The following is a 144,179-nucleotide window of genomic DNA, read 5'->3' as shown; positions in this document are numbered from 1 at the left end:
CTTTCTAAAACCCTTAACATGGCTTGGGACAAAGCGTCATCCCCCGCAGCCCGATCATAAGACCCAATCTCCGTTGCTTGTGGCACAGATGGCTCCTTAGCTGGCCTATGCCCTGAGGATGAAGATTCAGCTTGCACCCTTCCGCGACCACGTCCACGGCCTCGTCCACGAGCTCCTCTTGTACTCATATCGAATTTTCTGTTTACGAGTTTTATGAAATTAGTATAACGTTCCACTGTTTATTAAGAAAATGTCTTATGGAGATATAGCAGTTCAAGGATTGTTTTCGTATCATCGTAGACTAGCTACAGTCTCGTTCCTACCGTTTACAGCTCTACCCTAGCTAAAGTATCATAGTAGGGTCTCAATACTATTCATAATATCATCTCATATATCATAAAGAAAATATACTTACAGACTTGGTGCCGGGGATTCAGTGCGCCACTTTTTTCTTCAATCCAGAACTTGAAAAACCATGTTTTTAATCACCAAAAATAGAAATTTAAAAACTTTGATTTGAAAACTCCCTTTATTTTGAACTCTTGATTTAAAATAGAAAAACTTGTACCTTTTTAACATATATTCCCCGTAAAACATCTAAAAAAACCATTTTCAAAAATACCCTTTTTAGGCCTAAGTTTCTGAAAACATTTTTGGACCCGATCCACAGCCGAGTTGTTGCAACTTAGCTCTGATACCACTAAATGTAACACCCCAAACCCAGCCCAGACGCTAGGGCCAAATCTGACGTGCCACATTGGAGTTGAAAACCCACGTTCCATTTTAGTGTTTTAAAAACCATATATTTTGTTGAGTTAACAAGGTGTATGGAAGCTGGGCACCAGGTAGGTATCCGAGATAGAGGAGGTGAGCCATGAAGGCTGCTTAAGTACCAAGCTCTTTGATTGGATCCAATCCTAGACATGCCCACAACCATAGCCACACTTTGTTATATCGAGTTTAAATTTGTTTAAGTGAACGACTTTGATAAATCGATTAATCGTGGTGTTGAACTCTTTTGAAAACAAGTATCGTTTTGAAAACACGTCCTAAGTCTAGCCCATTTGAATAATTATCAACCAGGTTTGAAGTTATTAAAATTAAAATAATCCCGAAAAGAAATAAAAGGAAAGTTAAAATGGCCTTATTACAACCCAAAAATAAATAATAATTAAAGGGAATCTAATGAAAACCAACGCTTATTTAAAAGTCCAAAGACAATCACCGTGGCTACTCTGAATCCCCTCCGGCCCAAGTCCCCACATCAAGGCTCACCTGCAAGGTTAAGGAAAGGGGGTGAGTTTGGAAACTCAGTGTGCAACAAGCCCCTTTTAGAGCCCAAAACAATAACAGCCTGTTGGGTCTAAGCCCAAAACCAATCTCAAACATGTGCTGGGCCATAGCCCATTTCATATTTCATAATTCATAACACTGGGCCGAAGCCTTTTCATATTTCATATTACTGGGTCGAAGCCTTTACTGTAAACGGTACGGCCCAAAGGCCCATTTTTATGTCACATGTAATGTCAATGACAGAATGCAACCCATTTGGGGAGGCTATTCAACCCACCATCCGCTACTCTCCACCCGTACCAACCAACACACCATGTGGGGATTAACTCGACCCACCCCGCCATAACTCTCCATTGGCAGCATAGCTGCTTTATCATATAACTGGAGGCCTAGCCTCTTTTAATAACTAGGGCAAAGCCCTTCTTTAATAGCTGGGGCATAAGCCCTTTAATAACTAGGGCATAAGCCCTTTTAATAACTGGGGCATAAGCCCTTTTGCACTTCCTCCATCCATATAAAAACCCAACCCAATGCATTTATGAACATCTCGTGTGCATATCATACATGTCATGTGCATATCATACATATCATGTTTATCAAAATCCCATGCATTAAGTTCATATATAAACCCTAAGGGTATAATGGTCATTTTTACCTAAGGGCAAAACAGTCATTTTCATATTATAAGGGTAATCTTGTAATTTTACCAAAAATTAGGGTTTCCATGTTCATTAACGGTTACAAACAATTCATGGGTGCAAACAGTGACTCTGGCCCATTTTTAGCGAAATCGAGTTATTGGGCCAAAAACCCCTAATGGGCCCTACTTAGCCGATTCTGTCATCTAGGCCCATTTAGCCTATATCCATACCAGTATTAACAGTTTTAACATGCAATTTAACAGATTTCCATTTCCTACCAAATTTACCCAAATGGGCCCGAAAGCCTATTGGGCCCTAATTCAGCCCCTCGAGGCCCAACTTACCGTGAACACCAATGTGACAGCCCTAATTTGACCCTAGTCGGAATGTGGTTTCGGGACCACAAAACCGAGTCATAAAATTTTGTTAAAATTTTATTTGCATATCTTATATGTGTGATAGTACTTGTATAAAAATTTGATGTTTTAATTTTATCTTAGGAATGTGAATTTTGCTTGAAAGGATCTAGTTGAGAGACTTAGAAAATTATGATAGGTAAATAAGTAAGGACCAAATAGTATTAAAATAGGAAAGTTTGGGTTTACATGTCAAAGTGCCCAATTCATGTTAAGTGGCCGGCCAAGCATGGTTCCATTCCTCCAAGTTTATGTTGTTTATTATTTAATATTGGTAAGTAAATTAAAATAAATTAAAGAAAGGAATTAAAAAGGAAAAGATGAATAAAATAAGGAGGGAAGAGGGAGTGTTCATCTTTTTTTCTTTGGCTATTGCCGTGAGTGAGGAGAAGGAAGGGAGATTTGGTTATTTAATTTTGGCTTGGAAGATGGCTAGAATGAGGTATGTATTGAATGATTCTTGAAAATCTATGCATGTTTGAGATGGTTAGTTAAAATTCTACTCATCCTATAGATTAGACTTAGGATTTTGAGGTTGAAATTCGGCCAAGAAGCTTGAAACTCTTAGTAGATGTGTTAATGTCATTAAAATGGATAGTAATGTAGGATATGGTGAGTGGTTAATTGCTTTTAACTTGAAAGTTGAGGTTAAAATGGGTTAAGTGATTGCCGAATCTAATTTAGGGGTGGAGGATTGTGTTCATGTTATATTGGATAGGTAGAGGTTGTAATGAGGTTGAAATTGTTGAATTGTTAGTTGGGTAACAAATGAAGCAATCGGCCATATGGGGTAAAAATAGGATGTTCATTTTAGTTGTTGTTTCATTTTTGTGAGAAATGGGTCAAGTGTTCATGAGATGAAATTTTGTGATTAGATGAATCAAAAGTAATAGTATAGTTGATATATATATATATATAGATATACATATTCGGCCATCACTTAGGAGCTTATGTGATGTTGAGTTTAAGCTTTGCATATTCGGCTATATATACATATATATGTAAGCCCATTCGTGATATTACCTTAGGACTATGTATATATATAACCGACAAAAAATGGGAAAAACTAGCAAAGGTGATTGCCGAATGTCCAAGTATGCATATGCATGTGTGATTGGATTATTGAAAGTATTGTAATTGCATAAGGTTATTAGCCGAATAGCTAAGAACATAAGGTAGCAAGATAAAAATTTTACCATGCCGTTCCGTATGTCATAAAATCATTAAAATGTGAATACCAATATATGTAGCAAAGCGGTTGAATGAGTTAATTTATTTGTTTAAGCTCAAGATCCTAAAGGAGAGGCGTCCAACAAGGGGAAATCGAAGGTCATCGAGTAGCCGACTTGGAATTATTTTACCCAACACAAGGTAAGTCATTAAGCATATAGTTGGTATTGATTTAAATGATCGTAATACCTATGCAATTGTGTTTAATGAGATGAAATGTATACAAATGTATATGTATGTAGAGATGAAATTGTCGAATGTAAAAAGGAAGTGAAGCGTATAGAGTGGCTGGTTTTCGGCATTAAGTGTGCGGGCAATAAGTGTTCACGGTTGTGAGATTGGCACTAAGTGTGCGGGCTTGAAATGCATGGCACTAAGTGTGCGAGTTTAAAGTACATGGCACTAAGTGTGCGTGGTTGATTATTAAGCACTATGTGTGCGAACCCACTATATATATATATTTTCTATCAATTATTTATATTAAGGGTGCGACCTTACCGAGTCGATTTCGGACAGCGGAAAGGGTAAGTACCTTGAGTTCATGGCTAATAGGTGCTATGTTTATATTTGGAGTTGAGCGTGGTAAGTTTTGAACCTTGTGATGATTATAATTGAAGTCACGTACATAAGGTTCATCGTGGAATAGGTGAAAGTTCGTTTAGTTGTATGATTGTAACGAAAATAAAATGATGTATGGAAATGCCTCAATTATTCTATTGAATAGCGTATGAAATGTCAATGTAGGACTTGGAATGAGATTGAATCGTAAGGTCTAAGAAACTATGGCATAGTTCGGTATGGATGGAGTACTTAGCCTCATTTCGTTGTTTCCTCTTGTGAAAATTTTATTAATGGATGGTAGTGTAATGCTTATGACTTACTGAGTTATATACTCATTCGGTGTTTGCTTGTCACCTATTTTAGGTTTCTTGGACTCGACTTTTTGCGTACTCGGGACCGTCATCGAAGTCATCACACCGGCTAGCAACTTTTGGTATTTTCTTCTTAGTTGGTCTAGGAGAACATTTCGGCATGTATAGGCTATTATGTTTTGTTGAAATTTGGTATGTAAACTTTTAGCCATGCGAAAATGGCATAAATTTTCGGTTGGATTTGGTTCTATGATGTTTGGACACAGGTCTTGGTAATTCAGTTTTGGTTGAGTATTGGTTGAGGCCTACTCGATTATTATGCCATATGTCATGGCTGATTATTTTCGGTGTTAAATTAATGATTTGGTAATAGTGTAGTAGGGAGATGCTCGGTGATGATTAGCCTTTGGCATGGCTAGTCATGGTCATAAATTGTGACATGTATGATGAATTATTAGTTAGATCAAGGAAAAATCATGAAATAGGCATAGTTTGTTTTAGTAACAGATGCTGACAGCAGCAGTGATGTGATATTGAAAAATCACTAAAAATAGTATAAATGGAATTAAATAATTAATAAATTATGAAATCGAAGCTTGATGAGTCTATTTTCATATGGAAGAAACGAAACGACCATATGAGCTGTATGTTAGGAGTTAATTAAACTCTTGTGAAACAGGGCCAGAGTGATTTCTGGATCCCCTGTTTTGACTTAGAAAATTCACCGTAAATTTTATCGAGATAATTAGAGGTCGTGCCTTATATGTAAAAATTCATTATCGAGTCTAGTTTCATTAGAGACAAACGTCATAGGCATTGAAGCCCTGTACAGGGAGATATTTAAATCGTAAGGTACAGAGGTCAGTGTAGTCGAACCTTGAAACAGGGGAGACTTTAACAAATAAACTGTACTAATTGGCCCAACCAAAAATTCTACAAAAATTCCCCCATTTATATATATGAGTCTAGTTTCGGGGAAAATTTACGGAATTGGATTTCAAATTTCATAACTCAAAATATGATTTTTAAAGCGACCACGATACAGTAGCAAGCTTGCCTGGAACAAAAAAAAATAGGGGGAAATAAATGAAGTAAGCCGGTAACACCTTGTGTTCGATTTCCGGTAACGGCCATGAGTTCGGGGTGTTACAGCCAAAAACACGTCCTTACCGTTTCCATTCTTCCCGATCATCATCTCATCGATTCTAACTAACTGGTGAGCGTTCGCTTGCTCACAAGTCCTCGAAATGCTAGAATTTCGGCATTTCGGCTTTTCGGCATTTATCGCTTTAAGCTATGAAAAAGGGTTCGTTACACACCTGTTTGGTGATATTCCTCGACGAGATCTCCTACACGATTTCTCCTATAATCCATCGTTAATAATCAGCTTCCCATAATTGAACCAGACCTCAAATCATCTAATACTAATACTTACACATTCGGCCACCATCCATAATGGCCTTAGGAATCTTACCTTTGTCGCGATTGATGACTAGGTCTAGCCACTCCGGTGATCCAATCTACTCCCAGTCGACACTACACCTTGCTGCTCCTTCAATAAATAAACCAAAAATATTAAAAGAAGACCCCATAAGGCCTACACCCACATTCGGCCACCTCCCTAAACTAGAGGGGTTTCGGCTTTTGGCCATAGTTACGCTAGGAATTGTTTAGAGTTTGAACACTTACCACAGTCTTACTCCTCTTGAATCCGGATGCCTAAAAGGTAAAGGAATTGAACGCCAACTATTGGAAAGGAAAGAAAAGGTTGCTGGTGACAAAGAATCGGCACCCACCTATCTTCACTGATTTCGGCTTTTTGCGGTATTTCGACAGAAGTAGAGATTAAAGAAAGAAATAATAAATGAGTAGAGGAAAGTAATAGGCTGGATTTTGAAAAAGAAAAGGGAGAAAAGATGAGAGGAAGGATGGTAGATTCGGCTAGGGAAGAAAAAGAAGAGAAAAACTAAAACCAAGGAGAAAACGGCACTGCTAAGACCCTAATGCCGAAATTACTAACCTAATACCCTTCTGTCGAATTCCCCTCTCTAACCCCTTCCAAACGGCTAATCTCTATCCTTCTCTCAAATCCCTAAAATCTCTCCCCTTATCCCTCCTTAATCCATGCGTTTGACTTGATCCAACTCTCCTCTTACAGAATCCACTTAAGTTCCAACACTTACCCTTCCTGCACATAAAAATAAATACTCTTATTTGCCAACACAAGGAATCAATCCCAGGTCTTCCCTTATGCTCCACACGCCACCTTTTTAGGAGCTTAGTGGCGTCACCCTTGACACTCTACCAACGCTCTTTTTGTGATACACTTTACCCACAACTTAATATAAGGGCACCTAGCCAGAACCCCTAACTCCTAAGTCCAAAATTTAAAAATTCAACCGGGTTTTGGCTAACTCATAAGCCTTCCATAAGCCCATTTACACACCCAAATTATGAATTCCATAATCACATACCAAATTTTAGAAAATTACTTAAAATATCAGGAATCGCGAAAAACCCGAAAATCAGGATGTTACAGCAATATATTAATTAAGTTTTATGTAATCGTCATATACTAGGCCCGAAACCCCTTACAAAGGCCAGTCAAGTTCACATACCTGTATATGGCCCACTAGGCCCAATCACATTTATATGGCCCATTAGGCCCAAATCATATTTATATGGCCCATTAGGCCCAATTCACATTTATAGTCTTGCTCACATACGATTTTTCATCACATAGCATCAATTATCAATTTTTTCCTATTATGGGCCCAACAGCTATTAGGCCCATTAAGCCTATTCTGGCCCGATTGGCCAATTCACAGCCCAAGCCCATGGAATTGCTCATGGGGCCTCAGACAACCTATCTATTTCCATCTCATGAATGTTCACGCACTCGTAAGACTTCCGTAGTCAAACTTTCAGCTTTTCAGCATTTTGGCTTTTCGGCATTTCGGCTTTTGCTGATCTACTTGTGTGTGCAGTGTCTGTACACACCTTCAGCTTTATATCAAGTTATCATAAGGTAGAAGTACACACCTTATCACCTGGAGTACTAAGTATTCATAATCGCCCGAACCTATATTCAACGCTATATTCCATTAGTCACAATCCATTAATTCAAAATAAATCCACTACTTACCGAAGAACCACATATACTTGCCTTGACTAGATTGATCGACTGCAATCTGCCTATGTAACTCGAAATCTGATGTAATCCCCCTTCTGCATATAGGTGAAAAGTTCCTAACGGCTGACACCTTATGCCGCTTAAACTTGGGAGCTTCTATCCCAACCTCTTTGCTAGAACCCCCTTTTTCCATCAACGATCACACTCTTGAATAAGAGGGAAAAAGAGAAATAAATGGAGAAACAATAGGTTAACGAAAGTTTTTGAAAGAATAAAGAAGAATCAGCTTTTAATTGAAGAAGAAACAGTCCGCTAAGTTGAAGAGGGAATATATTGATTCGATTAAAATAGGAAAGAAAAGATCAAGAATTTGGCTTAAAGAAAAGAGGAGATGATATGCGACTGAAGCACACAAAAATAAAAAATGCCCTTACTCACCCGTACGACACACATATTTATACTAAAATAAATAAATAAATAAATAATACACCTACACTCCTCAATCGACTTAAACTCGTCAAGATAATTTCCCTTCAAATTCTCCAATTTTATCACCATCATATCTACCCTTAATCCTCATCCTAGTCCCCTTGGTTTTAGCCAAAAATTCCGATTTGAATTGCATTCAAATTGCTTTTACCGTACAGCACTTGAGTAGCAAAATTAAATTCTCCCTCTGCGCGCGCCTCCACTCAAACTCCAGATCTCAAGGTTACTCTACCTCCCCACACGCTACTGGCTACTGCACCGCATCCTTTCTTGCGCTACCATTCGGTCACAATTAATTATAAGGCCTATATGCCTAAGCCTCAGTTTTCTTAAAGAATAAAAATTTAAACTTTGTCAAGCTTGGGATTCGAACTTGCTCCCTCTCATAACCATAGCATGCTTCAAGCCACTGCACCGCAGGCACTCTTGTGCCATATTTCATCCCTAACTATTTTTAAGGCCTATTAACCTGCAACCTAGTTATCCTACAAATATTTTCTACCATTCAGATTCGAACCCTTGATCTCTTGGCTACGCTATTCATCCTTACCACCAAGCCACAAGCTCTTTTGTGTCGTTTCTCCTCCCCAATTAATTATAAACTCTTTCTGCTGACCTCTAAGTTGTCTAAAAAAAACCCACAACTTCTGCTCATACTGCGACTTGAACACAGCACCTCTCCTTACTCCTAACGCCTTTATGCCACTAGGCGAAGCGCATCCTTATGTCAAATTCCCACCTAACATATTTATAAAGCCTAAACGCTAGCTTCCCTACTAATCTAATGCGTAATAAAAAAAATTTGCCAAGGCCAAGACTTGAACCCTGGACCTCCTGCTTACTACCCATGCCTTTTGCCACTAGGCCACATGCTTCCTTGTGTCAGATTTTACCAGGCCTTATTAATAAGCCTTCCACCTAATGCTCAGGGTTCTTTAGGAAAAAAAATGCAAAATTTTGCTAAAGCCCTGGATTGAACCCAGGACTTTTTTCCACACTACCAACCCTTCCTAAATAATTTAACAATTAAACTAAACACACAATTATAAAATATTTAAACACCTTTCTTTTATTCAAGCGGCCTTCTAACCAATCCTAAACTTAAGGCCCATTACTTCTAGGCCCAAAATTCAGGGTGTTACAAGCACGATGATAAATGGTGAAACTGTTGTTGTATATTTATTTATATGCAACTTACTAAGCTTTATGCTTACTTTCTTTCCTTTCTCCTTTCTTTCAGTACTGCCAAATTTCTCAAGGAACCCTTGAAGTCAAAGATATCGATCACACAATCAACTATAATACTTGGTATAGTTGGATTTATATTTTTTATTATGGCATGTATAGGGCTAGACTAGGAAGTTGTATTATTGAGAAATTGTTTGTGTATATTGGCTTAAGATAGAAGCCCTTCATTTTGTATTAAGCCTAGATAATGGCTATTATTTATTTTGGTAAATGTATATGATGTTCCTTCTATGAATGAATTGATGTCTTTTGGGATGGAATTAGTATATTGAAATGATCTTGTGTAGGTTGTGCAAAATGGCTTGGAAGATAGCCTAGTTTGTCCACACAGACAAGACGCACGGGCGTGTGTCTAGGCCGTGTGTGACACACGGCTCACCCTTATGGGTGTGTGTTATGGCTGTGCATCCCCTGCACTTAAACTTTTAAGTTAGTATTGTCCACGGGTAGGCTACACGGGGCGTGTGCCATAGCCGTGTCTATAAGTCAGCATTGTCCACGGGTAGGCCACACAGGCGTGCGTCATGGCCGTGTCCTAAAGTCAGTGTTGGACACGGGCTAAGGGCATGGGCGTGTCTCGAGCACACGGGCATATGGAACCCTAAGGCATGAACTTTTCCAAGTTTTTCTTAAGTTCTCAGTTTAAACTTAAATCATCTCGAATGTATGTTTTGGGTCTCTTAAGTCTTATTAAAGGACAAATTGAGTATGAAATGAAAAGTTTTAAATTGATCAAAATTTTATGGCCCAGTTTTACATGTGCATGCTTGAGTTAAGTCTGGTGACACCTCGAACCCTGTCCCGGCATCGGATACGGGCAAGGGGTGTTACACCTAACTTGTATTAAAATCTCCAAACAAGTTTACAGTTTGAAGTAATTTCAGGCAATAAACACTATATTACAAAATAATAATTTCAATCATAGCATTTAGCTACTAAATAAAGTTTCAAACTCATATTAACTTCTCTACAAAAGACTTAACTTGAAAATCATTTATAAAATTGATTTATTGTCATTAACCACAGTTTCATAGTATAGAGATATTAACATACCATAACATATTCAAATTGATAATAATAATTATTATTATTCAATTAGAAGCAATATTAATTCAAAATTATTATAAAATAAAGAGAGATTGAGAGAATAAAGAAAAAAAATGAAAGCAATAGAGAATGTACTTTATTAATCAAATGGGTGATTACAATGATTTATCAGAGTCTCTATTATAGGCATAAGAAGTATAAAATAAGTAGAGATCTAATTCTAATAACTATTAGAATTTAAAATACATCAAAACTTTATCTTGATGATGATGGACATCCACTTAATAAGATATTCATAACACTCCCCTTAGATGTCTATTGGTAGATAATGTGCCTCGTTAAAACCTTATTAGGAAAAACCCTATGGGATAAAAACCTAATGTAGGAAAAAGAGTACACAATCCTCTATTACAAGTTACATCATTAAATTTTATACCAGAAAAACCCAATGGGACAAAACCGTGGTTAAAGGAAAAAAGTACAACTTGTTTAAAACTCCCCCTAATAGTAACATTACATTACATCTTTGAGTTGATGCATTCCAATCTTGTGTATAATCTTTCAAATGTTGAAGTTGACAATGCCTTAGTAAAAAATATGCTAAATTATCACTAGAACGAATTTCTTGAACATTTATATCACCTTTTTTCTCAAGATCATGGGTGAAGAATAATTTTGATGAAATATGTTTAGTTCTATCACCTTTGATGTAACCACCCTTCAATTGAGCTATATATACTACATTTTCTTCATATAAGATAGCTAGCATCTTTTCTTGTAAAGGAAAATTACATATCTTCTAGATATGTTGGGTCAATAACCTTAGCTAAACACACTCTCGACTTGTCTCATGCATTGCAATTATTTTTGCATGATTTAAAGAAGCAGCAGCTAATGTTTGCTTTGTTGAACGCCATGATATGGTGGTACCCCCACATGTAAATAAATATCTTGTTTGAGATCAACTTTTTTGTGGATATGATACGTATCCAGTATTAGCATAGCCAACTAATAGGCATTTTTAATCATTTGAATAAAATAACCCCATATCAATGGTCCCTCCGAAATATCTAAATACATGTTTAATTCCATTACAATGTCTACGTGTTAAAGAAGAACTAAATCTTGCTAACAAGTTTACAGTGAAAGCTATATCAGGTCTTGTGTTGTTTGCAAGATACATCAATGCCCCTATGGCACTTAGATATGATACTTTAGGACTAAGAAACTCTTCATCATTCTCGCAAGGGAAAAATTGATCTTTATTCATATCAAATGATCGTACAATCATTGGAGTACTTAATGGGTGTGCTTTTTTCCATATAAAATTTCTTTAATATCTTTTTCCATATAAGTTGATTAATGAACATGAATTTTATCTTTGAAATGCTCGATTTGTAAGCTAAGATAAAACTTTGTTTTTCAAAGATCTTTCATCTCAAATTCTTTCTTTAAACAATTTATTGTATTTTGAATCTCTTCAAGAGTTCCACTAATATTTAGATCATCAACATAAATAACAATTATCACAAAATCTGATCCAAACCTTTTTGTGAAGAAACATGGCCAAATTGGATCATTTTTGTAACCTTTTTTTTAATAAGTATTCACTAAGACGATTGTACCATATACGTCCAAATTGTTTTAATCCATATAAACTTTTCTTTAATCTAATCGAGCAATTTTCTCAAGAAACTCTATATCCTTTTGCAAATTTAAATCCTTCAGGGATTTTCATATAAATTTTACTATCAAGTGTACCATATAAATAGGTTGTAACAACATCCATTGGATGCATATCAAGTTTTTCACGTACTGCCAGACTAAAAAAATATCTAAACGTGATTGCATCCACCATAGGAGAATATGTCTCTTCATAATCAATGTCAGGCCTTTTACAAAAATCTTTGTGCTACAAGTCGAGCTTTATATCTTACAAATTCATCAATTTCATTTTGTTTTTGCATAAATACACATCTATATCCTATCAGCTTTACACCATTAGGTGTTTGGACTACAGGTCCAAAAACTTCACGTTTAGAAAGTGAATTCAATTTTTTTTTTTGAGTTGCATCTTTCCATTTTGGAAAATATTTTCTATTTTTACATTCCTCAATAAATTTAGGCTTAGGATCCTCATTTTCTTTTATTATTTCAATAGCAATATTATAAGCAAAATTGTTGTCAACAACTACATTTTTTTCAGTTCCATCTTTTTCTCGTATTGACATAACTGATCGAGATCTTTTTATTTTCATCATTTTCATTCTCACTTTTAGGTACCTGAATTTTGTCTTTAGTTTTATAATTAGTTATGTTATAAGTCTCTTCAAGAACCCCCGCCTCCACTATATGACCATCTTGAATGTTTGCTCATTTACTTTTACGATGATTTTTATCTTTGGAACCAACTGGTTTTCCACGCTTCAGGCATAGATTACTATTTTTTGAACTAACAGTTTGCCCTATTAGGATATCAATTCGTATTGGAGTATTTTCAACTGGTATGTGAGATTTAATTAATATGGTAGTTGATTTGTAAAATGAATCATCGTTGAACTTTTGGTTCACATTACTTTGTACGAGGATATTAGACATTGATAATTCATTTCAAGTACTTTATTAATCCATCTTTTTATCTCTCTCCCTGATGTTGGGAAAATTGGCAACTCATGTCATAATTAAATCTCGAATTAATAGCTCAAAAATATTATAAGGAGACTCATATAAATATACATTCCCAATATCTTATTATGACCTATCTTTGTGCGTTGTGGTGGAACAGTTGGAACATATACCGCACATCCAAAAATTTTAAGATGGGAAATATTTGGCTCTTGACCAAAAATCAATTGTAATGGGGAGTATTTATAATTTATTAGCTTGATGCGTACATGTAAATCTCATGCTGAAATAGGAAGTTTTGTTCTCATAAGTAATGATTTAGCTATTAGTTGGAGGCATTTAATAAACAATTCATCTAAATCGTTTTGTGTGTGAACATGAGCTACAGGATGTTCAACTTTTATCTCAATTGACATGCAATAATCATTGAAAGATTGTGACATAAACTAACCAATATTAGCAAGATGAATTGTTTTAATTGCAAAATCTGAAATTAATCATTTAAACAAGCAATCTCGCAAACGACAGGTTGCAAGTTGATAACGCATGTGATTATTTTATAGATGCATCTACCAATATCATATAATATCAAAATCATCCACAGGGTGGATGAATGGGCCCATATTCATTTTAGAAATGCAAGACATTAAATCTCAACTTTAGCTAGTGAGTTTCTAAGAATTAGTTTTCATTGAGAACAAATAATAGATGAAAATTCTTTAAATTAAAGAATCTTCTGGTTCTTTAATGAATGTTCATAGAAATTCTCAATTAATTTTCACATCATATATGATCCAGGATGGTCTTATTGGTCATGCCAAATAGTAAATGTATTTGTATTAGTAAACTTTTGGTTTACTTTAACATGTTTTTCAATTGTACTAATAATGTAAATATAATTTTGACAATTGATAATTTTATTGACATTCATTTTATTTTGTATCTACATATAAATACTGGAAATGTCTAAATCAATGTGAAGTCTATAATGCCACTAAATCAATAAATAAATATAATTTTCAAACAATTATATGTAATATTCGCTTCAAGGAATATGTCAGAATCTTTAAATATAAGGCATTTGGTCTAGTAGTATGATTCTCACTTAGAGTGCGAGAGGTCTCAAGTTCGATTCAAAATATAAATAACCCAATCCTTTTTTGATTCATATGAAATATAATCTTTTCCTCATTCACAATCTAAATTTGAGATCCATTATGAATATCTTTTAAAACTAATGCATTAACCATCACCAACTTTTTGCTTTTTAGATATTGATATATTAGCTCTTCTGGAGCTTTCAACTAATTTTGTACTATCAAATATTGGAATATATTTGTTTATTTCAGTACCAAATAAGATAAATATTTTCTATACATAATGATAAAATTCATTACTACATCCTCATATCATTCCTTAAAGAATATTAATAGAGACAAAATATTTGGGCATACACCACATATGCTACCAATAATCTTTCATATCACATTGATAACATAAGTTATCTTTACCCTTTGAAAAGTTATCTTGAGAACTCTCATTGTTCTCTTATTTATTACTATGTTTCCACTTTTAGTGGTCCATGAGTATATCTTTCATTTTCTTTATGTTTACATTCACTTCGGTGAATATAACAAATCTAGTAGAATGGACTTATAACCATCCCAATAGATTCTTTATTTCATAATCATCATCGCAAACATGCATGAGATTTCAAATCAAAATCTATCTATTCATATTGTCATGATTAGTCTTCAATTATAATAAACATGATATAATAAATAAAATATAGTAAAATATATCTGAAAATTTTTAACATCATCGTCATCACCTTGACTATTATCATGAGCACTATTACAAGTAGTAAAACAACTTTGTTTTCATAATAACATTTATAATCTAATATTAAAAATCATTTAAGAAATAATCAAAATTTTCATGTGCTTGAAAATTATCTGATACACATTGTACCAAATATCAACACCACATATATGTTATAAAATCTTATCTTACTCTAATAAAATATTTATAAGTTCAATTTAAAAGATATCATACAATCATTCAACATTAACAAGTTAATAAGACTCAATAAATCCTATCAAATTTCCTTTTAATCAACAATGGTAGGTTAATAACTGTAACACCCCAAATTTGGCCTAGACGTTATGGCCGAATTTGGTGATGTCACATGGAAAGATTTTGAAAATAGGTTGATTTGATTAATTAATCAATTATAAAACCCACATTCCTTCGTTTTTAATACAGAAAACATTATTTTAACAGTTTATTTACCAATTACTTCTTACAACGGAGGCTTTAATCATTTATGTTTGAAAATGCAATCGTGCTTTTAGGAAAATCATTTTTGCATAAAACCATTGTTTCTAATAAAACATTTTACCAAAGCAATTTAATCAGAAATGACTAGTTAAAATCAAACAGTCAAGAGAGTCCCCAAAAATTACAACTCTCAAATTAATTACCAAATCATAGATAAACCATAAATAAATGACTTTGGGCAGTTTTACGAATATGTGGTCACCGCTGAGTCCCTGCAGCACCGGTCCACCTAAGACTGTGGATTACCTGACAGAATAAACAAACAGATGTGAGTTTAAGTAAACTTAATATGTAACCTAATAGAATTAAGCATGCGAACATACAAAATTAAAATCACAGACAAAAACAGATACAGATCCAGATTCAGATATCAGATTCAGATATACAAAATTCTACCCCCATCTTCTACATAACATCTCCGACCATCCCATCACACCATGTGGGGTTAAAAACACCCACCTATCCCTACATACCACGTTGTGCCATGAAGACACATATATCAAAAAATATGCAGTCAAGCTACCAACATATGAGCGATTAATGCCGTACAGGATACTTCCTCCTCATATATCAATCCCACCCCAAACAGATACAGAGCATACATACAGAGTTAACACATAAATCATGCTTAACATGCTTATATAAACAGATAACAGATATTCATAACATAGACATGCTTAGAACTATATTTTAGTCTAACAGATCACATAGGTTTAGAGTTTAGTTAGCCTTTACCGACCCTATGGTAGGCCCACGGTCGATTAGGACGACTCGTGCGACCTTACAGAGAATTTCAGTATAATGGGCCCACATGCTTGTGTGGCTTGCCCGTGTGGGCCCAGACGCCCATGTGGTCGGCACACCCAGATTGGCCTTGCCCGTGTGGCCCACACGGCCACACTCGAGCCACCATACAGCTATCTGCTGCGCATGGCCATGCCTTCGTCGACCACACGACCTACCATACGGGTGACCACACGCACATGTGGCGTTGAAAGATTCATTTTATTGTTTCATAATCGCAGCCTTACAACATCAACAATATACATGAAAACATACCGTTGTTGAACTGAACCCTGAACACTCAAAGTGCTGCAGAAACCCCAGCGAAGTATTGTCTTTCGCTAAACCAAAAGGAACAAAAACAATCCCCCTAAATAATCACTTAGCCAACAAACAATAAGATTCACATGACAAGACTTACCGAACAAATACAGTAGAAAATTGTGCAAAAGAGAATCAAATTGAAAACCGAAAAGGAAAGGGGAAGGAAGAAAAACAGACAGGGAAGATGAGAGTACAAGAACGTCAAAAGGAAAAAAGGATTTTTGGGAAAAAATAAAATAAATTAAAATATTTATATTTCTAACTTCCTGCTACACTTTAATCTCAACATCTTCAGAATTTTAATTCCACCAAAACTCTGTCTGAAAAACCGAGCAAAAATAAATACCCACTCTAACGCAAGAATTCAAACACAAGACCTCCACCACACCAACACCCTTACCACTCGAACCAGCAGGCTCATTTTGATATGGCTTAACAAACAATTTTCTATAAGCCCATTCAATAAGGGTAAGGCTTAATTCCAAAAATAACAAAATTTGCTAAAGGTAAGGTTTGAACTTGGGATCTCTTACTCATAGCTAAAACACTTAACCACTAAAGCAAATAGATATTTATGTCAAATATTTACAGAATCGGAAATAAATTATTCAAGGCGTACAATAACACTTTCCACCATAATTAAAATTTTAAGAATATTTAATAATAAGAATTTAATAACCAAAACATCTAAATATTATGCATAATATAACTTAATTAAAAAGAATTTCAAAAAGAATGATTTCCCCAAAATATAATAGAGAAAACATACCATATTAATAGCAAACATATCTAATCAACAATTATGTCTTATATATAAAAAAATAAACCTAGAAAGGCTAAAATCAAATACCATCAAAATTTGAAATTTATGCCAAATAAAAATTAATAGTAGTCATACCTTAATTGAAAAAGAAAATTATGGTCGAAATATAAAAGTTTCTTATCAAATCTATACTTTACCCATGCTTGTACAATAAATCAAAGATTGGGAGTAAGAACCATAATCCATTCTGAGATTGAATCTTTCAACATCCCGAAGATGAAGTTTTACGTGAAAGTTCAGGGTAAAAGAACTTGAACTATGGGACGACTTTGAAATATTTTGAAAAAAAAATAAAGAATCATCGTACTAATAACGTGTTATAAAATAAAGAGAGATGGAGAGAACAAAGAACAAAGAAAATATGAAAGCAATGGAGAATGTACTTTATTAATCAAAGGGATGATTACAATGTTTCATCAGAGTCTCTATTTATAGACATAAGAAGTATAAAAGAAATTGAGATTTTATTTTAATAATTATTAGAATTTAAAGTACATCAAAATTTTATTTTGATCATGATGGAGATCCACTTAATAAAATATTCATAACAAAAATAAGTAAATTAATGAATTTTCCAAATATTTTACCACACAAAAGTTACTCAAAAGTTGTTAAAAAAGTTGAGTTCCACCTCAATCAACTAGCTTTCCTTTTCCTTTGCTAGTGTTAGTATTCTCTTCTTCAATTTCTTCATATATAACAAAAATATCATAAATGTTAAAACATTAAATAGTCGTTAATATGACTCAAAAACACTTGAACTTAAAATAAACATGATTTTGTGCATATATGAGATGGAAACTATAACACTCATACCGTGATCACATCATTTCTTCCTCCAACACACTTTCTCACATTTGTATTTTAAACCATAGTTTTGTGGGTGATGGAGATGATGAGGGATAATGCTCAACATAGGTTTAATGGTGCTGATTTTACAAGAAATTGATAGAAAATGATGAAAATGATATAAATTTGGGAGAGAAATGGGTGGAGTAAAGAGAAAGATGAAGAAGAAAGGAGAACTTTATCCTACCTTTTTGGCCAACCACTAATAGAGGAAGAAGAAAGATATTTTTCTTTTTTTTTTTCAATTTTTACAATATAAAATTCTAGTGTATTGGTCAAGAAGTCAAGCTTTTAACATGTATTAAAAATGCTTTTCTACACGCCAAAATTTAATAAAAATATCTCATCATCACAAGTAATAAAAATTTTCTAATATTTGACCTGATGTTTATTCTAAAAATGTCTAAATTACATTCGATGGTAAAAATTACTATTTTTGCCCCAAGTCTTGAATTCGTATCCAATTGGGCCAGTAACAGTCAGAGTAGTTAAAATTTCCTTTTAAAGGCTTCTCAATGTATTAAATTTAATTTAATCCATTCGAGAATCTAATTTTCTCATATCAGAATTCTACTAAACTTCTCAATATATAGGTATACCATAAATCGTAAATTTTGAGGTGTTACAAATAATAAATGTATGATCGATTTGTGGCAAATGACATGATATTTTTTTTTTGTATTTGAAATGTTCAATTAATTTTAATTGAATTTATTTACTTTAGTAATGAATTTATTTTATTTTGAGTTTTTAAAATTCTTGTTTTCTTATTTAGTATTAGTTTGTTAAGCATAGTTAAATGCATAATTTTTTAACACAAATTCCCTTTAAAGCTAATGATATTTTTGTAGCATAGCATAAGTTTTTAACACCATTAGTATTTTGGAATAATTCATATAAATATTTAACATTTTTAGGTGTCAAATTGAACCTAAAAAATGTTTAGGTACAAAATTCAAAAAAAATGAAGTTCATGTCGGGGTGAGCACTCGATCGAATCGAAACAAATCAAATGAAAAAATTTTGAGGTAATCGAGTTGACAAATCTTATTTTATCATCCTAACTCTATTTGAAATTTTCTTGAATCAAGTTGAGTGAGATAGAATTTGAATCCAATTGAATCAAATATATTTGTTCGAGTTAAATTAAAAAAAAATGACTTTGGATCCTTGTAACCATTGTCACCCACTATAATAAAATTTGTTCACCGTAATCAAATTTGTTATTAATGTTTTATATACGGGTTAGCTTCTTTACTTGCTTAGTTGCTTCAAATATCTTCTGATTTTTGTTACTATGTATTTTGAAATTAAAAAAATATATTAAATATAAAAAATTTTGATTTCTTAATAAAAAGTTATCTTAAAGATAAAATGTGAAATTGATAAATATCTTCTGGTTTTTGTCACTATGCATTTTAAAATTAAAGAATATATTAAATATAAAAAAAATTATTTTTTAATGAAAAGTTATCTTAAAGATAAAATGTGAAATTGATACCAACATAAAATTTTAACACAAATATATTATGGCATCATCAATAATTCAATTTTAACATAAATTTATAAAGATTTAATATGATTAAAAAATTAAATAGTATAAAATGTGAAAAATAATTTAATAATATAAATAGTAGATATAAATAAAATTACTACTATTTAGGTTTAGGAATTTTTTGGATGATTTTTTATTTGGGGGTAAAGGGTCAGAAGTAAAAGTTTAAGGAGAAAATAAAAAGTTTCGAGGGTTGGGGAGTAAAATTTTAGGAGAAAAGTAGATGGGGGAAAATATTCAAAAAAAATTGGGGGGAAAATGGGTTGGGGTAGATGAGGGGTGAGATGGGATGTGAGTAAAAGTTTTGAGAGAAAATAGGAGGGAGTAAAAGTATATAGGGAAAGTAAAAATGTTTGAGGGTTTAGGGTAAAAATGTAAAATAATATAGTTTGGTATTCGTTTTATTCGAATTATTCGAGTTATTCAAATTTGAAGATTAAACTCGATTCGAATTAGAAATTTAAAAAAATTCAAGTTGACTTGAATAACTCGACTTGTTTAACTCGAAATTCAAATTTTTTTAAATTTTTTCGAGTCGAATCGTGTTTTGCTCATCCCTAATTTCATCTGCCAAATTGGACCCAAAAGAAGCTTAGATACTAAATAAGAAAAAATATCAAGTTGAGGTATGGGCTCAAAAAAATTTAGGTACCAAATTAAGAAAAATGTTAAATTTAAATACTAAATGTTTGATTAGCGATCGAAACTCCTTGTTGTGTACCTCTGCAGGCCTGAAGAGCATTGAGATAAATCCATTATAAACAACCCTGTATGAAACCAAGCTCAGACAAGTCATTCTCCAAAGAATCCATTTCTCACTAAAATTCATTTGTTTCATAACGACTTCAATATACCCTTACTCAACTAAACCATGTCTAATTTCATCGCTACATCCTCTTTTTGTCCTCCAATTCTTCTTCGTAGGCTATCATGTTATAACCAATTAATGTAATTATACATATAAAAATAAATAATAATTTATATTACTTATACAATTCATGAGTTGGTTTCACAAGTTACTCAAACATCAACATAGTTGAAAAAATATTACAATAACATAAATTTTTAACAACAACAAATTGTTTTATAAGGGTCTTTAAACTAGACCTGGTCATAGGTCGGATCACTAGCCCAGGGCTAAAGGTCTGCCCTAAAAGTGGGAGGGTTTGGGAAAAAAGGCCCGAAAAATAGGCTTGAAAAAAAAAGTCTGTTTTCTAAATGGATCGGGCCTTAGGTAATATTGTTTTGGTCTGAGCCCAGCCCACCCCGACCCGAATTTGCCTAAATTTTTCACTACTGTTTTGTGGGTATTTGGTACTATTTGTTACCATATTGATTTTTTTTGTTGCCATTTTACAATTATAGTACTATATTTTGTTATTTATGCTATTTTAAATGAATTTACTTGCTAAATTGCAACTACTTTATTGTTATTTATGTAAACGGCCCAATCTGCTCGGGCCCATGAAATGATTAAATAAAAGAACAAAAAACCAAAATAGATTAGAGTCCATTAGTCCATTACAACAAAACCCGATAGCCCAAAAACTAAACCAGGCCCAACGGCCCAAAACCTAAGCCTAGGTTCAGCCAAACAGAAACCCTAGCCCCAACCCCTTTTGCACTACTCCAGCGCTTCAGTAGCCACCACACCTCCATATGCCCCACGCCGAGTGCCATGTACCACCACGCCAACTGGCCTCCGTACCTGCGAAAAAACCAGACAAACAATAGCAAGACAACAAGCACAAATGACTGATTTTTATATTTTTTCTCCATTTTTCTTTCATTCAGCTATAAGAAGCCCAAAGCAATTGTCTTGTATTTTTTACACACACGCATACAAAGCAATCGAATACAGAAATCAAATACATTTTAAGGTGGTTCATTCGTTCATTTTCCTTTTTTTTTACTTTTTTACTTTGAATCTACCACAAATACGTAAAGAGGAGGAAGTTTTTACCCATTGTTCGGCGTCGATATCGTCGGTGTTCGCTTCTCTGGTCCAAAGGCTAACGGATCCCTAGAGATCTGATTGAAACCACGAAAGAGGAGGCTAAGGGTTGAAATTTTTCGTTGTTTTAAGGGTTTTGGGGTTTGATTTAGGGATTTTTTTAGGTCCTAAATCTATTTTCTACATGAAAGGGGGTGCGAAAAGGGTATTTTTTAGCTCTCCGGCCACTACGGACGGTAGCGCCGTCGTCGGTGGCCAATGGTCGGCATGACGGATAGTCAAAGACCTAATGACTAGAGCATGGCCAGATTTTAAGAGAATTGAGAGGTTTCTCCCTTATATTTTTTCGAAAGAGAATGTGAAAATGAAATTAAAAAAAAAACTTAGTTTTTTTATAAGGGGTAAAACGGCACCGTTTGGTGCCTAGGGTCAGATTATTAATACGGCGTCGTTTCATGGCCCTTCACCTGCGTCCTGACCCGAGCCAACCCAAAAGGAGATCCGCGTGTTTTTTCTAATGGGCTATTTGTGCGATTAGTCCCTCCATCTTGCTCTATCATTCGATTGGGTCATATTTATATTTTCTTCATTTTTTAATGTTTCCCCGAGATTTGTGCGCTACTTTAATTTAGTACGTGTTTAAACATTGCGTTTAGGAACTTGGGATAATTGCGTTTTTAATCCCCATTCGTTTCCGCGCATTGTGTTTTAATCCCTAATTCTGTTTTAATGATTTATTTATTTATGGATTATCCTTTTTATTTTGTTTTTATTTCAATTGAGTTTTTTTTTTAATTTAAGTTTATGTAATTTTTTTATTCATTGTAATTTATTCATTATTCATTTTCTAGAATTGTTTTAATATATCATTTTGAACTACTTTACTAATTTTACATTGTTTTAGTTGTTATTTTTATATTTTCTTTTGTATTTTTTGATTTGTTTTATTATATAATTTATTTATTTTAAAATTTTCTTTTATGTATATTCTTTATTTTTAAAGATGTATATAAGGTTTCTTTTAAACACTCTTATACATTATTATTTTTTATATACATTGTTTATATTAAACTATTTTTATTTTATGTATATTATTTATTTTAGATTGATATATATATATTGTTTTGTATATTACTTACTTTAAATTTCTTCTTACATAATACTTATTTTAAAATTCATTTATATGCTACTATTTTACATATTATTTATTTTCATTTTTATTTTTTTTATAATTTATTTTAAACTTTTACATGTCTTACCTATTTTAAAATTGTTATACATATAATTTATTGTTTTGTATATTGTTGATTTTAAATTTCCTTTCTTTCACATTATTCGTTTTAACTTTATTCATCGTCATTTGAAAGCTTGTCATATTTTATTTATTTTAATTTCCTTTATTTTCTTTATTTTTTATATTTTAAAATTTCATTAGTCTTTGATTATTAATATTAGTTTTGGAATAGTTTATGATGTGAGATTATCGTTATTGTATGTACCCTAATTTGTTCCTTTGTATTTTCATATTATTGTTATTCATTTGTATAACCTTTTATCAATGTATTGTTCTTCCATGCTTGCAATTATGCTTTTATTTCTTGTTATTGCATCATGATTACAATTCTAACTTTTGCCCATATCGATTGTCTTTTATCCTTAAGTAAACCAAACAAATATATTTTGAGTCGGTTTTATAATCGCTTATTTGAAATTTTCTCAAAACAAGGCAATATTTTGTGTTTGGAAATTTAAGAAATCGTGCCTTAACGTGCTGGGTTTTGATTTTCCGTTGACCAAATATCCTTTTAAATTTTCAATGCATGAATTTTGGAAGTCATGAGATGATCTTGGTATCGAGGGTTTGAAATGTTGTATCCTAACATGCTAGATATGATATTTTATTCCTTCAGAACAAGAGAATCTTAATATCCAATTCTAGTTACCCAAACATTTTTTAAAGGAATTGTATTTTAAATTATTTTCAAATTTTCGACATTAAGACATTAATTAATCAATAAGGTACCAATTTTGGGCACTACAAGGGTGCTAGTCCTTCCTCACACGTAACCGACTCCCGAACCTATTTTCTTGAATTTCGTAAGCCAAAATCAATATTTTAATAAAATAAAATGTTTTATAGGTGATCCGATCACACCTAAATAAAAGGGATTGGTGGTGACTCCTTATTTCTTTTTAAAGTCGATCCCCGTTTTTTCAAAATAAAAAAATGGTTTTCACAGGTTAGCGACTCCACTGGGGATAAATAAGAGAGTCAGGCCGTAAATTTGATTATTTTCTGTCTTTTTGTCAAAAATGGAAAATTTGATTTGAAAAATCATGATTCTTTTGTTGCATTTGTTAGTGATCCTTATGATTGTTGTGGTTTGAGTCTCGTAGAATAATCTTGCATTGCATTACATGACCGTTGTGGTTACACCTTTTTAAGTGGGATGAGAAACTATGCCTTCATGAGGTTTTCACCTCCGCATCGACTAGTGGACTACTTCTAGGATACATCCGTACCTATGTCTTCGTGAGATTTTCTTCTCCTCATGGCCATAGGGAAATGTATTCCCCTGAACTGAACTAGATCCATATGAGCCTATAATGGGTGAGGATTGAGGAATCTACTGGTTCAGGTACCCTTTCTTTAGAACTGAACTGCATATAGTTAACCCTAAGAACCGACCCTAGGTAGAGCTATCCTGAACCTTAGCGGTTACCCAGATAGGTGTTTAACTATTTTTTGTTTGTTTTGAATTTTATCATTTGTATATGATACTGACTTGTTGTGTTTTGTTTTGGCTGTAATTGCATAACATTGTATATTTAAAGAGGTGTCGATTCGTGTTCGGTTACTAAGTTAGAAACTTGCCATGGAGAATGAATTTCTTGATAAAGTGGAGGATAATGTAATTGTTTGTATATGGTCAGAGAAATTACAATTAGAGAAAGGGGATAGTCTAGTTGAGGGGTATACATCTGAGTTGTGGGACTTCACCCATACTAGTGTGACACAAAATGAGCTTCAAGAATTGAGAGATATATGGGCCCATTGGAATGATGAGACTAAGCAGTTGTTCTACCATAATTATGGCTATCTACCTTATTTGCTCAACATCAAGGTGGACAAGCATTTGTTTTGGGCTATGGCTCAGTTTTGGAACCCTGTCTATAGCTATTTCACTTTCGGGAATGTGGACTTGGTGCCCGCTGTGGAAGAATATACCACCTTGCTTCACTATCCAAAGATTCAAGTCAGCAAAGCTTACTCTAAGGCCACTAATGTCCCAACTTTTATGAAGAAATTAATGAATATTATCGGGATGAGTGAACAGTGGGTTACGGTCCGAATTTAGCAAAAAGGGGATGGTAAATGCATTTCTTGGGTGAGTTTGAGGGACTTGGTCCTAGCACATCCGAATGTAAAAAAGAAAGTTGGCATCTTCGACTTGAGTATTTATGGCTTGGTAATCTTTTCTAAAGCTTTAAGGCATATAGATGAAGCAGTCGCTGATTTATTTGATCGACTTGATAAAAGGATACACCTGTACCTGCAATTCTAGCCTAGACATTCAGATCTTTGAACATGTGTCGGAGGGCAGGTGAAAGAAGATTTATTGGATGCGCACAGTTATTATTGGTATGGTTTCATGGTCATTTCTGGAAGGTGGACAAAGTCTCTTACCAAGTCTTCTCTAAGAATTATTCTACATTAAAGGAGGAAGCAGCTACGACAAAGGAGGGACAACATATCAGAGGAAAGGTGGATGGTAATTCTTCAAAATCTCAAAGAGGAGGATGTTGAATGGAGAGCCCTTTGGATAGTCCTTGACGAGATCCTTTATCGGTGTGGAAGTTTTGATTGGGTACTTTTGCTTGGAATTTGGGGAGCCGTTGGATATGCCCCTTTGTTCTATTAAGGCAGTACAAATCAAGGCAGTTTATACCAGTGACACACAGACTAGCTCAATGTGAGTTCTCATATAAGCGGGACAATTATAAAATAAAGGTAAGCAGACCCGTTGGATGAAGAGATTGGCTGTTGGTTCAATGAAGACACCTGAATACAACGGATGGTTTAGTAAAATGATCAACGATAATATTCCTGAGCCAAATCAAGAAGGCGCGCAGTCGATGGAAGAATATCTACAAGTGGTCCCATCCGAGTTAGAAATCGTAAAGTAGGACTTTGAGAGAAGGAATCCAAAGCTCAAAAAGAAGATAGAACAATTAGAAGAGGAGAAGATGCGTCTGAGGCTAGATATCGATGTTCAAAATTAGAGATTGAGAAATGGAGAAAAGGAAAGAATAAAACCGAGGAAGATTTGGATAGCCTCAAAACGGATTATAAGAAATTGCGATTGCTGGGTTGGGAAAAACATCTGAACAATGGCGACACGAGATCCAAAAAGAGAAGGCCAAACCCGATCAATGGGAAAGAAAATATCAAGATGCTCAGGGTCGAAAAGAAGCCTTAGAAAAGAGTCTATTGGAAACCCAAAATGAGAAGATCGGATTAAAAGCCAGAATAGCAGAACTAGAAAAATCACTTCATCAGCATCGTAGCCGTAATTCTGTAATGGAACTGAAGGCCAGCTTGGATTAGATTAAAAAACTGAAAAAGAAAGTCGAAAAACTCGAGATTGCGTTGCAAAACAGTGAGCTCCAGGTTGAGATCCTTGAAACAAGTAATGAGTGTTATAATGAGCAACTTCATCGATCTCAGAGTCAAGTTAGGGATAGAGACTACATTATGGGCGAAGTTGTGGCCAAGGTTCGAGAGGTGGCTAACCATCTATAGACTTTAGCAGTTCAAACAGATGTGTTGAGTGTGAAGTATGAGTTTGAGTCAGACCAGGGGCAGGCACTAGGTTTACTGCTTAAGAAAATTAAAACTTTGAGCATTAAGGCAAAACCTTATTGTAACTCATTTTATGTAAAGAACTTTGTTTTATAGTAAAGTTTTCTAAATGGGATTGAATCAGAATCGACGCCTTTTTGCATTCATTTCATGCATTTGCATTACATCATATACATTAAAGTCTACCAAAAGATCCTAATTAATTAAAAAATTGTTTCAGTAATCTAGAAACCAACAAAAATCTACCAAGTACGCATCCTTACGGTACACAAAGAAAGACTAAAGTAATGGATAAAAGACTAGAAAGGTTAGAACAAATGCGGAAGGAGATGGAAGAACAGATGCAAGCATAAATGCAAAAGCAATTTGATAAAATCCAGCAGGATATGAGGGATCAAATGCTGGAGTCACAAAGGAACATGATGAATCAGCTAACACAACTGCTGACTGGTGGACAAGAGAAAGGAAAAGACCCTATGGTCAATACTGGAGATGAAAATGAATATCATCTTTACCCTCTCGGTTTTACCCTGAAAAACACATAGACACAAGCCGAGGTGCGTACGTGAAGGCCATCCGTTATAATCAGGCCCCAACAATTTCAGGCCAGTGCTTCACTGCCAGTTAACTATCAAACAGGCTCAGGCTCTGCTCTAGGGGATAACCCAACTAATCCCATCATCCCTGATCTAGATGACATGATGAAAGCAGAAAGAGTGAGAATGAAGCTCCCTAAACAATTGGAAGACCGATGTAGGTGGTTAGAGAAGAAGTTCAGAGCAATGGAGAGTGCTGACTCTCACTGTGGGATCGATGCTAAAGATTTGAGCTTGGTTCTGGACCTAGTGCTTCCCTCCAAGTTCAAAACTCCTAAGTTTGAAAAGTATAATGAAACTAACTGCCCTGAGGCTCATATTACCATGTTTTGTAGATGAATGACTAGGTACATTAACAATGATCAACTATTGATTCACTACTTCGAGGACAGTCTAGTTGGGGTAGCATCCAAATGGTACAACCAATTGAGCCGTACCAAGATTAGCTTATGAAAGGACCTGTAACACCCCGAACCCGAGACCGACACCGGAGTCGGACACGAGATGTTAACAAACTTTGAAAAAAAATTTCCAGACACTGCCCAGTCTGCGTACTAGTCGCTTCAAAAATCATATCTTGAGTTTCACAACTCGAAATTCAGTTTTGTGATTTTTCCCTGAAACTAGACTCATGTCCCCACCTATTTATTTTTTTCTAGAATTTTTGGTCGGGCCAATTAGTACAGTTTATTAGTCAAAGTCTCCTATGTTACAGGGGTCGACTACACTGACCTTTTCCCATTACGACTTGGATATCTCTCTGCACAGAGCTTCAATACTGATGCCGTTTGTTTCTATGGAAACTAGACTCAGAGAGCAATCCATACATATATGGTATGACCCCTAATTATCTCTGGTCAATTTATAGTGAATTTCCAAAGGCGGAACAGGGAATCCAGAAACTGTTCTGGCCCTGTTCCACAAGAACCCGAATATCTCTTACTGTACTGTTCCTATGATTGTTTCGTTACTTCCATATGAAAGTAGATTCATCAGGGTTCGATTACATAATTTAATCACTATTTAATTCCACTCCTACGAATTCTTGTGATTTTTCCAATCCACACCACTGCTGCTATCAGCTTCTGTTTTCAAAGTAAACCTTACCTAATTTGGGGTTTCATGGACCAACTAGGGCCTTGTCAAACATAAGCCCACATATGATCATACTTAGCCATTCCAGTGGCTGATCATTTGCTCAACACTTCCATTCCAACTATAGTTACATCATGAAACCATTTATACATTCATAAACACGAATGGTCTAATGCCATACTCCACTTCTACAAGCCATTTTCGCATGGCTGTACACTTATACATTTCATAAAGTACTCGAAAGACAACAATGGGTAGTCCTATACATGCCATATCAAAATTCAACCAAAATAGTACCCAAAAGAGCCTTTGATAGTGTGGGCGACTTCGACGTCAAGATCCCGAGTCCGATAGCTGGAGAACCAAAAAAATCTATAAGACAGAGGAGCAATGGAACGAAGTAAGCAATTTATGCTTAGTAAGTTTTGAGCAAGAAATTCCAGCATAAACAAAGAACAACACACATTTAGCTAAATGGAATATTTCATAATACGCAATTTACCGATATCAAACTTGCTTCACAACATTAACAACCCTTATGTACATACACAATAGACTAACTTAGCCGAAGGCCGATAGCTCGTTTATCAACTGAGCGAACATTTATTTGTAAGGGCTCGATTAAATTCAACACATACGTAACATATCCCCATATTGAGATGTTTTTCGAGTATTCGCTGGAATTTTACAGCAAGCTCATTCATTATCAAATCACGTACCTTCGGGATTTAACCGGATATAGCTCCTCGTTCAAATGCCTTCGGGACATAGCCCGGTTTTAGTAACTCACACAATGCCTTCGGGACATAACCCGGATTTAACAACTCGCACGAATGCCTTCGGGACTTAACCCGGATTTAATAACTCGCACGAATGCCTTCGGGACTTAACCCGGATTTAGTATCTCGCACAAAGGCCTTCGGATCTTAGTCCGGATATATTCACTTAGCACAAAGCCTTCGGGACTTAGCCCGGACAGCATTCAATTAATCATGCACATCTAACAATAATTCATGGCACATTCATATTTCATTTTCATTTGTGAAACTCAAACACAAGGCACATATCATCCTTGCACATTCGGCTCAATAGCCTCACATAGAGCATGATTTAATCACATCGTAATTTAAGCTCTCTTACTCAAGAACTTACCTCGGGTGTTGTCGAACGATTCCGCTAGCTATTCAACCACTTTTTCCTTCCCTTTATCGGATTTATTTCCCCTTTGCTCTTGAGCTTAATCAAACAAATAAATTGATTTCATCATTTAGGCATCAAAAAGATGAACACAAGGCACTTAGCCCATATTTATACATTTGACATTAAAGTCTCAAACATGCAAAAATCATGCATCAACACAACATATTAGCTAATTTCTTTCCCCTTGGCCGAATATGCATGTCTATTTTTGGGGTCGATTTCAACACTTAATACACACATATACACACTAGTAAAGCATCCTCCCCCTTTTCATCAATTTAACACATGCATTGCTCATTAACATGCAAAGTTACATTCGGCCTTAGCACACATCTTGCTAGCCGATTCTTCTCCATTTAGCAACCAATGCACATATGTGCTCACACAAAAATGCTAAAAAGGAGGTTCAAGAATCATCAAGCCATCATCACATGCATCATTAACAAGCTTCATATTTTGCATGCAATGGCATTAACACAACCTCCACCTAGGCCGAATCTTAACTCATCCTCAAGCCTCATCACCACAACATCAAACATCAACCAAGAATGATGCATCCATGGTCAAGTGCCATTTCCATCACATAGCAAGATTTAGACCATGGGCTAGGTAGAACTCAAGCTAACAACTAAAACATGCATGCATCTCATGGAACATCATCAAACATACCTTAGCCTAGCTACATGCATGGCCGAATCTCTTCACCTTTCTTCTTCTTTCCTCCTTAAAATTTTTGGCCAAGGATGAACCAAAGGATGAGAAATTTTTTTCTTTGTTTTTCTTTCTAATTTAGGCTAAATGAAGGTGAGAAAGGATGAACACAAATTTTTCTCCTTTCTTCTCTTTAGCTCACGGCAATGGGGGGCAACCACACATTTTTTTTCTTTTGTTTCCATTTCTTTATTACCCATACTCCTTATTTTATTCTTCCATTAACAAAACATGTTTCATGACATGTTTTGCCCATCATTCCTTGTCATGGCCGGCCACTACTCATTAGGGGGGAATTTGACATGCAAGTCCCCCCCTTTGTCCACATGCACTAATAGGTCCTCACACATTGACCTATCACATTTTAGAATTTTCTCACATAAGTCCTATTGACTAAATTCACATGAAATCAACCAAATTGAAGCTTGAAATTTTCACACATTCATAATTACATATTCTAGACAATAAATATCACATTCAAACATTTCGGTGACTCGGTTTAGCGGTCCCGAAACCACTTCCCGACTAGGGTCAACTTTGGGCTGTCACAACTCTCCCCCACTTAAGAAATTTTCGTCCCCGAAAATCTTACCGGTAAATAGGTTTGGGTATCGTTCTTTCATCGAGCTCTCGGTCTCCCAAGTAGCTTCCTCGATCCCGTGTTTGAGCCATAACACCTTTACTAGCGGAACTCTTTTGTTTCGCAACTCCTTCACTTCACGAGCTAGGATACGCATCGGTTCTTCTTCATAGCTCATGTCGGCTTGAATTTCAACCTCTGATGGGCTAATTATGTGCGATGGATCAGATCGATAGCGTCGAAGCATCGAAACATGAAAGACGTCATGAATCCTTTCAAGCTCCGGGGGCAAAATCAATCTATACGCAACCGGACCAACTCGTTCGGAGATTTTGTACTGCCCAATGAATCTTGGGCTCAACTTGCCCTTACGGCCGAACCTGAGTATCTTTTTCCAAGGTGAAACCTTAAGGAACACTTTGTCTCCCACCTGATACTCGATGTCTTTTCGTTTCAAATCTGCGTACGATTTTTGACGATCCGTGGCTACCTTCAGACTTTCACGGATTACCTTTACTTTCTGTTCAGCATCTCTAATCGAATCAACTCCGAAAATTTTACTTTCACCGAGCTCGGTCCAAAACAATGGTGTACGGCATTTACGACCGTACAAAGCCTCGTAAGGTGCCATCTTAATACTTGATTGAAAACTATTGTTGTAAGCGAATTCAATCAAAGGTAAATACCGTTCCCATGAACTACTGAACTCGAGGATGCAACATCTCAACATATCCTCAAGTATCTGAATTATCCGCTCGGATTGACCATCGGTTTGGGGGTGAAAAGCAGTGCTAAAATGCAGCTTGGTACCCAGAGCTTCTTGCAATTTCTTCCAAAATCGTGAGGTGAATCTCGGATCTCTATCCGACACGATAGAAACAGGTACCCCGTGTAATCTCACAATTTGATAAACGTACAATTCAGCTAGTTTCTCCAATGAAAAAAATCCGTACGTACGGGGATGAAATGAGCCGACTTAGTCAGTCTATCAACAATAACCCATATCGCATCCTTCTTACTTGCTGACAAGGGCAGTCCGGACACAAAGTCCATTGTGACTCGATCCCATTTCCACTCGGGTATCATGATCGGCTGGAGTAATCCTGAAGGCACTTGATGTTCCGCTTTCACTTGTTGACATATCAAACATCTCGAAACAAAGTCGGAGATGTCCCGTTTCATACCATGCCACCAAAATTGACGTTTCAAATCGTTGTACATTTTCGTACTCCCCGGGTGAATTGACATTCGGCTACAATGGGCTTCGTTCAGAATCATCGAAATGAGTTCCGAATTCCTTGGAACACACAAACGATTTCTGAACCTCAAACAATCATCATCATCAATTTGAAACTCCGATTCCTCGTTCGGAAAACACTTAGCCCGTTTTGCAACCAATTCATCATCGACTTTCTGAGCTTCACGAATTTGGTGAGTCAATAATGGTTTAGCTTTTAATTCAGCTACTAACACACTGTCTGGTAGAACAGACAAATGCACGTTCATCGCTCGTAAAGCAAACAATGACTTCCGGCTTAAGGCGTCCGCAACCACGTTAGCCTTTCCCGGGTGGTAATCAATGACAAGCTCGTTAGCCTTTCCCGGGTGGTAATCAATGACAAGCTCGTAATCTTTCAACAACTCAAGCCAACGTCTTTGTCGCAGATTCAAGTCTCGTTGAGTCATCAAATATTTGAGACTTTTGTGATCCGAAAATACATGGCACTTCTCACCAAACAGATAATGTCGCCATATTTTAAAGCAAACACGATGGCAACTAGTTCGAGATCATGGGTCGGATAATTCCTCTCGTGTGGCTTCAATTGTCTCGACGCATAGGCCACGACTCGACCTTCTTGCATCAATACGCAACCCAACCCAAGTAGGGATGCGTCACTATAGATGACAAACTCTTTACCTGCTTCGGGTTGCACCAAAATTGGAGCTTCAGTCAAATGAGTTTTCAGTTGGTCGAAACTTTTCTGACATTTCTCCGTCCACTCGAACTTAACATCCTTTTGAAGTAGCTTCGTCATTGGTGTGGCTATCATCGAGAAACCTTTCACAAATCGTCGGTAATAACCGGCGAGCCCCAAAAAGCTCCGAACTTCAGTAACATTTCTCGGAGGTTTCCAGTCAAGTATGGCTGAAATTTTGTTCGGGTCAACTCGAATACCCGACGCGGATACCACATGACCCAAGAAGCTAACCTCTCTTAACCAGAACTCACACTTACTGAACTTAGCATATAACTGCTTATCCCGCAAAATTTGCAGCACTAGCCTCAGATGCTCAGCATGTTCGGTCTCGTCTCTTGAATAGACCAAAATGTCATCAATGAACACCACTACGAACCGATCCAAATACGGTCTGAAGATCCGATTCATCAAATCCATAAATACTGCAGGGGCATTAGTGAGCCCAAACGGCATCACTAAGAATTCGTAGTGACCATATCTCGTTCTGAAGGCAGTTTTGGGAATATCTGAATCTCGGATTCGCAACTGATAATAGCCCGATCTCAAATCTATTTTTGAGAACACTGAGGCTCCCTTCAGTTGGTCGAACAAATCATCGATGCGCGGCAACGGATATTTGTTCTTTATCGTCACTTTATTCAGCTGACGATAGTCAATGCACAACCTCATGGTTCCGTCCTTCTTTTTCACGAACAATACTGGTGCACCCCAAGGTGAGAAACTTGGTCGAGCGAAACCTCTATCCGTCAGTTCTTGCAACTGAGCTTTCAACTCCTTTAACTCGGTTGGTGCCATACGATACGGAGCTATCGAAATCGGCGTAGTCCCAGGTACAAGCTCAATACCAAACTCTACCTCCCGAACAGGTGGTAAACCCGGTAATTCTTCCGGAAAAACATCCGGGTATTCACAAACCACCGGCACAGATTCGGGTTTCTTTTCTAATTCTTTGTCACCAAGTACATACGCAAGGTATGCTTCGCACCCTTTTCTTACATATTTCTGTGCCAACATTGCTGATATTACAGCTGGCATCCCCTCCAAGTCCGCAGACTCAATTCGGACTACTTCGTTATTTGCGCACCTCAAATCAATAGTCTTGCTCTTGCAATTCACAATCGCATCATGCGCGGTCAACCAATCCAACCCAAGGATAACATCAAATTCATCAAACGGCAAAAGCATCAAGTCCGCCGAGAAACAGGAACCTCGAATTTCCAGGGGACATTTCTTACACACTTTGTCGACAAGCACGTAACGACCCAACGGATTTGACACCCGAATTACGAACTCAGTAGACTCAATAGGTAAAGTCTTACTGGATGCTAAGGTTTCACATATGTAGGAATGAGTAGAACCGGGGTCAATCAAAGCAATTACATTAGTATCAAAGAGAGTGAATGTACCGGTAATAACATCAGGCGAAGAAGCATCCTCGCGGGCACGTATAGCATAAGCTCTAGCAGGCGCACGGGCTTCGGATCTGGTTATATCATCTCTAGATCCTCTCTGACCACCACTAGCATTGCCCATATTTCCAGATGGTCTACCTCGAGCAGTGGTAGCACCCGGTCTCCCACTCTGATTTGCATTCTGTCCCGACAACCTCGGGCAATCTTTAATGAAGTGGTCAACTGATCCGCATTTGTAACAGGAGCAGTCAGGAATCTACAACTCCCCGAATGCCATTTACCGCAATATCGGCATTTCGTCCTGTCTCGACGTTCATTCCCAACACTGGCGACCGAAGTGCCTCGTGTACCCACAGGGGGTCGATCACGATCTCGTCCAAAAAGGCCCGAAGTGCCTCTAAACTGGCCCGCATCATCTCGAAATCTCTTCGATGTCTGTTGAAGAGACCTCCCAGAGGATCTTTTACGAAACTCTCCAGTTCCCTCATCAACTCTTTGCTTTTCTTTTCTAAGCTCTTCGGCTTTACAAGCTCGTTCAACAAGTACCACGAACTCTCGTATTTCAAGAACGCCAACGAACATTTTTATATCTTTATTCAGCCCATCCTCGAAGCGTTTACACATAATAGCTTCGGACGAAACACATTCCCGAGCGTATTTGCTAAGTCTAACAAATTTTCGCTCGTAATCAGTAACCGACATGGAGCCTTGCTTAAGCTCAAGAAATTCCTTCCGTTTTTGATCAACAAATCTCTGACTGATATACTTTTTCCGAAACTCAGTTTGGAAAAACTCCCAAGTTACTTGCTCTCGGGGCACAATAGAAGTCAGAGTACTCCACCAATAGTAGGAAGAATCACGTAGCAAGGAGATAGCACACTTTAGGCATTCATCGGGTGTACAAGATAGCTCATCGAGTACCCGGATAGTGTTGTCCAGCCAAAATTCAGCTTGCTCGGCATCATCGCTATCCATAGCCTTAAATTCAGTAGCCCCATGTTTTCGGATTCTGTCAACTGGGGGCTTATTTGACCTTATTTGGTCCGTTACCGGTGGTATTGTAGGTGCGGGGGTAGTATTTGTCGGGTATGGAGGTTGTGGAACAGCCATATTAGTTCGAATGTATTGGTTAAACCAATCATTCATCACGCTATAGAATGCTTGTCTAGCTTCATCATTCGGATTACTAGCATTAGGTTGAGAGTCTGCCGGCACTGTCCCTTGTGCGGGCGCAGGCGCTACACTCTCAAGATCATCAGCTACCTCTCGGTCACGATCGGGATCCATTACTATAAATAAACACATTTACAATTGTCAGAAATCACCACACTATCAAGTAATCACATAAAATGGCATGTATAGCTAGACCCAAAACATTACGGTAGTCCTAGAATCGACTAAACCGTAGCTCTGATACCAATAAAATGTAACACCCCGAACCCGAGACCGACACCGGAGTCGGACACGAGATGTTAACAAACTTTGAAAAAAATTTTCCAGACACTGCCCAGTCTGAGTACTAGTCGCTTCAAAAATCATATCTTGAGTTTCACAACTCGAAATTCAGTTTTGTGATTTTTCCCTGAAACTAGACTCATGTCCCCACCTATGTATTTTTTTCTAGAATTTTTGGTTGGGCTAATTAGTACAGTTTATTAGTCAAAGTCTCCCATGTTACAGGGGTCGACTATACTGACCTTTTCCCATTACGACTTGGATATCTCTCTGCACAGAGCTTCAATACTGATGTCGTTTGTTTCTATGGAAACTAGACTTAGAGAGGAATCCATACATATATGGTATGACCCCTAATTATCTCTGGTCAATTTATAGTGAATTTCAAAAGGCGGAACAGGGAATCCAGAAACTGTTCTGGCCCTGTTCTACAAGAACCCGAATATCTCTTACTGTACTGTTCCTATGATTGTTTCGTTACTTCCATATGAAAGTAGATTCATCAAGGTTCGATTACATAATTTAATCACTATTTAATTCCACTCCTACGAATTCTTGTGATTTTTCCAATCCACACCACTGCTGCTATCAGCTTCTGTTTTCAAAGTAAACCTTACCTAATTTGGGGTTTCATGGACCAACTAGGGCCTTGTCAAACATAAGCCCACATATGATCATACTTAGTCATTCCAGTGGCTGATCATTTGCTCAACACTTCCATTCCAACTATAGTTACATCATGAAACCATTTATACATTCATAAACACGAATGGTCTAATGCCATACTCCACTTCTACAAGCCATTTTCGCATGGCTGTACACTTATACATTTCATAAAGTACTCGAAAGACAACAATGGGTAGTCCTATACATGCCATATCAAAATTCAACCAAAATAGTACCCAAAAGAGCCTTTGATAGTGTGGGCGACTTCGACGTCAAGATCCCGAGTCCGATAGCTGGAGAACCAAAAAAATCTATAAGACAGAGGAGCAATGGAACGAAGTAAGCAATTTATGCTTAGTAAGTTTTGAGCAAGAAATTCCAGCATAAACAAAGAATAACACACATTTAGCTAAATGGAATATTTCATAATACGCAATTTACCGATATCAAACTTGCTTCACAACATTAACAACCCTTATGTACATACACAATAGACTAACTTAGCCGAAGGCCGGTAGCTCGTTTATCAACTGAGCGAACATTTATTTGTAAGGGCTCGATTAAATTCAACACATACGTAACATATCCCCATATTGGGATGTTTTTCGAGTATTCGCTGGAATTTTACAGCAAGCTCATTCATTATCAAATCACGTACCTTCGGGATTTAACCGGATATAGCTCCTCGTTCAAATGCCTTCGGGACATAGCCCGGTTTTAGTAACTCACACAATGCCTCCGGGACATAACCCGGATTTAACAACTCGCACGAATGCCTTCGGGACTTAACCCGGATTTAATAACTCGCACGAATGCCTTCGGGACTTAACCCGGATTTAGTATCTCGCACAAAGGCCTTCGGATCTTAGTCCGGATATATTCACTTAGCACAAAGCCTTCGGGACTTAGCCCTGACAGCATTCAATTAATCATGCACATCTAACAATAATTCATGGCACATTCATATTTCATTTTCATTTGCGAAACTCAAACACAAGGCACATATCATCCTTGCACATTCGGCTCAATAGCCTCACATAGAGCATGATTTAATCACATCGTAATTTAAGCTCTCTTACTCAAGAACTTACCTCGGGTGTTGTCGAACGATTCCGCTAGCTATTCAACCACTTTTTCCTTCCCTTTATCGGATTTATTTCCCCTTTGCTCTTGAGCTTAATCAAACAAATAAATTGATTTCATCATTTAGGCATCAAAAAGATGAACACAAGGCACTTAGCCCATATTTATACATTTGACATTAAAGTCTCAAACATGCAAAAATCATGCATCAACACAACATATTAGCTAATTTCTTTCCCCTTGGCCGAATATGCATGTCTATTTTTGGGGTCGATTTCAACACTTAATACACACATATACACACTAGTAAAGCATCCTCCCCCTTTTCATCAATTTAACACATGCATTGCTCATTAACATGCAAAGTTACATTCGGCCTTAGCACACATCTTGCTAGCCAATTCTTCTCCATTTAGCAACCAATGCACATATGTGCTCACACAAAAATGCTAAAAAGGAGGTTCAAGAATCATCAAGCCATCATCACATGCATCATTAACAAGCTTCATATTTTGCATGCAATGGCATTAACACAACCTCCACCTAGGCCGAATCTTAACTCATCCTCAAGCCTCATCACCACAACATCAAACATCAACCAAGAATGATGCATCCATGGTCAAGTGCCATTTCCATCACATAGCAAGATTTAGACCATGGGCTAGGTAGAACTCAAGCTAACAACTAAAACATGCATGCATCTCATGGAACATCATCAAACATACCTTAGCCTAGCTACATGCATGGCCGAATCTCTTCACCTTTCTTCTTCTTTCCTCCTTAAAATTTTTGGCCAAGGATGAACCAAAGGATGAGAATTTTTTTTCTTTGTTTTTCTTTCTAATTTAGGCTAAATGAAGGTGAGAAAGGATGAACACAAATTTTTCTCCTTTCTTCTCTTTAGCTCACGGCAATGGGGGGGCAACCACACATTTTTTTTCTTTTGTTTCCATTTCTTTATTACCCATACTCCTTATTTTATTCTTCCATTAACAAAACATGTTTCATGACATGTTTTGCCCATCATTCCTTGTCATGGCCGGCCACTACTCATTAGGGGGGAATTTGACATGCAAGTCCCCCCTTTGTCCACATGCACTAATAGGTCCTCACACATTGACCTATCACATTTTAGAATTTTCTCACATAAGTCCTATTGACTAAATTCACATGAAATCAACCAAATTGAAGCTTGAAATTTTCACACATTCATAATTACATATTCTAGACAATAAGTATCACATTCAAACATTTCGGTGACTCGGTTTAGCGGTCCCGAAACCACTTCCCGACTAGGGTCAACTTTGGGCTGTCACGGGACCTCGCTCAAGCTTTCATGAAACAGTATAGTCACATGACAGACATGACCTTGGATAGGATCACCTTGCAGAATATGGAAAAGAAATCAAAGAAGAGCTTCCGACAATATGCCCAAATATGGAGGGAGGTTGCTATACAAGTTCAGCTACCTCTCCTAGAGAGACCACCATGCTATTCATTAAAATCTTAAAGGCTCCATTCATCACTCATATGTTGGGGGGTGCCACTAAAAGCTTCTCAGACATAGTGATGACTGATGAAATGATCGAGAACGTGATAAGGAGCGGCAAAATAGAGGCAGGGGATAGTACCAAGAGGTTAGCCCCAAGGAAAAGAGAGAATAAGGTGAACAACATGAGTACATAAAACAAAGGTCATTCCAAGTCACTCACTGTAAACCAATCGAATACGGTAACTGTCAACCACCAGAGCACCTCGAGACAAGAATCCAATACGAGGACGAACACAGAAAACTACAGTTCACACCTATACCCATGACGTTTAGGGAGACATATCAGAACCTATTCAATGCGCATGTAGTGTCTCTCTTTTATTTAAAGTCAATGCAACCCCTATATCCCAAATGGTATGACGCAAATGCTCAGTGTGAATACCACGCTGGAATCACTGGGCATTCCATTGAAAATTGTACTGCGTTCAAAAAGTTAATTGAAAGATTTATTAAAATAGGGTTTGTAAAGTTTGATGACTCTTCCACACCAAATGTAGCAGAAAACCCGTTACCCAACCACATTGACCAAGGGGTAAACGGGATAAACGAAGGCGGGAGGAAGAGGGTGAAACAGGAGGTTGTAGAAGTCAAAACCCCATTGAAGTGGGTATGGAAGGAGATGGTCAAGAGAGGATCGATCGTATTGGATTCAAAAGAAGAATCTGAGGAAAAGAGAAACTACTGTGAGTTCCACAATGAAGCGGGGCATGAAATCCAAGAGTGTGGAGAGTTCAGGGCCATAGTGCAGGATAGGATAAACAACAAAGAAATGAAGTTTTACGAAGAGGTCAAAAGCCCCAAAGAGGGAAATATATGCGCGTTAGAAGGGGAATCGATGACGCAGATCCAAAAAGTCAATTACCAAGTAGTTATTTTTTCAAGACTTAAAAATAATGAAGCGGGAGCACGAATGCCACCAAAAGTCATAATCCAAAAACCTATAGTCTTTTTCTATAAAGACAGAAAGAGGGTTCCATGGAATTATTACTGTAATGTGACGATCCTGGGAAAGGAGAACCTAGCTAACGCTTCAAAAGAGGACCAAGATGTGGGTTCATATACGCGTAACAGAAGGTGGTACGATTCAGCAAGTAAGAAAGCAAAACCTGCAAAAGGAAAAGCCATAATGGTCGAACAGAAGAAGGAAAGAACAACCAGACCTGAACCCCCTATGAACAAGTCAGTAAATGAAGAGGAGGCAAAAGAATTTCTAAAGTTTCTAAAGCATAGCGAGTACAGTGTCGTAGAGTAGTTGCGTAAACAACCAGCTCGTATCTTGGTGCTAGCCTTACTCCTAAGCTCGGAGGTTCATCGCAACTCACTGATGAAAATCTTAAACGAAGCCTATGATGCTAACGATATTTTTTTCAACAAACTAGATCGCTTGGTTAGCAACATAAGCACTGATAACTTCATCTTCTTCAATGATGATGAAATACTACCCGGTGGCATGGGATCAACTAAGGCTCTACACATCACCACCTGCTATAAAGGGTATACTCTACTGGGGGTATTTATTGACAATGGATCGACTCTGAATGTCCTACCATTATCCACATTGAACAGGTTGCCCATGGATAGCTCTCATATGAAAGCCTGTCAAAATATAGTGAAGACGTTCGATGGCACAGAGAGAAGGGTAATGGGCAAAATTGAAAAACCTCTTCTGATCAGCCCAAATACATATGAGGTGGACTTCCTGATGATGGATATTAAGCCTTCATACAATTGTTTGTTGGGGAGGCCCTAGATACATTCTGTAGGGGCAGTGCCTTCATCACTCCACCAAAAGTTGAAATTGGTACAAAAGGTCAGCTGGTGATGATAAATGCTGAGGAGGACATCATCGCAGCAGTGACCAGTGACATTCCATATCTTGAGGCAAACGATGAAGCAACCAAATGCTCCTTTCGATCTTTGAAATTTATGAATGCAACATTTATCACTGAAAGGAATAGGATCCCAATGCCTAAGATATCCAAGACTACAAGAATGGGCTTGCAGCTAACTATTAGGAAAGGGGCCTTACCAAAAAGAGGACTCGAGAGACACCTCTAAGGAAGGGTTGAGGCACTGATATTGAAGGACAAACAAGACCGCTTAGGCTTAGGATTTAAGCCGGACGTGAGATAAAGAAAGAAGGAACTAGAAAAGAAGCAAGAGAGAAGGAAAACACAGTTGAATGGGGAGGAAATCAAATAGGAACCAATTATGTTCCCCCATATGTCGAAAACTTTTCTATCCGAAAAGATCATTCATCTTGAGCGGGGCACGCCAAGAAAGGAAACCATGGAAGAAATGTTGAGAAACTTAAGCGTCAACACAATATCTGAAGAAGAAGCTGGAGAAGGAAATTTGTCAGGCATTTTCCCCTACATACCTGGAAGTGTTCTGGACAACTGGACTGTAGAAGAGATTCCTGTAGTTTTTAGAGCTAACTTAGAGTAATGTCCAGAACACACTTATTGCTTTAGGCCTAGGAGTAATAAGAATCTTTTGAGAAATAGGCTTATGTTCAAAAACATTATTTCAATAAAATGCACATTTGTTATCATTTTGATCAAATATTCTTTTATTCTTTCCATTTCATTCATAATCATATTATACAAATAATTGCTCTTTGATTCTTTTGTCCTTTGGACATTCTTCCAAATATTCTTTTGTTCTTCATTCATGATCATACCATACAAATAAGTATTCTTAGATTTTTTTGGTTCTTTGTATATTCCTTCATCCTCATAATAGGTCTCCAGATATCAATGATACGAGCGACACTGCTAATGACTCAGAGTCTCTTTTTGAGTGAGATATGTGTATGGAGGATTCTCAGGATTTCGAAGAGGACCGAGGTTGTGACCTATCTCTTAATTTGTTGAGGATGGTAGAGCAAGACGAGAAACAAATCCTACCTCAAAAATAATCAATAGAAATTGTGAGCTTAGGAAAGGAACAAGAGGTGAAGATCGTAACTTGTATCACTGTGGAGATAAAGAGAGACCTTATTGAATTACTTCAAGAATTCAAAGATGTCTTCGCATGGTCATACCAAGATATGCCCGGGTTAAACACTGATATCATGGTGCATCGACTCCTCATAAAGGAAGAATGTAAGCCAGTTCAGCAAAAACTCCGAAGGATGAGGCCCGACATCTTGTTAAAAATAAAAGAAGAGGTTAGAAAGTGTTTGACATCGAATTTCTAAAGGTGGTGAAATACTCAGAATGGGTAGCCAACATAGTCCCTGTCCCTAAAAAGGATGGAAAAGTACGAATGTGTGTAGACTACAGAGATTTGAATAAAGCTAGCCTAAAAGATAACTTCCCACTGCCTCATATTGACACCTTGGTGGACAACACGGCGGGGAACTCACTATTCTCCTTCATGGACGATTTCTCCGGATACAACCAGGTCAAGATGCATCCTGAACACATAGAGAAAACCACATTCGTAACCATGTGGGGAACTTTCTGCTATAAAGTGATGCCATTTGGACTGAAAAATACTGGAGCAACGTATCAAAGAGCCATGGTAACCTTGTTTCATGTTATGATGCATAAAGAAGTCGAAGTTTATGTCGATGATATGATCACAAAATCCCGAACAGAGAAGGAACACGTTCAAGTCCTGAAGAAATTGTTCTTAAGGTTGAAAAAGTTCCATCTAAAGCTCAATCCGGCAAAGTGTACTTTCGGAGCCAGGTCCGAAAAGTTGCTTAGGTTTGTAGTCAGTAAAAAAGGGGATTGAGATCGACCCAGACAAAATCAAAGCCATACAAGAGCTACCTCCACCGCATACTCAAAAAATAGTTCGAGGTTTCTTAGGGAGATTAAATTACGTCGCCCTTTTTATTTCACAATTAACGGAGAAGTGCGACCCCATATTTCGTCTTCTTAAGAAACACAATCTAGGTGTATGGGATGAAGAATGCCAAAAGACTTTTGACAAGGTCAAACATTACTTGTCCAATGCCCCAGTGTTAGTGTCACCCAACCCAGATAAGCCATTGATATTGTACTTAGCAGTATTTGAAAACTCCATTGGATGCGTGCTCGGCCAACATGATGAGTTAGAAAGAAAAGAAAGAGCAATATACTATCTTAGTAAAAAGTTTACTGAGTGTGAGACAAGGTACTCACCAATAGAGAAGTTGTGTTGTGCCTTGGTTTGGACAACCCGAAGGCTAAGATAGTATATGTTGTATCACACCACTTAGCTCATCTTGAAACTGGACCCTCTGAAGTACATGATGGAGTCGACTGCTTTAAATGGAAGGATGGCCCGATGGCAAATTCTGCTTTCTAAATTTGACATAGCCTATCTGAGTTAGAAAGCAGTAAAAGGGAGTGCAATAGCAGATTTTCTGGCCAGTAGAGCTTTGGAAGATTACGAGCCCTTGAACTTTGATTTCCCGAATGAGGATCTGATGTGTGTTGCAACCACTGAAGGAGGTGGTCTAGAAGAACTTCCCTGGAAACTAAACTTCGATGGGGCCTCAAATGTTGTGGGTAATAGAATCGGGGCAGTCTTGGTATCCCTAAATGGAGATCATTATCCATTTACTAGTAAATTGGATTTTAATTGTACAAATTACATAGCAGAATAAAGCGTGCATCAAGGGTATCCGTGCAGCCATAGAATGAAAGATCAAAGTGCTAGAGGTGTCTGAAGATTTTGCGCTAGTGATTTATCAACTCAAGGGAGAATGAGAGACAAGAGATCCCAAGTTGATCGATTATCAAAAGCTGGTCCTTGAATTGATCAAAGAGTTCGATGACATCACCTTCTGCTACCTTTCACGAGACGAACATCAGATGGCTGATGATTTGGCTATCTTAGCTTCCATGATTAAGGTGAATAAACAAGAAGATGTAAAACCCATCCAGGTGAGCATTTAAGAAATTTTGGCTTACTGTTACAATACCGAAGAAGATGAAGAAAATATGATCACCCCTGGTACCACGATAAAACCCATCCAGGTGAGCATTTAAGAAATTTTGGCTCACTGTTACAATACCGAAGAAGATGAAGAAAAAGATGATCGCCCCTGGTACCACGATATATTGTGATATGTGAAAAATTGTGAATATCCTGACCAAGCAACTGAGAATGATAAAAGGACGTTGAGAAACTAGCCTGGGACTATGTCTTAGATGAGGAGGTCATATACAAAAGAAGAAAGGATCAGGTACTATTAAGATGTGTGGACACCGTTGAGGCCAAGAAAATCTTAGAAGAAGTCCATGAGGGCATCTGTGGGACACACGCTAATGGTTTTACAATGGCCATGAAAATTATGAGATTCGGGTATTATTTGTCCACCATGGAAGGAGACTGTATCAATTACACCAAGAGATGTCATAAGTGCCAAATCTATGAAGACAAAATTCATGTGCCTTATTCACCTCTGCATGTCATGACTTCCCCAAGGCCTTTCTCTATGTGGGGCATTGATGTGATTGGACCAATATCGCCAAAAGCTTCCAATGAGCATCGATTCATCTTTGTGGTTATCGACTACTTCACCAAGTGACTAGAGGCCGCTTCATATGCCAATGTTACAAAATCGGCAGTAAGCAAATTCCCGAAAAAGGAGATCATATGTCAATATGGAATGCCGGAGAAGATCATATCTGACAATGCATTGAACTTGAATAATAGCACAATAGTGGAGGTCTATAGTCAATTCAAGATCAGGCACCACAACTTGTCACTGTATCACCCTAAAATGAATGGGGCAGTGGAGGCAGCCAATAAAACCATTAAAAAGATCGTAGGGAAAATGACTGAGACTTATAAAGATTGGCACGAGAAGTTACCATTTTCCATTTTTGCTTATCGAACATCTATCAAGACCTCTACCGGGGCAACGCCTTTCTCTTTGGTCTACGGAATGAAGGCGATTCTACCTATCGAAGTTGAGATTCCTTCTCTCTGAGTTTTGTCTGAGGTGAAGCTAGATGAAGCAGAATGGATCCAGTCTCGATATGATCGGTTGAATTTGATCGAAGAAAAGAGGCTAAGGGCTATCTATTATGGTCAGATGTACCAAAAACGAATGATACGAGCCTATGACAAAAAGGTTCGCCCTAGAGAATTCCATGAGGGGGACCTGGTTTTGAAAAAGATCCTTCCCATACAAAAATATTTCAGAGGGAAATGGATGCCAAACTGGGAAGGACCTTATGTGGTAAAGAAAGCCTTTTCTGGAGGAGTATTGATTCTAGCTGAGATGGATGGTAGAAATTTTCTCAATCCTGTGAATTCAGATTTCGTCAAGAAGTATTTCACCTAAAGAGGGAGAGGCCAAGGTGAAAACCCACAAAGGGCACTTTGAGACCTCAAAAAAAAGAGAGAGAGCCAAGGTGAAAACCCACAAAGGGCGCTTTGAGACCAAAGGGGTTTTTTATTTGAAAACTCGAAAACGGGCGGCTCAAATTTTGAATATGAGGCATGTGGTAGTCTTATCCTCTTAGAATTAACAAGAAGGAGGAACATTACATCTTGGGGTATCAACAAAATACTTGAGATCTCTTGAACACATATCTAGCTCGAAATGGTCTTTGAGAAGTTTGAACAGAGAAGCTCGTGCTGCGATATCCATGGCACCTATTTTTATCTTATTCATTTTGTATCCTAGAAAAATTTGCTATTTTGATTAATTTATCCATTTCGAGCCTTGCTTTTAAAAAAATTCTATCTTGTTCATTGTGATAGTATTTTTCAAGCATTTTTCATTGAAACAATGATTATTGGACTTATATTATTCACATAAAAGAAGTTCTACAAATTACTCTGAAGGCTTCTAAATAGTACAAAAACCTGAAACAGGACTGTTGTTTAGAACTCACCAAATCTAAGGGTTGGAAACATTTGAGATTGAGGAGTCTAAATTATGACTATCTCTTCAGATTTTCTGTCAAAGATATCAGAGACAAGATCTTATGTCGGTAATATAACCTCGACAAATAACGAGCAACCCAAGCATTAAAATGAGATCATTCTCGAAAAAATGACATTCTATGTTCATGCATACACATCTAGTCATGATATCCAGAGAATGGTGTAACAGATCAAATTGAGTGAAGAAGACACAAATCCTATACCCTTGAGTTGCAGTGGGATGGATTGAAGAAGATACAAGTCCTATACCCCTGAGCTGCAGTGGGATGGATTGAAGATGGTACAAATCTTATACCCTTGAGTTGCAGTGGGATGGAAGAAACCACAAATTTTATCTCCCTGAAGTTGCAGTGGAGCATACCAACTGAGTAAATAGTGATTATTTCTTCGAATTTTCTATCAAAAAAACCAGCTGAGCAAAGAAGGCAGGATAACACATTAATGACAGAACATTAATGAACAACGAGCAATGACAACCCTAATCATTAAAAAGGAATCATTCTAAAAAATAACATTCTGCATTTATACAAACATCATTCATACATCTAGTTAGGAGCATTTGATGCATTCTAATCATGACATCCTAATCATTTGGAATAAATAGGCCCATTAAACAAATTTTACAGGTCTTGTTCCCTAGAAAACGGTGTGACAGACTAGTGAAACCACAAATCTCATGCCCTTGAAGTTGCAGTGGGATGGATTGAAGTTATAATGGCAAATCTTATCTCCCTGAAGTTGCAGTGGACTAGATTAAAGCCACTAAACCTTATCTCCCTGAAGTAGCAGTGGAGCAGGTTGAAGTTAAAGTCTTATCTCCCTAAAGTTGTAGTGGAGCAGACTAAAGATAGAGAATCTCATTTCCCTGAAATTGCAGTGAAACAGATTGAAGCTATAAATAAGCAAGTCTTATCTCCCTAAAGTTGTAGTAGAATAGACTGAAGATAGCAGATCTTATCTCCCTGAAGTTGTAGTGGAGAAGATTGAAACCATAATCCTTATCTCTCTAAAGTTACAGTAGAGCAGGATAAAAATACAGAAATCTTATCTCTATGAAGTTGCAGTGGAGCAGACTGAAGATAGCAAGTCTTATCTCCCTGAAGTTGCAGTGGAGCATACTGAAGATAGCAGATCTTATCTCCCTGAAGTTGTAGTGGAGCAAATCGAAACCATAATCCTTATCTCTCTGAAGTTGCAGTAGAGCAGGGTAAAAATACAAACCTTATCTCCCTGAAGTTGCAGTGGAGCAGGTTGAAGTAGTAAGTCTTATCTTCCTGAAGTTGCAATGGAGCAAACTGAAGATAGCAAGTCTTATCTCCCTAAAGTTGCAGTGGAGTAGACTGAAGATAGCAGATCTTCTCCCTGAAATTACATTGGAGCATACCAAAGCCACAATCCTTATCTCTCTAAAGTTGCAGTAGAGCAGGATAAAAATACACAAACCTTATCTCCCTGAAGTTACAGTGGAGCAGGTTAAAGTTACCAATTCTTATCTCCTTTAAGTTCAAGCAGAGTAGATCGAAGCTATGAATCTCTTCTTCCTGAAATTACATTGGGGTAATTGAAGCTACAAGTCTAGTCTCCCTGAAGTTGTAGTAAAGCAGATTAAAGCTACAAGTCTAGCCTCCCTAAACTTGCAGTGAAGCATATTAAAGCTATGAGTCTAGTCTTTCTAAAGTTACAGTGGAGTAGATTGAAGCAATAAATGTGACAGCCCAAAATTGACCCTAGTCGGGAAGTGGTTTCGGGACCACAAGACCGAGTCGTAAAAATAATTACTTGCTATATTCTATGCTTATTATGTGTGAACATGAGTATGTGGAAGTTTCACTCCCTAACTTTACCAATTGCATGAGAAATTATTAATTGGGATCAATTTGAGACGTTGTAAAAGTATGATAGTCTAATTCAAATGGTCTATTAGTGCATGTATCAAAAAAAGTGGTTTTGCATGTCAAATTGCCCAAAAGATGATGGGTGGCCGGCCAAGGAGTGATAATGCTCCACTCATTCTAATTTAAAATGTTTCTTTAGTGAACAAATGATGGGATTAATAATAGAAAAGGGAACAAAAAAAAATGGGTGTCATACATGCCATCACCTAGCCGAAAAACCAAGAAAAAGAAGGGGAGAAAAGAACTAGGGAGGGATTCGGCCATTGCTTGCTTAGGGAGAGTGTTTGATGTTGTGGCATGAAAAATGAGGGAGTTTGAATGCTTAATAAGGAGGGAAGAAGGAGTGTTCATATTTTCTTTCTTTTGCAATTGTTCTAACTAGAGGAAGAAGAGGAAGCAAGATTCGGCCAAGGTGGTCCTTTAGACCAAGGTATGTTTAATGTTGTCTTAGAGATGCATGCATGTTTTAAATAGCCCATGTTCAAATCTTGAATCTTGTTGATAACATGAGCAATCGGTCATGAGAAAGTGTTCAAGGAATGGTTGTTGTTCATGTTATTTGGATGAGAAATGGTGAGTTTGGTTGTTTCATGTTAAAGTTAGGTGAATGATGATAGAGGAGTGTTTGAACTATAAAAAAAAAGGGAGAATCGGCTACCTTGTTTTGAGCTAGGGCCGAATGTGAGTTTGGTTGTGTTTGAATATTACATGCTTGGTAGAATGGTGGATGAAGGTGCCGAATGTATGTTGGATTGATAGAGTCTCCAAATTGATTTTTATGTGTGTATGCATGACCGAATATACGTGGTCACATGAGTAAGGAAATGAGTTATTTGATATGTGGTAAAGGTTAAGTACTAAATCGAAGGTTGCTAAAATTGCCATTCCTTTAGCCGAATATGTGCTTGACCAATGATGGAATTGTTGAATGATTAGTTGGGTAGCAAAAGAGACATTTGGCCATCTCTTGAGAGCTTGTGTGATGTTGGGTTTAAAATTAGCAAAGGTAACTTACCTAATGCATGTGCATGTGTGATTAGATTTTTGATGACATGGTAGTTGCATGAGGTTATTAGCCGAATATACTAACATACATATACATGTGAAATTGGATTGTAAATATTTAGCAAAGTGGTTAAACTAGTTAAATTATTGATTTAGCTCAAGGAGCTAAAGGAGGTGAATCGAGCAAAGGCAAAGAAAAGGTTATCGAGTAGCCGAGTTGGAACCATCTTACCCAACACGAGGTAAGTCATTAAGCATGTAGTGGGTAGTATTTCAAATGGTCATAATGTGTATGTATGGATGCTGATTGGAATGAATAAATATACATATATATGCATGTACGTATGTGATGATGAAATTGTTGAATGAATGAAAAGAGGTAAGATGTACTGAGTTGTTGATCTCGGCACTAAACGTGCGGGATAACCATTTATGACCATGAGATTGGCGCTAAGTGCGCGGGATTAAATTGTACAGCACTAAGGGTGCGATTCGACTATGTTGCACTAAGTGTGCGAAATGAATATGATGCACTAAGTGTGCGAATTGACCATGCGGCACTAAGTGTGCGAGTTTGACTATGTGGCACTAAGTGTGCAATTTGATTATGTAGCACTAAGTGTGCGAGTTGATTATATAGCACTGAGTGTGCGGACTCGATATACATTCGTGAATCATTACGGACACTATGTGTGCGACACTATTGAGTCGATCGCGGACAGCGGATCGGGTAAGTGTTTTGAGTACATGGCTATTATGTACTATGCTTATACTTGGTGTTGAGCTCGGTAAGTTCGAACCTATGTGACAAATATACTTGAAGTCACGTACATTAAATTTATCGTAGGATGGGTGAAAGGCCGTATAGTCGTTTGATTGTAACGAAAATAAATCGATTTATGAGATTGCTTCAATGCCCTATTGATGAGCATATAGAATGTGAATGCATGAATTGATATGAAATTGAGTTGATTGGTTGGAGGAACTATGGTATGGTTCGGTATGGATGGAGTAAATTGTCTCGTTCCATTTTGTTTCCTCTTGTGATAATGTTGTTGATAGATGGTAGTGCATTGCTTATGACTTACTGAGTTATAAACTCACTCGATGTTTCCTTGTCACCCACTATAGGTTGCTTGGACTCATCTATTTTTGCGGGGTCGGGCCGTCATTGAAGTCATCACACCGGATAGCAAGTTTTGGTACTTTCTTCTTAGTGTGTTTAGAAGATCATTTTGGCATGTATAAGCTAGTACGTTGTGTTGAAATTATGGCATGTAAACTTTAAGCCATGCGAAAATGGCACGAATGTTCGATTGAATTGGATCAAGGGTAGGCATGTAATGGACCTAGTTACTTTCGTAACAGATGCTGGCAGCAGCAGTGTCATGAGATTGAAAAATCACTAAAATAGTGGGAGTGGAATTAATTGATGAATAAATTATGTAATCGAAGCTCGATGAGTCTGCTTCCATGAGGAAGTAACGAAAAGATCATATGGGCAGTAATTTAAGAGATAATCAGATTTTAGTGGGACAGGGCCAGAATGGTTTCTGGATTCCCTGCTCCGACTTTGAAAATTCATTATAAATTAACCAGAGATAATTAGGGGTCGTACCATATATGTACAGATTCCTCTCTGAGTCTAGTTTCCATAGAAACAAATGGCAACAGTATTGAAGCCTCGTGCAGGGAGATATCCCAGTCGTAATGGGCAAAGGTCAGTGTAGTCGACCCCTGCAACTTGGGGAACTTTGACTAATAAACTGTACTAATTGGCCCAACCAAAAATTCTAGAAAAAATACATAGATGGGCACATGGGTCTAGTTTCTGGGAAAATTTACGAAACTGATTTTCGAGTTACGAACTCAAGATATGATTTTTAAAGTGGCTAGTACACAGATTGGGCAGTGTCTGGAAAATAAATTTTGTAAGGGGTTAAAGCCAGTTAACACCTCGTGTTCGACTCCGGTGTCGGTTTCGGGTTCGGGGTGTTACATTTTATTGGTATCAGAGCTATGGTTTAGTCGGTTCTAGGACTACCATAGCACGTATGAGTCTAGCTATACATGTCATAATGTTAATGTCTAAAAGGGTGATGACTTCTGACGGTTGAAATGTTTTTGTCTTGATTAGTAAATGGATCCCGGTGAAGAAAGAACCCTAGCGGATGACGTTGAGAGCGTGGCGGCTGCTCCTGCACAAGGGACACCGCCTGTTGAACCTCAGTCATCTGCGAATAATCAAGGTGAGGGGGCTAAACAAGCCTTCTTTACCATGATGAACGAGTGGGTCGCGCAATATGCCCGAGCCAACCCGGCTGTCCAACAATTCCCAAATTTGAATAATCCACCCCAAGAGCCTGTAAGGCCATCAGTCGCTGATCCTGTGAGGCTGAGTAAGCCACCTGTAGACTTGATTAAGAAGCGTGGGGCCGAGGAGTTCAAGGCCATAGTAACTGATGATGCCGAAAGGGCCGAGTTCTGGCTTGATAACACCATTCGGGTGTTCGATGAATTGTCATGCACACCCGATGAATGTCTAAAATGTGCTGTATCGTTGTTGCGAGACTCAGCCTACTATTGGTGGAGGACCTTGATTTCCATAGTCCCGAACGAGCGAGTAACTTGGGACTTCTTTCAAACGGAATTCCGGAAGAAATTTATTAGCCAACGGTTCATTGACCAGAAGCGTATGGAGTTCTTGGAACTCAAGCAAGGCCGTATGACGGTATCTGAATACGAACATGAATTCGTAAGACTTAGTAGGTATGCCCGGGAGTGTGTAGCTGATGAGGTTGCTATGTGCAAAAGATTCGAGGAAGGATTGAATGAAGATTTAAAGCTACTAACGGGTATTTTGGAAATAAAGGAATTCGTAACACTAGTCGAACGAGCCTGCAAGGCGGAGGAACTTGGAAGGGAGAAGAGGAAGGCCGAATTTGAAGCTAGAGATTATCGTAAAAGATCGACGGGTAAAGCTCCGTTCTCAGCTGTGAAGAAGTTCAGGGAGGACATTAATAAGTCGAGGGCGACTGCGGGAATTTCCATCAGGGCAAGACCATCGATGGGCTCCCGAGCTACTTCGGTAGCTAGTGTGGGCAATAATCGTCACGAGAAACCTGAATGTCCCCAATGTGGAAGACGACACCTAGGTGAATGTTGGGGCAAGTCTACTAACAGGGCCTGTTACGGATGCGGTTCGAAGGACCACTTCATTAGAGATTGCACGGAGCTGGATGAGAAGAATAAGATTCAAGGTGCAAGACCTAGTGGAGTGACATCTAGAGGTAGACCACCGAGAATTTTAGGAGGTAGGGGTGGTAGTCAGAGGGGGGCCTCTGATACGGCCGATCGCGCCGAGAACCGTACTCCTGCTAGAGCTTATGCCATTCGCGCACGAGAGGAGGCATCCTCCCCCGACGTCATCACTGGTACCTTCACTCTCTTTGATACTAATGTGATTGCATTGATTGACCCTGGTTCTACTCATTCATATGTATGCGAAACCTTAGCAACCAGTAAGACTCTACCTGTTGAGTCTACTGAGCTCGTAATTCGAGTATCAAACCCTTTGGGTCAATGCGTACTTGTTGATAAAGTGTGTAAGAGATGCCCTCTAATAATCCGAGAATCTTGTTTTCCGGCTGATTTGATGCTTTTGCCGTTCGACGAGTTTGATGTTATTCTTGGTTTGGATTGGTTAACCGCGCATGATGCGGTTGTGAATTGCAAAAGCAAGACTATCGATTTGAGGTGCGCAAATAACGAGATAATTCGAGTTGAGTCTGCGGACTTAAGGGGGTTGCCAGCTGTAATATCAGCAATGTTGGCCCAGAAATATGTAAGGAAAGGGTGCGAAGCATACTTCGCGTATGTACTTGATGACAAGGAGTTAGAAAAGAAACCTGAATCGGTGCCGGTGGTCTGTGAATACCCGGATGTTTTTCCTGAAGAGTTACCGGGTTTGCCACCTGTTCGGGAGGTAGAGTTTGGTATTGAGCTTGTACCTGGAACTACGCCTATTTCGATCGCTCCGTATCGTATGGCACTAACCGAGTTAAAAGAGTTGAAAGCTCAGTTGCAAGAATTGACGGATAGAGGTTTCGCTCGACCGAGTTTCTCACCTTGGGGTGCACCAGTATTGTTCGTGAAAAAGAAGGACGGAACCATGAGGTTGTGCATTGATTATCGTCAACTGAATAAAGTGACGATAAAGAATAAATATCCGTTGCCGCGTATTGATGATCTGTTCGATCAATTAAAGGGGGCATCGGTGTTTTCAAAGATAGATTTGAGATCGGGTTATTATCAGTTGCGGATTCGAGATTCGGACGTACCCAAAACTGCTTTCAGAACGAGGTACGGTCACTATGAGTTCTTAGTGATGCCGTTTGGGCTCACTAATGCCCCTGCGGTGTTTATGGATTTGATGAATCGGATCTTTAGGCCGTATTTGGATCGGTTCGTAGTTGTGTTTATTGATGACATCTTGGTCTATTCAAGAGATGAGGCCGAACATGCTGAGCATCTGAGGCTAGTGTTGCAAATTTTGCGGGATAAGCAGTTATATACTAAGTTCAGTAAGTGTGAGTTCTGGCTAAGAGAGGTTAGCTTCTTGGGTCATGTGGTATCCGCATCGGGTATTCGGGTCGACCCGAGCAAAATTTCAGCCATACTTAACTGGAAGCCTCCGAGAAATGTTACCGAAGTCCGGAGCTTTCTAGGGCTCGCCGGTTACTACCGACGATTTGTCAAAGGTTTCTCGATGATAGCCACACCAATGACGAAGCTACTTCAGAAGGATGTTAAGTTCGAATGGACGGAGAAATGTCAGAAAAGCTTCGATCAACTGAAAACTCATCTGACGGAAGCTCCAATTTTGGTGCAACCCGAATCGGGTAAAGAGTTTGTTGTTTATAGTGACACATCCCTACTTGGGTTGGGTTGCGTATTGATGCAAGAAGGTCGAGTTGTGGCCTATGCGTCAAGACAATTGAAGCCACACGAGAGAAATTATCCGACCCATGATCTCGAACTAGCCGCCATTGTGTTTGCATTAAAAATATGGCGACATTATTTGTTTGGCGAGAAGTGCCATGTGTTTTCGGATCACAAAAGTCTCAAATATTTGATGACTCAACGAGACTTGAATCTGCGACAAAGACGTTGGCTTGAGTTGTTGAAAGATTACGAGCTTGTCATTGATTACCACCCGGGAAAGGCTAATGTGGTTGCGGACGCCTTAAGCCGGAAATCACTGTTTGCTTTGCGAGCGATGAATGTACACTTGTCTGTCCTACCTGACAATGTGTTAGTAGCTGAATTAAAAGCCAAACCATTATTGACTCATCAAATTCGTGAAGCTCAGAAAGTCGATGATGAATTGGTTGCAAAACGAGCTGAGTGTGTTCCGAACAAGGAATCGGAGTTTCAGATTGATGATGATGGTTGTTTGAGGTTTAGAAGTCGTTTGTGTGTTCCAAGGAATTCGGAACTCATTCTGATGATTCTGAACGAAGCCCATTGTAGCCGAATGTCAATTCACCCGGGGAGCACGAAATGTACAACGACTTGAAACGTCGGTTTTGGTGGCATGGTATGAAGCGAGACATCTCCGACTTTGTTTCGAGATGTTTAATATGTCAACAAGTGAAAGCGGAACATCAAGTGCCTTCAGGGTTACTTCAGCCGATCATGATACCCGAGTGGAAATGGGACCGAGTCATAATGGACTTTGTGTCCGGACTGCCAGTGTCCGCAAGTAAGAAGGATGCGATTTGGGTTGTTGTTGATAGGTTGACTAAGTCGGCTCACTTTATCCCCGTGCGTACGGATTTTTCATTGGACAAACTAGCCGAATTGTATGTTACTCAGATTGTGAGATTACATGGAGTACCTATTTCTATCGTGTCGGATAGAGATCCGAGATTCACCTCGCGATTTTGGAAGAAATTGCAAGAAGCTCTGGGTACCAAGCTGCATTTTAGCACCGCTTTTCATCCCCAAACCGATGGTCAATCCGAGCAGATAATTCAGATACTCGAGGACATGCTGAGATGATGCATCCTTGAGTTTAGTGGTTCATGGGAACGGTATGTACCTTTGATTGAATTCGCTTACAACAATAGTTTTCAATCAAGTATTAAGATGGCACCTTACGAGGCTTTGTACGGTCGTAAATGCCGTACACCATTGTTTTGGACCGGGCTCGGTGAAAGTAAAATTTTCGGAGTTGATTTGATTAGAGATGCCGAACAGAAGGTAAAGGTAATCCGTGAAAGTCTGAAGGCAGCCACAGATCGTCAGAAATCGTATGCGGATCTGAAACGGAAGGACATTGAATATCAAGTGGGAGATAAAGTGTTCCTTAAAGTTTCGCCTTGGAAAAAGGTACTCAGATTTGGCCGTAAAGGCAAGTTGAGCCCGAGATTCATTGGGCCGTACGAAATTTCCGAACGAGTGGGGCCGGTTGCATATAGATTGATTTTGCCTCCTGAACTTGAAAGGATACACGATGTCTTTCATGTTTCGATGCTTCGACGCTATAGGTCTGATCCTTCACACCTAATTAGTCCGTCGGAGGTTGAAATTCGAGCCGATATGAGTTATGAAGAAGAGCCGATGTGTATCCTAGCTCGTGAAGTGAAGGAGTTGCGGAACAAAAGGGTTCCGTTAGTAAAGGTGTTATGGCTCAAACACGGGATCGAGGAAGCTACTTGGGAAACCGAGAGTTCGATGAAAGAACGATACCCAAACCTATTTACCGGTAAGCTTTTCGGGGACGAAAATTTCTTAAGGGGGGAGAGTTGTGACAGCCCAAAATTGACCCTAGTCGGGAAGTGGTTTCGGGACCACAAGACCGAGTCGTAAAAATAATTACTTGCTATATTCTATGCTTATTATGTGTGAACATGAGTATGTGGAAGTTTCACTCCCTAACTTTACCAATTGCATGAGAAATTATTAATTGGGATCAATTTGAGACGTTGTAAAAGTATGATAGTCTAATTCAAATGGTCTATTAGTGCATGTATCAAAAAAGTGGTTTTGCATGTCAAATTGCCCAAAAGATGATGGGTGGCCGGCCAAGGAGTGATAATGCTCCACTCATTCTAATTTAAAATGTTTCTTTAGTGAACAAATGATGGGATTAATAATAGAAAAGGGAACAAAAAAAATGGGTGTCATACTTGCCATCACCTAGCCGAAAAACCAAGAAAAAGAAGGGGAGAAAAGAACTAGGGAGGGATTCGGCCATTGCTTGCTTAGGGAGAGTGTTTGATGTTGTGGCATGAAAAATGAGGGAGTTTGAATGCTTAATAAGGAGGGAAGAAGGAGTGTTAATATTTTCTTTCTTTTGCAATTGTTCTAACTAGAGGAAGAAGAGGAAGCAAGATTCGGCCAAGGTGGTCCTTTAGACCAAGGTATGTTTAATGTTGTCTTAGAGATGCATGCATGTTTTAAATAGCCCATGTTCAAATCTTGAATCTTGTTGATAACATGAGCAATCGGTCATGAGAAAGTGTTCAAGGAATGGTTGTTGTTCATGTTATTTGGATGAGAAATGGTGAGTTTGGTTGTTTCATGTTAAAGTTAGGTGAATGATGATAGAGGAGTGTTTGAACTATAAAAAAAAAGGGAGAATCGGCTACCTTGTTATGAGCTAGGGCCGAATGTGAGTTTGGTTGTGTTTGAATATTACATGCTTGGTAGAATGGTGGATGAAGGTGCCGAATGTATGTTGGATTGATAGAGTCTCCAAATTGATTTTTATGTGTGTATGCATGACCGAATATACGTGGTCACATGAGTAAGGAAATGAGTTATTTGATATGTGGTAAAGGTTAAGTACTAAATCGAAGGTTGCTAAAATTGCCATTCCTTTAGCCGAATATGTGCTTGACCAATGATGGAATTGTTGAATGATTAGTTGGGTAGCAAAAGAGACATTCGGCCATCTCTTGAGAGCTTGTGTGATGTTGGGTTTAAAATTAGCAAAGGTAACTTACCTAATGCATGTGCATGTGTGATTAGATTTTTGATGACATGGTAGTTGCATGAGGTTATTAGCCGAATATACTAACATACATATACATGTGAAATTGGATTGTAAATATTTAGCAAAGTGGTTAAACTAGTTAAATTATTGATTTAGCTCAAGGAGCTAAAGGAGGTGAATCGAGCAAAGGCAAAGAAAAGGTTATCGAGTAGCCGAGTTGGAACCATCTTACCCAACACGAGGTAAGTCATTAAGCATGTAGTGGGTAGTATTTCAAATGGTCATAATGTGTATGTATGGATGCTGATTGGAATGAATAAATATACATATATATGCATGTACGTATGTGATGATGAAATTGTTGAATGAATGAAAAGAGGTAAGATGTACTGAGTTGTTGATCTCGGCACTAAACGTGCGGGATAACCATTTATGACCATGAGATTGGCGCTAAGTGCGCGGGATTAAATTGTACAGCACTAAGGGTGCGATTCGACTATGTTGCACTAAGTGTGCGAAATGAATATGATGCACTAAGTGTGCGAATTGACCATGCGGCACTAAGTGTGCGAGTTTGACTATGTGGCACTAAGTGTGCAATTTGATTATGTAGCACTAAGTGTGCGAGTTGATTATATAGCACTGAGTGTGCGGACTCGATATACATTCGTGAATCATTACGGACACTATGTGTGCGACACTATTGAGTCGATCGCGGACAGCGGATCGGGTAAGTGTTTTGAGTACATGGCTATTATGTACTATGCTTATACTTGGTGTTGAGCTCGGTAAGTTCGAACCTATGTGACAAATATACTTGAAGTCACGTACATTAAATTTATCGTAGGATGGGTGAAAGGCCGTATAGTCGTTTGATTGTAACGAAAATAAATCGATTTATGAGATTGCTTCAATGCCCTATTGATGAGCATATAGAATGTGAATGCATGAATTGATATGAAATTGAGTTGATTGATTGGAGGAACTATGGTATGGTTCGGTATGGATGGAGTAAATTGTCTCGTTCCATTTTGTTTCCTCTTGTGATAATGTTGTTGATAGATGGTAGTGCATTGCTTATGACTTACTGAGTTATAAACTCACTCGATGTTTCCTTGTCACCCACTATAGGTTGCTTGGACTCATCTATTTTTGCGGGGTCGGGCCGTCATTGAAGTCATCACACCGGATAGCAAGTTTTGGTACTTTCTTCTTAGTGTGTTTAGAAGATCATTTTGGCATGTATAAGCTAGTACGTTGTGTTGAAATTATGGCATGTAAACTTTAAGCAATGCGAAAATGGCACGAATGTTCGATTGAATTGGATCAAGGGTAGGCATGTAATGGACCTAGTTACTTTCGTAACAGATGCTGGCAGCAGCAGTGTCATGAGATTGAAAAATCACTAAAAATAGTGGGAGTGGAATTAATTGATGAATAAATTATGTAATCGAAGCTCGATGAGTCTGCTTCCATGAGGAAGTAACGAAAAGATCATATGGGCAGTAATTTAAGAGATAATCAGATTTTAGTGGGACAGGGCCAGAATGGTTTCTGGATTCCCTGCTCCGACTTTGGAAATTCATTATAAATTAACCAGAGATAATTAGGGGTCGTACCATATATGTGCAGATTCCTCTCTGAGTCTATTTTCCATAGAAACAAACGGCAACAGTATTGAAGCCCCGTGCAGGGAGATATCCCAGTCGTAATGGGAAAAGGTCAGTGTAGTCGACCCCTGCAACTTGGGGAACTTTGACTAATAAACTGTACTAATTGGCCCAACCAAAAATTCTAGAAAAAAATACATAGATGGGCACATGGGTCTAGTTTCTGGGAAAATTTACGAAACTGATTTTTGAGTTACGAAACTCAAGATATGATTTTTAAAGTGGCTAGTACACAGATTGGGCAGTGTCTGGAAAATAAATTTTGTAAGGGGTTAAAGCCAGTTAACACCTCGTGTTCGACTCCGGTGTCGGTTTCGGGTTCGGGGTGTTACAATAAATCCTATACCTTTAAAGTTACAGTAGGTTGGAATAAGACTACTTGAAGAAGAGAAGCACCTAAAAGGGGTCGAGATTCAGAGACCGGGCAAGATTGGTCCTTCTTAAACGTCTTTGCTTCATTCTCTTTACACGACAATAAGCAAAGAGGGGCAGCTTTAAACAGCCTAATCTGCCCAGGCCCATGAAATGATTAAATAACAAAAAAAAACCAAAATAGATTAGAGTCCATCAATCTATTACAACAAAACCCAATATCCCAACAACTAAACCAGGCCTAATGGCCCAAAACCTGAGCCTAGGTTCAGCCAAATAGAAACCCTAGCCCCAACCCCTTCTGTGCTGCTCCAGCACTTCAGTAGCCACCAACCTCTGTACGCCCCATGCCAACTGGCCTCCGTACCTGCAAAAAAACAGACAAACAACAGCAAGACAACAAACACAAAGGAGCAATTTTTATATTTTTTTTCATTTTTCTTTCATTCGGCTATAAGAAGCCCAAAGCAATCATCCTGTATTTTTTACACACATGCATACATAGCAATCGAATACAGAAGTCAAATACATTTTGAGGTGGTTCATTCGTTCATTTTCCTTTTTTTATCTTTTTACTTTGAATCTACCACAAATACGTAAAGGGGAGGAAGTTTTTACTCATTGTTCAGCGTTGATATCATCGGCGTTCGCTTCTTTGGTTCAAAGGCTAACAGATCCCTAGGGATTCAGTTGAAACCACGACAGAGGAGGCCAAGGGTTGAAAGTTTTCATTGTTTTAAGAGTTTTGGGGTTTGATTTAGGGATTTTTTAGGTCTTAAATCTATTTAATACGAGAAAGGGGTGCGAAAAGGGTATTTTTTAGCTCTCCGGCCGCTGCGGATGGCGGCAGCGTCGCCGGTGGCTAACGATCGGCACGACGGACAATCGGAGGCCCAATGACTGGAGAATGGCTAAATTTTGAGAGAATTGAGAGGTTTCTCTCTTATTTTTTTTAAAAGAGAATGTGAAAATGAAATTAAAAAAAAAACTTAGTTTTTTATAAGGTGTAAAACGGCACCGTTTGGTGCCTAGGGTTAGATTGTTCATACGGTGTCGTTTCATGCCCCTAGACTTGCGTCCTGACCTGAACCAAAAGGAGATCCGCTTGTTTTTTTCCTGATAGGCTATTTGGGCGATTAGTCCCTCCATCTTGCTCTATCATTCGATTGGGTCATATTTATATTTTCTTCATTTTTTAATATTTCTTCGAGATTTGTGTGCTGCTTTAATTTAGTATGTGTTTAAATGCTGCATTCAAGAACTTGGGACAATTGCGTTTTTAATTCCTATTTATTTGCGCGCATTGTGTTTTAATCCCTAATTCTATTTTAATGGCTTATTTATTTATGGATTATCCTTTTTATTTTGTTTTTATTTTTTTATTTCAATTGAGTTTTTTTTTTAATTTAAGTTTATGTAATTTTTTTTATTCATTGTAATTTATCCATTATTCATTTTCTAGAAATTGTTTTAACATATCCTTTTGAACTACTTTATTGATTTTACATTGTTTTAGTTGTTATTTTTATATTTTCTTTTGTATTTTTTGATTTTTTTATTATATAATTTATTTATTTTAAAATTCTCTTTTATGTATATTCTTTGTTTTTAAAGATTTATATGATGTTTCTTTTAAACACTCTTATACATTATTATTTTTTACATACATTGTTTTACGAATATGTGGTCACCGCTGAGTCCCTACAGCACTGGTCCACCTAAGATTGTGGATTACCTGACAGAATAAACAAACAGATGTGAGTTTAAGTAAACTCAGTATGTAACCTAATAGAATTAAGCATGCGAACATACGAAATTATAATCACAGATAGAAACAGATATAGATCCAGATTCAGATATACAAAATCCTACCCCCATCCTCTACATAACATCTCCGACCATCCCATCACACCATGTGGGGTTAAAAACACCCACCTATCCCTACACACCACGTTGTGCCATGAAGACACATATATCAAAAAATATGCAGTCAAGCTACCAACATATGAGCGATTAATGCCGTACAGGATACTTCCTCCTCATATATCAATCCCACCCCAAACAGATACAGAGCATACATACAGAGTTAACACATAAATCATGCTTAACATGCTTATATAAACATATAACAGATATTCATAACATAGACATGCTTAGAACTGTATTTTAGTCTAACAGATCACATAGTTTTAGAGTTTAGTTAGCCTTTACCGACCCTATGGTAGGCCCACGGTTGATTAGGACCACTCGTGCGACTTTACAAAGAATTTCAGTATAATGGGCCCACATGCTTTTGTGGCTTGCCCGTGTGGGCCCAGACGCCTATGTGGTTGGCACACCAAGATTGGCCTTGCCCGTGTGGCCCACACGGCCACACTCGAGCCACCATACAGCTATCTGCTGCGCATGGCCATGCCTTCGTCAACCACACGACCTACCATACGGGTGACCACACGCACATGTGGCGTCGAAAGATTCATTTTATTGTTTCATAATCGCAGCCTTACAACATCAACAATGCACATGAAAACATACCGTTTTTGAACTGAACTTTGAACACTCAAAGTGCTGCAGAAACCCCAGCCAAGTATTGTCTTTTGCCAAACCAAAAGGAACAAAAACAATCCCCCTAAATAATCACTTAGCCAACAAGCAACAAGATTCACATGACAAGACTTACCGAACAAATACAGTAGAAAATTGTGCAAAAGAGAATCAAATTGAAAATCGAAAAGGAAAGGGGAAGGAAGAAAAACGGACAGGGAAGATGAGAGTACAAGAACGTCAAAAGGAAAAAAGGATTTTTGGGAAAAAATAAAATAAATTAAAATATTTCTAACTTCCCGCTACACTTTAATCTCAACATCTTCAGAATTTTAATTCCACCAAAACTCTGTCTTAAAAATCGAGCAAAAATAAATACCCACTCTAACGCAAGAATTCAAACACAAGACCTCCACCACACCAACACCCTTACCACTCGAACCAGCAGGCTCATTTTGATATGGCTTAACAAACAATTTTCTATAAGCCCATTCAATAAGGGTAAGGCTTAATTCTAAAAATAACAAAATTTGCTAAAGGTAAGGTTTGAACTTGGGATCTCTTACTCATAGCTAAAACACTTAACCACTAAAGTAGATAGATATTTATGTCAAATATTTACAGAATCGAAAATAAATTATTCAAGGCGTTCAATAACACTTTCCACCATAATTAAAATTTTAAGAATATTTAATAATAAGAATTTAATAACCAAAACATTTAAATATTATGCATAATATAACTTAATTAAAAAGAATTTCAAAAAGAATGATTTCCCCAAAATAATAATAGAGAAAACATACCATATTAATAGCAAACATATCTAATCAACAATTATGTGTTATATATAAAAAAAATAAACCTAGAAAGGCTAAAATCAAATACCATCAAAATTTGAAATTTATGCCAAATAAAAATTAATAGTAGTCATACCTTAATTGAAAAAGAAAATTATGGTCGAAATATAAAAGTTTCTTATCAAATCTATACTTTACCCATGCTTGTACAATAAATCAAAGATTGGGAGTAAGAACCATAATCCATTCTGAGATTGAATCTTTCAACATCCCGAAGATGAAGTTTTACGTGAAAGTTCAGGGTGAAAAAGAATTTGAACTATGGGACGACTTTGAAAGATTTTGAAAAAAAAAATAAAGAATCATCGTACTAATAACGTGTTATAAAATAAAGAGAGATGGAGAGAACAAAGAACAAAGAAAATATGAAAGCAATGGACAATGTACTTTATTAATCAAAGGGATGATTACAATGCTTCATCAGAGTCTCTATTTATAGGCATAAGAAGTATAAAAAAAGTAGAGATTTTATTTTAATAATTATTAGAATTTAAAGTACATCAAAATTTTATTTTGATCATGATGGAGATCCCCTTAATAAAATATTCATAACAAAAATAAGTAAATTAATGAATTTTCCAAATATTTTACCACACAAAAGTTACTCAAAAGTTGTTAAAGAAGTTGAGTTCCACCTCAATCCACTAGCTTTCCTTTTCCTTTGCTAGTGTTAGTATTCTCTTCTTCAATTTCTTCATATATAACAAAAATATCATAAATGTTAAAACATTAAATAGTCATTAATATGACTCAAAAACACCTGAACTTAAAATAAACATGATTTTGTGCATATATGAGATGGAAACTATAACACTCATACCTTGATCACATCATTTCTTCCTCCAACACACTTTCTCACATTTGTATTTTAAACCATAGTTTTGTGGGTGATGGAGATGATGAGGGATAATGCTCAACATAGGTTTAATGGTGCTGATTTTACAAGAAATTGATAGAAAATGATGAAAATGATATAAATTTGGGAGAGAAATGGGTGGAGCAAAGAGAAAGATGAAGAAGAAAGGAGAACTTTATTCCACCTTTTTGGCCAACCACTAATAAAGGAAGAAGAAAGATATTTTTCTTTTTTTTTTGTTTCAATTTTCACAATATAAAATTCTAGTGTATTGGGTCAAGAAGTCAAAAGCTTTTAACATGTATGAAAAATGTTTTTCTACACGCCAAAATTTAATAAAAATATCTCATCATCACAAGTAATAAAATTTTTCTAATATTTGATCTGATGTTTATTCTAAATGTCTAAATTACATTCGATGGTAAAAATTACTATTTTTGCCCCAAGTCTTGAATTCGTATCCGATTGGGCCAGTAACAGTCAGAGTAGTTAAATTTTCCTTTTAAAGGCTTCTCAATGTATTAAATTTAATTTAATCCATTCGAGAATCTAATTTTCTCATATCAGAATTCTACTAAACTTCTCAATATATAGGTATACCATAAATCATAAATTTTGAGGTGTTACAAATAATAAATGTATGATCGATTTGTGGCAAATGACATGATATATATATATATATATATATTTTTTGTATTTGAAATGTTCAATTAATTTTAGTTAAATTTATTTACTTTAGTAATGAATTTATTTTATTTTGAGTTTTTAAAATTTTTGTTTTCTTATTTAGTATTAGTTTGTTAAGCATAGTTAAATGCATAATTTTTTAACACAAATTCCCTTTAAAGCTAATGATATTTTTGTAGCATAGCATAAGTTTTTAACACCATTAGTATTTTGGAATAATTCATATAAATATTTAACATTTTTAGGTGTCAAATTGAACCTAAAAAATGTTTAGGCACAAAATTCAAAAAAAAATGAAGTTCATGTCGGGGTGAGCACTCGATCGAATCGCAAATGAAAAAATTTTGAGGTAATGGAGTTGACAAATCTTATTTTATCATTCTAACTCTATTTGAAATTTTCTTGAATCAAGTTGAGTGAGATAGAATTCGAATCCAATTGAATCAAATATATTTGTTCGAGTTAAATTAAAAAAAATGACTTTGGATCCTTGTAACCATTATCACCCACTATAATAAAATTTGTTCACCGTAATCAAATTTGTTATTAACTTTCATCTCCTCATAATTTATTTATTAATGTTTTATATACGGGTTAGCTTCTTTACTTGCTTAGTTGCTTCAAATATCTTCTGATTTTTGTTACTATGTATTTTGAAATTAAAAAAATATATTAAATATAAAAAAATTTGATGTCTTAATAAAAAGTTATCTTAAAGATAAAATGTGAAATTGATAAATATCTTTTGGTTTTTGTCACTATGTATTTTGAAATTAAAAAATTTATTAAATATAAAAAAATTTATTTTTTAATGAAAAGTTATCTTAAAGATAAAATGTGAAATTGATACCAACATAAAATTTTAACACGAATATATTATAGCATCATCAATAATTCAATTTTAACATAAATTTATAAAGATTTAATATGATTAAAAAATTAAATAGTATAAATAGTATAAAATGTGAAAAATAATTTAATAATATAAATAGTACATACAAATAAAATTACTACTATTTAGGTTTAGGAATTTTTTGGATGATTTTTTATTTGGGGGTAAAGGGTCAGAAGTAAAAGTTTAAGGAAAAAATAAAAAGTTTCGAGGGTTGGGGAGTAAAATTTTAGGAGAAAAGAAGATGGGGGAAAATATTCAAAAAAAAAAATTGGGGGGAAAATGGGTTGGGGGTAGATGAGGGGTGAGATGGGATGTGAGTAAAAGTTTTGAGAGAAAATAGGAGGGAGTAAAAGTATATAGGGAAAGTAAAAATGTTTGAGGGTTTAGGGTAAAAATGTAAAATAATATAGTTTGGTATTCGTTTTATTCGAATTATTCGAGTTATTCAAATTTGAAGATTAAACTCGATTCGAATTAGAAATTTAAAAAAATTCAAGTTGACTTGAATAACTCGACTCGTTTAACTCGAAATTCAATTTTTTTTTAAATTTTTTCGAGTCGAATCGTGTTTTGCTCATTCCTAATTTCATCTGCCAAATTGGACCCAAAAGAAGCTTAGATACTAAATAAGAAAAAATATCAAGTTGAGGTATGGGCTCAAAAAATTTTAGGTACCAAATTAAGAAAAATGTTAAATTTAAATACTAAATGTTTGATTAGCCAAAGGAAAAGATACGCTGCGATCGAAACTCCTTGTTGTGTACCTCTGCAGGCCTGAAGAGCATTGAGATAAATCCATTATAAACAACCCTGTATGAGACCAAGCTCAGACAAGTTATTCTCCAAAGAATCCATTTCTCACTAAAATTCATTTGTTTCATTACGACTTCAATATACCCTTACTCAACTAAACCATGTCTAATTTCATCGCTACATCCTCTTTTTGTCCTCTAGTTCTTCTTCGTAGGCTATCATGTTATAACCAATTAATGTAATTATACATATAAAAATAAATAATAATTTATATTACTTATACAATTCATGAGTTGGTTTCACAAGTTAATCAGACATCAACATAGTTGAAAAAATATTACAATAACATAAATTTTTAACAACAACAAATTGTTTTATAAGGGTCTTTAAACTAGACCTGGTCATAGGTCGGATCACTAGCCCAGGGCTAAAGGTCTGCCCTAAAAGTGGGAGGGTTTGGGAAAAAAGGCCCGAAAAATAGGCTTGAAAAAAAAAGTCTGTTTTCTAAAAGGATCAGGCCTCAGGTAATATTGTTTTGGTCTGAGCCCAGCCCACCCCGACCTGAATTTGCCTAAATTTTTCACTACTGTTTTGTGGGTATTTGGTACTATTCGTTACCATTTTGATTTTTTTTGTTGTCATTTTACAATTACAGTACTATATTTTGTTATTTATGCTATTTTAAAGGAATTTACTTGCTAAATTGCAACTACTTTATTGTTATTTATGTAAACGGCCTAATCTGCCCGGGCCCATGAAATGATTAAATAAAAGAACAAAAAACCAAAATAGATTAGAGTCCATTAGTCCATTACAACAAAACCCGATAGCCCAAAAACTAAACCAGGCCCAACGGCCCAAAACCTAAGCCTAGGTTCAGCCAAACAGAAACCCTAGCCCCAACCCCTTTTGCACTACTCCAGCACTTCAGTAGCCACCACGCCTCCATACGCCCCACGCCGAGCGCCACGTACCACCACGCCAACTGGCCTCTGTACCTGCGAAAAAAACAGACAAACAACAGTAAGACAACAAGCACAAATGAGCGATTTTTATATTTTTTTCTCCATTTTTCTTTCATTCAGCTTTAAGAAGCCCAAAGCAATTGTCTTGTATTTTTTACACACACGCATACAAAGCAATCGAATACAGAAATCAAATACATTTTAAGGTGGTTCATTCATTCATTTTCCTTTTTTTTTTACTTTTTTACTTTGAATCTACCACAAATACGTAAAGAGAAGGAAGTTTTTACCCGTTGTTCGGCGTCGATATCGTCGGCGTTCGCTTCTCTGGTCCAAAGGATAACGGATCCCTAGAAATCCGATTGAAACCACGGTAGAGGAGGCTAAGGGTTGAAATTTTTCGTTGTTTTAAGGGTTTTGGGGTTTGATTTAAGGATTTTTTAGGTCCTAAATCTATTTTCTACATGAAAGGGGGTGTGAAAAGGGTATTTTTTAGCTCTCCAGCCACTGCGGACGGTAGCGCCGTCGCCGGTGGCCAATGGTCGGTACGACGGATAGTCAGAGACCTAATGACTAGAGCATGGCCAGATTTTAAGAGAATTGAGAGGTTTCTCCCTTATATTTTTTCAAAAGAGAATGTGAAAATGAAATTAAAAAAAAAACTTAGATTTTTATAAGGGGTAAAACGGCACCGTTTGGTGTCTAGGGATTATTAACACGGCGTCGTTTCATGGCCCTTCACCTGTGTCCTGACCCGACCCAACCCAACCCAAAAGGAGATCCGCGTGTTTTTTCTGATGGCTATTTGTGCGATTAGTCCCTCCATCTTGCTCTATCATTCGATTGGGTCATATTTATATTTTCTTCATTTTTTAATGTTTCTCCGAGATTTGTGCGCTACTTTTATTTAGTACGTGTTTAAACATTGCGTTCAGGAACTTGGGATAATTGTGTTTTTAATCCCCGTTCGTTTCCGCGCATTGTGTTTTAATCCCTAATTCTGTTTTAATGATTTATTTATTTATGGATTATCCTTTTTATTTTGTTTTTATTTCAATTGAGTTTTTTTTTAAATTTAAGTTTATGTAATTTTTTTATTCATTGTAATTTATTCATTATTTATTTTCTAGAAATTGTTTTAATATATCATTTTGAACTACTTTACTAATTTTACATTGTTTTAGTTGTTATTTTTATATTTTCTTTTGTATTTTTTGATTTGTTTTATTATATAATTTATTTATTTTAAAATTCTCTTTTATGTATATTCTTTGTTTTTAAAGATTTATATAAGGTTTCTTTTAAACACTCTTATACATTATTATTTTTTATATACATTGTTTATATTAAACTATTTTTATTTTATGTATATTATTTATTTTAGATTGATATATATATATATTTTTGTATATTACTTACTTTAAATTTCTTCTTACATAATACTTATTTTAAAATTCATTTATATGCTACTATTTTACATATTATTTATTTTCATTTTTATTTTTTTTATAATTTATTTTAAACTTTTACATGTCTTACCTATTTTAAAATTGTTATACATATAATTTATTGTTTTGTATATTGTTGATTTCAAATTTCCTTTCTTTCACATTATTCGTTTTAACTTTATTCATCATCATTTGAAAGCTTGTCATATTTTATTTATTTTAATTTCCTTTATTTTCTTTATTTTTTATATTTTAAAATTTCATTAGTCTTTGATTATTAATATTAGTTTTGGAATAGTTTATGATGTGAGATTATCGTTATTGTATGTACCCTAATTTGTTCCTTTGTATTTTCATATTATTGTTATTCATTTGTATAACCTTTTATCAATGTATTGTTCTTCCATGCTTGCAATTATGCTTTTATTTCTTGTTATTGCATCATGATTACAATTCTAACTTTTGCCCATATCGATTGTCTTTTATCCTTAAGTAAACCAAACAAATATATTTTGAGTCGGTTTTATAATCGCTTATTTGAAATTTTCTCAAAACAAGGCAATATTTTGTGTTTGGAAATTTAAGAAATCGTGCCTTAACGTGCTGGGTTTTGATTTTCCGTTGACCAAATAACCAAATATCCTTTTAAATTTTCAATGCATGAATTTTGGAAGTCATGAGATGATCTTGGTATCGAGGGTTTGAAATGTTGTATCCTAACATGCTGGATATGATATTTTATTCCTTCGGAACAAGAGAATCTTAATATCCAATTCAAGTTACCCAAACATTTTTTAAAGGAATTGTATTTTAAAATCTTTTCAAATTTTCGACATTAGGACATTAATTAATCAATAGGGTACCAATTTTGGGCGCTGCGAGGGTGCTAATCCTTCTTCACACGTAACCGACTCTTGAACCCGTTTTCTTGAATTTCGTAAGCCAAAATCAATATTTTAATAAAATAAAATGTTTTATAGGTGATCCGATCACACCTAAACAAAAAGGATTGGTGGTGACTCCATATTTCTTTCTAAAGTCGATTCCAGTTTTTTCAAAATAAAAAAATGATTTCGACAATTTAAGTATAAATACCTTTTTTTAATGTATTTTCAATTTGTTGAGAAATATTTATTTAATATTTTTAGTGTATTTGATGTATTATATATATTTTAAAATTTTATTTAATAAAATAATATAAAAAGATTTAATATGGGCATGTTGAGCTCGGGTTTAACATTTTTTTATCTCGTCAGGCTTGGATAAAATTTTAGGCCCATTTGTTGGGTCAAGTCAGGCCTGAACCTAGAAAATGGGCCTAAAATTTTACATTTGCCTGTTCATGATCAGGTCTACTTTAAACTATAATATTAAAGAATTCTTAAAATAGATGAGTGGTTAAGTTAGAAATTTAAAAATTTTAGGGTGTGAGTTCGATCCTTAATGTTGATTTTATATATTTTTATATAATTTTTCTTTCACCATAATGTGGGTGTAACATAATCTAGTTGAACCTAAATGACTAGAAAAACCAAATACAATAATTCGAGTGACAAGCATAAATAATTTAAACTCAAAATGACCATAACTGAAATTATTTGAACCAAATAATATTATTCCTAAACTTTTATAATTTAACTCAAAATGAACCTAAATCTAAAATGACTCAAATTTGAAATGAATTTAACCCAATTGACTTAAAATTAAAACAAGCAAAATCAAATATGACCTAAAAGACTAATGGTGAGAAGATTAGTGGTTTTTTTAGGCATACAAGTACATATTTAAATTTAATACTATTATATTGATTAAAATTTTAATTAAATTTATTAACTATTGATAAAATTTTTGTTTGAAAGATAAATTTATTAAGTTATTCAATTAATGGAACCATACAATTCAGAGAGAAAAAAATAGCAAATACTCATCGTAGATGGTGAAGGACAAGCTCCATCAACACAACAAAGACTTTAGCCTCAACATTAATAGAACATTATGACACGTTAACAATTGGCTTTGTCACAACTTAGGCACGATATATCTAGAGTGGTTGCAAGCACTAAATACGATGAGCAAAAATTGACAAAAGCATTGAGAATTCACCAAACTAGAGAGGATGACAACAAAATCATCCCCTAAAATTACTTGTAAAACTAAAATTACATGCATAAGCAAGACTAAAAAACGTACTATAAGAGCAAACAAAAACTTCTAAAACTGAAGACTTATTAAACAATAGAAAAAAAAACATATAAAACTTAAGACAACACGTGTCCAAATCGACACGTGAAATAATTTATTATTCTTAAACACTCTCAAACCAAAAACAAATTAAGAAGTTGACAAAGAGCCACTCGCTTTTCAAGAAAAACTACTTGTGGCTAATGCAGTTTTATCGAACAATAGACACCGTAATCTGTCCATCACAATTTCTAAAGACAGTAAAGATACCCACAAAATAGATCTGCAAACTGAAAAGAGAGATGACGTGTGCAGTGAATAAGAAGAAGAAAGAAAGAAAAGATTGATGGGAGAGAAAAAAGGCGGTCGATAGCCAGCTTGAAGATTGATCACTGCTAAGCAAAACAAAATATAAGAAGCAAACGGCTTGAAAAAAAATTTACTAATGAAAAAATATTTAAACTCGATTAAATTAGAAGATAAAATCTTTGAAAAAAAAGAAAGTAAACTACAGTGAAATTAGTTCAATTAGCTTTTTATTATTATTCAACTATGAAATATTTAAACTCGTGACAAAATATTTAAACTCGATTAAATTAGAAGACAAAAATCCTTGAAAAAGAAAAGAGTAACATAAATAGCAGGCCAATTATTAGTATTTTTTTATTTAACTATGAAAATGTTATAAATAGTGGTACAACTATCAACCGCCTTTTTTGTCTATTTTTGTTAACTATCATTAACTAGGTAATGGAAAGATAAAATGACATTTGTAAAATTAGCATTATAACAAATTTATCTCACAATATTTATCAATTGTGTCAATTAATTTTTAATTCAAAAAATTTAATCTTAAATATTTACACATTGTGTAATTTAATCATGATTTTAAAAATTATTAAAAAATAAAAATATTCAATATTCAAAAATTATAAACTGTTATCTCCAACTTTATAAGTGATAATTTTAAATAATTCTCCTACCCCTTCTTCACATTCCCACCCCCCCTTTTTTTTCTACTTTTGTTTCCTTTTTCACGTTTATTTCCCTTTTTTATTTTAAATCGCATATTTCCTTTTATTATTTCAATTTTCTCACCTCCCTGCTCTCTCGAATCAAAACACTGTCACTTCTTTCTGGAACCGAACCCAGAAATCCGCAAGAAGCTGGTGTCGAATTGCTGCGCCGGTTGTTGTCTATCATTGCTTGTGAACCCAAACTTCCTCTGGTGGTAGTCTATGACCCATTAAGCTTGAATCTGGTCTCCATTTCACCAAAAAATGCCCTGAAGACCATGAATATAGGCTGTCTGAACTTCATTTTTGTCGTTAGATCAACCCCATTTTACAATATCTTGTTCCCCCACCTCTAGATTTCACTTCCACTGTTAGGATCTTCCAAACAAGCCCTCAAATCATGGTTATCGGTAGGGTGTTCAGTCAGTTAACCGATCCGAAATAACATTAATTGAATTAACTGATCCTTCAAAATTTTTAACCACTAACCAAATCGAAATTTTTTCGGTTAATTCGGTCGGTTAACCGAATTAACAGAAAATTATATTTTTTTTATTTTTGGTTATAATATGTATAAAATTAACCGAATTAATCGAATTAACCGAATTATCCAAATTATTTGTATAAAATTATATGTTTTTTATTTTTATTTTTATTTTTAGTTTTAGTTTTAGATTTTTATTTTTATTTATTAAATTATTTGTAATTTTTATAATTAGGTTGGGTACTTGAGTTAATATATATTAGATGGAGTATTTGGGTTTATGTTGGATTGGGTTTGAGTGAATAGTATGCTATTAATATATTATAATTTTATTTATTATTTTTTTGATTAAACCGAAAAAATTCAGTTAACCGATCGGTTTCAAACCGAATTAATTGTTAACTGAAAACTCAAAAAATTATTATCTGACCCCCGGCCTAATTAATTCGGTACTGACCGATTAACCAAATCGGTCGGTTAACCGAATTTTTTCGATTTTATCTGAATTTTGCACACCTCTAGTTGTCGGTTTTGCAGCGGTTTATGCCATTGTAGGTTTGTGCGCATATTTCAATATTAAAGCGGAACAAGCTATACTATTTTTTATATTAGTAAAAATTTTGGTTTGTACTAGTCGCACTTGCTCATTTGGGTTGCACTAACTAAAACATGATACACCATCCTATGTATAAATAATATTAAAATATATAAAATTTTTAATTATTTATTATTATGTTAAAAACTTAATTGAAATATATTAACTAATAAAAAATACTACATTGAAAAGTAAAGTTTAATATTTTTATTTTTTTAGAACATATTTTCACATTTAAAAGATAAAAATTAAAATATAAAAATAAAAATAAAAAAGTCACTCATTTGATTATTAAAGAAAAAATCCGCACTCATCATTTAGCTTCTTTTATTAAAAAACTCCCCTGGCCTTCGACTCCTTTTTTCTTATTAATTTTGAATTTATTGAATAATTAGTTTTTATTTATAGAATTTATTAATGAGTTTTATATAAAATTGATGAATATTTTATATTTAAAATTTATTCAATATTTTTTATTTGGTCTTTGTAAATGTTTTTATATACATATACAAAATATTTTTTAAAAAATATCGATGAATTAGAAATGATATACTAAAACAGACTGATATCAATACGTACCAGTTCCAAAAGAAAAATGGTGCATCTACCGATGCAGTACTGACTATCTTTTCTTAAACTCCTCAAAATCACCTAGCCATGTAATACCCCTCACTTGTCCTAGTGGATGGAATAAATGAGAGACACTTTCGAAACATTTTAGGTGCAAAAACTAATACTTTATTTAAAATATTTTTAAAATTTATAAAAATATTTACATTGTAACGCCCCTTACCCGCATTCAACACCGGAACAGGGTACGAGGTATTACCAGAACATAACACATACTATTAAATAAAATCGAGACAAAAATATGGCATCCAATTAGATCATGAATCGTTATAACATATGCCTTTAACAATATTAGCCAACTTCAATGGCTTTGTACAAAATAATCGGTCAAATACTATAACCAATATTTTAAACCTAGGAAATTATGACATGTAACAAAATAACTAAGCCTACTATACATGCCATAATTCAAAATGTTTAGTTCAAATACCAAAAGTATTGATAGTGCGGGTAGATCTTCAACGATCTCTAACTCCTTGCAAGCTGGATGACACTATAAGACAAAAGAGAGAAAAGAAAGTAAGTTTATAGCTTAGTAAGTAAGTATATAAATAATAAATAAGGAATCTAATATGTTTACAAAATAACTCAATTATATCTATCTTTTAATTTCACTATTTACTCCAACTTGATCAAACTGTCCCTCCTGCATCATGTTTACTGAATAAATCATAACTCGAGTTACGAAACTCGAAATTCAAATCCGTAAAATTTTCCTAAACTAGACTCATATTGCTTCTTACTAAAATTTTTCTAGAATTTTTGGTCTAGTCAATTAGTACAGTTTATTAGTTAAAGTTTCCCCTGTTATACAGCTCGACTGATCTGACCTCTGTTCACTATGAATTAATTTTCTCCCTGTACAAAAGTCAAATAGCATGAAATTTGTTTCATTTAAAACTAGACTCAATAAGGAATCTAGGCATATAAACTATAACTAGACTCAATAAGGAATCTAGGCATATAAACTATAATTCTTAATTACTTTTGTACAATTTTTAATGATTTTCCAAAGTTAGAACGGGGGATCACATAGTCATTCTGAACAAGTCTCAAAAAAATATAAATATCTCAAAATATAGGATTCCTGCTCTGTTTCTTTTACATGAAAATAGACTCATTAAGCTTTAATTTCATATCTCATTCAGCCTCTAATTAAATTCCTAATATTTTTGGTGATTTTTCAAATTTACGTCTCTGCGACTGTCCAAACAGTTTTATTATCAATTTTGATCTTTCACACTTTGGTTACATTCTTTGCTTATCCTTAACAATTTTTCCAACTTCCAGTCACATATCGAGCTTATTACTCATACGTTACACATGTGTATTCTTACACTTATCATTACAAGGTCATACGTAATTTCATTTAGTCGATTTTCCCGTTGAACACTTCGGATCGAGTCTCCGATACTTGGTGGTTTCAGCGCGTAGTTCCACCCATCACATAGCTCGGCTCTCTTGTACACATGGTGAACATGAACACTTAGTACCACCCATGTGACCTAGCCATTGTATCTCGTAGCTCTCTTGTCTACATGGTGTCTTTCACCTGGAACAACACATGCGACCTAGCTACATTTATCCCGTAGCTCTCTTGTCTACATGGTATACATCTCATATCACACATGTGACCTAGCTACCACATAGTATCTCGTAGCTCTCTTGTACACATGAGTGCACTTGGCACCATACATGTGACCTAGCTACATACCATCTATATCTTTTGATTCCGAAGCTTCAACCAGGAAGTATTTCACTTTCTAATACTTATTTTTATTCTTCCAATAGTCGATTATGATTCAAAATCAGCTTCAATATATAAAATATGCTGAAATATAAAAATTTAAATAAAGATAATATATTATTTACATACAAACTTACCTTGGTGCAAAATATGGAAATTTTGCAATTTAGTCCAAAATCTTTTCCTTCCCCCGTTTGAGGTCGATTCCATGCCTTTCTTGATATATAACAACACATTTAGCTCATTTAACACTCATACTATCTATTTCAATCCAAAAATCACATTATGGAAAAATTACGTTTTTGCCCCCTAACTTTTACAAAATTATGATTTTGCCCCTAGGCTCGGAAATTTAATTTCAGCCCTTATTCCTATGTTTTATGACATGCTGAACATTTTTCTCTTCTATGACAACATCAAATTCTCACTCTAACATGTGCTTATGAACATTAGGTATTTTTATCGATTATGCCGTTTTGCTCGTTTCCGCTAAAAATCGCTTAGAAAAGATCGTTCTCCTAACTTAAAACATTCATATTCTACCATCAAACATCAAAATACATGCATATCATTCATGGGTAAATTTTTAAACATAAACCCTAACTCGAAATAATGGTAGAAATAGGTAGACCGAGCTACGAGGATTTCAAAAATGTAAAGAACATTAAAAACGGGGCTTGAATGCACTTACTATAGAGCTTGAAAGCTTGGGAAAAACCTTAGCTATGGTGTTTATGAGAGTTTCAGCCAATCTTGGTGAAGATGATACCAATTTTGGCTTTGTTTTCCCATTTTATTATTTTATTTACCAAATAACTAAATTGCCCTTCATTAAAAACTATGGTGTTTTATCTTCTTTTAGGTATTTTTGTCCAAACTAGTATAATGGTCTAATTACTATTTAAGGACCTCTACTTAAAACCCCCATTTCAATCAAGTACTTTATGAACTAGAACACACATTTTTCACCTATTTCAATTTAGTCCTAAACATCAAATTAAACAGCCAGTCATAAAATTTTCAACCTCAGATTCGTGGTTTCAAAACCACTGTTCCATTTTGGCCCTAAATCGGGCTGTTACAACTCTCCCCCCTTTAGGGATTTTTGTCCCTGAGATTCTTACCGGTAAAGAGGTTTGGGTACTGTTTTCTCATGGCTTCCTCCGGTTCCCACGTAGCTTCTTCTACTCCATATCTTTGCCATAACACTTTCACTAGAGCTATGCTTTTCTTTCTTAACTATTTCACTTCTCGAGCCAAAATCTTAATCGGTTCCTCATCATAGATCGAATCTCAATTTCTGTTGGAGAAATCACATGTGAAGGATCAGAACGATAACGTCGCAACATTGATACATAAAACACGTTATGAATTCTTTCTAACTCTGTCGGTAAAGCCAACCGATATGTCACTAGTCCAATCCTTTCAATAATCTCGTACGGCCCAATAAAATGCGGACTCAACTTGCCTTTTCGGCCAACTCCAAATCATGTGTAGGATAGTTCTTCTCATGCGGTTTTAACTGTCTCGAGGCATAAGCTACCACTTTACCCTCTTGCATCAACACACATCCAAAGCCTATCAATGATGCATCATTATAAATTACGAACTCTTTCCCTGGCTCGGGCTGTACTAAAATCGGTGCTTCAGTGAATCATGCTTTTAGCTTTTCAAAACTCTGCTGACATTTATCAGTCCATTCAAACTTAACATTCTTTTGCAGCAACTTAGTCATAGGAGAGGCAATCATCGAAAATCCCTCGACAAAACGTCTATAATACCCGGCCTAGCCTAAAAAGCTTCTAACCTCGGATACATTCTTTGGCGGTTTCCAATCAACGATAGCGGGAATTTTGCTCGGATCCACTCGAATACCATCACCTGAGACTATATGTCCCAAAAATCTGACTTCACGAAGCCAGAACTCACTTTTGCTAAACTTAGCAAATAGTTTCTTTTCTCTCAAGATCTGCAATATGGTTCTCAAGTGTTCGGCGTGCTCAGACTCATCCCGAGAATAAATTAGGATGTCATCTATGAACACTATCACAAACTTATCCAAATATGGTCGAAAGATTCGGTTCATCAAGTCTATAAATATAGCTGGAGCATTTGTTAAGCCGAAAGGCATCACAAGGAACTCATAATGTGACAGCCCTAATTTGACCCTAGTCGGAAAGTGGTTTCGGGATCACAAAATCGAGTCACAAAAATAATTAAATGTTATATTCTGTGTTTATTATATGTGAAAGTGCAAGTGTGAAAATTTCATGCTTTGATTTTGTCATTTGAGAGTAAAATTATGAAATAGGACCTACGTGAAAATTTCTGAAAATGCAATAGGCCAAACTGTAGTGGCCAAATAATTTGTAGTGTAAAATAGGAGGATTTGCATGTCAAACCTCCCATTTTACATGTAGTGGCCGGCCATCATGTTGGTGGTAGACTACATGTGCAAATTTTTTTATTGAAATTATGGCATGAGTATGGCACAAATATTATATGCCATTTTGTGTCATAAATTGTTGGGTAATTAGAATAATAAGAGTAACAGAAGGAAGTGAAGGAAAAGTTTTGTCCATCCTTCTTCATGGTAGCCGAAAATGGAAGAGAAAGGAGAGGAAAAGAGCTCTTGAATGTTCGGTCACTTGGGGAAGAAAATCCAAGGTAAGTTCATGGTGCTTTGCTTCTATTTTGATGTTCATGGGTTTTTCTTGTTTCTACCTTAACCCATGAAGCATATTTTTTATATTTGGTTGTGTTGTGAGCATTCGGTTATGAATGGAAATGAGAGAAATGGTTGTTGTTTCATGTTCTTTTGATGAAAAATGGAGAATAGATGAAGTTGAGCCAAGCAAATTGAGCATGCATGTGCCTTAGATGCTAAAGGGAAAAATCGGCTAACATGTTGTGTGTATTATGGCCGAATGTGAAATTGGATAATATTGAGTAATGTTGTGCTTTAAAATGATGAAAGGAAGATTATGCTTAAGTTAAGTTATAGGTATGTGATGATTGATTTGTGATATGCATGTTTAAATAACATGCATGCAAGGTATGTGTGAAAGAGTGAATTGGTAATAAATCTGCTTGGGACAGCACCAGTAACGTGATTTTGGAAAATCACCATAAATTTTGGGAGATGAGTTAGAAGCTGAATAAATTATGTAATTAAAGCTTAATGAGTCTAGTTTCTTATAAAAGAAACCTTGTAAGCAAAATAATTGTCGATGATGAGATATTTGAAGTGATGTGGGACAGGGTCAGAATGACTTCTAGATCCTCTGTTCTGTTTTTATAAAATCATTATAAATTGTAAAAAAAATGGTTATAAGATGAAGTTTATATGATTAGACTCCTTAATGAGTCTAGTTTCAAATTAAATAAACGAGAACATATTTTGAATTTTGTACAATGAGAAATTTGATTTGTAGTGAAGAGTGGTCAGATTAGTCAAACAGTGAAATAAGGGAAACTTTAAGAAAAATCTGGTATTGATTGGCCAAACCAAAAATCCTTAAAATGTTATGGGTAAAATATATATGTGTCTATTTTCATATAAAATTAACGGAACTTGATTTGGAGTTTCATAGCTCCAGTTATAAATGATTTAGTGACTGTTGCTCAGGAAGACAGCTTGCAGTGAAATTATGATTATGTGGTAAACATTGACAAAAATTTGTTAATGAGTTGCTTATTGATTTCTTATAAGCTTACTATGATCAGTAGGTGTGAAAGTTGAATATATATATTATATTTTGAAAGTGATGCTTGAATAGTCGAATAATGACTAGTTTAAAATCTTTAAATTTTAAGCTCAAGAGCATAGAGGGACAAATTCGGATAAGAGAAAAGAGAAAGTAATCGAATAGCCGTTGTAATCATTTGGCAACATTCGAGGTAAGTTCTTAAGTGTTTAAGCTTGATTCCTTTTTATATGCCCAAGAGTTAAATTAATATGGTAAAGGGAATGTAAATTTTATTCAGTTAATGTGCCGAATATGTAATGATTTAAGGCTATAAGCCCATTATGGCTATTATGCTGAAGTTGAATTGGATTTGGAAATTTGATGCACTAAATGAGTGTTACAATGAATAAACTATGCTGTATATGTGCTGGTGGAGATATCACGATTTGTGATTATTAAATACCAAAAGGAAACCATGATGTGTATAAAATTATTATTAGTCCTTTGTGATAGCCGAATATGGCTTGGCACTAAAGTGATTAAATGTGAACTTCGATGAGGTAAACCATGATGTGTATAAAATGATATCGGGCCTCGAGCCTAGCAGGCGAAATGCCGGTGATTTGAGAAAAGCCTATGACTAAGGTACCTCGTGCTAGATTGTCAAATAAATACATTTAATACGTAAAGTGGGCCAGGTACGCAGTATGTACTCATATGTGAGTTTGATTTGAAGTGAATCATACGGGAGTAATGTGATACGTACGTGAATAAATGTTAAAACTATACCTATGATCATGATACACCTGGTCAGGGTGTGAAAGTATGTGAGGGTATTTGATAAAAATATGTTATATGAATTCAGATTAAGTGTGATAAGAATGCTGAACGTGCATTATGTGCTTGTGTATATTCGGCCAGATGGCAATATCCCTAGAATTTGGCCTCTTAAGAAATTAAATAATCAAAGTATAATTGTGTTTATTTGTTTGCATTGCTTAAGATTTACTAAGCTTATGAAAGCTTACTCCGTTGTTACATTTCTCTGTTTTATAGATTGTTGACTTTAGTTACCTGCTTAGGTTGGAGTTCGCCAGAGATATTATCACACTGTCGAGCTCACGTTATCGGTGTAAGTAAATCCTAGTATTTCGAGTCTATGGCATGTATAGGGTTTTAATGTTTTGGACCTCGTAAGCTCATATATGGGATAGATTGCATGTGAAAAGAAAAGTTTTAAATTGATTGAAATTTTTCAGCACGGTTTTTGTGTGATTGACTGAGTTTAAGTTGGGTAACACCTCGAACCCTGTTCCGGTGAGGGATACGAGCGAGGGGTGTTACACATAATGTCCATACCTTGTCCTAAAAGCGGTTTTCGGCACATCTGACTCCTTAACTCTCAACAGGTAGTAACTGGACCTCAAACGGATCTTTGAAAACACTGTTGCCCCCTTCAACTGATCAAATAAATCGTCAATCCTCGGTAATGGGTACTTGTTCTTTATAGTCACCTTATTGAGCTAACGGTAATCAATGCAAAGCCTTATTGAGCCATCTTTCTTCTTTACAAACAATATAGGAGCACCTCAGGGAGAGAAACTCGGTCTCACAAATCCCTTGTCTGTTAACTCTTGCAACTGAGCCTTCAATTCTTTTAATTCAATTGGAGCCATTCTATATGGAGCAATCGAGATCGGTGCAGTCCCCGGCAATAAATCAATGGCAAACTCTATCTCTCTGTTTGGAGGCAACCTAGGCAATTCCTATGGAAATACATATGGAAATTCAAAGACTATCAGCACTGATTCAAGCTTCAATTCAGACATCTCAGTATTCATTACATAGGCAAGATAAGCTCCACACCCTTTCCTTATGTATTTCTATGCAGACATGTGCGAAATCACCATAGGCAATTTATTTGATTCATCTGTTTCAACCTACAGAATTTCACCATTTTCACATTTCAACTCTAGTGTTTTCTGTTTACAATTTACCTTGGTATCATACAATGTCAACCAGTCCATTCCCAAGATAACATCGAACTCATCAAATGGTAACAGCATCAGATTAGCCGGGAAACAGTGACCTTGAATCATTAATGGGCAATTCTTGCAAACCTTATCAACTAGCACATATTGGCCTAAGGGGTTCGACACTTTAATCACAAACTCAGTAAACTCAACGGGAAACTTCTTATTAGATACTAAATTCATACAAATATAAGAATGAGTAGACCCGGGATCAATCAATGCAATAACAATAGTATCATAGAGAAAAAATGTACTAGTAATCACATCAGGAGATGATGCATCCTCTCGGGCACGTATGGTATAAGCTCTAGCAGGCGCTCTAGATTCTGATCTCGCCGCTGAATCTTTCATCACAGTTTTACTCCTAGCTCCACTTCCAGTATTTCTCGGTGGTTTACCTCTGCTAGCGGTAGTACTCTGTCTAACACTCTGAAAATTTTCTTCTTTAACTTTCTCCGAACAGTCTCTAATGAAATGCTCGCGAGAACCACACCTGAAACAAGCTCACTTGTTTCCCCAACACTCACCAAAATTTTTCCTGCCACATTGCTGACATTTGAGCTTTCTAGACCGCACATTACCCACACTTGCCACTGAAATAGCTTGAGCTTTAGATCCTGAATATGCCTTGCCACGATCTCTGTGTGAATGCCCAGCTGAAACTGCCATTCGAGGGTTTGTCTCTTTGGACCTCTTTAATTGAGATTGAAATGACCTACTTATCGGCCTCTTTTTGGCATCTCGGGCCTCAATAGTAGCTTTTCTTCTTTCTTTGTTCAATTATTCGGCTTTAAGAGCTCGGTCAACCAATACTAGAAATTCTTTCAGCTCCAGAATTCCCACAAGCACTTTAATGTCCTCATTAAGCCCATCCTCAATTTTTTTGCACATAATAGCCTAGGTGGACACATATTCCTAAGCATACTTGCTGAGTCTTACAAATTCGCGTTCATACTCTGCCACAGACATCTTGCTCTGCTTCAATTTAAGGAACTCCTTTCGTTTTTTATCAATAAGTCACTGACTTATGTATTTCTTTTTGAATTTTTCCTAGAAGAAATCAAAAGTAACCCTTTCTTTTGGCACCACTGCTACCAAAGTCTTCCACCAATGGTAGGCCAAATCTCTCAAAAGTGATACAGCACACTTTAAACACTCCTTGGGTGTACATGAGAGCTCATCAAATACACGGGTAGAATTTTTAAGCCAGAACTCCGCTTTCTCAGGATCATCATCGATCTTTGCTCTAAAATCTCCGGCCCCTTGTTTTCGAATCTTGTCGACCGGAGGCTTGTTATTCTTACCAAATCTATGCCTTGAGCAGCTACAGGAACTGTCTGAGGTATGGGAGGGGGTGGAGGAGGTTGAGCATTTAGGCTTGCTCGAATAAACTCAGTATACCAATTGTTCATCATTTGGAGAAAGGCATCCCAAGCCTCATCTCCCTGTCTCAATGTCTCAGGTCTACTTTCTACAGGCGCGGTCCCTTGCGCGAGAGCCGGCGCATTACTAGCAGCATCATCAGCCACAATTCTGTCGGGATCTATTACAATATTAAAACAAAACACAGTTTAGAATAATCAGGAGTCACCATATCACAGTATATTTATGGGATCTATAGCTAGACTTTTACACACACTATATTAGTCCGAGAACAGACTAAACCATGGCTCTAATACCACTAAATGTAACGCCCCTTACCCGCATTCAACACCAAAACAGGGTACGAGGTATTACCAGAACATAACACATACTATTAAATAAAACCGAGACAAAAATATGGCATCTAATTAGATCATGAATCGTTATAACATATGCCTTTAACAATATTAGCCAACTTCAATGGCTTTGTACAAAATAATCGGTCAAATACTATAACCAATATTTTAAACCTAGGCAATTACGACACGTAACAAAATAACTAAGCCTGCTATAAATGCCATAATTCAAAATGTTTAGTTCAAATACCAAAAGTATTGATAGTGTGGGCAGATCTTCAACGATCTCTAACTCCTGTGCTAGCTGGATGACACTATAAGACAAAAGAGAGAAAAGAAAGTAAGCTTATAGCTTAGTAAGTAAGTATAAAAATAATAAATAAGGAATCTAATATGTTTACAAAATAACTCAATTATATCTATCTTTTAATTTCACTATTTACTCCAATTTGATCAAATTGTCCCTCCTGCATCATGTTCACTGAATAAATCACAACTCGAGTTACGAAACTCGAAATTCAAATCTATAAAATTTTCCTAAAACTAGACTCATATTACTTTGTACTAAAATTTTTATAGAATTTTTGGTCTAGCCAATTAGTACAGTTTATTAGTTAAAGTTTCCCCTGTTATACAGCTCGACTGATCTGACCTCTATTCAGTACGAATTAATTTTATCCCTATAAAAACGTCAAATAGCCATGAAATTTGTTTCATTTAAAACTAGACTCAATAAGGAATCTAGGCATATAAACTATAATTCTTAATTACTTTTGTACAATTTTTAATGATTTTCCAAAGTTAGAACGGGGGATCACATAGTCATTCTGAACAAGTCTCAAAAAAATATAAATATCTCAAAATATAGGATTCCTGCTCTGTTTCTTTTACATGAAAATAGACTCATTAAGCTTTAATTTCATATATCATTCAGCCTCTAATTAAATTCCTACTATTTTTGGTGATTTTTCAAATTTACGTCTCTGCGACTGTCCAAACAGTTTTATTATCAATTTTGATCTTTCACACTTTGGTTACATTCTTTGCTTATCCTTAACAATTTTTCCAACTTCCAGTCACATATCGAGCTTATTACTCATACGTTACACATGTGTATTCTTACACTTATCATTACAAGGTCATACGTAATTTCATTTAGTCGATTTTCCCGTTGAACACTTTGGATCGAGTCTCCGATACTTGGTGGTTTCAGCGCGTAGTTCCACCCATCACATAGCTCGGCTCCCTTGTACACATGGTGAACATGAACACTTAGTACCACCCATGTGACCTAGCCATTGTATCTCATAGCTCTCTTGTCTACATGGTGTCTTTCACCTGGAACAACACATGCGACCTAGCTACATTTATCCCGTAGCTCTCTTGTCTACATGGTATACATCTCGTATCACACATGTGACCTAGCTACCACATAGTATCTCGTAGCTCTCTTGTACACATGAGTGCACTTGGCACCATACATGTGACCTAGCTACATACCATCTATATCTTTTGATTCCGAAGCTTCAACCAGGAAGTATTTCACTTTCTAATACTTATTTTTATTCTTCCAATAGTCGATTATGATTCAAAATCAGCTTCAATATATAAAATATGCTGAAATATAAAAATTTAAATAAAGATAATATATTATTTACATACAAACTTACCTTGGTGCAAAATATGGAAATTTTGCAATTTAGTCCAAAATCTTTTCCTTCCCCCGTTTGAGGTCGAGTCCATGCCTTTCTTGATATATAACAACACATTTAGCTCATTTAACACTCATACTATCTATTTCAATCCAAAAATCACATTATGGAAAAATTACGTTTTTGCCCCCTAACTTTTACAAAATTATGATTTTGTCCCTAGGCTCGGAAATTTAATTTCAGCCCTTATTCCTATGTTTTATGACATGCTGAACATTTTTCTCTTCTATGACAACATCAAATTCTCACTCTAACATGTGCTTATGAACATTAGGTATTTTTATCGATTATGCCGTTTTGCTCGTTTCCGCTAAAAATCGCTTAGAAAAGATCGTTCTCCTAACTTAAAACATTCATATTCTACCATCAAACATCAAAATACATGCATATCATTCATGGGTAAATTTTTAAACATAAACCCTAACTCGAAATAATGGTAGAAATAGGTAGACCGAGCTACGAGGATTTCAAAAATGTAAAGAACATTAAAAACGGGGCTTGAATGCACTTACTATAGAGCTTGAAAGCTTGGGAAAAACCCTAGCTATGGTGTTTATGAGAGTTTTGGCCAAGCTTGGTGAAGATGATACCAATTTTGGCTTTGTTTTCCCATTTTATTATTTTATTTACCAAATAACTAAATTTCCCTTCATTAAAAACTATGGTGTTTTATCTTCCGTTAGGTATTTTTGTCCAAACTAGTATAATGGTCTAATTACTATTTAAGGACCTCTACTTAAAACCCCCATTTCAATCAAGTACTTTATGAACTAGAACACACATTTTTCACCTATTTCAATTTAGTCCTAAACATCAAATTAAACACCCAATGATAAAATTTTCAACCTCGGATTCATGGTTTCAAAACCACTGTTCCGTTTTGGCCCTAAATCGGGCTGTTACATAAATTCTGTTTAAATTGAGTGGTATGTTCTTCAAAGTTTTAAAAAATATGTTTTAGTGGCCATTTTAAAAGAAAAGAACAAAGCAATTTGAAAAATATAGAAATGTTACTTAATTTGTTAAAGGTTAGTTAAATATTTTAGAAATTAAATAATATTAACACTAAATTATCGCTCAAGCAGCCAAAGCCGCTGGCTAGGTGATAGTAGAGTTAATAGTTTTTTTTTGTTTTTTTTGTTTTTTTGCTAATGAGCTGCTCAACGGCTTAAGCCACAGCCTAGGTAGTACTAACTAATAGTGATTGTTCGACAAGAGCCTCTTAGTTAGCACAAGTTGTTGCTCAGGCAACACTGTAACCAACCATTCACAATTTCGCATATTCTTGAACTTCAATTAATTTCTTAATCGCTTAAATACTATTTGACTTATGAAGTTTAAGATAATATGGAAATACCTTAGAACTGTGGTTCAGACTAAATAAAAGGATTAATAAAATGCTTAGAAGTAATGTAAATGGCATATACATAATAATTTAGAAAAACGTGGAGCAGTTCAGTTCCACGAGAAACACATAAATATTTGTATTGAATAGACTAACTAACCTTTTTTATCATATCAAGTCAAGTTATTCTCAAAATTAGAATTTGTTAACTTCAACTCTTAGTATGTCTAGAAAAATAGAAAAGTAATACTACGGATAAATTATCCGAAAACTACAATAACAGGAGCATTGAGGAGTAGGTGTCCGAAGACTAAATCAGGATTGCAATGTATTGCCAGGGATATGATTTTAAAGTGCAAGTAACAGGAGTATCGAAATACAAATCAAAGTCTCCTATTGACATGCCAATCGTATCATAACTATTTATCTGAGCTACTAGAGTTTTGTTTCATTTCTTTCATATATCAATGTTTCATCAGATCAAATCACAATTCAGAAACAAATTTCATGGCATTAGCCACTAGATCATAAAATTAGTAGTTTCGATAAAAGTAATAAATTAGTATATTATAATTTCGAAAACTTTCATTTACATCTCCATTAACAGAATTTAATAAAAAAATATTACCACGTAATTTTGATGACATTAAAAAACTTTAACATTTTTCAATGTAAAACAACTCTTATGAATATGTCCAAAAACACGTTTTAACTACATATCAAATGTCCATATTCAACAATATATTTATTTAAAAAGCCATTAAATCAATTTTTGGTGACTTCCTATTTGGTTAAACTTTTTCATACAAGTTTGAAACCACACAATAAATCAGTTAAAAGCAATATCACACAATATAAGTATCTTTAGAGTTTTTCTGTAACAATCCAATTTCTTGTGGAGTTGGAAAAACTCGGTTTAGTTGGATTACTATAATGATATGGTTAAGCTCGATAATAAAAATTTACATGTCGTCTATAATAATGATAGATTAAATTATTTAGTAAAATTAAAATGAATCGATTGGTAATTATAATTAGATACTAGATTGCAAAAATATAATCTCTATTGAAATTTTAATTTAGAAAATTGTAAAGGGACCTAATTGGTTGTCAAACTAAAGGTTTTAACGTAATTAAACCTAAATATAAAAATAGTTAGGGGATATTTTTGTTTTTACTCATTAACTGAATTAATTAAAGTTTTATTTTAAGAAAAAAAGAAAGCCACTCATTCTCTTTCTTAGTGAGTTTTCATACCTTATCAATACAACGCTAGCACATTTGTATTTCATGGCTCAACATTTACGTTTGACTTGTTTGTATTAGAACGGTTCGCCAATCTTGTTGACAAAGTCTTCACATCATATGATCTTGCTCACTTGTAAATGGCACTTTATCTTCAATGGTACCATTGCTTATTACTTGCGCATCCTAGAGATCAACTCAACTTTCTCGACTATATCTTATCCATTATTGATGACTTGAAAACAAAAGATTTCATGTTCGGTTAAACAAAGCCTTGCACACATAAAACTTCCACTGGTGAGACTTCATAGATATAATATTAGAATATAGATTTAATAATGTTTGACCTCTTGGCTGATTATCCTTGCAGATTCTATCTTCACTTGTTGCCTTTTACGGACCCTTATGGATCTAATTCCTTGAGAAGAGATCCTTGTGGATTCTTACTTATAGACTTATAAAAGAAATCCCATAGATGATTCCCATAGCGCGTCTTGCACCAATAAATACAAATAACCAAATAAGAAAGATCCTGGCTAACAGTTCCTGTTGTGGACTGTTATTAGGAATTTGTCCTAACATACTCAGATTTGTAGTATGATTCTTATGGATTCATATTTCAGACCCCAAGTACGCGGATTCATACCTTGCAAAACATCTCGATGGATGTATAAAGAAGACCCCAATTATGGATGTTAAATATGACTCCCATTTTCAGTCAAATTTGAGAAATAATCTTTCAGTTAAACTCTATTTACTTGTTTTAATCAAACACTAATTAGTTTAGATTATTTTGTTATTATTTGACTTATGAATTTAGCCTATAAATAGCTCTTTTACAACCTTAGAAAGATACACCCATTAAAGATTAGAACTCATAACATATTTAGAGAATTTTGTGTTTACGTTTAGAGGGTTCTTTATTTTTGAGTTTTCGGGGTTTAGTCTTAATCTCCATCTTTTGTACTCTTCGTTATTTTGCCATTATAGTAAAATTATCTTTGCCCGTGGTTTTTTATTCTCTTTGGAGGGGTTTTTCCACGTTAAATTTGTGTGTTCAATTTCTCAATTTATTCCGCTATTTTCTTGTTCGTTGCTTAATCTGGCCGATTCCTAACAAGTCGTATCAGAGCTAGTTCAATTTTCATAGATCAGCTCATTCAGAGATGGCAACAACAAGGTTTTAAATTGAGAAGTTCGATGGTGAGACAAATTTCAATCTGTGGCAAGTTTGGATGATGGAAATTCTAGTTCAATCCGGTTTGAAAAAGGTTGTTACCGGGAAAAAGCCTGAGAATCTAAATAAAACATAATGGGAAGAGCTTGATGAAAATGCTTTGTCTACAATCTAGCTGTGCCTCGTGAATACGGTATTGCAGGAGGTATTGATGGAGAAGACCTCATCTGCCTTGTGGAAAATGTTAGAAACTCTTTATGCGACTAAGTCTCTGGCTAACCGTTTAGTGTTGAAACAACGTCTATTTACGTTTCACATGAACGAAGGTGAGCTTCTTAAAGATCACATCAGTCAATTCATTACTCTTTTAAATGATTTAAAGAACGTTGAGGTTCATATTAATGATAAAGATCAAGCTATGCTATTATTGTGCTCTTTACATCTTTCATACAAGTCTTTCAAGGAGACCTTGATTTATGGCAGAGACAAACTCTCGTTCGAAGATGTGAAGGGTCATTTGTTGAGTAGAGACAAACTCGACAATGAGCTTCACTTGGATAGCAAGATAGATAGGCAATCTTCTATTTTGGTAGCATCAAAGAAACGAGATAAAAGGTGTCGCTATTGTAAAAAGTTAGGCCACGTCAAAGTAGATTGTTATAAACTGCGAAATAAAAGAGCTACTAAAAGTAATGAGGAATATGTAACTGGTGCTAATTTGGCCAATGAAAATGGTGATGATTTCTTATTTGTGTCAACAAGCGATAACACCAAGCTCACGTCTGATTGGATCCTAGATTTAAGATGTTCTTTCCACATGTGTCCCAATAGAGAATGGTTCTCCACATATAGTTCAGTTGAAGGTGGAGTTGTGCGCATGGGAAACGATTTATCTAGTAAGGTAATTGGTATTGGTACTCTTAAAATTAAGATGCATGATGGGACGATTAAGACGCTCTCAAATGTCAGGTATGTACCTGATTTACGAAAGAATCTCATCTCCTTAAGTATTTTAGACTTGAAAGGATGCAAAATGAACATCGAGTCGAGCAAAATTAAAGTATCTCGTGGAGCTCTCGTTTTGTTAAAAGGTAAAAGAACCGATGGTCTTTATATTCTGGAAGGTTATACAGTGACAGGTGAAATCAGATGTCCCTCGTCCGTTACGGAGTTGAAGTCAACTCGTTTGGAGTGGAGGCAACTTGGTCATAGGAGGGAAAAAGGTATGACAGTTTCGTTGAAGAGAGGTTCTCTTTTGGATGTAGGTTTTGAAAAGTTAGGGCACTGTGTTCGTGAAAATCAGACCCGGGTTAGTTTTGATTTGGCAGTGTACAAGTCGAAGGCTAGAAGTCTTCCAGTTTCTAAGCACAAATTCGACTTAGTTAACTCCTTTCATAGTTCAAGATAGGCTCGTGGCAGGCTTTGGCAAAGATGGCTTTGTGAAAATATGAGTCAATGTGGAGATTTGTTAAATATGACTCCTATTTTCAGTCAAATTTGAGAAATAATCTTTCAGTTAAACTCTGTTTATTTGTTTTAATCAAACACTGATTAATTTAGATTATTTTACTATTATTTGACCTATGAATTTAGCCTATAAATAGGCTCTTTTACAACCTTAGAAAGATACACCAATTAGAGATTAGAACTCATAACACATTTAGAGAATTTTGTGTTTACGCTTTGAAGGTTCTTTATTTTCGGGTTTTTGGGGTTTAGTCTTAATCTCCTTCTTTTGTACTCTTCATTATTTTGCCATTATAGTAAAATTATCTTTGCCCGTGGTTTTTTATCCTCTTTGGAGGGGTTTTTCCACGTTAAATTTGTGTGTTCAATTTCTCAATTTATTCCGCTATTTTCTTGTTCGTTGCTTAATCGGGTCGATTCCTAACAATGGACAAAATAAGAAATTTACTCTTAAAAATAGATAACATGTAAGTAAACTCATAAAAGTGAATCCCTATTTTCAGAATCATACAGGTGAGGTAATCTTGACGGACTATCATATATTTCATGTACGAATTCACATAAACAAATAACTTGTATCTCTGGATTCGTACGTAATAATAGATTGCAATAGGATGAACTCATTCTTGACAGACTTATCAAGCAGATCCCATATTTGTAGAGACATAGATACAAACATATATATATACAGATTCACATACACGATTTATCTCACGAACTTCCACTGGATTATGCCATCTAGGCAACTTTAGCGATTTCAGAAACATAAACTATTTCGCAGACCTCCCTGGTTCACGCCACGGTCATGGATTTGTGATTTGCCACAATTAATTGTGGAAAATTAAGGTCTTTCTAATACTTAATGAACTTATTTTATAACATTTTTATATGTTTTTATTTAATTACAATTTTTATTATTTTATGTTTAAATTATACAAAATAAGATTTTTTACACAATTTTGAGTAATGCAATGACCTAATCAGCCACTATGAGCCTACGTATGATCTAACGACTCTATCTAGTGTGTAGGACACATTTTTTAGGCTTAGAAGACGAGAGATGACTGCAGCATCACGACACCGAGGAGTGGTGTTGCAACACCAGATTTGAAGCCAAAATACTAAAATTTGAATGCAGTGTCAAGACACTAGGCGACTATATGAAATTTTAATTAATGGTATTTTAGTCCACACAATGTAACTTAATCAGATTTTTGGGTTGTTTAGTAACTCTAATTAGGTCTGATCATAAACTTTATAAATAGGCATGTTTAGTCTCATTTGGGGAGGCTTGGCCAAGTGAGATGTTTAGTTATTTTAGGGTTTTACTTTAGTTTTTATTTTTCTTTTCAATTTAGTCCTGTACATACTTTTGTTATAGTTTAACTTGAATTCATTTTTTATCCAATGTTTTAATATAGTAGTTTTTCATTATTTCGTTGTTGATTCCAATTGCAATCGAAGTGGTCTTTGAGACTGTCAAAGGAGATTTCGCTTCCGAGCACAAATCCATATCGAAACAGACTTATTTCTCTACTTTCTACTTTTATTTAATTTACTATTTTGTATTTTAAATATGAGTTTATGGGTTATTGCATCTAGATCCATTAGTAGATAACTTCCTTAAAGATATTAATAAACAAATTCTGTGAATAATTAACAGATGAATAAGGGTTGAGATCCAGGTTAGTTGGTTTAAATTATGTGCGATTAAACCCTAGGAAGTTACGCCTCTAAGAAGTAATTTAGGATAAATGAAATTGAGAGATAAATTTACCGAGTAAATCATAATTTATCCCGATCAACAAAGTGAGGCTGAGGGGTAAATGCGTTTTGGTTGATTAGTTAATTAGTTAGAGGCCGAGAGGTAATAACTGGTTAATTAATAGTTAACTCGATAAAACCTGAATTATGAAGTCAATTAGGATCACTGAAGTGAGTTAATCCCCTGCATGTTTTGTTGGATTTATTTTGATTGTTAATTGGTTAATTTTAGTTTTAGATAATTTTATGTTAGTTTAATTAATCCATTTTAATTTGGTTTTTGTAATATAATTTTAAATATGTACTATTTAAATTTATTAGTGTAAAATTTTTATTTAGGTTTAATTTAACCTCCCTTGGGTACGATCTTTAGAATGCTTTCTGAAGTGTTTTGCTATAACACTAATCTATATGAAAATTTGACCCGTATACTCGTGGACACCACTGTTTAATTATTTATCGATTTTGCTGTAGTACTTTCAGTACAAACATTCGCACATCTGGCAGTGGTCAACCTACATTCATTCATACAGCTTAAAGCCTTTGAGTCTGCAAACTTCTTCACCACCTTTAAAAGGATTTCATACGTCCCATAAAGGGATCTCATATACTGGTCTGCACCTTTCTTCATACAGTTCGCCCGAACCTCTACAAAGCCACATATCCTTAATATTCATTTTCAATATAGTTCACCTGAACCTCCGTCCTCCTTTTTAATTTGAACACATAAGTGTTCCCCCACAAGGTCGGGGTCATTTGCCAATCTCAGTTTGCATTTACATGCCATACCAAAGGAAAATCACATATCATATTCCCTTCTATGTCTTTCATCTCAACCACACTTCGATAAACCTCCACAACTCTGCATAATTCATACACAAGTAGAAAACTAATACCACTATTCATGCACAACACACATTACACCAAATATTTCATGCATTTTCATATCAATACAACAGGCCTCACGGTGCATCAATATTTAGTAACTCATCATTTACACAACATTAAACCATAGGATGACGCATCATTTACACAACACTCAACCAAACATGCCCAACAAACAATACTGAAATAAATGAATAATAATCTAATACCCGAGTTCTAAAACTCACCAGGAGGTTGACACCAAATCTATCAACTTAGCTTTTCCCTTGCTACCTGAACCTCTAGTTTACAAAACATAACAACCAATTCTGAATTTCCAACGAAGATAATTCATCAGCATAAGAGCCATAATTTTTTTGCATAAAGAGGCCATTTAAATGATTATCAATAACCATGCCCCTATCAGAACATAATCGATGAATAACTAAAATCCTTAACTTTCTTATTTTCCAGCATACAAAATTTCCAGTTTCTTAAACTCAAACTTCAGTCTCTACCCTCTATGTAGGTCGCTCCTAACCTTTCTTTATTACAACCAGACCAATGAAGAAGATGAAGAAAGAAAAGAAACATAGAAGAAAAGCCTAAAGAGCAATGTCTATCCCTTATATAGTAGTCTCATACTTCCTTCACCGATCTCAAATTCAACAGCCAAGTGTACACATCCAAAATCATCATGTCTCCCACTAAGATATATTTCTAGTCCAAATGTAACGGAACCAAGTTTGATGTGAGTACGAGATAGAACTATGGTCCAAACATTAGAGTATTTGATGTAGTGGACTATGAGTACAAGAATTCAACGACAAATCTAACGGAAGCTTTACAAGTCCCTATCGGGACCAATTACAAGATCAAGGGCTGAGAGACTCAGATAAGCTATTAATGGTTTAATAACAGACATTTATGTCAAGTGCAAATATTATGTGTCACAATTTAGACCTAATATTGAACTGAATCCTTGCAACATGTTGAATGTTGACCCTTGAACTTATACACATTGTTCAAAGGAATAATTGTTTTTTTGTGTTATCTTTTAATTTCATGCAAATAAATATATTGTCTATAGGGAATAAAGTTTTGTTGATTTCTATTTATAGCTTTGTAGATTCAAATGACTACAATGAACAATTCTTCAAGCAACAAACATAGATGGATAGATTCAACTGAAGCATGGACAGTTTCAATGAATAGAGACGTTTTTCTCATTCAAATACATGAGCATGAAGGGTTTCAATGCATAGAGAGCTGTATTCAAACTTGGTGATTGGGTTTGGGTACACATGCAGAAGGAACAATTTCCAGCATAACAGAGATCTAAGTGTCGCGTGTGAAATGATATGCGATTTGTGAAAGTATACATGTCGAATCAAGTAATAAAATGATGAGCGAGTATCGTTCCCATGAGAATTGAATTGAGGCACAAAAGTGGTCTAGTTATTATAATCTAGTAAATGATATGGCGTGACTGATGAATAAGCTGTTATGGTAAACTAAGGTAAGTATGCATTGATAATTCAAAGGAATGATGACGTACGCGATAGATGGAATTGATGCGTAAGCAAAAGTGAAAATAGAAATGTAATAGCAATAACAAGAGTGATTATTCCAATAGAATGTAAACAAAGAACTAAACAACTAAATATGTTGTAATAAAGATACTACAAAAAAGAAAAAGGATAGAGTGATGTTGATTCGGAAGATCGAGATTACCCAGAATCAACCTTGGCTGTCAATAATGCCCTGGCAAAATTGTATCTACTTTACTGCACAGAAGAGCTCTAAAATGACCTGCCTCTCGCGAGTGCAGAACCTCAAGTCACTTTTCCTGTGTCTATAGGCTTTTTAGGTATCTCGCATGGGTTTCTCCTATACGATCATGACTCTATGTTTAGAGTCGACTACAAGTGTCTGTCGAATACTATCTCATTTCATTTAATTCTAATCCAACCAATCCAACCCTTTCGGAATTAGAATCAATTTATAGTATGTGAACAACCTTTTATGTTTAGAGATTGTTGTATTTTAATTAAGAAATAAAAACAATAAAATGAAATAGTAAAGTAAATTAGATATATACTGCATCCATAAAAACAGTTAAGGTTTCATAAAAAATAATCCCGACCCTATGAGATTTAGCTTATGGACTGGGAAATAAAATTTCAAACCAAAATATTATCCGACATTGCGTTCAACTACTTCAATTCAATATTTTGAAAGAACACTAATGGAAATAATGGAAGAACTTTGGAAAGCATCTTTCGCTTGCCCAGTCCACACTTTGGCAACACAACGTCTTATGATGGGTAAGAAGGACTACCTTCGACTTCTTGTCCTTTGTGCAGCCGGACCTTTATTTACGCCTAAGTATCTCTCATCTCTCTCATTAATTTTCTGCCCTTTGTGAGGTCCTCTTCATCGGCTTTTATAGATAGATTGGGCCAAGGTCGGCTAACAGATTGTGATTGTCTTCTCATCTTTTAGTGGGATTTATCTAACAAGTTTGAATTTGAACTGGGATTGTAACACTCCTAATCCATATCCATCGTCAGATTAGGGTAACAGAGCATTACCGTATAATTAGAAACATTTAAACTTATCTTTTTTCAATAATATAAACAAATCATAAATCAAACATATACATACATACAATCCCTAAATCTAGCCATCGACGCCTTAAAAATATCTTAGAAATGATTCGGGACCAATAGGAAATCATTTGGAAAGTTTAGGAAAAAGTCATAAAATTTTGGAAATAGGGTGTAACACCCCTTACCCGTATCTGACACCGGAACAGGATACAAGGCATTACCAGAATTACATCTCAAGTAAACATACAATTCTGAGTCATAAATTTTCATCCAAATTGAAAATATTTTTTTCAATCATAAAGTCCCTAACACGAGCCTACGAGGCCCAAAACATACTTTGGAAGTGGTTCGAGACTAAATCGATAACTCAGGGAAATTTTACAAAACTTAGAAATTTTTTGCTATAAATAGGAGTCACACGCCCATGTCGTTTGGGACACGCCCATGTGGGCATGTGGTCACATACGCCCGTGTCCCTAACCTGTGTAACTCTCTGTTTTGCAAAGCATGAACAAATTGAGGTTACACAGCCAAGTCACACGCCCGTGTGCTAGTCTATGTGGTTAATTTAATTTTCATAAAATAGGTGCAGACTTCACACGATCGGAAAACACACCCATGCTTGAAGCCGTGTCCCTCACACGGCTGAGACACACGCCCGTGTCTCTACCTGTGTGCTCAATTCTGAGCATTCTGTTTCTCAAAATTAAGGTGCAGAGGACACACGGCCAAGAAACATGCCCATGGAATAGGCCATGTTTCACACACGGTCTAGACACACGCCCGTGTGTCTATCCGTATGGACAAAATAAAGGCTATTTACCAAGCCATTTGTCACCCTCATTTACACCTATTCACACACAAGTTCAATGGCATAAATCATGGTATACTTAGGCAATCAAAACATCCACAATCAAGGTTAGACCATATCATTTCATTATCACACATAGCATACTTAAAACATCTTTTTCTACCAAACCAAATTATACCAAATTCACATCCACAAGTACCAATACAAATACTTTTATCATGCATAAATCTTCTTAGATTTCCTAGCATACCAATGAGCCAATCTCCACCATTCAACAACAAAACCATTAAGTCACATCCAACCATTCACCAAACGATAAAAATTCTTAATGATAAATCTTCTTAGATTTCCTAGCATTCCAATGAGCCAATCTAGTCAAATTGAGCACTCAAATGAGAAAATCTCTTAACGAAATTTTCACACAACTATTCTATCATACTATAGACCTTAAAATAGTAATAAAATAAATATTTCTACTTTAGATTTGTGGTCTCAAAACCACTGTTCCGATTTGACCCAAAAAGGGCTATTACAACTCTCCTCCCTTTAGGGATTTTCGTCCCCAAAAATCTTACCAAAAAAGAGGTTTGGGTACTATTTTCTCATAGCCTCCTCAGGTTCCCACATGGCCTCCTCAACCCCGTGCCGTTGCCACAGAACTTTCACTAGAGCTATGCTTTTATTCCTTAACTGTTTAACCTCTCGAGCTAACACTTTGATCGATTCTTCACTATATGTCATATCGGGTCGAATCTCAATCTTTGACGGTGAGATTACATGCGATGGATCTGATCGATATCATTGCAACATCGACACATGAAATACATTGTGAATTCTTTCTAACTCCGACGGCAAAGCTAGTCGATATGCCACTGGCCCTATTCTTTCAATAATCTCATGCGGCCCAATGAAACACGGACTCAACTTACCTTTACGACCAAATCTAAGAATTTTCTTCCATGGAGACACTTTCAGAAACACTTTATCACCAACCAGAAATTCGATATCCTTCCATTTCAAATCTGCGTAAGATTTCTCTCGATGCAAGGCTGCTTTTAAGCAATCACAAATTACTTTCACTTTCTCTTCGATTTCTCTAACCAAATCAACCCCGTGAATCTGTTTCTCACTAAGCTCTGTCCAGTACAATGGAGTTCGACACTTGTGACCATACAATGCTTCATACAGTGTAATCTTTATACTCGATTGAAAACTGTTGTTATAAGTAAATTTGATCAACAGTAGATATTTGTCCCAACTGCCTTCGACCTCTAAAACACAACAATGAAGCAAATCTTCGAGAATTTGAATCACTCTCTCAGATTGACCATCATTTTGTGGATGAAATGCAATTCTAAATTCAACTTTGTACCCAACGCTTCTTGCAATTTCTTCCAAAATCGCACATGAACCTCGAATCTCTATCCGAAATAATAGAAGTAGGCACCTCGTGCAATCTAACAATCTCAGCAATGTACAATTCAGCTATCTTATCAAGTGAATAATCAGTACGTACCAGAATGAAATGAGTCTATTTTGTCAATCTATCAAAAACGACCCAAACAACATGTTTCTTCTTCGAAGTTAGAGGTATCCCCGATACGAAATCCATCGTAACACTATCCCATTTCCACTCAGGTACAGTCACAGAATGAAGTAAATCCGAAGGCACTTGATGTTCGGCTTTCACTTGTTGACAAATCAAACATCTCGTTACAAACTCTGAAATGTCTCGTTTCATGCCTGACCACCAATATAATTCCTTCAAATCTGTAACACTCTTAACCCTTATCCATCACCGGAATAGGGTTACTAGGCATTACCAGATAATACACCTCATTTACATACATTTATGCATTCATAATCAAAATTTCTTCAAAACATTCACATTGTCCCTTATAAGGCTTTACGAGACCTTAAAACATGCTTAGAATTGGTTCGGGACTAAACCGATAACATTTGCAAACTTTGGGAAACTTAGAAAATTTTCAAACATTTAAGGGTCACACGCCCATGTGAACAGGCCGTGTGCCTCACACTGCTACCAGACACCCCGTGTTACAGGCCATGTGAAAACAGGGCATACATACTGACTTGTACCACACGCCTATGTGCCAGGCCGTGTGAAATCTAAAGGGGATACTGACTTGGCCACACGGCCAGCCACACGCCCATGTACTAACTTGTATGCCACACACTACCAGTAGACACACTCATGTGTCTAGCCTGTGTCAAACTTGTAGGGTATACTGACTTAAATTCAAAGGGTACCCTAGGGGACACATGGCCGTGTAGCATGACCGTGTATCGTACATGGCTGAGACACACCCCCGTGTCTTTATTCGTGTGGACAAAAATAGGCCATTTATAAAGCCAATTTGCTACCCTTCTTGTAACACCCCTAACCCTATCCGTCGCCAGATTGGGGTTACAAGGTATTACTTGAACAAAATACCATTTTGTTAAAGTAATATTACATGCACACACTTGGACTAACTTAAAAAAAATTATTAATATCACATAGCCGATTGTAACTTAGACAAATTCTAGTATAATATTAAAACATATAAACTTTATAAGTCAATATCTATAATCATATTACACATAGAGTACAAACCGAATATGCCTCATATAATAACATGCATTTATATTTATTAGTGCATAACATTTTATATCGCAAAGCACATCGTTATTTAATATATAACCGAAACACATTATCATAAACCATTTCCTCACATACATAAGTATTTATCTAAGTAAATATTGCATTGTAGATTTCTCATATCCATTCCACATAGATTTATTTTATATCAGAATCTAAAGTATATGCTTATGTAACTTTCAAACAATCTCACATTACAATTTATACTTCATAAGGGTATGTCCTTAACTACAAACATAAATATATATATATTCGAAAACAGAATCACCCATACCAAGCCGTGAGCATGTTAAAACAAACATATACATGTTTGGAAATAACTAAACTACTTTCAATGCCAGATAAAATATAACACATTAACCAATACAACAATTGAAATTCAAATAATCCATTCAATAAGCAAAGCAAAAATCGAATCAACCCACTTCACACATTCAAAGTCATTAAACAAATTTGACATTCATAATAAATATCAAAAATACTACTCCACCATAACACATTGCCATTTAACCACAAAGAGCTTAATCATAATCCAACAAAATCAAATTTAAGCATGTAAGTTAAGCCATTTTCTCAGGGCCTTTATGTACAATGCTATCAAAACAGCAAAATCTCCCAAAATATTATCCTATACATGCCATAATGTTAACTTAGGATTAACTAAGAAGGGGTACCAAAACGTTGCTGGCAGGTGTGATGACTTCGAGGATGGTCCCGAGCATGAAACGGATCAAAAAGAAATCTAAATAAGAGACAAGTAAACACACCAAATGAGTTTTCAACCCAGTAAGTCGTAAGCCATATGATGCAAATAATTAACTAATATGTCGATCTAGAAACTAGAAAGGTCTATAGATTACCGAAATTATCAATTCAACTACTAGTCAAGTCTTACTATTAACTCAAAGTATCATATAACCGAATACCTTAATTCCTTCCTATAATATTTAACAACGATGAAATAGATGCATTCATGTATCTATGTTTCAATTTTCATGTCTCTAATTTCTTATTCGGACAATAGTTTTTGCCCTTTATTTAGTTCCTACATTTATTTTATCAACAATCAATTTCGCACACGTAGTGCTCAAGCAAGGAATTTCGCACCCAAAGTGCCATGTTTACCCGCACACATAGTGCCTTAGTAATTCACATACATATTGACATTCAAATCCGCACACATAGTGCCATTCAAATTCACACACATAGTGCCAAAGTCATTTCGTTTTAACAAAGTGATTTATTTAATTATCTAAGTATAGTCGGTCACATGCCTTTCAATCAAAAGAATACATGAATGAGAGTAATTCCTTCACAAAATGCATACACCAATTATGTATAGAATAACCAAGCTTAATTGCTTATAGACTTACTTTGTGTTGGATGAAACGGTTCCAATCGGCTACTCGATATTCTTTGCTTTGCCCTTGCTTGATTCCCCTCCTTTAGGTTCTTGAGCTAAAATAAATAAATTAACTAATTTAATTACATGGCTAGTTAGTTATATCCCATAATATTAATGATTTCATATCACAAAAATCACACGGCTAAAATTTGATTTTTCCACCTTAGGCTTTTAAGCCATTCGGCTATTGATCACCTAAGCCCACATTACTATCCATAACCCAATCAATATTTCAATAAAACACCAACATATATATATGTGTATACGGTAACCACTCCTTGCTAATTACTCACACATATATAAATTTAATAATTTCCACTTCATCTTACAACCATCACTGATCAAGACATTGAAACTTCAACTAATGTTTTATCTAATGTCTCAAGGTCAAATGCATTATCACTACCACGATCTTAATTTAAATTCAGTAAGTCTCATACCAACTATTTTAACCGAATTCTCCACAACACCTAGACTAAAATATGTACCTTAAACTCAGTACAGTTTCATTATACCTTTCACTCCTAAAACATGAAAATATAAATCTTACCCCCTCTCCCATGTTTCAGTCAATTACTCAAATTATCTCATAACATGAATTTTTTTACATTTCCACTTATCTATCATGACTCATTCGGCCTTAACAATGAACCATTTATCATACAAGGAATATAAAAATAAAAATGACATTCCATCTTAACTCCATATGGCCGAATGTACAAGGTGTTACCCAACTACTTATTCAACAAAATCCACCCCATTCTATCGTCTACTTATTTAATTCAACATGAAAACAACCTCTAATTCTAACACTTTGGTACACGGCATAGTGCCCAAACCACCATAGAAGTTTCAAATTTTCTTGACATTGCCAAAAGTTCATTTAGAAATTAACTTAACATAAAAAAAAGATTTAACCAAAACTTCAAAACTTACCTCCTACTAGCAAGAGAAGGTGCCGAGTTGCCTTAGGTAAAATTCCCTTTTTCTTTCCCTTTCTTTCGGCTTTAGAAAAAGAAGAAGATGACCACTCCCTCTCTCCTTCCCTTTTCTTCTTTTATTCATTCATTTCTTATTAATTCATTTTTATTTGGATTATTTAATCATTTGTCAACATAAAAGTATATTTAATTAGACTTAGTAGAGGAACATCATTACTTGGCCGGCCACTTCATGCATTATGGGCATTTTGACATGCAAACCCAAGCTTTCCCACTTTGTAATTATTTGATCCTTACAATTTCCTATCATATTTTTCTAAGTTTCTCAACTAAGTCCTTTCAAGTAAAAATTCACATTCATAAGACTAACTTAAAACATCAAATTTTCACACATGCACTATCACACATAGAAGATATGCAAATAAATTGCAAATAAATTTTAAATAAATTTTATGACTCGATTTTTTGGTCCCGAAACCAGATTCCAACTAGGGTCAAATTAGGGCTGTCACAACTCTCCCCCATTTAAAAAATTTTTGTCCTCGAAAATCTTACCAGCGAATAAGTTCGGATAACGTTCTTTCATAGAGTCTTTGAGCTCCCAAGTAGCCTCTTCTACTCCATGTTTGACCCATAATACTTTTACTAAAGAAATCTTCTTATTCCGCAATTCTTTCACTTCTTGAGCTAAGATACGGATCGGTTCTTCTTCATAGCTCAAATCCGATTGAATCTCAACTTCAGATAATCCAACCACATGTGAAGGATCCGATCTATACCGTCTAAGTATTGATACGTGGAACACATTATGAATCTTTGCAATTTCAGGTGGCAGAACCAATCTATAAGCAACCGGCCCTATCCGTTCTGCTATCTCGTACGTTCCGATAAATCTTGGGCTCAATTTGCCCTTACGGCCAAATCGGAGTAACTTTTTCCAGGGTGAGACTTTCAAAAATACTTTATCACCAATTTGATACTCAATATCTTTGCGTTTCAAATCTGCATATGATTTCTGACGATCCGATGCTGCCTTCAAACTATCACTAATCACTTTCACTTTTTCTTCAACTTCTCTGATCAAATCAACCTTGTATATCTTATTTTCACAAAGTTCAGTCCAATACAATGGTGTGCGGCATTTGCGACCATATAAAGCCTCGTATGGTGCCATCTTGATACTTGATTGGAAGCTATTGTTGTATCCAAATTCAATCAAAGGTAAATATCGTTCCCACGAATCACTGAACTCAAGAATGCAACATCTCAACATATCTTCGAGTATCTGAATTGTAACACCCCGAACCCGAGACCGTCGCCGGAGTTGAACACGAGGTGTTAACAGACTTCAAACCACTTATTTGACATTTCCCAGACAAGCTGCCAATCTGTGTACTAGTCGCTTTAAAAATCATATCTTGAGTTCTGAAACTCGAAATCCAGTTCCGTAAATTTTCCCTGGAACTAGACTCATATACCTATATGGTAGAATTTTTGTAGAATTTTTGGTCAGGCCAATTAGTACAGTTTATTAGTCAAAGTCTCCCATGTTACAGGGATCGACTACACTGACCTTTGTGCATTACGACTTGGATATCTCCCTGCACAGAGCTTCAATACTGATGTCGTTTGTTTCTATAGAAACTAGACTCAGAGAGGAATCTGTACGTATATGGCATGACTCCTAATTATCTCTGGTTAATTTATAATGAATTTCCAAAGTCGGAACAGGGAATCCAGAAACTGTTCTGGGCCTGTCTCACGAGAACCTGAATATCTCTTAACATACTGTCCATATGATCGTTTCGTTACTTCTATATGAAAATAGACTCATCGATCTTCGATTACATAATTTATTCATCAATTAATTCCACTCCTACTATTTTTAGTGATTTTTCAATCTCACGTCACTGCTGCTGCCAGCATCTGTTACGAAAGCAACTATGCCCATTTCGTGATTTCTCCTTGATCTAACTAGTAATTCATCATACATATCACAAATTACGATCATGACTAGCCATGCCAAAGGCCAATCATTGTCAAACATCTCCCTACTACACTATTGCCATATCATGAATTTTAACACCAAAAATAATCAACCATGACATATGGCATAAAAAAAAAGGGTCGAATTACCAAGGCTTACGACCTAACGTTATAAACCAAACCCAACCGACATTTATGCCATTTTCGCATGGCTAAAAGTTTACATCCCAAAGTTCAAACACAACATAATAGCCTATACATGCCGAAATGTTCTCCTAAGCCGACTAAGAAGAAAGTACCAAAACTTGCTAGCCGGTGTGATGACTCCAATGACGGCCCGATCACGCAAAAAGAGACAAGTCCAAGAAACCTAAAATAGGTGACAAGGAAACACCGAGTGAGTATATAACTCAGTAAGTCATAAGCAATGCACTACCATCCATTAATAACATTATCACAAGAGGAAGCAAAATGGAATGAGGCTAGTTACTCCATCCATACCGAACCATACCATAGTTCCTCAAACCTATCGGTTCAATCTCATACCAAGTCATGCATTCACATTCATATACTAATCAATAGGATATTCGAGGCATTTTCATACATCATTTTATTTTCGTTACAATCATACAACTAAACGACCTTTCACCTATTCCACGATAAATCTTATGTACATGACTTCAATTATAATTGTCACATAGGTTCAAACTTACCAAGCTCAACTTCAAATATAAGCATAACGCCTATTAGTCACGAACTCAAGGTACTTACCTGATCCGCTGTCCGTGATCAACTCAATAATGTCGCACACTTAGTGTCCATAGTGATTCAAAAGTATATATTAAGTCCGCACACTCAGTGCTATATAATCAACTCGCACACTTAGTGCTATGTAATCAAACTCGCACACTTAGTGCTATATAATCAAACTCGCACACTTAGTGCTGTACAATTTAAACCCGCACACTTAGCGCCAATCTCATGATCATAAATGTTTATACCCGCAAACTTAGTGCCGAGATCAACAACTCAATACATCTCACCTCTTTTCTTCTCATTCGACACTTTCATCACCACATACATACATGTATATATATATTTATCATTCCATTCAGCATCATTACATAGACGTTATGACCATTTAAATTAATACAAACTAATGCTTAATGACTTACTTTGTGTTGGGTAAGACGGTTCCAACTCGGCTACTCGATGATCTTTTCTTTGCCTTTGCTTGATTCTCCTCCTTTAACTCCTTGAGCTTAATCAATAAATCAACTAGTTTAACCGCCTTGCTAAATATTTACAATCCAATTACACATGCATATGTATGTTAGTATATTCGGCAATCACTCTTACTAATCACCCATTTAGTCGATTGTAGGGAATTAAATATAATGTCTCTAGGATGTACTCTACATGGCCGAATATACCATGTTAGTTTTTTTAAAATTTCCTATGTAATTACATATAGATTTTTATACTTTAAGTTTCACACATTTCACCTTTTAATGCCTATTGCTCATCCCTTTGATCTTAACCTAAATGACAACTCCCTCTCCCCATATCTCAACCGAATTATCCATAACATCAAGACTAAAATTTTGCACCTTGAACTTCATACATTTATAAAAACTTCCATAACTCATTCGGCTTTAACAATTACCCATTTCTCATAAAAGAAATTAACAAATAAAATGAACATTCCATTAACCCATATGGCCGAATGTACCAAGCATTACTTAACTAAAATTCCACAAATTTCAACCTCATAATAATCTCTACTTATTCAATACAACATGAAACAACCTCTACTCCTAACCTCTTGATATACGGCTTAATGCCCAAACCACCATAAAAGTTTGATTTTTCATGACATTGCCGAAATGCATTTCAACAATTAGCTCAACATACAAAGGAAGTTAAAACCAACATTTCAAAACTCACCTCCCACTAGAAAAAGGGTTGCCGAATTGCCTTAATGAAAACTTCCCTATTTCTTTCCTTTTTGTTTCGGTTTTGGCAAGATGGAGAAGAAGATGAACACACTCTTTCTCTTTTTTTTGTCTAGTTACGGCAAATGGGGGGGATGGATGAGACAACTTTGTTTTCATCACCCCTCCCTTTTCATTACTTAATTACTAACCCTTTTATTTATTCTTTCTAACATAACACACTAAGCCAACATGTTCCCAACATGTTTCCACCCATAGCATGGCCAGCCACTAGCTCAAATTTTGGGTAATTTGACATGCAAACCCATCATTTTCATAACATGCATTAATAGGCCACTTCACATTTGCCTAGCACATTTCTAAATTTTCTCACATAAGTCCTATTTAATAAAATTCACTTACAATTAACAAAATTCAAGCATGAAATTTTCACACATGCATATATACATATAATAAGCATCAAATATGATGGCTAATTATTAGTATGACTCGGTTTTGTGGTCCCGAAACCACTTCCCGACTAGGGTCAATTTTGGGCTGTCACATGAATAACTCGTTCAGATTGACCATTTGTCTGGGGATGGAAAGCAGTGCTAAAATGTAGCTTAGTACCCAATGCTTCATGCAATTTTCTCCAGAATCGAGATGTAAATCTGGGGTCTCTATTAGAAATAATAGAAGCAGGTACTCCATGTAGTCGAACAATTTGAGAAACATATAATTCTGCCAATCTATCGAGTGAAAAATCTGTACGAACAGGGATAAAGTAAGCGGACTTCGTCAATCTATCAACAATAACCCAGATTGAGTCTTCTTGCTCTGTGTCAACAGTAAACCAGATACAAAGTCCATCGTTACTCGATCCCATTTCCACTTAAGTATCATGATCGGCTGTAATAATCTCGAAGGCACCTGATGCTCTGCTTTCACTTGTTGACATATCAAACATTTAGAAACAAAGTCGAAAATGTCTATTTTCATACCATGCCACCAATATTTTCTTTTTAGGTCGTTGTACATTTTCGTGCTACCAGGATGGACCGACATTCGACTACAATGGGCCTCACTCAAAATCATCGAAGTAAGTTCTAAATTTCTCGGAACACAAAATTGACCTTTGAATCTTAAACAATCATTGTCGTCAATTTGAAACTCTGAACCCGTATTAGAATCACATTGAGCTCGTTTAGCCACCAATTCTTCGTCGATTTTCTGTGCTTCACAAATTTTCCATATTAACACTGGTTCTGCTTTTAATTCCACTACCAGCACATCATCAGCAGAAATAGACAGATGTACATTCATTGCTCGAAGAGCAAATAGAGATTTTCGACTTAGGGCATCAGCCACCACATTTGCCTTACCTGGATGATAATCAATGACAATTTCGTAATCCTTTAATAATTCAAGCCATCGTCATTGTCTCAGATTCAAGTCTCTCTGAGTCATTAAATATTTTAGGCTTTTGTGATCAGTATAAACATGGCATTTCTCTCCAAACAGGTAATGACGCCAAATTTTAAGAGCAAACACAATCGTAGTTAGCTCGATATCATGAGTTGGATAATTTTTCTCGCGAGGCTTTAATTGTCTTGAAGCATGTGCAACAACTCTACCTTCCTGCATCAGCGCACAACCCAAATCGTTCAAAGAAGCATCACTGTAAACTACGAACTCTTTACCAGACTCTGGCTGAACTAACACAGGAGCCTTCGTCAAAAGGGTTTTCAGCTGGTCAAAACTTGTCTGACACTTCTTTGACCACTCAAACTTGATATCTTTCCGGAGTAGTTTCGTCAATGGTGTTGTGATCATTGAGAAACCCTTAACGAATTGTCGACAGTACCCCGCGAGTCCCAAAAAGCTCCGAACTTCAGAAACATTCCTCGGAGGTTTCCAATCAAGAATGGCTGAAATTTTGTTCGGATCAACCCTAATACCCGAAGCGGATACAACATTCCTAGAAAGCTGACTTCCTTTAACCAGAATTTACATTTACTGAATTTTGCATACAACTGATTATCTCGCAAAATCTGAAGTATTAACCTCAAGTGTTCGGCATGCTCAGACTCATTGTGAGAGTAAATCAGAATATCATCTATGAACACCACTACAAATAGATCTAAATACTGTCTGAATATTTGATTCATCAGATCCATGAAAACCGCCGAGGCATTAGTGAGCCTAAACGGCATCACTAAAAACACATAGTGTCCATATCTCGTTCTGAAAGCAGTCTTAGGAACGTCAGAATCTCTAACTCGCAACTGATAATAGCCAGATCGCAAATCAATCTTTGAAAACACGGAAGCCCCTTTCAACTGGTCAAATAAGTCATCTATCCACGGCAACGAATATTTATTCTTTATCGTCATTTTATTGAGTTGACGATAATCAATACACATCCGCATAGTTCCGTCTTTCTTTTTCACGAACAGAACTGGAGCACCCCAGGGTGAGAAGCTGGGTCGCACAAAACCTCTGTCAGTCAACTCTTGTAATTGAGCTTTCAATTCTTTTAACTCGGTCGGTGCCATACGATAAGGAGCGATCAAAATCGGTGTCGCACTCGGAACCAATTCTATGCAGAACTCTACTTCTTTAACAGGTGGCAATCCCGGTAATTCCTCAGGGAACACTTTTGGGTACTCACAAACTACAGGCACAGTCTCGAGCTTTCGTTCCAATACCTTGCTATCTAGTACATATGCAAGATAAGCTTCATAACCCTTTCTCACATATTTCTGAGCTAACACAGAAGATATCACTGCTGGTAACCCACTCAGATCACTAGACTCAATTCGAATCATTTCACCACTCGAACATCGCAAGTCTATAGTCTTTCGTTTGCAATTTACCACAGCATCATGTTCGGTTAACCAGTCCATTCCGAGAATAATATCGAATTCATCGAAGGGTAATAGCATCAAATCCACCGGAAAACAGAAATCTTTAATTATCAATGAACATCTCTTGCATACTTTATCAACTACACATACCGACCCAAAGGGTTTGACACTCGTATCACAAATTCAGTAGACTCAACAGGTAGAGTCTTACTGAACGCTAATGTTTCACATACGTAATAATAAGTTGAACCAGGATCAATTAAAGCAAGTACACTAGTATCATAGAGAGTGAATGTACCAGTGATAACATCAGGGGAAGATGCCTCCTCTCGTGCACGGATGGCATAAGCTCTAGCAGGAGCTCGAGTCTTAGATCGAACAGCTGTATCGAAAGTCCCTCTCTGACTACCACCCCTGCCTCCTGTATTTCTCGGTAGTCTACCTCTAATCGTTGTACCACTCGATCTCATACCTTGCATCTTATTTTTCTCATCAGGTTTCGTGCAATCTCGAATGAAATGATCTCGCGAACCGCATCTATAACAGGCTCTGTTAATAGACTTACCCAAACATTCACCTACATGTCGTCTTCCACACTGTGGACATTCGGGTTTTTCTTGCCGATTGTTGCCAACATTAGCAACCGAAGTAGCTCGAGAGTCCGTTGATGGTCGCTCCTTAATAGAAATTCCTGTAGTCGTCTTTGATCTGTTAGTATCATCTCTGAACTTTTTTGCAGCCGAAAAAGAATTTTTACCCGTCGATATTTTACAAAAGTCCCTAGCTTCATATTCAGCTTTCTTTTTCTCCTTTCCAAGCTCTTCAGCCTTGCAAGCTCGTTCAACCAATGTTACGAATTGCTTTATTTCTAAAATACCCACCAGCAGCTTTAAATCTTCGTTCAATCGCTCTTCAAATCTTTTACACATGACAATTTCATCAGTTACACACTCCCAAGCATAACGACTGAGTCTTACAAACTCACGTTCATATTCGGATACCGTCAACCGACCTTGTTTAAGCTCCAAAAATTCTTTGCGCTTTTGATCGATGAATCATTGACTAATATACTTCTTACGAAACTCCGTCTGAAAGAAGTCCAAAGTAACTCGTTCCTTTGGAACAATCGAAATCAGGGTTCTCCACCAATAGTAGGCTGAATCTCGTAATAATGATATTGCACACTTTAGACACTCATCAGGTGTGCAAGATAGCTCATCGAAAGCGCGGATGGTATTATCAAGCCAAAACTCAGCCCTTTCAGCGTCATCAGTAGCTGTGGCTCGAAATTCCTCGGCCCCGCGCTTCCTTATCAAATCAACAGGAGGTTTACTCAGCCTCAAGGGATCAGTAGTTGCTGGTAGTATAGGCACCGGAGGAGGATTATTTAAATTCAGAATTGGTTGAGCAGCCGGGTTTGTTCGAGCATATTGTGCAACCCACTCATTCATCATGGTAAAGAAGGCTTGCTTAGCCCCATTATCTTGATTACTCGCAGATGGTTGAGGTTCAACAGGCGCTGTTCCTAGCGCGGAAGCAGGCGCTGTCCCTAGCGCGGAAGCAGGCGCCACACTCTCAACGTCATCCGCTAAGGCTCTCTCCGGAGTGGATTCCATTTACTAATCAAAACCACAATTTCAACCGTCAGAAGTCATCACACTATCATATACTAGCATTATGGCATGTATAGCTAGACTCACACGTGCTATGGTAATCCTAGAATCGACTAAACCGTGGCTCTGATACCAATTAAAATGTAACACCTCTAACCCGTATCCGTCGCCAGATTGGGGTTACAAGGTATTACTTGAACAAAATATCATTTTGTTAAAATAATATTACATGCACACACTTGGACTAACTTTAAAAAAAAAACAATTATTAATATCACATAGCCGATTGTAACTTAAACACATTCTATTATAATATTAAAACATATAAACTTTATCAGTCAATATCAATAATCATATTACACATAGAGTACTCACCGAATATGCCTCATATAATAACATGCATTTATATTTATTAGTGCATAACATTTTATATCGCAAAGCACATCGTTATTTAATATATAACCGAAACACATTATCATAAACCATTTCCTCACATACATAAGTATTTATCTAAGTAAATATTGCATTGTAAATTTATCATATCCATTCCACATAGATTTATTTTATATCTGAATCTATAGTATATGCTTATGTAACTTTCAAACAATCTCACATTACAATTTATACTTCATAAGGGTATGTCCTTAACTACAAACATAAATATATATATGTTTTCGAAAACATGAATCATCCATACCAAGCCGTGAACATGTTAAAACAAACATATACATGTTCGAAAATAACTAAACTACTTTCAATGCCATATCACATATAACACATTAACCAATACAACAATTGAAATTCAAATAATCCATTCAATATGCAAAGCAAAAATCGAATCAACCCACTTCACACATTCAAAGTCATCAAACAAATTTGACATTCATAATAAATATCAAAAATACTACTCCACCATAACACATTGCCATTTAACCACAAAGATCTTAATCATAATCCAACAAAATCGAATTTGAGCATGTAAGTTAAGCCATTTTCTCATGGCCTTTATGTACAATGCTATCAAAACAACAAAATCTCCCAAAATATTATCCTATACATGCCATAATGTTAACTTAGGATTAACTAAGAAGGGGTACCAAAACGTTGCTGGAAGGTGGGATGACTTCGAGGATGGTCCCGAGCATGAAACGGATCACAAAGAAATCTAAATAAGAGACAAGTAAATACACCAAATGAGTTTTCAATCTAGTAAGTCCTAAGCCATAGGATGCAAATAATTAACTGAATATGTCGATCTAGAAACTAGAAAGGTCCATAGATTACCGAAATTATCAATTCAACTACTATTCAAGTCTTACTATTAACTCAAAGTATCATATAACCGAATACCTTAATTCCTTCCTATAATATTTAATAACGATGAAATAGATGCATTCATGTATCTATGTTTCAATTTTCATGTCTCCAATTTCTTATTCGGACAATAGTTTTTGCCCTTTATTTAGTTCCTACATTTATTTTATCAACAACCAATTTCGCACACGTAGTACTCAAGCAAGGAATTTCGCACCCAAAGTGCCATGTTTACCCGCACACATAGTGCCTTAGTAATTCACATACATATTGACATTCAAATCCGCACACATAGTGCCATACAAATCCGCACACATAGTGCCGTAGAAATTCGCACACATAGTGCTATTCAAATTCGCACACATAGTGCCAAAGTCATTTCGTTTTAACAAAGTGATTTATTTAATTATCTAAGTATAATCAGTCACATGCCTTTCAATCAAAAGAATACATGAACGAGAGTAATTCCTTCACAATATGCATACACCAATTATGTATAAAATAACCAAGCTTAATTGCTTATAGACTTACTTTGTATTGGATGAAACGGTTCCAATCGGCTACTCGATATTCTTTGCTTTGCCCTTGCTTGATTCCCCTCCTTTGGGTTCTTGAGCTAAAATAAATAAATTAACTAATTTAATTACATTGCTAGTTAGTTATATCCCATAATATTAATGATTTCATATCACAAGAATCACACGGCTAAAATTTGATTTTTCCACCTTAGGCTTTTAAGCCATTCGGCTATTGATCACCTGAGACCACATTACTATCCATAACCCAATCAATATTTCAATAAAACACCAACATATATATATGTGTATACGGTAACCACTCCTTGCTAATTACTCACATATATATAAATTTAATAATTTCCACTTCATCTTACAACCATCACTGATCAAGACATTGAAACTTCAACTAATGTCTCAAGGTCAAATGCATTATCACTACCACGATCTTAATTTAAATTCAGTAAGTCTCATACCAACTATTTTAACCGAATTCTCCACAACACCTAGACTAAAATATGTACCTTAAACTCAGTACAGTTTCATTATATCTTTCACTCCTAAAACATGAAAATATAAATCTTACCCCCCTCTCCCATGTTTCGGTCAATTACTCAAATTATCTCATAACATGAATTTTTTTACATTTCCAGTTATCTATCATGACTCATTCGGCCTTAACAATGAACCATTTATCATACAAGGAAAATAAAAACAAAAATGACATTCCATCTAAACTCCATATGGCCGAATGTACAAGGTGTTACCCAACTACTTATTCAACAAAATCCACCCCATTCTATCGTCTACTTATTTAATTCAACATGAAAACAACCTTTAATTCTAACACTTTGGTACACGGCATAGTGCCCAAACCACCATAGAAGTTTCAAATTTTCTTGACATTGCCAAAAGTGCATTTAGAAATTAACTTAACATAAAAAAAAAGATTTAACCAACACTTCAAAACTTACCTCCTACTAGCAAGAGAAGGTACCGAATTGCCTTAAGTAAAATTCCCTTTTTTCTTTCCCTTTGTTTCGGCTTTGGAAGAAGAAGAAGATGAACACTCCCTCTCTCCTTCCCTTTTCTTCTTTTATTCATTCATTTCTTATTAATTCATTTTTATGTGGATTATTTAATCATTTGTCAACATAAAAGTATATTTAATTAGACTTAGTGGAAGAACATCATTACTTGGCCGGCCATTTCATGCATTATGGGCATTTTGACATGCAAACCCAAGCTTTCCCACTTTGTAATTATTTGATCCTTACAATTTACCTATTATATTTTTCTAAGTTTCTCAACTAAGTCCTTTCAAGTAAAAATTCACATTCATAAGACTAAATTAAAATGTCAAATTTTCACACATGCACTATCACACATAGAAGATATGCAAATATATTTTAAATAAATTTTATGACTCGATTTTGTGGTCCTGAAACCAGATTCCGACTAGGGTCAAATTAGGGCTGTCAAACTTCTCTCATGCACATATAGCATCCAATTTGGTACCATTTCCATACACATTTTAGCAACCAAAACATGCTATTTTATACACATGATATGCCATCTATCCACAACCATTTCAATTACTCAATTCTATATTCAAAAACATATCAAATCAATATGCCACAATCATCAATCTCGCATAACTACTAAATGCATTTACTCATCAAATTATCATCTATATCATGTATCAAAACACACATTATCATCATCTATAATCATATCATAATATACTATTCCTCACACATTAATAACTATTCAAATGAGTAACCATTTAATCATATCAACAACCATGACAAACAATGTCAAAACACAAGAAATTATATACATCACATATAAAACTTATCCAACACATAATTTAAACCAATTTAAATGGCCAAATACATACCAACATTTACAAGCCAAAAGCAAGCCAAATCTTGTGGTTATATTAAACTTTAAAACATATCATCAACTCACTAGCCTATACAAGCCATAAAACCAAGCCACAAGGTGTAAAATACCTAAAATCAGTAGCTGGATAGTGTGATGTGATCTCGGTTGACTCCCAACCAGAGGAAACGTCTGAGACACTATAAAACATAGAAAAATAACACAAAGTAAGCTTCACAGCTTAGTAAGTTCGTATGTGAGCCTAAAATGATCACAACATTCATATAGCAATTCGAAATAGATAAATCATTAACATTTAAAGCATCAATTCATGAGCTAATATCAAATTATTCATGTCCTCATTTTCAAGTTCTCAACTTCATATAACTAGGTACTTGAGTAGTTTTCCGTACATACCTGTAACGCCCCGTACCCGAGACCGTCGCTGGAGTCGAACACGAGGTGTTAACGGACTTAATTCATTTACTTACACAGTTCATTTTAAAATTTCCAGACAAGCTGGCTAACTGCATCACAGTTACTTTAAAAATCATATCTCGAGTCCAAAACTCGAAAACTGATTCCGTAAATTTTTCCTGAAACTAGACTCATATTTCCATCTACAAATTGTTTCCTAGAATTTTTGGTGAAGCCAATTAGTACAGTTTATTAGTTAAAGTCTCCCCTGTTTCAGGGTTCGACTACTCTGACCTTCATGCATTACGACTTAGATATCTCCCTGTACAGAGCTTCAATACTTATGTTGTTTGTTTCTAATGAAACTAGACTCAAAAAGGAATCTATACATATAAAGCATGGCATCTAATTGTCTCTGGTTGATTTATGGTAAATTGTCAAAATCAGAACAGGGGATCCAGAAAACGCTCTGGCCCTGTTTCGCGAAAACTTAAACATCTCATAAAATACGGCTCATATGGTCATTTCGTTTCTTTCATATGAAAATAGACTCATCAAGATTCGATTACATAATTTATTCACTATTTAATTCCATTCCTACTATTTTTAGTGATTTTTCCAACTTACTTCACTGCTGCTGTCAGCATCTATTTTAAGGTAAATTTTACCTATTTCATAATTTTTCCATGAATCAAATAGCAAATTGACATACATTATTATCGAGGGTAATCCCGATTAGCCATGACGTACGTAGCACTAATAGGACCATGATTGGCCATTCCAATGGCTAGTCATTACCAAATATTTCCATACCACTTAATAACCATATCACAAGACCATAATGTTATACTTCAAAATATACGAGCCATTTTCGCATGGCTATACGAATACACATTACCAAAGGGTACTTAATTAACAACAAGGGTCAGCCCTATACATGCCATTTTCAAAATTGAACTAAAAGAGTACCAAAAAGTGGCTTAGATAGTGTGGATGACTTTGACTTTGACACTCCCGAGTCCGATAGCTGACGAACAAAATCTATAAAACAGAGAATCAAAGTAACAGAGTAAGCATTTTGATGCTTAGTAAGTTCAAGTAATGAAATTATTTACGACTAAAATATAGCGTTCATATGACTAAATGAATAGTTGCATATACGCATATTCCCAAAATCATACTTACTTCACACCTCAACCAGTATATTCATACACAGGGGATCAAACCTAACTAAAGGCCGGAAGTTGTTAATCAATAGAGCGCATACAATCTAAAAAGGAATTAACTTTTCCGATGCATATACGAAACATACCTTATCGTTTGGATTTTATGAGCGTATTAATTGAAATTATTACAGCAAGATCTTTCATTTCCAAACCCAAGTACCTTCGGGATTTAGCCGGATATAGCAACTCGCACAAATGCCTTCGGGTCTTAGCCCGGATATAGTCACTAGCACAAAAGCCTTCGGGACTTAGCCCGGATATAGCAACTCGCACAAACGCCTTCGAGACTTAGCCCGGATATAGTCAATAGCACAACTGCCTTCGGGACTTAGCCCGGATATAATCACTAGCACCATGCCTTCGGGACTTAGCCCGGATATCATCCGAATAATCATGCACATATATCGATAAATCATGACACATCCATATTTCATTTTCATTACTAAAGCTCAAACACAAGACACTTATCAAACCTTACCAATTTCGGCTCAATAGCCACATACAAAGAGCATGATTTCGAGTGGCTTTCTAACATGATCTCTATACACATTCGGCTACCCGTCATAACTATAAACTAATCACCTCAATATATAATTCAAGTGGAATCATTATATCTCAGTTTATTCGTTATGCTTATATGTCATGACTTAATCAAATCATAAACTAAGTTTCATTACTCGAAGACTTACCTCTTCCTAAACATCAACCAAGCTGAACATGAAACAAGAGAATTCTTTTCTTCTCCCACCCTCAAGTCACGGCAAAGGAGGAACAAGAATGAAACAACTTTGGTTTCTCCTCCCACTCACCTCATGTTTTATTATTCTAAATTCATTATTTTATTTTGTAAACTAAAAGTGTTAATAGAAAAATACATATTATCATCAATAACCCATACCATGACCGGCCACTACTTATTATAAATGGAAATTTGACATGCAAACCCATCATTTTTATAACATGCATTAATAGATCCTTATAGATTAACCTATCACATTTTAGAAGTGTCACACATAAGTCCTATTAACTAAATTCACATGCAATCGACTAAATCGAAGCTTAAAACTTTCACACATTCATATTCACATATTTTAGACAATAAATATCATATTCAAATACTTTAGTGACTCGGTTTAGCGGTCCCGAAACCACTTTCTGACTAGGGTCAATTTAGGGCTGTCACAACTCTCCCCCACTTAAGAAATTTTCGTCCCCGAAAATCTTACCGGTAAATAGGTTTGGGTATCGTTCTTTCATAGAGTTCTCGGTTTCCCAAGTAGCTTCTTCGACCTCGTGTTTGAGCCATAACACCTTTACTAACGGAACCCTTTTGTTTCGCAACCCTTTCACTTCACGAGCTAGGATACGAATCGGTTCTTCTTCATAACTCATATCGGCTTGAATTTCAACCTCGGAGGGATTTATTATGTTCGAAGGATCAGATCTGTAACGTCGAAGCATCGAAACATGAAAAACGTTGTGAATCCTTTCAAGTTCAGGGGGTAAAATCAACCTATATGCAACTGGACCAACTCGTTCGAAGATTTCATATGGCCCAATGAACCTCGGACTCAATTTGCCCTTACGGCCAAATCTGAGTATCTTTTTCCAAGGTGAAACCTTAAGAAACACTTTATCTCCCACTTGATACTCAATGTCTTTTCGTTTCAAATCTACGTACGACTTCTGGCGATCTGAAGCTGTCTTCAGACTTTCACGAATTATTTTTACTTTCTGTTCAGCATCTTTAATCAAATCAACCCCGAAGACTTTATTTTCACTAAGCTCGGTCCAAAACAACGGTGTACGGCATTTACGACCATACAAAGCCTCGTAGGGTGCCATCTTAATGCTTGACTGAAAACTATTGTTGTAAGCGAATTCAATCAAAGGTAAATACCGCTCCCATGAACCACTAAACTCAAGGATGCAACATCTCAACATATCCTCGAGTATCTGAATTATTCGTTTAGATTGACCATCAGTCTGGGGATGGAAAACGGTGCTAAAATGCAACTTGGTACCTAAAGCTTCTTGCAATTTCTTCCAAAATAGCGAGGTGAATCTCAGATCTCTATCCGGCACAATAGAAATGGGTACCGTGCAATCTTACAATCTGAGAAACATACAATTCAACTAGTTTATCCAATGAATAATCCGTATGTACGGGAATAAAATGAGCCGACTTAGTCAGTCTATCAACAACAACCCAAATCGCATCTTTCTTACTTGCCGACAATGGCAACCCAGATACAAAATCCATCGTGACTCGATCCCATTTCCATTCAGGTATCATGATCGCCTGGAGTAAACCTGTAGGCACTTGATGTTCCGCTTTCACTTGTTGACATATTAAACACTTCGAAACAAAATCAGAAATGTCTCGTTTCATACCATGCCACCAAAACTGACGTCTCAGATCATTGTACATTTTCGTACTCCCCGGGTGAATTGACATTCGGCTACAATGAGCTTTGTTCAGAACTGTCGAAATAAGTTCTGACTTTCTTGGAATACACAAAAGACTTCTAAACCTCAAACAATCGTCATCATCAATTTGAAACTCTGATTCCTTATTCGAAACACATTCACCCCATTTTGCAACCAATTCATCATCGACTTTCTGAGCTTCACGAATTTGATGAATCAACAATGGTTTGGCCTTTAACTCTGCTACTAACACATTGTCGGATAGAACAGACAAGTATGCATTCATCGCTCGTAAAGCAAACAGTGCTTTACGACTTAAAGCATCCGCAACCACATTAGCCTTTCCCTGGTGATAGTCAATGACAAGCTCATAATCTTTTAACAACTCAAGCCAACGTCTTTGTCGCAGAGTCAAATCTCTTTGAGTCATCAAATATTTGAGACTTTTGTGATCCGAAAATACATGGCACTTCTCACCAAATAAGTAGTGTCTCCATATTTTCAAAGCGAATAAGATGGCAGCTAATTCGAGATCATGGGTTGGATAATTTTTCTCATGTAGCTTCAATTGCCTCGACGCATACGCTACAACTCGACCTTCTTGCATCAATACACAACCCAACCCAAGCAAGGATGCGTCACTGTAAATGACAAACTCTTTGCCTGATTCAGGCTGCACTAGCACTGGAGCTTCAGTCAAGTAAGTTTTTAGTCGATCGAAACTTTTCTGACATTTTTCTGACCATTCGAACTTAACATCTTTCTGAAGTAGCTTCGTCATTGGTTTGGCTATCATTGAGAAACCCTTTACAAACCGTCTATAGTAACCAGCAAGTCCCAAAAAGCTCCGAACCTCAGTAATATTTCTCGGGGGCTTCCAATTAAGTATGGCTGAAATTTTGCTCGGATCAACTCGAATACCCGATGCAGATACCACATGACCCAAGAAGCTAACCTCTCTTAACCAGAACACACACTTACTGAACTTAGCATATAACTGCTTATCCCGTAAAATCTGCAACACTAATCCCAGGTGTTTAGCATGATCGGTTTCATTTCTCGAATAGACCAAAATATCATCGATAAACAAAACTACAAACCGATCCAAAAACGGTCTGAAGATCCGATTCATCAAATCCATAAATACCGCAGGGGCATTAGTGAGCCCAAACGGCATGACTAAGAACTCGTAGTGACCGTATCTCGTTCTGAAAGCAGTTTTGGGTATATCCGAATCCCGAATTCGCAACTGATAATAGCCCGATCTCAAATCTATCTTTGAAAACACTGAGGCTCCCTTTAGTTGATCAAACAAATCATCAATACGCGGTAACAGATATTTATTCTTTATTGTCACTTTATTCAGCTGACGATAGTCGATGCACAACCTCATGGTTCCGTCCTTCTTTTTCACAAACAACACTGGTGCACCCCAAGGTGAGAAACTTGGTCGAGTGAAACCTCTATCCGTCAACTCTTGCAACTGAGCTTTCAATTTCTTTAATTTCGTTGGTGCCATACAATACGGAGCTATCGAAATCGGTGTAGTCTCAGGTACAAGTTCGATGCCAAACTCTACCTCCCGAACAGGTGGTAACCCTGGTAATTCTTCGGGAAAAACATCCGGATATTCACAAACCACTGGTACCGACTCAAGTTTCTTTCCTGATTCTTCATTATCAAGTACGTATGCTAGATACGCTTCACACCTCTTTCTCACATATTTTTGAGCTAAGATCGAGGATATTATTGTTGGCAATCCATTCAAGATAGTAGACTCAACTCGGATTATCTCATTATTTGCACACTTCAAATCAATAGTCTTGCTTTTGCAATTCACAACTGCATCATGCACGGTCAACCAATCCAAACCGAGAATAACATCAAATTCATCAAACGGTAAAAGCATCAAGTCAGCCGGAAAACAGGAACCTCGAATTACTAGGGGGCATTTCTTACACACCTTATCAACAAGCACATAATGACCCAAGGGATTCGACACTCTAATAACGAACTCAGTAGACTCAACAGGTAAAGTCTTACTGGATGCTAAGGTCTCACATATATAAGAATAAGTAGAACCAGGGTCAATCAATGCAATCATATTAGTATCAAGGAGAGTGAAAGTACCGGTAATAACATCTGGCGAGGAAGCATCCTCGCGTGCGCGTATAGCATAAGCTCTAACAAGAGCACTAGCCTCAGATCTGGTTGTAGCATCTATAGATCTTCTCTGACCGCCACTAGCATTCCCCGTATTTCTGGATGGTCTACCCGGAGCAGTAGTAGCACCCGGTTTCCCACTCTAATTTACATTCTATTCAGACAGTCTCGGGAAATCCTTGATAAAGTGGTCAGCTGCTCCGCACTTATAACAGGAGCGGTCATGGAATCTACAACTCCCCGAATGCCATTTACCACAATACTGGCACTTTGTTCTGTCTCGATGATCATTTCCAACACTGGCAACCGAAGTGACTCGTGTACTCACAGGGGGTCGATCACGATCTCGTCTAGGCGTACCGGCTAAGCCTTACAAACTTTCGTTCATAATCAGTAACCAACATGGAACATTGTTTAAGTTCAAGAAATTCTTTCCGTTTTTGATCAATGAATCTCTGGCTGATATACTTTTTTCGAAACTCGATTTGGAAAAACTCCCAAGTTACTTGCTCTCTGGGCACAACCGAAATCAACGTATTCCACCAATAATAGGCAGAATCTTGTAGCAAGGAGATAGTACACTTAAGGCATTCATCGGGTGTGCAAGATAGTTCATCAAGTACCCGAATAGTGTTGTCCAACCAAAATTCAGCTTGCTCGGCATCATCGCTGTCTGTAGCCTTAAATTCAGTAGCCCCGCGTTTTCAGATTCTGTCAACTGAGGGCTTATTTAACCTCATCTGGTCAGTTACCGGAGGAATTACAGGTGCAGGGGTTGTATTATTCGGGAGTGGGGGTTGTGGAACAGCCGTATTAGTTCGAATATATTGATTGAACCAATCATTCATCACGCTATAAAAAGCTTGTCTAGCTTCATCATTCTGATTACTAGCAATAGGTTGAGAGTCCACCGGCGCTGTCCCTTGCGCGGGAGCAGGCGCTACACTCTCAACATCATCAGCTACAGCTCGGTTGGGATCGGGATCCATTACTATAAGTAAACACATTTTTAACTGTCAGAAATCACCACACTATCAAAGAAACACAGAATGGCATGTATAGCTAAACCCGGACGTATTACGGTAGTCCTAGAATCGACTAAACCGTAGCTCTGATACCAAATAAAATTGTAACGCCCCGTACCCGAGACCGTCGCCGGAGTCGAACACGAGGTGTTAACGGACTTAATTCATTTACTTACACAGTTCATTTTAAAATTTCCAGACAAGCTGGCTAATTGCATCACAGTTACTTTAAAAATAATATCTCGAGTTCCAAAACTCAAAAACTGATTCCGTAAATTTTTCCTAAAACTAAACTAATATGTCCATCTACAAATTTTTTTCTAGAATTTTTGGTCAAGCCAATTAGTACAGTTTATTAGTTAAAGTCTCCCCTGTTTTAGGGTTCGACTACTCTGACCTTCATGCATTACGACTTAGATATCTCCCTGTACAGAGCTTCAATGCTTATGTCGTTTGTTTCTAATGAAACTAGACTAAAAAAGGAATCTATACATATAAACAATGACTTATAATTGTCTCTGGTTGATTTATGGTAAATTTTCAAAATTAGAACAGGGGATCCAGAAAACGCTCTGGCCCTGTTTCGCGAAAACTTAAACATCTCATAAAATACGGCTCATATGGTCATTTCGTTTCTTTCATATGAAAACAGACTCATCAAGATTAGATTACATAATTTATTCACTATTTAATTCCATTCCTACTATTTTTAGTGATTTTTCCAACATACATCACTGCTGCTGTCAGCATCTATTTTAAGGTAAATTTTACCTATTTCATAATTTTTCCATGAATCAAATAGCAAATTGACATACATTATTACCGAGGGTAATCCCGATTAGCCATGACGTACGTAGAACTAATAGGACCATGATTGGCCATTCCAATGGCTAGTCATTACCGAACATTTCCATACCACTTAATAACCATATCGCAAGACCATAATGTTATACTTCAAAATATACGAGCCATTTTCGCATGGCTATACGAATACACATTACCAAAGGGTACTTAACTAACAACAAAGGTCAGCCCTATACATGCCATTTTCAAAATTGAACTAAAAGAGTACCAAAAAGTGGCTTAGATAGTGTGGATGACTTCGACTTTGACACTCCCGAGTCCGATAGCTGACGAACAAAATCTATAAAATAGAGAATCAAAGTAACAGAGTAAGCATTTTGATGCTTAGTAAGTTCAAGTAATGAAATTATTTACGACTAAAATATAGCGTTCATATGACTAAATGAATAGTTGCATATACGCATATTCCCAAAATCATACTTACTTCACACCTCAACCAGTATATTCATACACAGGGGATCAAACCTAACTAAAGGCCGGAAGTTGTTAATCAATAGAGCGCATACAATCTAAAAAGGAATTAACTTTTCCGATGCATATACGAAACATACCTTATCGTTTGGATTTTATGAGCGTACTAATTGAAATTATTACAGCAAGATCGCTCATTTCCAAACCCAAGTACCTTCGGGATTTAGCCGGATATAGCAACTCGCACAAATGCCTTCGGGTTTTAGCCCGGATATAGTCACTAGCACAAAAGCCTTCGGGACTTAGCCCGGATATAGCAACTCGCACAAACACCTTCGAGACTTAGCCCGGATATAGTCAATAGCACAACTGCCTTCGGGACTTAGCCCAGATATAGTCACTAGCACCATGCCTTCGGGACTTAGCCCGGCTATCATCCGAATAATCATGCACATATATCGATAAATCATGACACATCCATATTTCATTTTCATTACTAAAGCTCAAACACAAGACATTTATCAAACCTTACCAATTTCGTCTCAATAGCCACATACAAAGAGCATGATTTCGGTTGGCTTTCTAACATGATCTCTATACACATTCGGCTACCCGTCATAACTATAAACTAATCACCTCAATATATAATTCAAGTGGAATCATTATATCTCCGTTTATTCGTTATGCTTATATGTCATGACTTAATCAAATCATAAACTAAGTTTCATTACTCGAAGACTTACCTCTTCCTAAACATCAACCAAGCTGAACATGAAACAAGAGAATTCTTTTCTTCTCCCACCCTCAAGTCACGGCAAAGGAGGAACAAGAATGAAACAACTTTGGTTTCTCCTCCCACTCACCTCATGTTTTATTATTCTAAATTCATTATTTTATTTTGTAAACCAAAAGTGTTAATAGAAAAATACATATTATCATCAATAACCCATACCATGACCGGCCACTACTTATTATAAATGGAAATTTGACATGCAAACCCATCATTTTTATAACATGCATTAGTAGATCCTTATAGATTAACCTATCACATTTCAGAAGTGTCACACATAAGTCCTATTAACTAAATTCACATGCAATCGACTAAATCGAAGCTTAAAACTTTCACACATTCATATTCACATATTTTAGACAATAAATATCATATTCAAATACTTCGGTGACTCGGTTTAGCGGTCCCGAAACCACTTTCCGACTAGGGTCAATTTAGGGCTGTCACAATACCTGTACTGATACCTTTCTATTTATCACCCATACTCTTATCAATCCTCTCTGGATTATTATTACTTATGATACAAATTCATTGATTTTCTGATGCCATAGTCCAACTGTGGTCTTACACATACATTGCCAAGGCCCTGCCATGGTCTTTCTTTCACGTGCCATAACCCGGTTATGGTCTTATTGGTCTATTATCATATGTATATTTAGTTAACACAACTATAATTCATATCTCACATAACATTCAATACATACTTCATTATAGTCAAATAAACACATTTTGACATGAAACATACTTATACGCAATTCTTTCTTATTTAATATACATAATACAATATGAACTCGCCAATTTACCTTCATTCGATTCTCACATAGGTTCTGTACATACCTGTATTACTTATTCCGACTGTACTTTAATTCTCATCTTGACATGCCTGTTGAACTGTTCAGAATCGTTAAGGATACTCGACAATCATGTATAGCTTGTATAATGCAATATCCCAGATATGGTCGTACATGTTATCACATATCGATGACACTGTTCTAGACAGGGTCTTACATGAAATCGATTAACGATGCCAATGTCCCAGACATGGTCTTACACATAGTCACAATACAATGCCAATGTCCCAGAGATGGTCTTACATGTAATCACATCTCGGTAACCTAATATTATGACATTTGTATCCTATACTATTCCTAAGGTTCATACGAGACTTTCGGATGTAGTAACTCTGTCGATTCTTGCTTGTAGTTACTCATTTGACATTCATAGTAGTTCAATATCAATAAACGTATATAATTCAATTCAATTCAATTCAATAACAAATAAGCATTTATAACACAATTTAAATACATTTATTAGCATATGAACATACCTCAATCGTCAAAATGTCGAAATGGATTAACTAGTCTGAAACTTTGTTTTTCCCTCGATATAGACTTTTATGAGACTTAAATTGATCTAATCAATCAAATTTAGCTATTTCAATTCATATTCTATTCATTTTAATCCAATTTTGTATTTTGGTAAAATTACTATTTTACCCCTACATTTTTAACCCTTTTACAAATTAGTCCCTAAACTCATAAAATGCAAATGTAATCAATTTCATCATAGCCCAAGCTAGCCAAATTTCATACATGCTCATAATAGCTCGTATCTTTCATTTATTTACACTTTTACCATACAATTTATCATATTTCACAATTTAGTCCAAAATTGACATTTCTATCAACAATCACTTTATAAAATATGGAAATCTAACATCAACTATTCATATTTCACTATTAAACATCAAAGAACACATAATCTCATCAATGAAAACTATAAAAATCTTTAACAGTTTTGAAATCGAAGACACGGGCTAGCTAGATTGAGCTGCAACGATCTAAAAAATGTAGAAATTATTAAAAACGGAACAAAAACAGTACCTAGATGAGCAATCAAAGTTTGATCGAGCCTAATACACTCCCATGGCTGTTTTTATTTAGCAAATTTTGGCTGGTGCCTTAAGGAATATGATGACTTTTACTTTTATTTTAATTATTATAATATTATTAACCATTTTACTAAAATAACCTTTGTTTTAACATTAAAAGTTCACTAATTGAAGTCCATTACCGTCCACTCATGCTATTAGTGGGATAATTCAATTTAAGGACTTTTATTTTGAGATTCTATAGCTATTGAACCCTTTTTACTAATAGAATTCAACTTCTACGCTTTACGCGATTTAGTCCTTTTTACCGAATTAAGCCTTTAAACTGTAAAATTTCTTAATGAAATATTCACACAATAATTCTATTATGCTGTAAACCATAATAAGATATTAAAATAAATATTTTGACTTAGGATTGTGGTCCCGAAACCACTGTTCTAATTAACCCTAAAAATGGGTTGTTACAAAATCATTATACATCTTTGTGCTTTCAAGATGAACAGATAGACAACCATTATATGCCTAATGAAGAGTTTTCTGAATCAGATCAGTATTTCTCGGTACACAAATCCTACCTTGAAACCTCAAACAATCATCCAATCCAATCTGATATTCTGAATCACTATTCAATTCGCATTGGACTCTTTTAGCTTGCAATTCATTATCACCTTTCTGAGCTTCGCAAATTTTTTAAAGAAATACCGGTCTAGCTTCCAACTTGGGAAAAATTGATCCATCATTAGATAAGGTTAACTATGTATTCATCGCCCTCAAAGCAAACAAATACTTTCTTCTTAAAGCATCTGCGACTACGTTCGCTTTCCCCAGGTGGCAGTCGATCACTAACTCATAATCTTTCAACAACTCGAGCCATCTTCGTTGTCGCAAATTCAAATCTGAGTCATTAGATATTTCTTATGATCAATAAATATGTGACACTTATCACCAAATAAGTGGTGTCTCCAAATTTTTAAAGCGAAAACAATAGTAGCTAATTCCAAGTCGTACGTTGGATAATTCTTTTCGTGCGGTTTCAACTGTCTCGAGGCATAAGCTATCACTTTACCCTCTTGCATCAACACAAAACCAAGACCGTTCAAGGATGCGTCGTTGAACATCAGAAACTCTTTCCCTGACTAAGGTTGCACTAACACTGGTGCTTCAGTCAACAACGCTTTCAGCTGCTCAAAACTCTTTTGACATTTCTCAAACCACTCGAATTTCACATCTTTTCATAACAATCTGGTCATAGGTGTAGCAAACATAAAAAATCCTCTAATAAAATGTTAGTAATAACTGGCCAACCCCAAAAAGCTTCTAACTTCGGATATATTTCTCGGTGGTTTCCAATTAACAACTGCCAAAATCTTACTCGGATCAACCCATATACCTTCAGCTGAAACAATGTGTCCCAAAAATCTGACTTTTGGGAGCCAAAACTCACTTTTGCTGAATTTAGCAAACAATTTATTATCTCTCAAAGTCTGTAATACAATTCTTAAATGTTCGACATGCTCAGACTCATTTTGGGAATAAATCAAGATGTCATCAATAAATACAACCACAAACTTATCTAAATACGGTCGGAAGATTCGATTAATCAAGTCTACAAAAACTGCAGGAGCATTTGTTAACCCAAACGGCATAACAAGGAATCCATAATGCCCGTACCTCATCCTGAACGCAATTTTCGGCACATCCGAATCTTTAACTCTCAGTTGATAATAGCTTGATCTTAAGTCTATATTCAAAAACACAGTTTCCCTTTTCAACTGATCGAACAAATCATCAATTCGCAGTAGAGGATACTTGTTCTTTATCGTAACCTTGTTAAGCTAACGATAATCAATACAAAGTCTCATGGATCTGTCTTTTTTCTTGACGAATAACAGTGGTGTGCCCCAGGGAGAAAAACTCGGTCTCGCAAAACCCTTATTTGTCAAGTCTTGGAACTGAGACTTCAATTCTTTCAATTTGGTCGGAGTCATTTTATACGGAGCTATTGATATTGATTAAGTTCCCAGTACTAAATCAATTGTAAATTCAACCTCTCTGATTGGTGGCAATCCAGACAACTTTCTGGAAACACATCTGGGTATTTACAAACTACCGGCATAGATTCAATCTTCAATTTAGACTCTTTCGTATTCAGTACATACACAAGATATGCTTCACACCCTTTTCTTACATACCTCTGAGCCGACATCGATGAAATCACAATAGGAAACTCACCTGACTCATCTGATTCAATCCGAAGAATTTTATTATTTTGACATTTCAATTCAATAATCTTTCATCTACAATTCACTATGACATCATGGAGAGTCAACCAATCCATTCCAAGAATTACATCTAACTCATCAAACAGTAAAAGCATTAAGTCAGCCAAAAAATAGTGACCCTGAATCATTAAAGGACAACTCTTGCAAACTTTATCAATTAAGACATATTTGTCTAAGGGGTTTGACACTTTAATCAGATATTTAGTAGCCTCAATAGGTAAATTCTTACTATATACCAATTTCATGTAAATATAAGAATGGGTCAATCCAGGATCAATCAATGCAACTACATTAGTATCATAGAGACAAAATGTACCAATAATAACGTCAGGGGATGACGCATCTTCACGAGCGCGAATAGTGTAAGTTCTAGCAAGTACTCTGACCTTTGATCTCACAGTTAAATATTTCGTTACACCTTTGCTACTGTTCCCATTTCCCGTGTTTCTTGGTGGCTTCCCTCTAGTAGCTGTGTTACTCTGCCTTGTCTTCTGAAAATTATCTTTCTCAACATTTTAGGGCAATCTCGAATGAAGTGATCTAGGGAGCCACATCTAAAGCAAGCCTGGTTATTCATCCTACATTCACCGAGATGTCAGCTACTACAGTTTTGACATTCAGGTTTATTAGACCTATCATTACCAATGCTCACTATTGATGTAGTTTGGGCCTACGATCTTTGTTAGGATACCCAGTTGAAACATTCGAACGAGTATACAAATCCCTCAATTTCTTTGACGAAGATTGAAATGACTTATTCAGCGGTCTTTTTCTCAAATCTCTAGTCTCAAACTCAGCTTTTCTATTTTCTTTGCTCAACTCATCGACTTTGCAAGCTCGGTCGACCAGCACAACAATTTCTTTCAACTCCAGAATCCTTGCTAGCAATATGATATCCTCATTCAACTCACCTTTGAATCTTTTGCACATGATGGCCTCAGTGGAAACACATTCCTGAGCATACTTACTGAGCCTAATAAACTCTCGCTCATATTCAGTCACAGACATACGGCCCTGTTTCAGCTCTAAAAACTCTTTGTGTTTCTAATCAATGAACTGTTGACTGATATATTTCTTTCTGAAGTCATCTTGAAAGAATTCCAAGGTAACTCTTTCCCTCGGTACTACCGATACTAGAGTATTCCACCACTAATATACCGAGTCTCTCAGAAGTGATATAGCACATTCCAAGCACTCATCCAATGTGCAAGAAAGCTCATCAAATACCCTAATAGAGTTTTGAAGCCAAAACTCTGCTCTCTCGGGATCATCGTCAACATTGGCTCTAAATTCTTCAGCCCTTTGTTTCCAAATCTTATCAACTGGAGGCTTGTTCAGTCTTAACAATTCCACACCTTGGGGAGCTATGAGAACAGGTTGGGGGTTAGGTGGGGTGGAGGATGTTGAGCAGCCAGATTTGTTCGAACAAACTCGACAAACCACTCATTCATCCTTTGGAATCCCTTGGGTAAGAGTTGACGCATTACTTTCAACATCATCAGCTACATCTCGGTCGAGTTCAATTTACTATAAGAAAATACAATTTAAATTGTCAGAAGTCGTCACACTATCATCAATTATTTATGGCATGTATACCTAGACTCACACACACATTATGTTAATATGAGAATAGACTAAATCGTAGCTCTGATACCATTAAATGTAACGCCCCTTACCCGTATTCGACACTGGAACAGGATACAAGGCATTAACGGGATTACATCGAAAGCAAACATACAATTCCAAGTCATAAATTTTCATCCAAATTAAAATTATTTGTATTCAATCATAAAGTCCCTAATACGAGCCTACGACGCCCAAAACATGCTTTGGAAGTGGTTCACGACTAAACTGATAACTTAGGGAATTTTTACAAAACTTAGAAAATATTTGCTATAATCAGGGGTCACACGCCCGTTTGGTTTGGGACACCCATGTCCCTAAACTGTGTAACTCTCTATTTTGCAATGCATGAACAAATTGAGGTCACACAGCCAAGTCACACGCTTGTGTGCAAGGCCGTGTGGTTAATTTAATTTTCATAAAATAGGTACAGACTTCACACGATCGAGACACACGCCCATGCTTAAGGTTATGTCCCTCACACGGCTGAGACGCACACCCGTGTCTCTGCCTGTGTGCTCAATTCTAAGCATTCTATTTCTCAAAATTATGGTGCAGAGGACACACGGCAAAAAACACATGCCCATGGAATAAGTCATGTGTCACACACGGTCTAGACACACGCCTGTGTGTCTATCTGTGTGGGCAAAATAAAGGCTATTTACCAAGCCATTTGTCACCCTCATTTACACCTATTCATACACAAATTTAATGGCATAAATCATGGTATACTTAGACAACCAAAACATCCATAATGAAGGTTAGACCATATCATTTCATTACCACGCATAGCATACTTACAACATCTTTTTTTGCCAAACCAAATTATACCAAACTCACATCCACAAGTACCAATACAAATACTTTTATCATGCATAAATCTTTTTAGATTTCCTAGCATACCAATGAGCTAATCTCCACCATTCAACAACAAAACCATTAAGTCACATCCAACCATCCACCAGTCATATACAGACCACATCATAAAGGAGAAATTTTCACATGTACGAATATACTTAAGCATAGCTTACAACCAATTTAACCAAAATAAGACAATTTACATGGCCAAATACCAAATCAAGCCTTTGACAATTACAAGCCAATACATTTGGCTAAAATCATGATGACACATAACAAAATAACCAAGTCTCTCTACATGCCACATACTCAAAATGTTTAAGATGATCGATACCCAAAATGACAGTTTGATAGTGTGATGCGATCAAAACGATCTCCAATCCGAGCTAGCTTGGTGACACTATAAAACATGGAAAGTAAAACGGAGTAAGTTATATAGCTTAGTAAGCTTGTATGAAAGAAATAAGCAAATCTTACCATACATTTAACATACAAATAATATAATATAAGACGATGAAATTTACCATAATCTCATAACCATAATTCCTTCCATCACAAACTTACTTTAAATTCAACATTTCACGAATTTAATAATCATAAGTTTTTTGTACATACCGGTACTATATCGTAATAGTTTCATACTTATTCTCACGTTGGCATACCCAATGAACCACTCGAATAATAACGTCAGATGCTCGGAAAATCTTACACATAAGGTGTCACATATGTAGCCATTGCTACCTCTATCTCATAACACATATATGCTCGCTCTCAGCCATCAATAGGCTTGCTCACACAAGCTGTCAGTTAAGAGTAGCTACCTGGTGCTGCTTACACAAGCTGTCAAGTAACTGTAACATATGCTGGTATACTCAGCCACTAGTAGGACGTACAGGACCAACACCCGGATCACATAACATAAAACCCTAGTGACATGTCACTTGTATCCTAATCTATTCTTAAGGTTCGATTGGGATTTCTCGTCTGCCAGAACATCGCAAATGTATCTGTAAAGTCGATTACACAATTCATGCATAAATTAAAGCATTTTAAATACAACTTTAATGAAGCTTATTAACATACGAACTTACCTTGGATGCAAAAACAAAAAAAGGATCTATTCGTCAATTATTTTATTTTTTCCCTGATCTAGATTCGATCTTTGTTTTTCTTGATCTATAATGTCAAATTTAACTTATTTAACTATCGTATTATTCAATATAGCCCAAAAACACATTATGGAAAAAATTACATTTTTGCCCGTAACATTTTAACATTTTACAATTTAGTCCTTAGGCTCGTAAAATGAATTTCTTTCAATTTCATCTCAACCCAAGCCTAACCAAATTTATTTGTACACATAATAGCCTACATTTTTTATTTATTCACACTTTTCTACACATTTTATAATCTTTTACAAATAAGTCCCTATTTGTCATTTTTACCGAAAATCACTTTACAAATGTTGTTTATCGAACAACAAACATGCATTTTCTATCATCAAACATCAAAATACAAGCATATTCAACATGGGTAAAATTTTAGACTTCAACTTTCTTTCAAATTAGTCCTTGAAATAGCTAGATCAAGTTACAAGGATCTCAAAAATATAAAAATCATTAAAAACGGGACAATAATGGACCTACAATTGAGCTTGAAAGTTGGCCAAACCCTAGCTATGTCTTCCTTTGTAAAATTCGATCATGGGGGATGAAATTGAAGAAGATGGACACTTCTATTTTGATTAGCTTTGTCTTTATTTGCCAAATTACTAAAATGCCCTTAATGCATAACTTTGAAATTTCACCTAGCCAGGTCCATTTTTGTCCACCCTAAAGTATAATGGTCTAATTACTATATAAGGACCTCCAATTTAAAATTTGATAGCAATTAGACATCTTTAACTTATAGAACTCAAGTTTTGCACCTATTGCAATTTACTCCTTCTAATCAAATTGAGCATTCAAACGATAAAATTTCTTAACGAAATTTTCACACAATTATTCTATCATATTGTAGACCTTAAAATATAATTGAAATAAATATTTTTACTTCGAATTTGTGGTCTCGAAACCACTATTTCTATTTGACCCGAAAATGGGCTGTTACATAGAGGTCATATGGTTGTGTGTCTCACACAGCTGAGATATACGCCCATGTCTCAGGCCTTGTAACCTTTGAAATAGGGACACACAGCCGTGTCTCAGCCCGTGTCCTCACCCGTGTAACTCTCTGAGTAGGGTTACACAGCCGTGTCACACGCCCATGTGCCAAGCCGTGTCACACGCTTAGGCCGTGTGCTAAGCCATGTAACTCACTGACATGCATACAAAGAAACTCTCAGATGACACATGGCCATGTCACCAAGCCATGTATCTCACATGGCTGAGTCACACGCCCGTGTCTCAGGCCGTGTGGACCTAAAATTCACTTAGAATCAAACTATTTCAACACCATATCATGGTTAACTTCTCAAACCATTCATGCACACATTAAAGGGACTTAAACATCACCTAAACACACATCAAAATAACCTTTCAAAGTCCTAATATGACTAACCAATATGTCATTCAAAGGCACCTTAATCAACATTTATCTAAACATGTCAATTATACCATATTTCAATTATCAAATTCTAGTTCGACCTTTTCCAAAACATGCCACAAAATTAACCACTAACACCTCATTTCAAACATACCATAATTGATACGAACTCGACTCAGTGTTGATTCGAGTCATTTTAGTTTGGCCAATCGTGAAATTAAGCAAGTGTTGAATCGTTTCAAAATAGGCTTGTAAAGGTTGATGGAAAAGCTCAAACAAAGGCTAGGAGATAGTTGAGATGGTTAATGGAAGAATTTGGCTAAGGTTAAGAAAGAACCAACAATATGGGAGATTGTTGACCCAAGTCTTAAACAACACTTAGATGGAACACGGGTTGTAAATAGCAATGGAAACCTTGACCCGCTATCTAGTAAGATAGGAACCAAAGGCATAATGAACGCCACACTTAGACAAGTGATAAGTTTGACAGTCCCAAAGAGAACAAGGAGAATTGAATTCTCACAAGAACAAAATAGTTTATAAAATTGATCAAAAGTCCCTACAACTAGCAATGAACAAAGTATTTATAAACTTGAGCTAAGTCCAGCTGAATGGACACTTACAATTAGCTCAAATTAAGCTATTAATGAGCTGATTTGATTCCTAAAATAATAAACAAGCTTTTAGCAACTCCTAGACCCAGGTGACGCCACTAGCCAAGGCTTTTACATTCCCAATCATCTTAATTAAGTTCACTTAATAAGCTAAGCTGAACCTTGCTGATAATTGATATTCCAAAGAGTTACGAGCTCATTTAATCCTCCATTGGAAAGCTGAATGTGCAGCAGTGTTTTAATTAAAGTTGTGGCACATGAACAGCTCAGATGATGTGAATAGAAGAACTCAATTAGCCTCCAAATATGAACCAACGAATTTAAACAGCCCCTAAGGTGTGAAATCAACTGCAAGCTGAATAGACCAATAGAAACAACCATTGGCCTTTGTTCTCTACGGAAAGACACATGGAGAAGCTCAAAACAGCAGCTTCGTTTTTAATTCAGCTCATTGTCCATTGATCTCCAAGAATAGGCACTTGGAGAAGAGTGACCAGCAGTTTGCTGTGAACACACGAAATTGGATGGCCACAAGGTGTGAACATGATTATTCAGCTGAAAAAACAAGTATGAAAACACTTAATGCCTTGCTAAACTCGAAATGGCTCTTGGGAGGTTGTGTTTAGCTCACAATTGTGCCATATGAATAGCCAAAGGAAGCTTCCTAACAGTAGCCAATGTGAACACCTTAATGTCGTCCATTCCTAATTCCTATAAGACACATTAAACACACTTTAGACATATTTAATTGGTTTGAAATAAAACATGTATTAAAGATGTCTAAAACTAAGACACATTAAAACGCCTATTTAATATGTACTAGAATAAAACATATTTAAAACCTGCTGACACATTTAATAACTTAAACTAAATAACTAAATTAACTAAAACAAATTAAATATTTTATTCCAGCAAAATAAAATGCATAAATTAAACCGAGCTAGGTTTGAGCTCATTGAGCTGATTCAAACTTATTGAGTTGGTCCAAGCTCTCTCAATATCGCCAGCTAATGTCTAGCCCCACTTTTGGTTGACTAAGGCTAAAATAGCCACTTTGAATTGCTTGGCTCGAGCTCGGGTGATAGGTCATTGTATCAGTTCCAAAGGGTCTCTACTCGAGCTTGGTTTGACCGGGGCATGGCCAAATCATCCCCCCTCTTCAAAGTGATTTGTCCTCAAATCAGACCACTTACTCGCGATAAATCTTTTGTCATCACTAGCCCCTTGATTGATGAATTGGACAGAATTGCTCTCAATAACCTAAAATTCATAAATAACTCGAAAAGAAAACTTGTTAATTAATTGCCCTCCCTCTTTAGGAGGAAACTGATTCAAAGTATCACCTACACAAAAAAAATGAGTTAATGACACCATGAATTAAGAATTTATAGGAATTTTCCAAATTCTCATTCCAAACTTTAGCAAATAAACCATTGTTGGATTCGGAAAGATAGTTTGGCCTTACCTTTTCACGTTGAATTTAAAATTTTATGTCCCACGACATAAAAGAAACAGGAATCAATCTAAAGTTCTAATCAGAGTGCACAAGTTTTGTTTTCTTAGTGAAAGTCCAAACATCAATTGAGCAAAAATCGTGCACACGTCGAGTCTCACAAAATTTAATAAGCTTAATTTTGCCCAACAACGAACCAAAATGATGAACTCCAGGTTTGAACACATGAGTTTGGCCACTCGTTCTAAGTTGCAGCATGAATTTCTTAATCTCCAACAATTCACACAAGTGAAACAAAAAGAATTTAGGCATGCATATATTCAAACAATCATACACTATAAGTCTCATTAGAACAAACTTGCACAAACATGTGGAATTTACGCAGCAAATCAGAAAATTCAAATTATCATCACTCACAAGCAGACTAGGCATTTCACATATCAACTTTTTATCACAAAAGACCAAATTTTGTCCGGGCTGATCTAATCTTACCTCATTGACAATCGTGCCAATGTCATAATCATTAGCAAAAAACACTTCGTATCACTATGTAAAATAAAATTATCATCAATCAGATTATGACTATCAACCAAATCAAGATGAGGAGCTCTTTCACAAACTAGGTCTTTGACAATCTCGTCATTGACAGTCAAGTGAGATTATGGGGACTCAAATACATTAGGACCCTTACCTTGCTTACCTTTGAACACTTGTGGATGAGAGTCAACTACGTTATTACCTTTGCTGATAAACTTGAACTCCCTCTCATCAGGAAGATATTGAAGTTGAAGCTCGTCACATGGATCTTTAGGAACTTGAATTAAGGAAACAATACAAAGGCAACTTGTACTTTGGTTAGTAAAAACACTCTTCACCTTTTCACTTATCTCATTGTCAATTTCCCTATCTTTTTCTTCACTCATTTTCTTCCTACAAACTTTAATCTTTTCTCTTGATTTTTCCACAGAATTTTTCAATTTTTGCTGGTTTTCATACACTTGCTTTGGTATTAAAGGAGCCAAAGTCACATTTTTACCATGGTGCTCGAAGGTATAGCGGTTCGCGAAACCATCATGTTTGACCCTCTGATCAAACTGCCACGGTCTTCCCAAAAGCAAGTGTTCGGCATACATTGGTACCACGTTGCATAGGACTTCATCATTGTATTTTTTGATTGAAAATGCAAGTAGGGCTTGCTTGGTCACTTTCAACTTGCCACCTTTATTGAGCCATTGTAGTTTATATGGATGCGGGTGCTTAGTCGTTGGAAGGCCTAATTTTTACTCCATTAATGTGCTGGCAATGTTGGTGCAACTCTTGCCATCAATAATCAAGTTGCACACTTTGCCTTTCACGTGACATCATGTGTGAAATAGACTTCTCGTTGTTCCTCAATTTCGACACTTTGGATACTCAAACTCCTTTTGACAATGAGCATTTCACCTTCAACTGCGTATTCCAAGTCTTTTTTTCCTCTGTAGGTGTCCCATTCGCTTGCACCACCATAGTGCTACGGTTTGGGCATTGGCTAGCAATATGCCCCTCCTGAGGCACTTAAAGCACTTAAAGCTAGTTTCGCCAATGGGCTTGTTAGATTTTTCTTGCACCACTTGATCCGTTGCACGACTTGGTGCGTCTTCCTTGCTATTACCTTGGCCCCATTTTAAAGCTACGCTGGGGTTGGAATAGCCTCTCAGAGTTCCTCTACTTTTTATTTGTTTCTCAACTTTGATGGCCTTGTGCACTATGTCAACTAATTAGACGTAATGCTGAAGCTCTACAATGTTGGCGATATCTCGGTTGAGACCGGCTAGGAAGTGCACCATTTTTGCTTCGTAGTCTTCTTGAACATCTACCCATATCATCGCGATTTCCATCTATTTGTAATAATTTTCAACACTCCTTGATTCTTAGGTAAGATTTTGGATTTTTTATAGAGCTCTCGGTGGTAGTAGGATGGGATTGCCTCTGTATCACCGCTTTCATCATGGCCCAAGTTGTGATAGGTCATTTTCCATTCTGTCTTCGGCTAGTGGTTAATTGATCCCACCAGATCATTGTGTAGTCCAAAAATTCAATTGCGGCCAACTTTACCTTTTTAGCTTCAGACCAAACACGAACTCAATCTTTTTCTCCCACTAGAGGTAAGCCTCCGGATTCAACTTGCCTTGAAAGGGTGGAATTGAGAGCTTGATATTCTTAAGATCATCATCACACTCTCTTTGGCCTCGATTTCTTTGTCCCCTCTGCCATTCACTTAGATTGGACCCTTGGTCACTTTCGGCTTCACTAGGGCCACACAAATCATCTTTGTTGAATCTTTGTCAGCCTCGATTTCTTTGCGGACTTTGGAGCGTTCTCTCCCATTGGGCTCTCTCCTGGACTCGATCTAGTCTCTCTTGGATGGGCTCAAGTTTCCAATCAAACATGCACTCCATTTTGCACATAAGAGCTTGGAGAGTTAAATCCGACACTCCTCTTCTGGGTGATAAGTTTCTAATCGGTGGTCGTCCTCCGCCTTTCGCCATATTACGTTCTGGACTTCTAGACATAAAAAAATAAAACCTCACAATAAAGCCTCACATTCACTCGGAAATAAAGAGTTAATGGCACTCACACTCGTGTTTACACTATTTTAAGGCTTTTTTCTTCTCTTTAATGCTCTCACTTCGCTTGTGTCTTTTTCCACTCATTTCTTCTCTCGTGATTTCATAAAAGACTCGTTTAAACTATATCGTAATCTAGGGGTTGGCTTCAAATGGCTTGCAAGGGTATTGATGATTAGGTACAGGGTTGCCTGAATGAAACAAAGTTGGTATGAGTGTGGCGTGAAGGTAGGTGATGATAGTAGAAAGGAATTCATGATCAAGAATACAAGAAAATGATTACAAACTTTTCAACACTTTTTTTTCTTTTGATAACATCGAATCTCTTCTCTTTCTTTTTTTTTCAATTACAATAAAATGAATAAATAGAAATACTTTGATTCATGAATTTTTTTACAAACCTATTTCAGGATAGCTACGAATGTCCATACTTCTCATTTTTGCAAGCTCTGATACCAATGATACGACCTCAGCCTCGTTGAGTTGTTCGAGTCGTTTATGTGCCCGATCGTCTAACGAAGAAGTATCGTTCAATTTTGAAGTATGGTTGGAATTAGGCTAAGTATGGAGTAAGGTAACAAAAATAGGCTCAAAAATGGCCATGAATTTGTTGTTATAGGTTCGGCTAACAAAGAACAAAATGGGATAGGTGTTATCTTGGATGGAATGGAAATCGAACTTAAGTATCAAAATCGAACCAACACTATAGGTTAGTGTTAACCCAAGACTTATGTGACCTTAAAGTATAGATAATGGAAAACAGACCTTGACCCGTTACCTAGGAAGGTAAGAACCAAAGGTATAAAGTTTGGGGTGAATGCCACACTACAAGAGTGATAAGTTCGTTAAAAGAAGCAGGTTGATGCCACTAACTAGAAGATAAGTCAAGCTGAGTCTTGGGTGAAATTTGAGAGTCGAAATGCTCAAAAATAACTCAAAGTTCATTAAAAATGGAAAAAGTCTAAAGTACAACTCAATTGGTTCATATTTATAGCTACTTAGATAAGCTAGCTGAATAGGCACTAATGGTAACTAAATAGACATTTGAGTTCAACTTAAATGAGCTGAAGTTTCTTGGAAATTTCCTAGCAACTTTCTTGAAGCTTCCAGAAGCTTTGGGGACGCCAATGGACAGCCTTTCGAAGCTTCTATTAGTTGGATATTAATGGAAGTTAAAGGTGAGCTGAAATAAGCTGAAAGGCCATGCTTAAATTCGGCCAAGGGGGTGCACTTGATTAATTGAGCTGCTTTGATCAGTTGAATATTGTTGAACTAATTAAAGGTAGCTTGGGCACTTCAATAGTCCTTTAAGTGTGAAAACCAAATGTGAACAGCCCTCATGTATGAACACATAAAATTGAACAGCCTTGTCATGTGAAAGGAATATTCAGCAAAGTGAAAACTTTCAAGGTTGCCTTGGAGACTTAGACGGTCAGCATGGGGAATAAATCAGTAGCTTTTTTGGCAATTGGACTCCACGAAGAGATGCTTGAAAGAGCTGAACCATCAGCACACCTTCATTCAAGTCGTTCATGTATATAGCTGCACCTAATAAATCAGCAAAATTAATTAGTCTTAAGACACAATAATTTCAGTAGAAGCTAAGACATATTAAACCTGAACATTTATTCAGTTGGAGCTAAAACATATTAAAATTATGTAATAGGCCAAGGCAAATTAATAATATGTTTTAACTAGGACATCTTAAATATGTTTTAAATTTGTTTTAATTTAATGCATGTTTTTAATATGTCTTAGTTAATACATATTATTAATTTTTCTTAGCCTATTACATAATTTTAATATGTTTTAGCTCCAGCCAAATTAATGTGCAGGTTTAATATGTCCTAGCTATTGCCGAAATTACTATGTCTTAAGACTAATTAATTTTGTTGATTTATTAGGTGCAGCTACATACGTGAACAGCTTGAATGAAGGTGTGCTGATTGTTCAGCTCTTCCAAGCATCTCTTCATGGAGTCCAATGGCCAAAAGAGTTGTTGATTTATTTCCCCAAGCTGACGTCAAAGTCTCTAAGGCAGCCTTGAAAGTTTTCACACTGCTAAATATTCCTTTCACATGACAAGGCTGTTCGATTTTATGTGTTCATACATGGGGGCTGCTCACATTCAATTTTCACACTTAAAGAACTATTGAAGTGCCCTAACCTGCCTTTAATTAGTTCAACAATATTCAGCTGATCAAAGCAGCTCAATTAATCAAGTGCACCCCCTTGGCCAAATTTAAGCATGGCCTTTTAACTTATTTCAACTCACCTTTCACTTCCATTAATATCCAGCTATTAGAAGCTTCAGAAGGCTGTCCATTGGTGTCCCCAAAGCTACTGGAAGCTTCAAGAAAGTTACTAGGAAATTTCCAAGAAAATTCAGCTCATTTAAGTTGAATTCAAATGTCTATTTAGTTACCATTAGTGCCTATTCGGCTAGCCTATCCAAGTAGCTATAAATATGAACCAATTGAGTTGTATTTCAGACTTTTGTCATTTTTAATTAACTTTGAGTTATTTGTGAGCATTTCGACTCTCAAATTTCATCCAAGAATTGACTTATTTGCTAGTTAGTGGCATTAACCTGTTTCTTTTATCAAACTTATCACTCTCGTAGTGTGGCGTTCACCCCAAACTTTATACCTTTGGTTCTTACCTTCCTAGGTAACGGGTTAAGGTCTCTTTTCCATCATCTATCCACCTTAAGGTCACATTAGTCCCAGGTCAACACTCACCTATAGTGTTGGTTCGATCTTGATACTTAAGTTCGATTTCCATTCCATCCAAGATAACACCTATCTCAGTTTGTTCTTTGTTAGCCGAACCTGTAACAACAAATTCTTAGCCATTTTTGAGCCTATCTTTGTTACCTTACTCCATACTTAGCCTAATTCCAACCATACTTCAAAATTGAACGATACTTCTTTGTTACACGATCGGGCACATAAATGACTCGGATAACTCAACGAGGCCATGGTCGTATCAATAATAGCCATTCAAATATGCATAGTAGCATAACCAAATTGACCAAATTTTACAGAGCATCAAATGGTACCAAACCAAGATAAGCATCAAAATTTATACATGCCAAAACACCATCAAACTATTCACCAAAATAACATTACAATTCATCCTATACATGACATTATAACCTTGGCCAAAACATTCAAAAACTACCAATATTTATGCTGGATAGTGTGATAAATCTCTGAAGAGCTTCCAAACCAATCAAGCTTTCGATAATCTATAAAACATAGGAAAGAAAATATGTAAGCAATTAATACTTAATAAACTCGTATAACTTAAACACAACTTACCATTTCATTTGCATAATGTAAATAGCATAAGTGTAATACCAACTAAAACCATAGGCTTGGCATAATGCCTATACAACATCATCAAATTCACAAGTTAGTGTATTTATACGTGGTTTAAGTGAATTCATCCATAACAAGTAAGTTCCACATTTGTTCACATCACTTGGATCACCATTTCCTTTTCATAAATTCAAGATACATTTCATTTGAACACTTACCATTTCATTTCCTTTTGATACCCGTTGAACCACCTAGAATTACAGTAGATACTCGGGAGAGCTCACATGAATTATGCCTTTACATAGCCGTAACCTTTGCTTTACATTATTGCTTACACGAGCTATGAAATAAGCCTGCTCACACCAGCTATGAAATACACCTACTCACACGAGCTATGGGTCAGAATGTAAGCTACACAATACTACTCATACGAACTATGGAGAATCTGCAACAAATGCATGACCTCAGCCATCGGTAGGACATTCAAGACCAGCACCCGGAACATGAAATCCCAATTGACACCATCATTTGTATCCTACGAATTCCTAAGGTTCAATCGAGACTCGTTAACTGGCATAGCATTGATTTGCTTATACATCAATCAATTCACATTATAAATAACATAATAACATATGATTTGAAATAGCATTACTACAATAACCAATTATATGAACTTACCTCGACAACTAAGGCATGAAGGTTAAATCGAACTAATCTGTAGCTTTTGTTTTTCCCCGATCTAGGTCCGTACGTGGTTTCTCTTGATCTAAATAGAATATTGTATTCAATTAAGTACTCTAATTAACTTTAAACATTCAAATCCAATCCATATTTCATATTTATGCAAAATTATAATTTTGCCCCTAACATTTTAACTTTTCACAATTTAGTCCTTAAGCTCATAAATTGAAATCTAATCATTTTAATCCTCCATTCAAGCTAACTAAATTTTTTAGGGACTTATATCAACCCAAATAAATCATCATTTCATAAATTTAACATGATTTTTTACCATTTTTACAAATTAATCCCTAAATGTCAATTTCATCAAAAATCACTTTAGAAAACTTTTTTATTTCTCAAAAAAGATTCATAATCTATCAATTAGCATAAAAAAGAATTCAAGAAAATTCTTGTAATAACCCTTAACCTTTAAATTTTTAAAAATTGACCCCCGGGATAGCTAGATTAAGCTAAAACGATCTCAAGAACATAAAAAATCATTAAAAATGGGGCTTAAAAACTCACCATGCAAGCAAAGGAATTTGACCAAATGCCCTAGCTTGGTTTAATGGATTATTTTCAGTGGTAGGAAGAAATGAAGAAGATGAACATGGTTTTCTTAGATTAATTTAGTTTTAATTACTCATTTACCTTTTTGCCCATTAAAAATTATCAAAACTTCAATAAAACCTAATCCTTAGTACTTTTTTTATTATAAAGAAGAATTATCGTATGTCCTGTCAATTCAATAGTGTCTAGCTTCTCAGCTGTACTTCTCTGACTACTTCCCCCGGACTTAACTCTAGGTAAGGCCCTCAAGGTCAATAAGTAAGGAAAGAAAACTACTAGTCCTTTAATTTAAGGTTTCATAGTTATATGACTCCTTTAACTAATAGAACTCCACTTTTACACTTTTTACGATTTAGTCCTTTTCACTTAATTAATCATGCAAGCATAAAAAAATTTAACAAAATTTTAATACGACCTTAATAATATCCCATATATTATAATAATAATAAATTAATAATTTACCCATCAAATTTGTAGTTCTGAAACCACTATTCTAATATCATTGAAAATTGGTTGTTAGAGGGACTACTGCGTGAAAAATGTTGACTTGGTCTTCTCGCCATTGCCACAACATCTGTTTTGAAAAAATGTCCAACCTTTTTCCTCGAAAAACCTTCACTGATTTAGTTCTCATTCCTCAACCTACACCTACCAAACCACCAAACACAGCCCTACCACAAGTGATTAAAAGTACCTAATATTTAAACACTGTCCAAGCTCCTAATGAAATGATGAAAATATGAATGAAATGCCCTAAAATGAAACTATATGTACCTAAATACAAGAAATTAGCTAGGTCTCAAGGCATGAAATATAATTCTTTTCAAGAATCATCACGAAGCTCCTTAGAGCGAAGATAGACCTTTTCAAGTTTTAGAAAGAATTAATTAGAATTCTTATAAAATTAAAATTAATCTCCTAGTTGAGTAAAATATTAGTGAAAGTTTTAATGTAGCTGATTTATCTCTTTATAACGCATATGGTGATTTGAGGGAAATATTTTTGAATAAGGAGGGGATGATGTGAGCACGAGATGGAAATATGGTCCAGACATTAAAATATTAGACGTAGTGGACTATAAGTACAAGAATACGCTGGCAAATCTAACGGATGCTTTACAAGTGCCCATGGGGTCAATTACAAGATCAAGGGCTAAGATGCTTAAAAAAGTTATTAAGGGTTTGATAACAGACATTAGGGCCAAGTGTGAATATTCTGTGTCACAATTATGGTCGAATATTGAACTTAATCCTTTCAAAATGTTGAATGTTGACCCATGAGCTTATGCACATTTTCCAAAGGAATAATTGTTCATTTTTTCATAATGTTTTAAGTTTAGTTTGTTTTTATTTACTTGACATTTTATTTAAATAATTACATCTTGTGTTTTGTTCTATGTTATCTTTTAATTTCATTCAAATAAATATATTGTCTAAAGGGAATAGAGTTATTGTTGATTTCTGTTTATAGCTTTAAAGGTACAAATGGTTACAATGAACAAGTCTTCAAGCATCAAGCATGGATGGGTGTTTCAAGCGTAGATGGATGTTTCAAACAAATATGGACGTTTCAAGTAAAGATGGATGATTTCAAGCATGGAGTATGGATAGTTTCAATTCAAAAAGATGTTTTTCTCATTCAAATACATGGGCATGTATGGTTTCAATGCATGAAGACAATTTTTTCTCATTCAAATACATGAACATAGACTTTTTCAAAGAATGAAAACATTTTTCTCATCCAAATACATTTGCATGGGTTGGTTCAAAGCATGGACGATTTTCTTATTCAAATTGGACATTTCTTTTCATTCAATTATATGTTTATGGTCATTTGTGATATTCTTTTACTTTTACACATCTATAAATAGGCATCACTTGTAAGCTTGAAAACACATCAGATCGATATACAACTTGTGAGTTTATTCTTTTTTGTTTCTTTAAGAGCGTCTTTTGAACTTATCAAGATTTTGATCTTGTGTCATTGATCCTTAGCCGATCTTATCATTCCCCTTTCTCATCATTGTCTCTGAGTGTGGCGATCATTATAATGTTGGTTCCTATCTCCTTATGGATAGTGGGTCATAGTCTCCTTTTAACTTCCAATTCTATTTAAACATTGTAGAAAATAAATCTCGTTCATTATAACGTTGGTTCTTTTCTAGGTTTGTTTCAGGTTGAAGTCCTATCATCTGATTTATTATTTTGCTTATCTTTACACTAACTTGTGTTATTTTGTTTTCAAGTTACCTGTTAGAATGATTGAACAACAAATTGTATTTGTGATCATCAAATGATTATAAGCACATATCATTTGGTATCAGAGTTGGTTTTATATTTAAGTATTGTCTTTTAATTCTCGATAATATATTCAAAAAAAATTGAAAAATAAAATATTTCATAGGAAAAAGAGAAAAATTAAGGAAGTAAAAAGAAAAAGAAAAAGAAAAAATGATGAGTTGAGATTAAAAAAAAAGTATAGAACGGTAGCAAAAATTTTCTTGTGTGTTTAGTGTTATTGAAGTCATTTTTAATCTTTTGGTGCAATTTGGTGGTAGTAAAAATTTTCTTTTGTAAAAAATTGCAATAAAAAATTTCTTATGTGATTAGTGTTTTTGAAGCCATTTTACAACTTTTGGTGTGGTTTTGAGGAACTGAAAATTTTCTTTTGTCAATTTTTTTCCATTTCGTCAAAATATATTCCATAGCATTATTTGAAGTCTTTTGAGTCTGTTTGGTCAAGATAGTATCCTTTCTTAATCTTGTTATTATCTTTTGAGTTTTTGTTAATTCTATTGTTCATTCTTGCTTTCTTATTCCTGAGTTAACCACAACCTTTCAATGCCCACAAGATCATGATTTTGATTATGTTCTTTCCAAACGTTCTTGAAAAACTTAAGAAAAATGAGTGGTAAAACATTAGAGTGTGTAAAAGCCGATTTGAGTGATTTAAGTGAAATACGAGCGGATTGTTTATCATCAATCGAATGAAATTGTGAGGGAGTGACATGAGGATATTTTTGTTTTTATGTGTTTTTAGAGACTAAAACATTAGAGTGTGTAAAAGCCGATTTCTATGTGTTTTTAGAGACTAAAACATGTCTAATAACAAACGTGAAAGAGGTGCAGTTCCCAACCTTCAAATGCAATGTGTGATGTAGGAAATGTGTAGGATGTTGCAAAAAGGTTTTGATTAGCTTAGTGAACGTGTTGATCGTATGGAGGAAAGATTTCCAAAGGGAAGATATTCAACAATCCCTAGTGTGCGAGAAGGCAAGGCATCCAATAGATCAGATAATGTGGATACTATGGCAATGGTGATGAAGGTAATGAAAGGGAAACTGATTATAGCATAAGGCAGAATGAACGAAGGCCCAGAGAAAGGCAAGATCGAGAGCTAGTTGATGGTGACCTTAGAAACATCAAATTGAAGATTCCTTCATTCCAAGGGGGAAATAATCTGGAGGCATATCTTGAGTAGGAAAAGAAAATAGAACTTGTGTTTGATTGCCATAATTATTTCAAATTAAAGAAGGTAAAATTAGTTGGCCTTGAATTTAGGATTACACAATAATTTGGTGGGATCAACTAATTGTGGGAAAGAGAAGAAATGGAGACTGTCTATTAGAAACTTTGGCAGGAATGAAAGAAACGACGAGAAAGAGATTCATCCATAACCATTATCAAAGGGATCTTTACCAAAAACTTCAAAGTCTTACCCAAGGGTCCCGAAGTTTAGAGGATTACCATAGGGAGATGGAAATTGTAATGATTCGAGCAAACATTGAAAAGGACCACAAGGCACCATGGCAAGATTTTTGTCAAGGTTAAACTAAGAAATTGCCAATATAATGGAATTTCAAAACTATGTCAAATTCATGGACATGGTGCGTATGGCAATCAAGGTAGAAAGGCATTTAAAGAGGAAAGGGTATTCCAGAACTAGAAAGACTTTTGGTTCTTCCTCTACTTGAAACTAGAACCTAAGAAAAAAAAAAGATGCCGTGCATCAGGTAAAAGGTAAAGATTACATGCCTAAAGATAACAAAAAAAAATGTTCTAGAGAAAGGCAAATCTAAAAGTCAACAAAGATGATCTCGAGATGTCAGGTGTTTCAAATGTTTGGGGAAAGGGCATATTATGAGCCAATGTCCTAATTGAAATGTGATGATCCTCAAAGACAACAGAGAAATTGAGTCAATGAATGAATTTGAAGAATAGTCCATACCCCATTTAGAATATGCGAGTAAGGTTGAATACATGGTTGAAGGAGAGTTGCTTGTTACTAAACAATCCTTGAATGCACAAGCCAAGGAAGAAGACTAGCAAAGGGAATGAAGTTTTCACACTCGATGCCATATCAATGGGAAGATATGTAATATGATCATAGATGGAAGTAGATGCACTAACGTAACAAGTATGACCTTAGTAGAAAGGCTTGGGTTGCCAACGATGAAACATCTGCAACCATACATGTTACAATGGTTGA

The sequence above is a fragment of the Gossypium hirsutum genome, chromosome A09, assembly GCF_007990345.1.
Source record: "Gossypium hirsutum isolate 1008001.06 chromosome A09, Gossypium_hirsutum_v2.1, whole genome shotgun sequence".
NCBI lineage: Eukaryota > Viridiplantae > Streptophyta > Magnoliopsida > Malvales > Malvaceae > Gossypium > Gossypium hirsutum.
This window is presented reverse-complemented; position numbering follows the sequence as displayed.